The 113,517-nt window shown below is 42.5% G+C and overlaps 5 protein-coding genes and 1 long non-coding RNA gene across 10 annotated transcripts in view; 3 read left to right on the forward strand and 3 right to left on the reverse strand.

The window, feature by feature from the left end:
• Window positions 1-4,160: 4,160 nt before the first annotated feature.
• Window positions 4,161-24,517, forward strand: LOC105022262 (phosphatidylinositol 4-phosphate 5-kinase type-1 gamma). 5 transcript variants are annotated; one of them, XR_002195763.2, is made up of 19 exons: window positions 4,161-4,613; window positions 9,098-9,135; window positions 9,237-9,332; window positions 9,416-9,546; window positions 10,803-10,920; window positions 13,431-13,583; window positions 15,592-15,891; window positions 16,123-16,322; window positions 16,433-16,516; window positions 16,599-16,647; window positions 16,933-17,017; window positions 17,131-17,289; window positions 17,494-17,614; window positions 17,886-17,921; window positions 19,160-19,243; window positions 19,324-19,849; window positions 21,236-21,270; window positions 22,118-22,195; window positions 22,297-24,517. XR_002195763.2 is itself a non-coding variant. In XM_013139766.4 (19 exons), the coding sequence occupies exons 1-19, from the start codon at window positions 4,496-4,498 to the stop codon at window positions 22,297-22,299; spliced, it is 2,454 nt and encodes an 817-aa protein (XP_012995220.1). In that variant the 5' UTR covers window positions 4,161-4,495; the 3' UTR covers window positions 22,300-24,517. The 5 variants fall into 5 exon arrangements, 4 of the variants coding, with proteins under 4 accessions (XP_012995220.1, XP_012995221.1, XP_034147433.1 ...); XM_013139766.4 differs by lacking the exon at window positions 21,236-21,270 and adding an exon at window positions 21,833-21,907; XM_034291542.1 differs by lacking the exons at window positions 4,161-4,613; window positions 21,236-21,270 and adding exons at window positions 8,604-8,668; window positions 21,833-21,907.
• A 22,532-nt stretch (window positions 24,518-47,049) lies between these two features.
• Window positions 47,050-68,146, reverse strand: LOC105022253 (ephrin type-A receptor 4). The gene is made up of 17 exons (XM_010890498.3): window positions 67,926-68,146; window positions 66,985-67,052; window positions 65,921-66,229; window positions 65,470-65,824; window positions 57,176-57,331; window positions 55,995-56,429; window positions 54,291-54,415; window positions 52,039-52,198; window positions 51,656-51,767; window positions 51,015-51,187; window positions 50,331-50,516; window positions 50,082-50,143; window positions 49,669-49,878; window positions 49,335-49,511; window positions 48,801-48,991; window positions 48,503-48,661; window positions 47,050-48,401 (listed from the first exon to the last, which is right to left on the reverse strand). The coding sequence occupies exons 1-17, from the start codon at window positions 68,068-68,070 to the stop codon at window positions 48,272-48,274; spliced, it is 3,153 nt and encodes a 1,050-aa protein (XP_010888800.1). The 5' UTR covers window positions 68,071-68,146; the 3' UTR covers window positions 47,050-48,271.
• Window positions 68,147-77,302: 9,156 nt separating this feature from the next.
• LOC105022237 (chemokine (C-C motif) ligand 20) lies at window positions 77,303-79,604 on the forward strand. The gene is given in 4 exon segments (NM_001303712.1): window positions 77,303-77,399; window positions 78,645-78,759; window positions 78,866-78,943; window positions 79,142-79,604. Coding segments are annotated over 4 exon segments (381 nt in total). The 5' UTR covers window positions 77,303-77,320; the 3' UTR covers window positions 79,251-79,604.
• On the reverse strand, window positions 79,509-81,991 carry LOC105022247. Its single transcript, XR_828886.3, has 3 exons — window positions 81,624-81,991; window positions 80,063-80,150; window positions 79,509-79,912 (listed from the first exon to the last, which is right to left on the reverse strand). It is a non-coding gene; the product is annotated as an uncharacterized LOC105022247 (long non-coding RNA).
• Window positions 81,992-105,347: 23,356 nt separating this feature from the next.
• Window positions 105,348-106,895, forward strand: LOC105022219 (C-C motif chemokine 17). The gene is made up of 3 exons (XM_010890460.4): window positions 105,348-105,463; window positions 105,883-105,997; window positions 106,175-106,895. Exons 1-3 carry the CDS (start codon window positions 105,394-105,396, stop codon window positions 106,413-106,415), a joined length of 426 nt encoding a protein of 141 aa, XP_010888762.1. The 5' UTR covers window positions 105,348-105,393; the 3' UTR covers window positions 106,416-106,895.
• Window positions 106,896-113,021: 6,126 nt separating this feature from the next.
• The window catches only part of ccl8 (C-C motif chemokine 8), a 1,407-nt gene continuing 911 nt past the window's right edge, over window positions 113,022-113,517 (reverse strand). The window contains 1 exon segment of the mRNA NM_001303645.1: window positions 113,022-113,517. This exon segment is cut by the window's right edge and continues 397 nt beyond it. The gene's annotated coding sequence lies outside the window, so the exon portion shown is untranslated.

The raw sequence follows: 113,517 nt of genomic DNA on the forward strand, positions 1-113,517 counted from the left end.
TGTCAGTGGATGAAGAAGGGTATATGACACATTCAAAATGTCCTGCTTTCTTGTTTAGAGGAGAATGCCTGTCTGTTGACAATGAGACTGAGGATAAAGATGCAGCAGAGGTTGATGTCCCACGGCTGCCTCGGTGGAGAACACCCCACAATGCACACGTTCAGACACACGGAAACACACACACACCTTCACATACACTGACGAGCCACAACATTATGACCACTCACAGGTGAAGCCAACAACCTTAAAAAGCGCCTTCAATGGGCACGCCAGTTTCGGAACGACCTTGGAGCAGTGGAAGGTCGCCTGGTCCAGTGAAGTGGACGGCCATGTGTGTGTGTGTGCCGTTTACCTGGGAAGTGATGGCACCAGGATGCACTGTGGGAAGACAACAAGCCGGTGGAGGGAGTGTGATGCTCTGGGTGATGTTCTGCTGGGAAACCCTGAGTCTGGGCATTCATGTGAACCTCAGTTTGACACGTGCCACCTACCTAAACAATGTTGCAGACCAGGTACACCCCTTCATGACAATGGTATTCCCTGATGGCAGTGGCCTCTTTCAGCAGGAAAACATGTTGTTCAGGAAGGGTTTAAGGAACATGATGAAGAGTTCAAGGTGTTTCCCTGGCCTCCAAATTCCCCAGATCTCAATCCGATTGAGCATCTGTGGGTTGTGCTGGACCAGCAAGTACAATCCGTAGTGGCTCCAACTTGCAACTTACAGAACTTGAAGGATCTGCTGCTAACGTCTTGGTGCCAGATACCACAGGACACATTCAGGGGTGTTGTAAAGTCTATGGCTCGGCAGGTTGGCGGTGTGGAGGACCAACAGCATTAGGCAGGTGGTCATAATGTTTTGGCTCATTGGTGTATACCTGCACACACAGGCTAACCCTTCCACACACTCAGTCACACACACAGTCAGTCATTTAGATTTTGGTTTGCTAGTTTATATTAATGTGAGAAACATTTATACATGGTGTTAGTTGTGATTAGTAGTAGTTTGTTAATTAGATTTTTTTAACGTTTTGACTGTAAAGATTCTAATTGTGATTGGTTGGAACCATTTGTGGTTGGTGTTCATCAAAATAAAACTTTTTCTGATGCATATATTGCTTGTTTTCTTTATTCCACTTATCATATGTACTATAGAAAACCTTGGTGTTTTAGAACCCTCGTAGGTCACTGTTGCCCTGAGGCAACAAACCAATATCTGGATGGGGGGCTGGGAGGGGGGGCATCTTACGATGGATATATTATATGGGACCCCCAAGTGCCCAGAAAATTGGGTGAAATATATGCCATAGAGAGGTAATAAATACAGTTATGTTCAAAAGTTTGCATACCGTGGGAGAATTGGTAATATACATCTCCGGAAAGAATTTAGACCACTGCACCTTTTTCTTTCCTTTCCAAAAAAGTTGAAAAGGAATGTTTTGAGTGTGGAACAGAAGGGTTCAATTTGCAGTGGTCTCTTAATTTTAACCCTTGGTAATGCACCATTTGTAAAGAAAACGTGTGAGCAGGCAAAACATGTGTTTTATTTCTTACAGGATTCATATTCAACTGTAGGTCTTAACAGAATGGCACAGTCGTAAAACAAAACATGGCAACAAATAAACAAATGAACTGACCCCTGTTCAAATGTCTGCATACCCTTAGTTCTTAATACTGTATATTGTCCCATTTAGCATCAATGACAGCATGCAGTCTTTTGTAATAGTTATCTATGAGGCCCTGAATTCTTGCAGGTGGTGTAGCTGCCCATTCATCTAGGCAAAATGCCTCCAGGGATCTTTGGTCGTCTTGCATGAACCGCATGTTTGAGATCTCCCCAAAGTGGCTCAAAGATGTTAAGGTCAGGAGAGGGTCAACTTGGCCTTGTGCTTAGGGTCATTGTCATGCTGGAAAGTCCAAGAGCATCCCATGCGCAGCTTTCATGCAGAAGAATGCAAATTGTCTGTCAGTATTTTCTGATAAAATGCTGCATTCATCTTGCCATACATTTTCACAAGATTCCCCACGCCTTTAGAGCTCACACACCCCCAAAACATCAGTGAGCCACCACCATGCTTCACTGTGGGGATGGTATTGTGTTCACTATAGGCCTTGTTGACTCCTCTCCAAACATAGCGCGTATGGTTGTGACCATATAGTCACTCTATTTTGGTCTCATCACTCCAAATTACAGTGTGCCAGAGGCTGTGAGGCATGTCAAGGAGTTGTCAGGCATATTGTAACCAGGTTTTATGTGGCATTGGCACAGTAAAGTCTTCTTTCTGGCAAATTGACCATACCAGCTCATTTTTGTTCAAGTATCATCATATTGTGCTCCTTGAAACAACCACACCATCTTTCCAGAGCAGCCTGTTTTGCTCCTGAAGTTGCCTGTGTGTTTTTCTTTGTATCCCGAACAATTCTTATGGCAGTTTAGGCTCAAATCTTTCTTGGTCTACCTGACCTTGGCTAGGTATCAAGAGATCTCTGAATTTTCCACTTCTTATTAAATATTTGAACAGTACTGACTGGCATTTGCAAGGTTTTGGATATGTTTTTATATATTATTTTCCATCTTTATAAAATGCCATTACCTTGTTACGCAGGTCTTTTGACAGTTCTTTTCTGCTCCCCATGGCTCAGTATCTAGCCTGCTCAGTGCATCCACGTGAAAGCTAACAAACTCATTGACTGTTTATACACAGACACTGATTGCAATTTAAAAAGCAACAGGTGGAGGGAAATTCACCTTTAATTGCTATTTTCACCTGTGTGTGTCACCTTGTGGGCCAAACATTCAAGGGTATGTAAACTTCTGATCAGGGCCATTTGGGTGATTTCATTTATCATTAAGATTTAAAAAGGAGCCAAACAACTATGTGATAATAAATTACTTAAAATGATCACTATCCTTAAATAACTGTCAGTTCTTTTGCATAATCAGTCAATGCCAAAATGTCACAATTTCTGCCAGGGTATGCAAACTTATGAGCACAAATGTACATATACATTTGGCATGTCTGATGAATAAATATTGCTTTATAATTTCTATTACATAACATCTTCAGAATTCCGCATTGCAGGCAGCTTTGCAAAAACCTGTATAACAGGTACACCTGGCTTGTGTGGTTGTGCATTCAATGGAAAAACAACATTAACACATACTACAAATGTATTTTATAAATGTATGCCCATGAGTTAATGTCCAATAACACCCCATTTAAATTGTTTAGCAGCCATACAGGGGCAAAAAGGCTTCTGTGGGTTAATGTGTGAATTATGTGATGGCCTTTTATAACAGAATTTTAATAAACCCGGTTTTAGCTTTGTATATGCAAGTTGGTGCCTCTGTCAGCTATTACAATCCAGAAACATTAAGTTCTGACCTATTACATGGAATTCCACAATTATGCTTTGTAGTTGATTCTTTTGAAGAGTTGCTGTAGTTGTAGTGGGTCCTGATAATAATAAAATGTATTTTATTACAAATCATTTGAAAGGTAATTTCATTACATTTCATGACCACTTGTCACACCATGTTTAAAATGTATAAGAGTTTCCAGTTGTAAGCCCTAGGTTCCTCTAACTCCGAGGTCTCAAACCGGTTCCACGGAGGGCCATGTGTCTGCAGGTTTTTGGGTTATCCTTTAAATTGGTTCCCAGTTCAGACCTAAACAACCAGGTGAAGGTAGAAATGAACCAATTAGTGACCTAATTAGTCAATCAAGTACAAGGTGAGAGCGAAAACCTGCAGACATTCGGCCCTCCGTGGAACCGGTTTGAGACCTCTGCTCTAACTGCAATATGGACATTTGTCATTACCAGTGGCGTCAGATCAGGGGAAAAGAGGTACTAAGTATGTAGGGCTCTAATTTGTAGAGGGGCCCTCGAAACGTTAGAACAGAGATCTAGCAGGCTCAGGACCTATGACCTATGTGTCGAACTTCTGATTTCTAGACCTGAATATTCCAGATTGATTAAGTATCCTATTATGAGTGAGTGAGCAATAACTTAATTGTCTGAAATGTTTTCTCATAGGATAAATAAAACTACCATTGCTGCACTGCTTTCACACATTTACTAGGGACATGTACCTTAATATTTTTTTTATTAGACATCGTCTAACCAAGTGAGCCGGAACCAGCCCCCTGCCTCACGGCCTAAAAACAGCGATCGCAAGAGGATGATGCTCCAATGACAGGCATGATGATAGACCCTCCTCTTACGCGAATGACGCAGCCACAGCTGTGAGAATAGAACGCTGCTGGGCTTTTAATGCGGGAGAGAATATAGCGGTGGACAATCCGAGAAGACATTCCGGTATTGTGTGCATTATGCTCTTACAATTACCACGGCAGAAATTTGAATGGTGCTGGAAAAAAGCCAATTCATTCTGATATGTAGCCTTTTCAATGTGATGTCAGTGTCCTACACATTTCGCATTCGCCCTTGCTTACACGAAGGACATAATATTGCGCGGCTTATCCGGGAATTGTAAATGGATGAGACTGCGACAGCGGTGGAGGCCGGGGGAGGCATGTCCACAACCGTGGCCTGGAGGTCTGACCAGATGGATTCGGCCGCACTCTCTCTCAGGTTGGAGTCAGAAGAAATGGGTTCGTATAGGCTTTAGTATTATTATTATTATCACGAACTGTGGTGACTGTTAAGATGAGCAAACGTCTGTCTGAGCAGAGCAAATGCACTGCCCAATGGTGCGTAAATGGTTTTGATTCATTCAGGCGTTTGCAGCTGTCAATGATGGCTCATCTCCTCGTTGCCTAAATCTGTCAGTTTCAAGACCTCAATTATATTTTAATACGCCTGTTGGTAACCGAGTTAGTTATCCTGGTACTCCTTAATGGGACAAGACTAGCTGCCATACACTAGCAAAAGCCTTAGTAATTATTGCAGACATTGAGCTTGCTGAAGCTGGCTTAGTCCAGATTACAATGTACAACATGTTCTGGTTGGTAGTCTGTTGACTACCAGAGTCTCTCTGGGAAACTGGTCTGGTGCAGCTCATGGCATCCCATCTGGCCCTGTACATGCACCTCTCTGGGGCGTCATACTGAGGCAGCCTCTAGTGTGTTTTTCAGAAGGAGAGGAAATGAGTCCTCCTTCTTCATATGAATTCCTGATCATTACTGTTTTCTATAGAATCAAACTAGGCCATTTTCTGTCACCAAGTGTGAACGTGGAAAGACCAAAGCAACAGGAATCAGAGAAAGAAACCTAATGCATGAAAGTTAATTATTCATTGACAGAAATATCCTCTGTCTGTTTGCCTCTCTCCCCTGTATATAGCCAGGAAGACCGGTTGGCACCAGGGGCCAGGGGTTGGCAACAACGCAACAGTTTGCCCTGTTACAATGTTTCTAGGTAGCTTAGGAAAAATACCTTGTACCAAATAATTATGTTAGCAGGAGTGCACTTGAAGAAGAAATCCGTCACATTATATTATATTCTATCCCAGAACTAAATCTCTCACAATGGTTAGGTTACTGTCACTATGCTGTTAGATAATTATACTGTTATTAGTCTGGTATAACAGCTGTGCAATGTTAACTATCTTTACTTTATTAACCTATGACAAATGTCAGAAAGGACCAAGAAACAGATTGGTATAAAAGTAACATTATCATCAGTATATGCCATCTGTGCTTCCTCAGTGAAGCAGTAAAAGCAGAGTTGAATACCCCCCCCCCGCCCCCACACACACACATATACACTCACCTAAAGGATTATTAGGAATTATTTAGAAATGTTGGCCCATATTGATAGGATAGCATCTTGCAGTTGATGGAGATTTGTTGGATACACATCCAGTGCACGAAGCTCCCGTTCCACCACATCCCAAAGATGCTCTATTGGGTTGAGATCTGGTGACTGTGGGGGCCATTTCAGTACAGTGAACTCATTGTCATGTTCAAGAAACCAATTTGAAATGATTAGAGCTTTGTAACATGGTGCATTATCCTGCTGGAAGTAGCCATCAGAGGATGGGTACATGGTGGTCATAAAGGGATGGACATGGTCAGAAACAATGCTCAGGTAGGCCGTGGCATTTAAATGATGCCCAATTGGCACTAAGGGGCCTAAAGTGTGCCAAGAAAACATCCCCCACACCATTACACCACCACCACCAGCCTGCACAGTGGTAACAAGGCATGATAGATCCATGTTCTCATTCTGTTTACGCCAAATTCTGACTCTACCATCTGAATGTCTCAAAAGAAATCGAGACTCATCAGACCAGGCAACATTCTTCCAGTCTTCAACTGTCCAATTTTGGTGAGCTCGTGCAAATTGTAGCTTCTTTTCCTATTTGTAGTGGAGATGAGTGGTACCCGGTGGGGTCTTCTGATGTTGTAGCCCATCCGCCTCAAGGTTGTGCGTGTTGTGGCTTCACAAATGCTTTGCTGCATACCTCGAGTGGTTATTTCAGTCAAAGTTGCTCTTCTATCAGCTTGAATCAGTCGGCCCATTCTCCTCTGACCTCTAGCATCAACAAGGCATTTTTGCCCACAGGACTGCCGCATACTGGATGTTTTTCCCTTTTCACACCATTCTTTGTAAACCCTAGAAATGGTTGTGCTTGAAAATCCCAGTAACTGAGCAGATTGTGAAATACTCAGACCAGCCTTTCTGGCACCAACAACCATGCCACGCTCAAAATTGCTTAAATCACCTTTCTTTCCCATTCTGACATTCAGTTTGGAGTTCAGGAGAATGTATATAGATATCTTGCCGTACTTGGACTAAATGGGAATTGAATGGGCCACATGGGTACTTGTGTTCCTCGGTCACATCCAATTAAAGTAATTTTGACTTTGCATTTTCACAACTTCCCATCTACAAAGCAATGTCATCTCCATCCAAACACATGCGCACACACACATACACACACACACATTTACACACAGCCCATTAACTGTTGTAATCAGCTTACTAGCAGCACTTAGACTAGTTACTGAGCTAGAGACTGGCATCTGTTCCACTCATCATCCAACAGCATCTCAGTCTTTCATCCTTTCACTCTCATCCCCGTCTTTCATCCTTTCACTCTCACCCCTGTCTTTCTCCTTTCACTCTCACCCCTGTCTTTCTCCTTTCACTCTCACCCCTGTCTTTCTCCTTTCACTCTCACCCCTGTCTTTCTCCTTTCACTCTCACCCGTCTTTCATCCTTTCACTCTCGCCCCTGTCTTTCATCCTTTCACTCTCACCCCTGTCTTTCATCCTTTCACTCTCACCCCTGTCTTCCATCCTTTCACTCTCACCCCTGTCTTTCTCCTTTCACTCTCACCCCGTCTTTCTCCTTTCACTCTCACCCCAGTCTTTCTCCTTTCACTCTCACCCCTGTCTTTCTCCTTTCACTCTCACCCCTGTCTTTCTCCTTTCACTCTCACCCCTGTCTTTCTACTTTCACTCTCACCCGTCTTTCTCCTTTCACTCTCACCTGTCTTTCCCCTTTCACTCTCACCCCTGTCTTTCTCCTTTCACTCTCACCCCTGTCTTTCTCCTCTCACCTTTTACTCTCGCCTCACTTGCTTTCCCTAATACCTTTATTCTCCCACTTCACCTCCCTATGAATCCCTTATAGAGTAAATTATTATATAACATTATATTTGATTGTTACATAACACAGAAACAGGACTGACTCAGGCCCACAGGGCAACAGTTGACCCCTGAGCATCTTGGCTTCCGTGGTATGATGTGATATTAAATTACACTTCTTTTGTTTATGTGGATTTGGCAGTACTTCTTCATGCATTTACTAATGCAGTAGGTTTCAGAAGGCGCAGATTTGAAATAGAGAATACATACTGTATCTGTGTGTGCTGATTTCCACCAGCATAAAACTGCCCAAACTGAAGCAACTGTCTCCTGTTTGTGTGTGTGTGTGTGTGTGTAACAGTTGTATCCCCTAGTTGGCAGTATTGTGCTATTAGACAGTCTTCTTGTTTCTGACTCAATTATACGCCGCGTGAGACGGCCATCTTCTGAGCTGGCCATGGAGATGCCTAATCCTCTTTATACCATCACATACCTCTAGCACTTTAATGCCCGTAAAACCCTGGGCATGTAGATGCCTACTCAGTGGTTTTATGGTGTGAAACATTATCTTTCCAGTCTATATTACAACTACTATTAAGCAAACTAGGATCTCAGTGCCTTCAGAATTTACCCAAATCAATTTAAAATGTACTCGGTTCTGAATAACCAAGTGATAATCAAGACTTGTGTGGTGAACCGGTGTGATGCAAGACCAAGCCCATCCTAGTTCTGCTTATGGTAATATTTGAGGGTGGCTCTTCTGCCCAAGCCCCTCTAATAAAGTCTGGTCTGTGGTTCCAAGTGTTCTGAGTGTTCAGTCTGAGTGTCAAGGCTTCAGTACAGTGCATGTATGTGTCGTTCTGCACTTTTGTCACTCTCCTTTTCATGGGCCAAATTCTCTTGCTTGCTGTTCTGGCAGGTACCTTTCTCTTAATCCTACACTCTGATTTGCTAATCACTGCTCAGTGCATCCAATCTCCTAGAATACGATTAGGGCGCCAACCGATGACAGGGAGTTCAGATTAGATAGCCAGTCAATCCTTTACAGTCACCTTAGGTCTGGTCTGCTCTAGAAATAGATTCTGTCTCCTGCAGACTCCAACCATCGCTAGGTAACAGTTTTGCAGTGTGGTATTTGTGAGGCAATTTACCTTCCGATTTTAGACGTAGACTTGGGTAAGATGATAAAAGCTGTTATTGAGACATTAGTGATAGTTTCTCAGATTGTGTTTGGCTGTGCTCTTAAGTATGGTTAAGGCAGAACATGTCAATTCATGTGTCAGGCTGTAAAGTTGCTGTCTGTTGTGGATCCTGTCCAATCCTGATAATAGTAGACCAGCTTGGCTTACCATCTTCCCGACGGCACGGTTGTAGAACTAGCAGAGATACAGAATAAACCTGTGTGTGTGTGTGTAGCTTTGGCGTTGGTTTTATATACGTGCCTGGCAATAAGCGCTGCCTGTTATTGGCTTTGCTCTGGTTCACGCATTCTCTCTCACAGTGTATATCTTTCTCTGTATCTCCACTTTTTCTGTTAACAGAAGACACCGGACCCAGAAGAGCAACCATAACTAGCGAGGTAAGTGCCAGTGGTAGGCCAAACCTGTAATTGGAATGCTGTAGTGAGTTGTGCATTGTCAGTTCCCACAGATAAAACCAGCCCCTCTCCTTGGATTTCAGATGCCGTCTCCTACAGCTCAGGGTTCAGGCCCAGGTCAGGAGAAGAAGATTGGCCACAGGAGGGTAGATGCGTCCGGAGAAACCACCTACAAGAAGGTGCCGTTCTCCTCGCCTGTTTAATATCTTCATGGATCTGTTATGATGCCTTTGTTTGTAACCTGGCTGCCTGTGTCCTCCAGACTACATCCTCTGCCCTGAAAGGTGCCATCCAGCTGGGCATCGGCTGCACTGTGGGTAACCTGAGCTCCAAGCCAGAGAGAGATGTCCTCATGCAGGACTTCTACGTGGTTGAGAGCATCTTCTTCCCCAGGTGTGTCTTACTGTGTGTGTGTGTGTGTGTGTGTGTGGGTCAGGTGTCAAGCTCTCCGTTTCCCAGTAATTACGGGGTTTTATTCGGTTCACTTCTTTTGGCCAATAAAGTTAATTGAAAGCTAATTTGGCGCTTGAACGAAGAGAGATTGAGCAAGGAAAGACCTGTTGATGACCATGTGTGCCTGTAGTGAATGTTCAGTATGGACATTTTAATATTAGTGGCATTTGACCCCATTATTACTGCAAAGCTGAGTCCTTTGATATCATCCAATTCAGCGAAAACGGTGTTGAAAGTTGGTGGTAGGAGCTATTCATGGGCTTGCTGTAGAATTTATTGTGGCCACCTGGTCAAAAGAACAGGTAACTCTGAGATAACAAATCATGAATCTGAAATCAGTAAGGTTTTGCAGTTCACAAACAATCCCTTTTCAACATCAATAGGCCGACAATCTGTGTTTATTTTATGTATTTCTTTATTATTGGACTGGAAAGTGGGAAGGCATAGAACAGAGTGTCTTACATCAGAGCAGTTCATATGCACTGTAGACAGCAGCCTGGACCATCTTTGGCCACTGTTGAAATTTTTGCTGCACAATAATTTATGTAACAAAAATTTATTGACACTGTAAATGGTGGCCCATTTTGACAGTGTTTGGTGGTCTCAGAATAGAAAGGTTTTAGGGGCCTGGTGTAAATCTGTACAGCTCCTCACATTTTATTTCAAGCAAACCAACATCAAGCAACAGGTCCACAAAGACTAAGCATTATGTCTGAAGGTAAAAATGCAAGACAGAAAACATGAACTTGCTGCCTTAGGTTTAAAGGAAAGGAGAACGTTTTCTACTTTAAATGCACATTGGTATTCTTTTGATATGAATAGTAAAACCTGACAAATCCATACCAAGGAAAATGCAATGTCTGGCTAAGGGTTTAGGTTTACGGAAACATTTATAATTGTGCCCAGGGGTTAGAATTGGGTTACCTTTTGATTTAGGCATTACAGAGTAGGCGTTATTGGTGGGATAAAATGAGGAATTCAATAAAGTAACTGAGGTTCAGGTAAGGTTTAGGTCAGTGCAATGGGGAACATTTTTCTTTGTTAGGTTTAGGTCTCAAGTCCCCACAAGGATGTGTGTGTGAATATTATTGTACTGGGATTAGCTCAAAAGGTCTTCACAAGTACAGTAACAAAACACACACTGTTCAATGCTGTCTAGTACCAGTAACTGTTCCTCTCTCAAACTCTGTCCCCAGTGAGGGCAGCAACCTGACTCCTGCCCACCACTATCCAGACTTCAGGTTTAAGACTTATGCCCCTGTGGCCTTCCGCTACTTCAGAGAGCTTTTTGGGATCCGGCCTGATGACTACCTGGTAAGAGACCATAACCTGCTAAATATTACTAGTTAAAACATTACAATCTTGGTCTTATGGAGAGTTTAGTCAGTGCGTTTTCTGTCTGAATGTTTTTAAAGGTGTTGTTACGCTAGGTTACCACCAAGCAACTATTAGCAGGCCAACTGGTATTACAGTAGCTAGATTGTAAAACGAAGTCATTGTTACAAGGCTGTCACTATTAGCTGAGTTGTCGTTTCACTGGCACAAGTAGACGTTGTTCAGTTTCATAATGTCATCTGCGTTCACCGAGTTGACTGTCTTATTTACATTACCTGGGAAAAATAGATATTTAACAACTAGGATAATATCTTGCTACTTTAGTTGCGATCAAAGCTATGTTAACTGTGGCTACAGCAAGACTAGTTGGCTAACTCTAGACTGGCTGACATTGCTTAGCTTGTTTCATTAAGCGTAACGTTGTAGATGTTGGCCTTAATTTGAAAGAGACACCTTTGGAAATCAGTCAGAAGTAGATCAAAATGTTCCCCTTAATGCTGGGGGACCATAAACATTCCTGGTATATTTTCAGGAAAAAAGTGATGTATAATTGACAATTCACGCTTCTGGGTTGTGCTGTTTATTTTTGATGAGTAATGATTTCCAGTGGAAACAGATTTATTGACACCACAGCACAGTCCAGACTAGGATAAGCATTCTGAATGCTAATCAATGAAAATGTCTGGGTTTTTTTGTTGCTCTGATTTGCTTGTTTTTACAGCAGGTCATTTTGGAATTGAAAAGGAACTTTCAGAAGCATTCTCGTATTGTTTTGATTATAAAGGCTTTAACATTATGGCCGTTCTAAAAACGATACTACATGTGGGTCAGAGATATCCTACAGTACATTGGGTGATTAATTGCATAACATGATATTCTGTGGATTTAACATGGGAGCATGATCCTCTACTACATCCGGTCTGGCTTTCTCTCTCGGTCTATCCAATCACACAAACGTATTGTAGTACATAACATTTGTAAATATGTGCACACAAACACTGTAACTCCTAAACTCATGATCTACCTGCATCAGATGGAGATCAGCAGACTAAGTCTTTTTATTTCAAGCTCCAAGCTGATAACAGTAGACACTGAGTTACAATGCTGGCCTACACAGAAACAAATGCCTGTGTCTGTCTGTTCATAATGTGTTTCTATGTACATGCGTGGTTTCTCTATTACAGAGAGATAATCTAAAGAGAAATCCATTTGTTTTCTCTGGTGCTGGGATGGTAAATGTACTCCTGTCGTATCCTCACTTCCTTCCCTTAAGCTTCTGTAATCTCCTGTGTTTATCTGGTCTTCCTGACTCCACTCTAAGTGCCAATAGAATAATTAGAAACCCTGCAAAGTACCTAAGGACCCTCTAAAGCAGTGGTTCCCAACCAATTTCAGTTACCAACAGCATTTTGCTCTCCTCTGAGCACCCCTGAAGTAGCCCCTAATATTAATTTCATTAGCATGAGTGTTTTCAAGTCCCACCTGTGGAGAGGCCAGGTACCACCAGGAGTCCTAGTACCCTTGGTTGGGAACCACTGCTCTCAAGCACCCAAAATTGCTTCAGAAGAGAGGGTCACAGAGGACCTGAAAAGGTCCATCCTTATTAGACCACACTGACACTGTGATTAAAAAAAATGCCATTAATGACACCCGACTGCATTGTGGACATGGGAAAGAGCATGTGTAAACTCTTGCTCTGAACTGATGTGTGGTTGCTTTTATGCCCTGTGGCAACGCAGGCCTCACCCAACCTTAATTAAATGCCTGACCTGTACCTTGGTGCCCTATTGGACACTCCCACGCAATTACACATTACAGCCCATATACACACACTCACCATCCACACACTTATACACACACTCCAGACACGCGCACACACACACACACACACACACTGTCTTTTGTGAGGGGACATTTCTATGATCTATGACCAACCCGTCTGAGCTGTATTTGTATGCTCTCTCTACAGTACTCTCTATGTAACGTGTGTTTTTATGCTCTCTCTACAGTACTCTCTATGTAACGTGTGTTTGTATGCTCTCTCTACAGTACTCTCTATGTAACGTGTGTTTTTATGCTCTCTCTACAGTACTCTCTATGTAACGTGTGTTTGTATGCTCTCTCTACAGTATTCTCTATGTAACGTGTGTTTTTATGCTCTCTCTACAGTACTCTTTATGTAACGTGTGTTTTTATGCTCTCTCTACAGTACTCTCTATGTAACGTGTGTTTGTATGCTCTCTCTAGAGTATTCTCTATGTAACGTGTGTTTTTATGCTCTCTCTACAGTACTCTCTATTTAATGTGTGTTTGTATGCTCTCTCTACAGTACTCTCTATGTAACGTGTGTTTGTATGCTCTCCCTACAGTACTCTCTATGTAACGTGTGTTTGTATGCTCTCTCTACAGTACTCTCTATGTAACGTGTGTTTGTATGCTCTCCCTACAGTACTCTCTATGTAACGTGTGTTTGTATGCTCTCCCTACAGTACTCTCTATGTAACGAGCCACTGATTGAGCTGTCTAACCCGGGGGCCAGCGGTTCAATATTCTACGTAACCAGGGACGATGAATTCATCATCAAAACAGTAAATGCAAAGGAGGCTGAGTTTCTGCAGAAACTACTTCCTGGGTACTATATGGTCAGTCAAGTCTCTCTCTTACTCTTTCTCTGTCTGTGTGTGTTGGTCTGTTTCACCTTAACCCTTAAGGTAAACCTTTAGTCAGTTGTGACGCTAATAAGGACTGCTATTGGCTAAGCTGATCACTAAGACGTGACAGGCCCTGTTAAGGACACACACCCACACACAATTGGTAGATGCATGACCAGAGGCTTTGTATCCAGCCAATTCACTTCTGTCATGTGTCTGGGACTGCAGCCAGGAGTCAGTAATGCTATTCTCCAAAACAAAATTCAAGGCAACAGCAGTGACCGATCACATTAATAGACTATTTTGGCAAGTTAGATGACGGATAAAAATGCTCCGGATTGGCCCTATTCAGACCGGCAACTTTGCCAATAAATCACAAAGCCTAAGTGCCAAAATATTGCAATGCCTTTTGTAAAGGAGCTAGATGCCAGCTAACAACAAAATGACTCCCCGTCCTCTAGCTACTTTTTTTGTGTTTCAAATTATAGTCTCTCGACTTCAATCTGTAGCATAAGTTTTTACTGACAAAAGCAACAGCTCGATGTCGGCAAAAGATTTCATGACTCAGTTGTATTCATGATCTAGCAGTGAATCAATGTTTTTTAGAGAAATGTTTTAACAGATTTTCTAATATCTTTTGAATTGACAATGCACTATTGTGAACATAATGAGAACACATTGAGCTGAGCACTTCTACTCTAGCTAGATTCAGCAAACCTCATACTGTTTGCACCCATTTCATCAGTTCCACATACATAGAGTCGTTGCACCTGGATTTTTGGATACTTTGAATAATTTAAACATACCTATATAAACACATGTATATTCTTTAGCTGGAGGTTTTCACATACTATGGACAAAAAAGGATTTTCACAGTTGGAATAGTTAATGTAATATTCTGGAGTAAAAAATGGGGCCTTTTCACCATACCACAAAGAAGGTGGTTCTGATGGCCCCCATACATCTTCCAAGGAGATGCTTCCACCCTTTCCTCTTTCCAGTCCCTCCCCATCTTTCTTGACCTTTTCAATATTTCTGGTTGAAGGAAAACATGTAATGTACTCTGCTTTTTGGCATGTTTGTCCTCAGCACAGAAACATGGCACTCTGGGATTAGATTAGGTTTACCCAGCTAGCTGGCTTCTCTCTTCCTGGCTTTGGTAGTTTTCACAGCTTAAATCTTGGATAGACCCCAGCAGGCAGCAGTAAATCTCTTTACTTTCTGATCTGCTGGATTTAGGATTGCTGGTTTACTATGAATTCATTTTTGTTCTTGATTTCTTTGGATCTGGTAAACCATAGTGTTTTACTAGAAAGCTAGACTGGTTAGCTGGCTACATTTTAGTTGGGAAGAAATTTTACTTGCTGATTTGTGACAGTAAATTCAGGAAGTTCCTGTTATCCACTTTAAGTTATCCAATTACATTTTCTGTCTCAGTTTATATTTTAGACAATAGTCTGCTTAGTTTTTTTCTTAATGCGAAATCATTCATAAAGATATTCCACAGTGACTTTTATTTTGTATCTATCTAAGTGGGTTGTAGCTCTAAGGCTGACCCCAATTAGTTTACTGTATGTTGTTTGGTTGATAGTCTGTTGGACAGACTACCAAAACATTATTTTTGGTCAAGCCCTTTTTTTGTCAATATTCTCTAATTTGCACCTGATGAACATTCTGTGTTGCATTCTGAAAAGGACATTCGTTGTGGCGGAAAATGTCATTAGAATATTATGACAAATTTCTGATTACACTGACCATTTTAATATTGTTCTTATACTGTGTTCTGTATCAATGTTTAATGTACATTAATTTCACGGTAGTTTTTTCCTCAGGAGGAGAGCATATTCTTGGGTCATATTGGCGTATGTCAAATCCACAATGTATTTTTTATTCCCCACTCAATATGATATCATCTCCCAATTCTTTCACACGTTGAAGAACACTGAAACTGACAATTCTTTTCCTTGTTGTTTCTCCACCCCATCCCTTGTCTTTCTAGAATCTGAATCAGAACCCCCGGACGCTGCTCCCAAAGTTCTTTGGTCTCTACTGCGTTCAGTCGGGTGGCAAAAACATCCGTATTGTGGTCATGAACAATGTGCTGCCACGTGCGGTTCGCATGCACCTCAAGTTTGATCTGAAGGGCTCCACATATAAACGGCGTGCGTCGAAGAAGGAGAGGGAAAAGTCAAATCCCACTTTTAAAGATCTGGACTTTATATCAGATGTACCGGAAGGACTGACCCTGGATCAGGATACATATGGTGCTCTGCTCAAGACCCTGCAGAGAGACTGTCTGGTGAGAAAGAGGGTTGAAAGGGTGTGTGTGTGTGGGGGGGGGGGGGGTTGGGGGGTGTACACATGAGACCCTCCTTGTCTTGTGAGAGAGGGATAGAGGTGGTGTACGAGAAGGATATTGCAACCTCACATTCTGAATATATATATCTTGACGTCATTGTGCTCTGTGTGTCTGTGCTGTCGGTCGAAGGACCTGGCGGTATTCATCCATTGTCTGCCGTCCCTTTTCCAGGTGCTGGAGAGCTTTAAGATCATGGACTACAGTCTCCTGCTGGGGATCCATAATCTAGGCCAGGCTGTCAGAGAGTCCCAGGGCTCACCAGCAGGGGGCGATGAGAAGAAGCCCCTGGCTCAAAGAGCCCTCTACTCCACTGCCATGGAGTCTATACAAGGAGGGAAGACCTGTAGAGACACCCAGGATCACGATGCTACGTCAGTTACCCCGCTAACACACACAAATGACGTGGGTCTGGTGGTCCTCTCCCCCTAAATAAGATCTCTGACTATTTCTCGGTCTCCCCCTTTCTCTCTCCCGCCTTCAGGATGGGTGGAATTCCTGCGGTTGATGGTAAAGGAGAGCGCCTCCTCCTCTTTATTGGAATCATCGACATCCTGCAGTCCTACAGGTCAGTAACGACAAATGCGCTAGGTTATTTGCACACCCTGATGATGACACTGAATCACTGAGTTGCTTTTACTGTTCTACAGGCTCATCAAGAAACTGGAACACTCCTGGAAGTCTCTGATCAGCGACGGGGTGAGTCATCAGACTGGAGCTCCTTATCACAGGCCGGCCGACTAGCTGCAGACAGATACTGTAGTCATCAGTATAGAGACAGACAACATTTTCTCAACTTACTGTTATTATTTTAGAACCAACCAAAGGTTTAAGATGATGTGGAATAGCTCTATCATTTTAGTGGGCCACTAGTCACTTTTGTCAAACTGGAGATCTTTTACTGCTCTCTCTCCTTCTCTCCTCCTCTCCTTCTCTCCTCCTCTCCTTCTCTCCTCCTCTCCTTCTCTCCTCTCCTTCTCTCAGGACACGGTGTCGGTCCATAGACCCAGTTTCTATGCTGACAGGTTCTACAGATTTTGCAGCACCACTGTGTTCAGAAAGAGCTGCTGTGCGTAGAAATATATATTACTGCATACAGCACCTTTTATTTAATATTTCTGGTCACCAATCTGGATTGTGTAACTGATTCACTGAGATTGGCTTTCCTCACTGCTCCTCCAGCCTTAAAGTCTTCTCCCTCTAAGAGGGGCCGGCGAGGGTCCCAGGCCGTCCCCAAAACCAATGTCCAAACACAGCTGTCCATAGAGAGAGAGGAGAACCAAGAGAATGAGGACCTTCACCTCCGAGGTGCTCGGGGCTTTCCCCTGCTGGAGGACGATGGTAAGACAGTTACCACACTCCCCACCAAAGGCTGACCTTCCTGTTTGAGCCAAAATGACCGGCATAAATGTTAGGACCATCAGCTCCTTTCAGCACAGCTTTTTGTTTGATGTGCCATGTTGTGTGGATGCAGATTGCTATTTGCTTACTTATGCATGTGTCATTTAAATGTTGGCTGAACGTCTCCCACTCTCTCCTCCTCAGGGCACCCCCACACTCCACCTTCTTTTGAGGACGCGACCACAGCGTCCATCGCTACCACTCTCTCCTCCAACAACTCTCTCCCAACTACACCGTTTGATACACCGGAGCACCCACGCTTCAGGTACACACACACACACACACACACACACACTCTCCTCCAACAACTCTCTCCCCACCACACCGTTTGATACACCGGAGCACCCACGCTTCAGGTACACACACACACACACACACACACACTCTCCTCCAACAACTCTCTCCCCACCACACCGTTTGATACACCGGAGCACCCACGCTTCAGGTACACACACACACACACACACACACACACACTCTCTCTCTATCTCCCAGAAACACACTCACCTGTCCTTGTTTCCCCCCCCCCCCCCCAGGAGGCCGACCCACTCGCCGCGGGACCGTGAGGGCAGGTTGGCAGTCTTCTCTCTTACCATCCCAGCTGACGTTCAGGATGTTGTGGGACAGGCTACACTGACAGGCCTGGGCCCTGCGCTCCAACCGAGACCGTTCAGCCAGTTCAGTCGGTTGTCCTCATGATCAGCCCTCCCCAGCTAGTTGAGAAACTTGTCCCATTGGACATTCTGTTCTTAGAAATGATTTGGTCATACATTATCTTTAATATTCACCACATTCAATATTTATTAATGGACAAGCTGTTGGATGTAGTGTTCACACGGCTGTGATATTGTCACCACTAGGCCATGTAGTCAGCTCCCTCTGTCTACTGCTGGACAGCTGTGTCCAGGCCCTGTTCCTGCCATGTTGCCGGCTTGCAGCGCTTCTGTTCCCGTTAAGTAGCCGTCTAGCCTACGTCCCAGGCTGCTGTCCTAATGAAAACCTGCAGTCTTTCACTAGTCCTTCCCACTGTCTGGTTTTCACTTGAGTCACCTGTCAGGGTGACAACATGGTGACCTGGACTCCCAACTTCTTCTCTGCAAGAAGTCTGGGTCTGAGGTCCTCCAAGATGGTTTCTAGAACCCCGTTCATCTCCCCTCTCAATTTATATCATGTTCAGCTTGTAAATATTGCATTGTCTCATTGCTACAACGCCACAGAAGGTTCAGGGAAATGTCCTCCAATGCTCCCAAGCCATTTTGCTTTTCATCAAACTGCTCACTCAACCAAGTATTTGCTGGTGCCTATGGCTTGAAGGACATTGTATTCTCTGGCCAACAAGGTATCCATCCACCCAGCTGTAAAAAGGATCGCTCTAATGGGAGTCCCCGGGAACCGATTGGTTCTGTTTGTCCCAGAGTTGAGCCAGAGCAAACAAGTAAAGCAAGATTTTGTAAAGCTGTAATTGGCTTTGCTACTCCTATTGGTTAGATCTGATCCAATCGCTGATTGCTTTGTTTTATACAACACCCGTCACTTTGATCTCACCTGAACGACCACAATTAGAGGAGTCTCCGATTGACATGTATAGAATGATAGTCCATGTTATTTCTGTCCTGCCTATTGAAATTAAACTCACTTCCTTTTGCAACATTTAACTAACGCTGTGCTGCTGTTACCAAATTGCCAGCATAAGCTGGCTATTTGAACCACTGACTGAACTGAATCCATTGACCTCCAGACACTCAACATCATCATCAACCTGGGCAGCAGACCTGTTGTCTGACCTCATTTCCTCTGCTTTCCTTTGTAGTTTCCGATCCCAACAGGAAGTAGTGGAGGTGCACGAGCAGACAATCACTGTGGCTGTGGAGGTGAAAAGGGAACCCACAACCAGGTACACACACACACACACACACGCGCGCGCACGCACGCTCACACTCTTCTGTCTGACCGTAGTATTTTTCGCCGTCTCAGTGTTGTCCCGGATGAACACCAGGAGCCTGACGTAACCGAGGAGACGAGCATGGTCACTGAGACAACAGCTGCTGACCCCACCCCCTCCACACCCCCTCCAGCCTCCTCTCTCCCTGATGCACTTCAACCCTCCATCCCTTCATCCTCTGCCCCCCACTCTAATTCCTCTCTCCCTGATTCGCGTCAACCCTCCATCCCTTCATCCTCTGCCCCCCACTCTAATTCCACTCTCCCTTCTTCTTTCACAGGTCCTTCCTCCACCCCCCAGTCCTCAGCTCATATCACCTCCACCCTTCCTTCCTCTGCAGTCTCCCCAGCCTCCACCTCTCCCTCTTCAACCACTCCTGCCTCCACCCATCCTAATTCCTCCCCTCATTCTTCCCTGCTTCCCAGCACCCCTCCCTCCTCTCTCCCTCCAAGCCCCCAGGTGGCAGCAGAACGCTTTTCGTCCAATCATCTATCTGTCACCTCATCCGTCAGCCACAACTCCCTGGAGGGGGAGGTGCCAGTCTCTGACATCTACTTTGTAAGTTGTGTGTATGACGATGATTTGCTTTGTAGGTAATTTTTTTTAAAATCTGAAGTTAGCTAGCTCAATACATTTTCCGGATCACTCCCTCCTTGATAAGGAGATCCTGTTCAGAGTTACCGCTAATCTATACCCTAGAAACTGTATCTTAATCAGAAACCTTACCCAAACCATTCAAACTTCAAATGAGTAACTTCAGAGTTGGTACATAAGCTCCAGCCTTTCCATTGAGTCAACCAATTAAATTCAGAGCAGATCAGCCCCCAGTACATATTCTAGTAGAACTCCTGACTCCTCCCTTTAGATCAAGACTCCCCAAACGGACTCCGTAACTCCATCCCACAAGGCTTTAACATATTAAATATGAATATGGAAATACATGCAGGCTCTTGATGAGCCTGTAGAACAGTTGCTACGTGAAATTTGAAGAAAAACAGAATGCAATGATGTGCAATAGAAAATAGTACAAATGTATATCAAATGTTGAAACTGAGAAATATTATTGTTTCTTGAAAAATATACGCCCACTTTGAATTTGATGCCTGCAACACGTTTCAAAAAAGCAAGGACAACAAAAAGACTGGAAAAGTTGTGTAATGTTAAAAAAACAACCTAGTGGAACATCTCACAACTATTTAGTTTAATTGGCAACAGGTCAGTAACATGATTGGGTATAAAAAGAGCATCCCAGAGAGGATGAGTCTTTTAGAAGTAAGGAACCCTTCCGAAAACCATGGTCTGTGACCACAGTATGTCGATGCATCCACAAATGCACGTTAAAACTCTACCATGCAAAGAAGAAACAATGTTAACAAGATCCAGAAAAGTAGAAAACTGTCCTGTGCTCTGACGAATCCAAATTTGAACAGGTTTTGGAGCAACATATGCTGCCATACAGACAACTTTTTCAATGGGGGGCCTTGCTTATTTCTGCATGACAATGCCAAACCACATTCTGCATGTATTACAACAGCATGGCTCTGTAGTAAAGTCTGGGTGCTAAATTGGCCTGCCTGCAGTCCAGACCTGTCACTCATTGAAAACATTTGGAATTATGAAACAAAAAATATGACAAAGTGGATAAATGATTTGCACATCATAGCATAATGTATTTACTCGCATTTTATGCTGTCTTTTTTTGGTAAACGGGGTTGTACGTATTGTATATTTATTCCTACATTTTTGCTCAATGACTGCTTTTCTTGAGTGATACAACCAATGTTAATTTATGTTGTGTATATTGTTCGGTGTTCCCTGTCTTTAATTGATCCCTCTGCTGTAAATATCCTTGGTGCAATAAGGACAAGTGAGTGTGGCAGTCTTCAGTGTGCAACTGTGGCCCTTCAGCTCTGTTTATTTACTGGGGCTTTGGGTTTCTTCCAGTCTGGCAGTAAGGACAGCGTGGTTGATCTATGATGGTGAGGGTGTGTGTGCTCATTGATCATCAATCACAGTGTGGCTTTAAAGCACGGCAACGTTGGTTCTCTCCCTACGATAGAGCTTGGATTGAGTCCCGGTTAAAAACCCTACTGCTCAAATACACTGGAGGGAATACCGTTTAGAGCATGAATCGTCTAATCGTCCGTTGTCCTGTGGACTGCATGTTTGCGTGTTGCATGGGTGTTCATGCCTGGCCGCCCCATGTTAATCCAGTCATGTGACTGATTCTTCTAATCCCTATGACGTCATGTTGTCAATGGCAGTCAGGCCTGGTGCTTCATGTAACATTCATGATGCTCTTTCATCATCCAATGTGTGTTCCGTTTCTGTTAATCATTTTCACTCTTCCTCTCTCTATTTCTCCTGTCCCTGAAATGTCGTCAAAACATCCCTCTGTTACCTCTCTCTCTTCTTCTGTCTCTCTCTGTCTTTCTCTTTGTATCTTTTACTTCCTGTTTCTCTCCATCTTCCCTCTGTCCTTACGTGTGCACGTGTGTGTCTGTGTGTGTCTTTGGGTGTGCATGTGTTTGTGTGTATCAGTATGCTGATGGGAGGTACTGGGTGTACTCCCCAGTTCTGGGCCGTAAGAAGCTCCACTCAACTTCTAGCTACAATGTGAGTCACACTAGCTGGTTGCACATGCTCTAGTGAGTTGTAGAGCAATATTACATGGTGTAGACTGTATCGGAGAAACAACTGACACCTACCATAGGGTTAGGTGGAGCTATTTAGTACTTCCTAATTGTCTTCCTCCCTAAGTGTGCCTCTGTCTCTCCTCCTCTTCCTGTGTCTGCTGCCCCTGCTGGCCGGTGGATGTAACTACAGAATCAGGAGGACAGGAGCTGGGTGTACTCTCCTCTGCACTACGGCTCTCGACACGGCTCCGATGGAGAAAGCGACACAGTAAGACTAAGTGTGCACTTCAGTGATACTTCAATGGGAAGCGTGTTTCCTTCACACTCCCTCTGTTTCTCTTTTAAATCCCTCTATCTTTTTCCCAACAGTAAGTTCTGTGAGGTCTCCGGTGTAATTGATGAAGTCTCGGATGCAATTTAATGGACAGGATTGAAGACTGCAGACTGAAACTGTGATGTGTTACGAAGCCCCATGAAGCTCTTTGAAGCCCCATGGTGCTTCTAGGGGGTTCTGTAACCCTTGTGGCCCAAACTGCATGTGAAGGTTCGTTTTATCTGCTCGGATGACGACAGGGTCCGCTGAAGGACTTAAATAGGATTTTTTCTTTTTTTTTGCTTCTTCTGCTTCACACCTTCCTCAACACACCTGTATGCGCACACATGCACACATTTACAGGCACACGCACACAAACACAGAGTAACACATATTCACCCTTGCACGCCCTAATTGTGTCGTAACAAAGTATGCTTCAGTACTGGTTCCTTTGCCACAGAGTCATGGCATTGACCAGAGAAACCTGACACTAATCAATTGAACTATTGTGAATAAAACAGCTAGGCTGCCCAGAAAGACTATTGTACGGTCGTGTAGTTGGTCTTGTCTTGTTAAGAATTATATTTTACATTTCATACCTGTGTGTGTCTCCAAAGCAGGTGTTCATGTTCAATGAATCGAACATGTTATATTGTAATGTCAGGTTTTTGACTCTGGTTAAATGTTGGAAAGTTTTGTCTTTTTATGCAGCAAACGCGCTTTCTCACTTGTTCTTTCTAATGTTCTGCAGTGTTCACTGGTCTGATGGACATGACTTAACATTCAGCTCAGTCAATCATGTGGGGTGTTTTGAGAATTGTAATCTGTATCTGGAATTGGGCTATGCAAAATAGCATTGTTTTGTGTTCTCACTGGGCACATTCAAGTCTTCACAATGTTCATGAAAACATGAACATTTTAGTTAATTTTTAGCACTTTAAAATGTACATTCTGCAAATGGTTTTGAAACCATATCTTTATGTGATTATTTCCTTTACCTACACCCACAAATGGATGTATCGTAATCTATTTATTTGTTGACTTATTTGTTTGCTCTATTGCTGGGAAATTGTATTTCTAAGATATATTGAACAAATTTGATATGAGACTATACAGAAGTGTTACAGTTGCCTTACTGAGAAATATTTCCTCTCTATTGAATTTATTTTCTTTAAATTGTCCAGGGTGGTTAACATATAAAGTATTATAATGTATACCATTTAGCAGATGATTTTATCCAAAGTGACAAACTCCATGCGTAGGTTTCATGTATTTGTTATTCTGAACCAGAATCTGTCCAGAGAGGAGGGGGGTTTCATGACTGGTTCTCCTCTGAGTATTTTTCAATTGAAATCAGCACTTGCAAACATTATAAAAGCCAAATTATTTTTACTCATCAAAATGTGGAGTTTGTACCTGTACAGTATTCCAAAATATAATTGGTGGTATTTTATTCACGTCATGTGTATTTCGGCAGTGATGTTGATATTTGCTCTGTGAAAACATATCTTGTTGAGTAATGAACAAATAAATGAAAAAATGCAGAGCAGGCTATTGGTAACGGATATTGAAGGCGTCATGGAAACCACCCCCTGGGCACAGATTCTGGTCCATTGTGGAGTCCGCAGGATCTCACTGCCCTTGCCTTTGTTTGCAAGCGCCATCCTCAACCGTCGGAGCCACACAGAAACAACACTATGTGTATCCTGGGCTAAAATGCTGACATGGTCATTATAGTTGAAATACAACCTCCTCACAGGTCCAGGCACTGAATCGTAGTTCTATGATTTCATTCTTCCTCAGCATCTTAGAGGAATGGAGATATTAGCAATCCATAATGTTTTTTTTTTATTATTGTTAATTATGTTTGTGTGAGTGGGTGTGAAAGAGAACTTTACAGGAAACTAGGATATTGCACTCTGTCCTGGTAATAATAATAGAAAAAAAAGGGTAAAAAAATATTCTGAAGTTCTTCCAGTCCAGGGAAGTATAAAGGCTATAAACATTTAATCATACGTCAGTGCTTTTAAAGGTGCAATCTGTAAATTGTCTGTCCTTGTGGTAAGCAGACAAAGGCTGAAACACAAATATTTGAACTTGACTTTGATGCGATGACCGCTGCGTCAGCCACCCAGTAATGTGTTGGGTCGACTTACAGATTGCCCCTTGAAGACAATTCAGTGGCTGTTTTTGTGTAAAGTATTTGGACAAGGAGTTAGCACTTCATCATCACTGTGTAAAAATGAAATAAAGTAATATCTTATGTAATAAACACAACATTTGTTGGATTGTCTAATATCTGTCTGGGTTGTACTGGATGCTATTTCTTAATTTATTCATGCACTAGTGTAAATCCTTAACCAGTGCCCAGGGCCTTTCCATTGTAGACCTGCAAATTACAGGCATAACTGCTTCTTGCATCATTTGCCACCCATATTTTGATTACATTTTTTGCAGGCTTGTTATGTTTACATTGTTAAAAAAGGACATCAATGCCTGAAAGGGACCAGATGTTTGTCTTCTTTGACTGTAGAGAAGTGGCCTGCATCCCACCCAAGGGTCTCATGTAACCTGAGCTACTCAAACAGAACAAGAACTGTCCAAGGCAGGCATAGTGTGTGTCTTGTGTATGTGTGTAGTTGCTGAGGTCTACAGTAGTGAGACAATATCCATTCTGCCGTCAGCAGCAGTTTGAACCATTCTCAGCCATTCAGCGCATGGTAAATGTTCAACATAACTCCAAAGTTGTAAACATTTCTTTAGAGGCCCTTCAAAGTATTTTTGTTTACATGTTCACATACAGTGAGGATTATTATTTTTTGGATCCCCTGCTGATTTTGTATGTTTTCCCAGAAATGATCAGTCCATAATTTTAATGGTAGGTTTATTTGAACAGTGAGAGACAGAATAAACAAAAAATCCTGAAAAACGCATGCCAAAAATGTTATACATTGATTTGCATTTTAATGAGTGAAATAACTATTCGACCTCTCTGCAAAACATGATTTAGTACTTGTTTGCAAAACCCTTGTTGGCAATCACAGAGGTCAGACGTTTCTTGTAGTTGGCCACCAGGTTTGCACACATCTCAGGAGGGATTTTGTCCCACTCCTCTTTGCAGATCCAAGTCATGACTCAGATCCAATTCATTAAGGTTTCAAGGATGTCGTTTGGCTACTCGAACCTTCCGCTCCCTCCACAGATTTTCTATGGGATTAAGGTCTGGAGACTGGCTAGGCTACTTCAGGACCTTAATGTGCTTCTTCTAATGTGCAACTCCTTTGTTGCCTTGGCCATGTGTTTTGGGTCATTGTCATGCTGGAATACCAATCCACGACCCATTTTCAATGCCCTGGCTGAGGGAAGGAGGTTGTCACCCAAGATGTGACCATACATGGCCCTGTCCATCGTCCCTTTGATGCGGTACAGTTGTCCTGTCCCCTTAGCAAACAAACACCCCCAAAGCAAAATGTTTCCACCTCCATGTTTGACGGTGGGGACGGTGTTCTTGGGATCATAGGAAGCATTCCTCCTCCTCCAAACACGGCAAGTTGAGTTGATGACAAATAGATTGATTTTGGTCTCATCTGACCACAACACTTTCACCCAGTTCTCTTCTGAATCATTCAGATGTTCATTGGCAAACTTCAGACGGGCCTGTACATGTCTTTTCTTGAGCAGGGGGACCTTGCGGGCACTGCAGGATTTCAGTCCTTTACGGCATAGTGTGTTACCAATTGTTTTCTTGGTGACTATGGTCCCAGCTGCCTTAAGATTATTGACAACATCCTTCTGTGTAGTTCTGGGCTGATTCCTCACCGTTCTCATGATCATTGCAACTCCACGAAGTGAGATCTTGCATGGAGCCCCAGACCAAGGGAGATTGACAGTTCTTTTGTGTTTCTTCCATTTGCTAATAATCGCACCGACTGTTGTCACCTTCTCACCAAGCTGCTTGACGATGGTCTTGTAGCCCATTCCAGCCTTGTGTAGGTCTACAATCTTGTTCCTGACATCCTTGGACAGCTCTTTGGTCTTGGCCAAGGTGGAGAATTTGGAATCTGATTGATTGATTGCTTCTGTGGACAGGTGTCTTTTATACAGGTAACAAGCTGAGTTTAGGAGCACTCCCTTTAAAAAACCTTCTGATTGAGAGGGGATGAAATACTTAAAATGATAGACTGATCATTTCTTTTTCAGTGGGCAAACGTACAAAATCAACAGGGGATCAAATAAAGTTTTCCCTCACTGTATGTTAGGGATGTCATCTCCTTTAATGCAGAACAAATAACATTTCTGTAAAATGAGTCATGGCTGACCCTAACATAAAAAACCAGATATATACACTGAGGAGCCAAAACATTATGACAACTCACAGGTGAAGCAAATAACATTCATCATCTCCGAAACACTTAATTACCTTACTTTGCTCTTTGCGGATGATGTTGTCGTGTTGGCCCCTTCAAGCCAGGACCTTCAGCATGCACTTGGACGGTTTGCAGCTGAGTGTGAAGCGGTGGGGATGAAAATCAGTACCTCCAAATCCGAGGCCATGGTCCTCAGTCGGAAAAGGGTGGCTTGCCCACTTCAGGTTGGTGGAGAGTACCTGCCTCAAGTGGAGGAGTTTAAGTATCTAGGGGTCTTGTTCACGAGTGAGGGAAGGATGTAACGGGAGATTGACAGACGGATCGGTGCAGCTTCTGCAGTATTGCGGTCGATGTATCGGTCTGTCGTGGTGAAGAAAGAGCTGAGCCGCTAGGCGAAGCTCTCGATTTACTGGTCAATCTACATTCCTACTCTCACCTATGGTCATGAGCTATGGGTCATGATCGAAAGGACAAGATCCCGCATACAGGCGGCCAAAATGAGCTTTCTCCGCAGGGTGGCTGGGCGATCCCTTAGAGATAGGGTGAGAAGCTCGGTCACCCGGGAGGAGCTCAGAGTAGAGCCGCTGCTCCTCCACATCGAGAGGGGTCAGCTGAGGTGGCTTGGGCATCTGTTTCGGATGCCTCCGGAACGCCTTCCTGGGAAGGTTTTCCGGGCCCGTCCCAACGTGAGGAGACCCCGGGGAAGACCTAGGACACGCTGGAGGGACTATGTCTCCCGGCTAGAGGAAGCTAGAGGAAGTGTCTAGGGAGAGGGAAGTCTGGAAGTCTGGAAGTCTGGGCATCTCTGCTTAGACTGCTGCCCCCGTGACCCGGACCCGGATAAGCGGAAGAAGATGGATGGATGGAGAAAAGCAGAACTTAATATTTGGTACAGAAACCTTTGTTTGCAATTACAGAGATCATATGTTTCCTGTAGTTCTTGACCAGGTTTGCACACACTGCAGTAGGGATTTTGGCCCACTCCTCCATACAGACCTTCTCCAGATCCTTCAGGTTTTGGGGCTGTCGCTGGGAAATACAGACTTTCAGCTCCCTCCAAAGATTTTCTATTGGGTTCAAGTCTGGAGACTGGCTAGGCCACTCCAGGACCTTGAGATGCTTCTTACGGAGCCACTCATTAGTTGCCCTGGCTGTGTGTTTCGGGTCGTTATGCTGGAACACCCAGCCACGACCCATCTTCAATTCTCTTACTGAGGGAAGGAGGTTGTTGGCCAAGATCTCGCGATACATGGCTCCATCCATCCTCCCCTCAATACGGTGCAGTCGTCCTGTCCCCTTTGCAGAAAAGCATCCCCAAAGAATGATGTCTCCACCTCCATGCTTCACGGTTGGGATGGTGTTCTTGGGGTTGTACTCATCCTTCTTCTTCCTCCAAACACGGTGAGTGGAGTTTAGACCAAAAAGCTAAATTTTTGTCTCATCAGACCACATGGCCTTCTCCCATTCCTCCTCTGGATCATCCAGATGGTCATTGGCAAACTTCAGACGGGCCTGGACATGCGCTGGCTTGAGCTGGGGGAGCTTGCGTGCACTGCAGGATTTTAATCCATGACGGCGTAATGTGTTACTAATGGTTTTCTTTGAGACCAGCCCGCTTCAGGTCATTGACCAGGTCCTGCCATGTAGTTCTGGGCTGATACCTCCCCTTCCTCATGATCATTGATGCCCCATGTGGTGAGATCTTGCATGGAGCCCCAGACCGAGGGAGATTGACAGTCATCTTGAACTACTTCCATTTTCTAATTATTGCGCCAACAGTTGTTGCCTTCTCACCAAGCTGCTTGCCTATTGTCCTGTAGCCCATCCCAGCCTTGTGCAGGTCGACAATTTTATCCCTGATGTCCTTACACAGCTCTCTGGTCTTTGCCATTGTGGAGAGGTTGGAGTCTGTTTGATTGAATGTGTGGACAGGTGTCTTTTATACAGGTAACGACTTAAAACAGGTGCAGTTAATACAGGTAATGAGTGGAGAACAGGAGGGCTTCTTAAAGAAAAACTAACAGGTCTGTGAGAGTCGGAATTCTTACTGGTTGGTAGGTGATCAAATACTTATGTCATGCAATAAAATGCTAATTAATTATTTAAAAATCATACAATGAGATTCCATCTCTCACAGACCTCTACATGCTTTGTAAGTAGGAAAACCTGCAATATCGGCAGTGTATCAAATACTTGTTCTCCCCACTGTATATATTTTCAAGGTCAGATCAAACCATTGATTACCTTCCTAAAAGCTGCTTCACATTCAATGTTCTCAGTACATATTTCTAAAAAGAATATTGTCAAAATAATTGCCTTGGACTTGTTCAATCAACAAAAACATTGTATGTTCAGTGTTAGGTGGTTAGATCATATGTCTGTACCTAGAAACCAACACATCACATTATGCCCCTTGATAGAAATGTCAAAACCAGTCATCCGGTTTAAGATAAATATTGCTCAGTCTAGAGTGTAGACTTGATTTGTTTGAGTACTTATGTGTAGATACGGGGCAATAGTTTTCTCTTGGTATGAAAAACATGGTTTATTTACACTTTTGGGAATCAGCGCAGGGGTCATATGCCCTTTATGGACACTGTTTTGGCACTGGTGTGATGTATAAGACTGGAGTAGTCAAGGTAGGGAAGATTATACATTAGGAACTTGTCAGGCATTGATGCTATACTTTAAATATTTTATTGTACTTGTGAAAATAGTTTACAACAATACAATAAAGATATATTTATTAACTGAAGATAACTTCCGTTGTAGAGGACATGGTGGATGAAAAAAATATATATCAAAAGGCTTGAGTCAGAAATGATCAACTACATTTAACAGCATAATGTTACATTTAACAGCATAATGTGAAGCTGAGGGGGAAATTGAAGCCATTGCAACATATACACTTTGTAAAATGTTTTCTTATTTTCAGTTTGCAGAGATTACATTACAAGGTAGCATAATCAAATTCCCAACCCATAAAGGAGCTATGGACCAATATGGACCAATACATACTATTACATACACATTATACAGACACATTACTGCAATAATCAGGTTTTATTTCATTGGTAACTTAAAAAATATGAACATGTCTGTTGAAATTTCTACTGTAAATACTACCTACACCAAAAAGAAGAATGAATACTAATTTGGAAATATTTACAATGCATAAAGTGATAGCACCTGACACAAAACGTACAATACATAAGCCTTACATTTACAAGCTACAGTTCCCTTCATAAATATTAGAACACTAAAGGCAAAAAGTATATTATTGCTGTACACTCAAGGCACAATGAAAAGATGAATAAGAGGTCAAGCTATGGACGTCACATTTTATTTCTTGCTGTTTTAACATGTTTTACCAACCAAGAATCACAACACTTTCACATTTGCATCCCTCCTTTTATGCAAGCATACCTCCACCATGCATGCCTATGCCATGACACTACCTCCACCATGCATGGCCATACCATGTCACTACCTCCACCATGCATGCCCATGCCATGTCACTACCTCCACCATGCATGCCCATGCCATGTCACTACCTCCACCATGCAGACCCATGCTATGACACTACCTCCACCGTGCAGGCCCATGCCACGACACTACCTCCACCATGCAGGCCCATGCCATGTCACTACCTCCACCATACAGGCCTATGCCATGTCACTACCTCCACCATACAGGCCCACGCCATGACACTACCTCCACCATGCATGGCCATGCCATGTTACTACCTCCACCATGCATGCCCATGCCATCTCACTACCTCCACCATGCTTCACAGATGAGCTGGTGGATCATCTGCAGTTCCTTTTTTCTCCACACTTTTGCCTTCCCATCATTTTGATAATGGATCACCATAATCAAATGTGTTCATAAAACTGTTCCTAAACTGGACTGGCTGATCTCTACTATTTAGCTCATTTTAAACTATCCTTTGTGTTTTTGGTGCTGATCAGCGGTTTGCATCTTGCAGTGAAGCCTTTGTAATTCTGCAGCTGAAGTGAGCAGTAGACTGGGACACTTTCACTCCAGCAATCTGGAGGTTGTTGGAGATTTCACTGAGCTGCTGTTGTTTTCCTTGGCAACCTGGTAATTGCAATTGCAGAAGAAAGAGGTTTCTTTCTTTTTCAGGACATTCAAAACAATTGATTTGGCTATGCCAGACTTATTTGCAGTGGTTCTCAATGAGATCCTCTTTTCTTTGGCATCAAAATCGCTTGCTTTTCTTTCATAGACAGCTCTCTAGTCTTCATGTTGGATTATGCCTACTGACACCAAACACAAACTCCAAAGGCAAAAGCAAAGGATAGAACTGAGAATACATATTCACAGCACATCTGTGTGTGAACAGTCAATGCCACTGATCAATTAGAAACACCTGTGAGCCAAATGTCTCAATACTTATGCTCTCATAAAATGAGAGTGTGTAAATCTGAGAGTGTTGTTTTTCTTAGTTGGTAAAACATATATAACATATAAGTTAAGAATTTGTGTTTGGTTAGTTTTACCACTAGGTGGCAATATAACACTGTTTAGGTCATTAGCAAATCAACATTACTGAACTCTATTTCTCGCTCACTCGCCTCTACTCTCTGCCTCTTCACATCCCTACCTCACTTCCCCACTTCAACACCTCTATCTCTCCACCTCTCCAGCTTTACTCTCTACCTTTTCCCTCTAACTTTCCCTCTACTCTCTATTTCTCCACTTCTCCACCTGTAAACCTCTACCTTTCCACCATTCTACCTTTACTCTCTACATCTATACCTCTCTATCTTTACTATTTACTTCTCTACCTCTACTCTGTCCATCTCACCTCTCTACCTCTACTCTCCACTTTTACTCACTATCTAAGTCTAGGGGTTAAAGGGTAAAACATCGGGTGAAACCTGGGCATAGTGTTTGAATTGAGGCTACTTTTAGATGCAAGCATTACAGGTTAAGCCAGGGTCTGGTGTTAGTGTTAGTAAGTTCAGGCATCAATCTTAGCTTATTTAGGTTACGGTTAGGGATGGTTTAAAGTTAGAGCTCGTGGATGGGGAACATGGAGTTACGGGTTTCAGGTCCCCACAAGTATAAAAAATGTATGTGTGTTTCTGTGCACATCATTGTGGGTATGAAAGTGTGTGTGTGATTGTCATTGCGGGTGTGAACTCAGCCCTGTCTGGCCATAATGGAATCTCTGATGGACAGGATCACAGCCTGCTGGTCCAATCTTCACCTCTAATGAAAACAAGATTCTTATTCCTCCTCTTTCTTTCCCAGACTCTCTTCATCTCTTCTCAATCATAGATTCTAACGAGTCTTTCGTTCAGAAAGAGACGTGAAACACGATGTTGTAAAGAAAGGCAGACAGTTGATTGATGTGTTTTAAGAAAGACAATAAACACTGCGTGAAGAAATTGCTAATTATATGGTGCCAAAATGTCAAATTTCATGTAAATGAGAAGAAATTACACTAATAGGCATGAGCTTTGATTAGCATGACAGAGACAGAACCAGAGAGCGACACAGTGGACCTAGTGTAGATTGTGTAGATTGCTGGGTTACTAGACTCCAACCCAGAAGAATAAAGGTACACGCTGCCACATGCACAGTTGCCTTTTCCAGACCTGGTTTAAGGTCAAGTGAGTTTGCTGCTTTAGCATTCCACAGAGAAACAGGAGTTAGTTCTGGGTTGCTTCACATCGGCCCAGGAGACACTTGCCCTGCGCTTGCCGCCGCTGAGGTGTCTTCCTGTTCTTTGAAGTTGTTACTTCCTTCTGATGGTGCTCTCCTGATATCCATGGCACCAGAGCAACGTGCCTGACTCTCATCACAGTGATTGCTGTTTATTTACAGTTGGAGTGAATGTGAATGCATGTGTGTACAGTGTATCAGTCGATTCAATATCAGAGTCTGACTCAGTCTCTCTGGACCTTTCAGACTTTTTCTTTCTACTTGCCTTGTTGTATTGTTCTTAATTCTCTCTGAACTGAAATGACTCCTCTATTTCACACACCAATGGATCTTGAGTTCTTACCCTTTCCTCATCTCTCTCTATCACCTCAGGTTCTTTTGGTGTGTGTGTGTGTGCATGTGTGTGCTATGTGTGTCTCTTCCATTTCTTCCTGTCCCCACAACTACACTCTCCTGCCAGACCTACAGACATAGGCACTCTCCTGCCAGACCTACAGACATAGGCACTCTCCTGCCAGACCTACAGACATAGGCACTCTCCTGCCAGACCTACAGACATAGGCACTCTCCTGCCAGACCTACAGAAATAGGCACTCTCCTGCCAGACCTACATAAATAGGCACTCTTCTTGTCAAAACATCTTTGATCTGAGACAGACAGATGCTAGCCGGACTCTTCTTTGCTTTCTTTTCCTGGTTCTTGTTTCTCTTTGCCTTCATCGATTTTGGGCGTTAATGGTGCGTAATAAAGACTCACTTCCTGCCAATCATCCCTTACAGTTTCCAATGGGACTCACAGCAGTTGCACAGGCCGACAGGGAACGATGACTTCCCTGGGCTACAGGGACCTGTTAGTGGGGGCCAATGAAAGCCATTATTGTTGATGTGGGACTGTGGTTGATGATGTGTGGTGCTCAAGTCAGCCAGGAGAAGCAGGTGGGTGGGCAGGTACTTGCACGTTGATGACATGGCTCAGTGGCATTGAAGAAGTGTGTGTGTGTGTGTGTATAATGTGTGTCTTTGTGTGTGTGTGTGTGTGTGTGAGGATATTATTTTGTTTTTGTCAAATTCATAAAAATATGGTGATATAACAATTGTTCTTGCTCCATTCTTTTCCTCCCTCAGTTTGGTAACATCCGGTTTGCTGGTGTGGCCTTGCCTCATCACAACTTCACGGCAGTTGCGGAAGGGTTAAAGATCAAAACATATTTTCTTCAAAGCGCGTTTTTGACGAGCTGTTCTGCAGAAAAAAGTGATATGCCAAATACATTATACACTAGATCATGTAAAATATATATATTTTTTGTGACGCTACCAGTTCTTGTGCTGATGCCACCAACTGAGCATGATGATACTAGGCAGCCCTGCCCGACACCCCCCGTCCAACCTGAGCAGCGTACGCCAACATGTGCCACCCTACGCCGGTCACCTGGGCAACCAAAACACCTGGCCACAGTCACACAGTTGTGGTGCGAGGCAGCGACTGGAACCTGTGCTTGCTTCCCATGGATTTTCTCTGACCATGTTACTTCTTGGTCACAAAATATTTTGATAAATGCATTGGGTATGAGCAAGTCAGTATGCAAAAACAATTATCATTTTTGTGTACATCTTCATAAAAGTGTTGACGTTTGGTTATGGGCTCAGAAACAGTACAGCATGGCAACTTGTCTCAGTCCTCATCACCCACACCACATAGCACATATGTACTACGCACGTACAGACACACACACACCACAATACAGACGCACATGTATACGCACAAGTCAATTGTTTGATGATTACCAGAAACAGTTTCAGTATGCAAGTGTATATTGTATACTGTGAGATGGAGAATGGAGCTGGCGAACTACGATGGTAAACAGTTTATTTACCGTGATGCCATGAGCTGTTCTCAATTTCACCGGCTCATCCTCCATGGCCTCTTTATTCACCTAATACCTTCACCTTTATATGACTCCCCTGTTTTCTGCAGGTGTTTTGCACATGACTATGTAAACATGTTCACAGAGCTCCCACAACCTCCTTCCCTTTCTCTCTCTCCCCCCTCTGTCTTTTCTCTCTCCCCCCTCTGTCTTTTCTCTCTTTCTCCTCCTCCATCTTTTCTCTCTCCCCCCTCTGTCTTTTCTCTCTCTCTCTCTCTCCCCCTGTACATTTCTGCATAGTCTGTGTGTTTTGTATCGGGGGAAATGGGGCGTAACAAAGCAAACACTTCATCTGCTGGAAAATAAGCAAACTTTCATTCTCTGATCCGGAGAACAAAGGAGAGGAGGAAGAAAGCAGAAGAGAACAGACAGAGCATGGGGAGGGGGGTAAACACAATGACAGAGAGAAAGAGAATGAAGGGGGGGGCAAGATATGGACAGTAGGTGCACGAAAGAGGGAGAGCGATGTATTGAGAGAGAGGGCGAGCGATTGATGGAGAGAGAAGGAGAGTTATAGATGGAGCGAGTGGGAGAACGAAAGATGGAGAGACAGGGAGATGGATGGAGAGAGTAGATCAAAGCAGATGGGAGTGTTTGAACTCCAGAGAGGAGACGAAGACTTGGTCCTGTGTGGGAGGTGACATTGTACGTACGTACCCATCATGCATTTCGTCACCCGTCAGCCCACTCAAGGTTTTGGACCATCACTGTTCTTATCGTGTTACCATGGATACTATAAATCCCAATAAGAAAGCAACAAAAGGTTACGGAGTTGTTTTGGATGTGGATACTAGTGATGGTACATAAAGGTGGAAATAAATAGTTGATTTGATAGCGCAGCTTGCCTGAAGCTTAGATTGTAAACTGAGTAAGATAGGAATTAACAGTACAGAAAAACACCCTACAACCATGGTCTGTTGACGGGTTCATAGTTTTCTACAGGATAAAACTGAAGTAACTATCTGATGCGCATTTCTTCATAAGACAACATGTCAAAATACAACCGCAATACAAGTATAGGAATAACATTGACTTTCAGAGGATGTACAATGCACAATTTTTTTAATCAAACACATCTAATTGATGTATATTTCAATGTACCTTTTTAAAGTTTATTAAAATGTCTTTGTGAGCTCTTAAATGGTCCTCCATGATATCTTGTTTCACTGGGGTAAACATACGAGGTGACAGAAAGGCTGAACTTTGTTAGAAATCTAGTAACATTGGAGAGGCCAGAGAACACACAAATGAAAGACAAAATGTTGTTGACATTTAGAAATCAGACATAAAAAACAGCTTTAAAAAGATAGCTACAGACTGAAAAATGCCCATCTTCATTATTAGAGCAACAGTCTCAGTGAGAAGGATGGTTTGAGTGGCAAAGAAATCTCAAAAGATTGCAGAAGTTGGTTACTTCTTGGGGTCGCCAAATCACCCCAAGATGTAATTAGATGCCACCTCCAACTTTGATTGGATCCTGGTGCTACGATGTGATACAACAACATTTTAGCTATTTGGCATCAAACACTAAAGTGTGTTTGCTGTCCAAAGAGCTATGTTAATGCAGAAAAGAAACCAATTCCCATTGTTGAGTGTGGTGATGGATCTGTGATGGGGTGGGGCTGTTTAACTTCCAAAGGCCCTGGGAACCTGTTTAGATGGCAGCACGGAATCCCTTTCATAGTAGGAGATTTCAGGCCTAAACCAGTCTGTCTCTGCCAGGAGGCAAAATCTCGGTTGTCATTGTATCTTCCAGCAGGACAACGATCCAAAGAATTCCTCCACACTGACACAGAAATGGCTCAGTGATTACAGAATCATGCTTTTGCCATGGCCTATCCAATACCCTGAGCAAAATCCCATTAAAAACCAGTGGGGTGAGCTGAAGAGGTGAGTCAACAAGTGAGGACCAAGAACTCTGAAGGATCTGGAGAGTTTCTCTATGGAAGAATGGTGACAAAGGGAGAGCGGGGGGGGCATAGTGGGGAGAGGTGGACAAAGAAGGGGAGAGGGGTAGAGGTTGACAGAAAGTTCAAAGAGAGAGAAAGGGGGGTGAGGTGGATGGAATGGGAGAGAGACGGCGGAGGGGGAGAGAAAGATGGAGAGATAGGGAGGGAGGGGGGAGAGTGGGCATAGAGGGAGAGAGAAGGACAAGGGAGAAAGGGGGAGAGAGGGAAAGGGGACAGGGGGAGAGATTATGGAGAGGAAGAGGGGCGAGACAGGTTTGGTTAGAGGGTTCAGAGGTTAAAGGAGGGGCTGTTACTCAATAATGATGCAGGAGAGATGTTGTGACAGGCAGGCAGAATGTGTTAGTGCTTCATAAAGACTGTCTGCTCTAGTCTGGCATCTGACCTTTAGATTAGTACCCTCTGGGGGGGTGTTGTTTGTGTATGTAGGGCTATGTAATGGTTGACCTCGCATTCAGGTTCTGACATGCAAAGCAGTGTGTTAACCTCTTCATACATGACACACAGTGTCCTCAGCAGTACAGGGCACACACACACACACAGGGACATGTTGTCAGAGAGTGTGATGTTTTTCTCTGGCTACTGCCTCTAACAAAGGAACTGACTGATAAAACCGCAGCTCTCATAGTAAAGTATGTTCGGACAGAAAGTGAGTTTATCTTTTCGCCTTCAGGCGAAGACAACAAAGTAATTGATTTCAAATCCTTGTGTTCTGCCTGCTCCACAGCCTGTCCTATCGATCATCAATACATCCTGACTGAGAGAGAGAGGACTAGGGGGCCCATGCAGGACAACACTCTACAGCTCTACTACATTTTTTCTTTCCTTTTCTTGGGCAGTATCTAATCTTCCTTTATTTTTTCAAGAATCACTGTATAGAGAGTTAGTATAGAAAGTCTCTTTAGTGGTTTGGTGAATATGTGTTTAGTGGCCTGGCCTGGATCCTGGAGCCTTGCGTTAGTTACCAGAGCTACAGCTTAGTGATCTAACATGGACTTGAGGCGCACAGGTTACCTGTGATTGATACCCATTCTATGGAATTTCTGTGTAGTTTCTCTTCTATTGAGTTAACGTCTCTCCACATTACCTCACAGGCATTTCTTATTCTGCTGTCACGGCTGTCTGAGCGACTCCAGTAAATCCACTTGACTCCAAATGACTCAATTATTCTCTTTGTCCATTGATTGGACTCCTGTCTGTGAAGGTTTACCAGTCGGCCTCGCTCTCATTTCTCGATTCATCATTGCCTTCTACCCATTTCTCCCTCTCCAGGGCATATCACGTTTCAGCACAAACATCAGTAATTGTTGGCTGTGTTTAGCTATTGAGGGTGGCATGTCCGTAGAGTGGCTGATAGTCATTGATAATGGCTCTTTTTCTCCAGCAGTAGTGGAATGTTTTCGAAACACTTTCTTTGATACACTTGATCTTGGCTAAATATTGTTGAAGCTGTGGTTCTGGACCTTTCCCTGTGTGTCACTGTCAGAACAAACATTCGAACAGACTCGGTTATGCCCCAGCAGGTACATGTTCAGCTGTGTCCCATCTACACATTGTGGTTCTAACTATCACCAAGGTCTCTGGGGTTAGAAATAAAATATTTAGCTATTGAGGTGGTGATAACTATCAAAATATCTATTCAGTTAGAAATAAAAGATGAAATGAAGACTCACTGTGGGAGTCCTCTCACCCTGTCTCATGAAATATTGCTTGTATTTCTCAACCAAATGTCCACTTTTCCTAAACACATTCTATATTGTCCCATACTATGTAGCTAATACTTTCATTTTAACACTACAATAGGTTTGTTCACAACCTCGTTTCTAAAAATATTGGGACGCTGTGTAAAATATAAAGAAAATAATGCATTGATGTGCAAATCATATAAACCCTATATTCAATAGAAAATAGTACAAAGACAACATATTAAATGTTGAAACTGAGAAATGTAATTGTTATGCCCACTTTGAGACAAGAGCAACAAAAGACTTGAAAAGTTGTGTAATACAAATAAAGAACATGGTGGAACATCTCACAACTAATTATGTGAATTGGCATAAGGTCACTAACATGATTGGGTATGAAAAGAGCATCCCAGCATCCTAGCAATCAAATAGTGCAACAATTTAAGAAAAACATTTATAATAACTCTTTGCAATTTTTATGTTTCTCAACATAAAATTGCAAAACCTGTGGGGATCTCATCATCTAATATAATTAATAGATTCAGAGAATCCAGAGAAATCTCTATACACAAGAGACACAGCCGAAAACCAATATTGGATGGCAGTGATCTTTGGGCCCTCAGGTAGCACTGCATAAGAAAATAACACAATTCTGTAGTGGACATTATTGCACAGGCTCAGTTCCTGAAACCATTGTCTGTAAACACAGTATTTTGCTGCATCCACAAATGCAAATTAAAACTCTACCGTGCAAAGAAGAAACCAGACATCCAAAAACCCTGCGGCCTGGTCTGGGCCCAAGCTCTTCTGTGGGGAAGTGGAAAACTGTCCTGTGGTCTGATAAATCAAAATTCAAAAAGATTTTTGGGAATCATCCGGACTAAAGAGGAGAGGGACCATCCAGCTTGTTATCAGCGCCTAGTTCAAAAGCCAGTATCTGTGATGGTACGTGGGTGCATTAGTGCACATGGTATGGGTAACTTGCACATCTGTGAAGGCACCATTAATGCTGAACAATATATACAGGTTTTGGAGCAACATGCTACCAACCAGACAACATTATTTCAGCAAGACAATACCTAACCAAATTCTGCATGTATTACAAAAGGTTCCATAGTAAAAGAGTCTGGGGGCTAAACTGGCCTGCCTGCAGTCCAGACCTGTCACTTATTGAAAATATTTGGCGCATTATGAAATGAAAAATACAACAAAGTAGACATCGAACTGTTGAGCAGCTGAAATCCTGTATCTAGCAAGAATGGGAAAACATTTCACTTTCAAATCTACAGCAATTGGTCTCATCAGTTCACAATCACTTACAAAGTGTTTTTAAAAGAAGAAATGATGCAACACAGTGGTAAACATGCCCCTGTCCCAACTTTTTGAAACGTCTTGCTGGCATCAAATTCAAAATGGGCATGTATTTTTCCAAAAACAATAAAATGTCTCAGTTTCAACATTTGCTATGTTGTCTTTGTACTATTTTCAGTCAAATATAGGGAAAAATTTACACAGCGTCTCGACATCTTTGGAAACAGGGCTGTACATGAAACAAACTTGATGCTGGATTTCTGTTGAATGTATATATTTTTTGTGTAAACAGGTGAAAATGGCAAGGTAATGTGGGACAGTTTTCTAACCGATACCCCCTGAGGTTTAAAGACGACATTTCGCTCAATGTGTATTGAGGTGGAATGAGCTGGTTCTATAAGCCCTTCCAGCTCCATAAACTGGGTCAGAAAAAAAAACATTGTTGGGCAACTACAGAAATTGATACCGAAACAGTTCTACTCTCTTCAACAACTGCACTTTATTGGAGAGCTCCATGTTAGTTACCAGGTCAACCTTCTCAATGAGTCTACACACCTTCCAGATCTGTCTGGCCAAAGTGCTTGTGGACGTGCACGTGGATGTGGTGCTCCCTATGGTGCAGGAAGAGTTTCTCATTGCTGGGGTGAATCAACATTTTTATTTACATACTATATTACGTAATTGAATTTGTGTCCTTAGCAAGGTGTACTTAGACTGCATCAATTGTCATACAAATCTGGCATCAAGTCACGTTCACCTAAATAATACTATTGTAGTTTAAGAACGACATACACTGTGTGGCCCAAAGTATGTGGACACTCAACCATCACACCTAGTTGGACATCCTATTCCAAAACCATGAGCATCAATATGGAGTTGCCCCCCCCCCCCCCCCCCCCCCCCCTTTGCAGCTATAACAGGCTTTCCATAAGATTTTGGAGTCTCTGTGGAAATTTGTGCCCATTCAGCCAAAAAAGCATTTGTGAGGTCAGGCACTGATGTTGACTGGGGCAGATCTAGTTGGACAGGAATTTTGCAATTCGCATCCTATGACAGTGCCATGTTTAATGCCACTGCGCTCTTCAGTATGACCCACTGTACTGCCAATGTTTGTCTAGGGAGATTTCATGACTGTGTGCTGGGTTTTATACACCAATAATTAGTAGTTTTGTCGCCATACTTTGGCCATATAGTGTAACTAAGAAAATTTGACAGAGTGGGAGAACGAGACTAGACAACTTCAATCATCGTGAAAACAAATTCATTTAAATAACATTACATGAAATGTAAATAGAATTTTCAATTCCCACTAGCATGTTACTCTTGCTGTGCTGTAATGTACAACGTGCAACACTTTGGCCAGACCACTGAACTGGAAGGCATATAAACTCAAAATGTTAACTAACAACCTGTTGCTATCCGTCAAAAAAGTTTTCTTGCTGGTATATTATAGTAGAGTTGTTTCGTTTTTGTTTGTTTGTTTTAAGGCGCTGGAAGGACTCGCAGTTTCAGATTTCCTATGTCATCACTCATTCCATTCCAATACACATTGAGCAAGATGTCGTTTTTAGAGCTCAGAGAGTGTTGGTCCCATGTTTCCTTGAAAGATGACGTGTGACAATTGCGATTTTCATCGGTTTACACTGTAAAAGAGATGTATCTCCAACACAAACATCAAGTCCCATTCATCTGAGTGAACCCTTGCACTGTGAAGATGACACATGAGAGGCCAGTAGAGTCCAGACCTGGATGGTCATGGTGAACCCCAACCTGACCAAATGGGTCTAGAGGGACCACTGTTAACAAGACTGACACCCACGTCCCTATCTGTCAACATTTTCCTGCTGGGTCATCCACGTGCACACGAGTTTGGTTGTTCATGTGTGTTTCAGGTATTTCATTTACTCTCTACAGAGCAAAATGTGTGAACTTATAGAGATATATAATGGAATACATGATGTAATATATATTGCTAGTGTAAGAGATGATGGGTTATTGATTTATAGTTCAATCTATTAGATACACTGACACGTATTGGTATACACACATACAGTGCACACACACACACACACACACACACACACACACACACACACATGCACACACAGAGAGATGATGCACTATTGATTTCAATCCTTGTCTGGGGACAGAAAGACACTCTTTCTGATAACGACACAGACCAGTGGATATAGTTGGCCATTAGATGTGTTAGAAGTGGACTAATTAACCAATAAGGCCTGAGGGGGTTTGGTATATGAACAATATAAAACCAGGGCTTTCAGCCCATCAGCATTCAGGGTTTGACCCTCCTTGTTCTCACAATAAGCAGATGAACAGATGGAGAGATGAGTGTAGAGGCGTTTAGAGGAAGGAAAGGTCCAGAACAGATTGATGCTTTCATTAGCAAGTGTGCGTGCGTACCCTCTTCTCTCTCTGCAGAAGTCTCATGCTCCCATCTCTCATGTCTCTCTTTCTCCTTGTCGCTCAATTCATCCAAAACGCTCTCGTCTCCTTCGCACTCCTTCTCTCCCCCCTTCTGTTAGAATAGTAGAGTAGCCCCCTTTCAAGTGAAAGCAGACCCAGTGTTTTAGGATGTCTGTATGAGACCGTAATAAATAAGCTGAGACGGGACAATCTGGCTGATGGAACTTCAACATCTTGTTGAACAGCCTACAGAGTGTTTAGGATTCATGTTACATGACTATGAATACTGTAGACGCACACAAACACACACACACACACACACACACACACACAGAGACACAGACATGCACTCTCCACCTAAAAAGTTGAAGAAAAAACCTCTGTATCATACATTTTTTATTTTATATTTAAGTGTGTTGAAAAGCAATTCATAATGGTCTCACTAGAAATTGCATTTGAACCCAGGAGGATTTAACATGGGGGAAAGGGAGAGAGGGGGGGTTAAGAAAGAGGCGGGGTGGCTAGGTAGGATAGAGAGGTAGAGAGAGAGAAGTGTTTAAAGGAATGGGTAGAGAGAAAGGCTGAAATGTGGGGTAGAGAGAGAAAGGCTGAAAGGTGGGGTAGAGAGAGAGAGGCTGAAAGGTGGGGTAGAGAGAAAGGCTGAAAGGTGGGGTAGAGAGAAAGGCTGAAAGGTGGGGTAGAGAGAGAGGCTGAAAGGTGGGGTAGAGAGAGAGGTTGAAAGGTGGGGGTAGAGAGAGAGAGGTTGAAAGGTGGAGTAGAAAGGCTGAAAGGTGGGGTAGAGAGAAAGGCTGAAAGGTGGGGTAGAGAGAGAGGTTGAAAGGTGGGGGTAGAGAGAGAGAGGTTGAAAGGTGGGGTAGAGAGAGAGGCTGAAAGGTGGGGGTAGAGAGAGAGAGGTTGAAAGGTGGGGTAGAGAGAGAGAGGATGAAAGGTGGGGTAGAGAGAGAGAGGATGAAAGGTGGGGGTAGAGAGAGAGGCTGAAAGGTGGGGGTAGAGAGAGAGGCTGAAAGGTGGGGTAGAGAGAGAGAGGATGAAAGGTGGGGGTAGAGAGAGAGAGAGGATGAAAGGTGGGGTAGAGAGAGAGAGGATGAAAGGTGGGGTAGAGAGAGAGAGGATGAAAGGTGGGGTAGAGAGAGAGAGAGAGGATGAAAGGTGGGGGTAGAGAGAGAGGCTGAAAGGTGGGGGTAGAGAGAGAGAGAGTGAGGGGTCTGTTTCTCATTAGGACAGTAACCCTAGTCTATGTTTGTCTCATGTGACCTAGCACAGGAAGTATGGGGTCACCTTTCAGACATCCCCCAGCAGACAGGACTGCACTTTTATGTCCCCCCCGGCCCTGCTCTCTCTACCTCTCAATCTGTCTCAGGCAAACACAGGTCTATTGCCCATACATATGCCCCATGTCATACCCTTACTGGGTTTCATGGCCCACGGTTTCCTGCCAATTCATGTCAGAATCTCTCTTTCCATTTTCTCATCTTTGCTCCATATTTCTTCACCTCGACCCATCACTCTGGGTCTAGTTTTCTACACTTTACTCTCCTATGCTGGGTTAAGGACCAGACAGACTAAGGCAGATGTTGGATAAACACAACGGGTGGGTGGGGGCTGGGGGGGAGGGCTGAAAAGCCATGGATGGACGACACCCAGCAGGTGATCAGACGTGCCTGGCCGACCTTTATGTCGGTCTGTGTTGTTCTTTATTTTATCCATCCTTCACTTCACCTCTATCTGTCGGTCTCTCTTCATTTTGTCCGTCAGTCTCAGTTCCTGTCTGCCTGTCTCTCTGTCTGTTTTCCTTATCTCTGAGCTTCTGAAGACTAAACATAGGCCAGGGCATCAGAAGCTTCGACACAGCTACCATCAGAGATGATGGAGTACACGCACACACACACACGCACACGCACACGCCCACACACAAACACACACACTCACACACACATACTCAAGGCTGTAACCCTGCTGTGGAGGACAGTAATTATATTAACCCATCACCCCAACAACCACAACACTTCATTTGTTCACCCAGCAAGATGCCAGAGTGATTGACATGTCTCTCCTATCATACTTCTCATCCTCCCTTCCACCAGCTCCCTCAGACCTCCAGCAGAACAACAGAACACACCCATACAGACCTCCTTTAGACATACTACTGTACTTAGAAAACAATACTAATCTCCTTTATATAGAACACTATACACTTTCTTTAAATGACTACTTCCCGAGAGCAGTACAGACATCCTTTAAACAGACTCCCTGTAGAGAACTGTAGACATCCTTTAAACAGACTACCTTTAGAGAACTGTAGACTTCCTTTAAACAGACTACCTGTAGAGAACTGTAGACTTACTTTAAACAGACTACCTTTAGAGAACTGAAGACTTCCTTTAAACAGACTATCTTTAGAGAACTTTGACTTACTTTAAACAGACTACCTGTAGAGAACTGTAGACATCCTTTAAACAGACTACCTGTAGAGAACTGTAGACTTCCTTTAAACAGACTACCTTTAGAGAACTTTGACTTACTTTAAACAGACTACCTGTAGAGAACTGTAGACTTCCTTTAAACAGACTACCTGTAGAGAACTGTAGACTTCCTTAAAACAGACTACCTGTAGAGAATGGTATAGACATCCTTAAAACAGACTACCTGTAGAGAATGGTATAGACATCCTTAAAACAGACTGTAGAGAACCGTGCACACACACACACACACACACACACAAGGGCTGTAGCTGGTGGCAGATGGGAAGCAGTCTGGTACCCTAGCAGGTCATGAAGGAGAAACCATCTATCTCTGGCAGAATCAGTGGACACACACACACACACACACACACGCAGATACAGAAATACAGGTACACAGCGGAAAGGGGTAGATGGAGGATGAGTAACCTGCAATCTACCATTGCGCTCTAGACCGGAACAACACAATGCGGAGTGAGCAGCATCTCCACTCTCTCTCACACACCCCTCATCTAAAGAGAGACGTTTACGGCCGGGGACGTGTAGTGTGCCAGTGTGATTGGTCCCAGGAGGTTAGGGAGTTGGAAGGAACAGCAGGATTAGTGTTAATCACACTGGTGTTCCCCAGGAGGATGAAGATGTGGGAGGTTAGCAGACCACACCCTCCAACCCCTGACCCTAAGAACTGCCCCCTTAAAGTCCCCCAGACAACCTTTACACAGATTTCCCTGTTCACTCAGTTTCAGCAGCCGTTTCTGATGATCCAAAGGGCCCCACTGATCCTACGTCCGTATCACTAACCTCAGATTGGGTGTTTGCTTTCATTGTAATCGCTACCTCCAAATGACAAGACTTAAGTAAAGGGGAAAAACGTGATCTTCCATCTGAAATGTGTTACCTTGTAAATATTGGTTTACAAGAGACAATGAGGGACATCTGATTCCATTCTGTTTAAACAGGGACAGAGCATTGATTACACCTTCCCGAAACAAACTGCTGGAAACCTCAGCCCTTTTTATTGGGGACTGTGATTGGTGGCGAAATGTCTGAAACGACGAGGTCTAGGCGACAGTGTGTTTTTGGAGGAGATGGCATTTTGAATGAGGGTGATCATTGTTTCTCTTTTTTCATTTCTTTATTGGGAGTTTAATGTTGTTCCCTGCTAATCGTTTTTGGCTATTTTTAGTATTCTGGATATCTATTCAGCAGGAAAGTAAATTGTGGAGCCATTACACATCTGGCCCAAGCAGGTTTTGAGGGTGAAAAGTGCTGTTGTAATAAGATGACACATCAAACTCATTAACCGGCTACTAATGTCTGTCTCAGACTCATTAGTCAGCTTCTAATGTCTGTCAGATGTTACCTGTCCGCTGGCAGCAGGAGAAGATGCATCACATGACTCGAGTCGGTGGCTTCCGTAATGAGAGGGGCACAAGATGCCAAATTAGACAGGTGGAGGAGAGGGGGAGGGGAGGCTGTTAGCTGACAGGAAGTGTCCTCTCGTCTCCAACACATACTGGATATTGGTGGTAATGATGAAGACGCCAAAATAACATGTCATTCCATGGCGTGGAGATGAAAAATGCTTGGCACCTCTCTCAACCAGGACCATGATGACGTGCACGCACACACGTACACGCACACACGCACACACGCACACACGCACACACGCACACACGCACACACGCACACACGCACACACACAAACACACTCCCGGGTTACCGTGGGAATGCCTCTGGCATTGCGTTGGTCAATGAGGTGACGCTTCTAAATGGAAATCCTGAAAGAAACGTAAACCCTGGCTCTGTGTGTGTGCGCGCGTGTGTGTCTAAACTCTGTCTCTGTTCTCCCAGTCACACACACATTAGGGTATGGTCGGATGAGCGTTAAAGACACCCCACTGCCACTCCTCTGTGGAAGACCAGGCAGGATTAGCTAGTTCTGTTGCCGCTCTAATCTAGCGACCGAAAAGAGCACAATGACACCCACACAGGAGGAAGGGGTAGGGGGCCTGAGTGGGAGAGACAGGGTGATTTAATGTAATCATTCATTCTAACAGGGATTGCATTCTCTTAATACAGTTTCTTCAGTGGTAGCCTGCGGAGAGAGAGCGAGAGAGAGAGAGAGATTAAGATCTGGTGTCTGGCTTGCTGCTTCAGCCAGTCTCTCGTTCAGAATGGGAGGGGGTGCACGTGTATCTGTAGGACAGAGTGTGTTCTGTGTTGAGAGGGGTTCATTTGTGGGAGTGTGTCTGACACTGTTAACGGGATCAGCTCTTCAAAAAGACTGTCCCGGCATATCCCCGCCTCACACCCCTAACCTCACAGGCCAGGTTGATGTGTGCATGTTGATTTGTGTGTTGTGTGTGGATGCGTGCGTGTTGAGGTGTGTGTGTGTCTATCTGTGCGTGTGTGTGTAGAATGTCTGATTCTCCGAGGAGAGTTGCCTGTTGACTACAGCTGGCACTGATTTTTATTACATCCAAGATAACATTTCCCAGATCTTGTATTTTTCCTAAATGAACTTGAAAATGAAGCATTTGGAATGGAGGTTGTTTTGTGCAGTAGTTTGCGAAGCGACTTATCCTTGAATGTTGTTGAATTATGGATAATACACAGGTCCTTAGTCCATGTCCTTCACCTACAGTACGCTGTTCGTGTGTGTGAGGCTCCCTGGTCTGTATGTGCGTTATAGTTTGAGTGTGTAGCATTCTCTGTGGTGAGTCTGTTCCAGTGTGTTAAGCAGATGGCTCCCTCCACACCACTGAACGTTTCAACAGAACGCCTCCCAGCACCCTGAACTTTAATCCACCTGGCTTTATTGCTGACCAGACCACATCAGTGACACACCCTCCTGTTTTACACACATACAACATACACGCGCACGCACACACACTCTTTCAAGTCTCATACTTTCCCCTGCATCTGTACAAAAAAGACCTTTTCAGAAAACTTGCTCACCTCAGTTTGGACATTTATTACAATGCAATATGGCACTCAGTCAAATCCAACATCCCTATTTTACAACAAGTAACCTTGATAATAAGACCATAAATAGAATGAAATTCTTCATGTACCTGAACTCCTTTTCAAACAATAACATTTACAAAGACATGTAATACCTACAGTATACGTATGCTAATGGTGGACTAGATAGAACTGCTAATTCCATTGTTGGTGTGTTCATTCTAAATAGAAAGGCGGTAATGGCAGGAGACAATACATTCTATTACAGATCAACCTCCTCTCCTCCCATCCTTTTGGCTTGGCATATCCCCACCTGGTCCTTAAACACAGATCTCTGCATGCAAACATCCACAGGCACGCGAATGCACACGCACACTCGCATACATATTACATTGTCATTGACTTCTACAAGTTCTTCGACATTTTTCAGGATTAGCCCAAAGCAGGTAAAACAGCCCTTTACTTGCAGCTGGAGATCTCAAGACGTTATGTCACCGTTCAGCTATAACAATACATTTACATCACAAGAACGACTAAACAAAAACTGGGATTCATACAGTATGAAATGCCTCAGGCCACGCTTGGTGGACATTTTGTCCTGGTTTAATGTTTCACCTACTGACATTCGGGGGACATTCTAACAAGACATTTGTGTTTGCCGAGAGAACCCGACATTCAAGCCATGTGGAAGTGTCCGCAGTAATGACTTGGAGTGTTCACGTGCTTTGAGCTCAGAAAAATAACCAAGAAAGTCAAGTGAGGTTTGCTAACTATCTATTCCTAGAGAAGTACTGTACTAGTTCCTGTAGCTAATGTTAGCCAAGCGTTGTTATTCTGTGAGCAGTATGAGGACAGATGATCACATGATTACACATAATCGCAAAACAATGGCAATAAAATCCAAAGCAGATTAAACATTATTTACATTCACACATATATACAAAAAGTAAACAAAAAAACAGACAAAATGTTCAGTAAGTTCCACTGAAACACTGAGTAAACATCTTCAGCAGTTTCCTCTGCTGAAGAGAACAATCCTCAGGTAGTTCAAATGTCACAGAGTTTATAAAAGTGCTGCTTTTCAGTCCTACATTCATACATTCTGCTGTAGCGTTGTTGTTTTCTTGTGAGGGTCTCAATCTAAAGTGCATAAATGAGGTGAAAGGAATTCCTCATTAATGAATTGTTTCTGTTACGTATCCGTTCCCTGGCTCAGACGGGAAACATACTGTCTTGCATCTGTTCCTGTATTTGTTGCATGTGGGACAGCATTACTGGCTGCACACTGGCAAGGATCTGGTCCTGGTGGGACGGTGTGATGATTCCAATACTGGCCAAGTCCCTGGAAACATGGAATGACTCAATTAGCCATGTTCAGAGTTAAGAAGACCATGCACAGAGAGAGAAAGAGTGTGAGACAGAGAGAGAGCGCGAGAGACTCACTGGTGTGTGAGGGTTACTAGTCTGTCAGGGCTGGTGTATCCTGCAGCAGTGAGGGTGTCTCTGTACATGTCCATCCCTATGGCCTGGAGCCAGTCTTCTACTGACCACATGGACACAAACCCCTGGCCCACAGGCTCCAGCAGAGAGGGAACTATAGGCCTGCAGGGAGGGGGGGAAGTCATCAGGTCTGGAACATGCCGAAAACACTTGACAATGACAACGCAACGGCGTGCATGGTTGTTAGACATGCGTGTGCGGGTTGTGTGTGCGTGTGCGGGTTGTGTGCGCGCGTGCGTACCTCTCCCCTCCCGTCCTTCTCAGAGTGATGGTGGGGTTGCGGATGAGTTTATCCAGCATGTTGAGGATCTGTATGAAACTGGGCCGGTGTGTTCTGTCTCTCTGCCAGCAGTCCAACATCAGCTGATGTAGACAGACGGGACAGTCCATAGGGGGAGGCAAGCGATAGCCCTCATCCACGGCTTTTATCACCTGGAGACAGGAAATACATACAGGATGGGTAAAGGTCTTCCTAAACAATTTGGCAGGAAAACCACCTCGTGTGTGTGCCTCATGGCTGGTGTTTGAAGGTTAGACAGGTGATGTAACTGGCTTGGATGAACATGTTCAACCCCATCAGAACATCACAAATACAAATGACAGCCATTAACTGTTTGGAATGAAGTCACAAACAACGTATAGCATAGAAAAATGGCTATCCACCTGGCTATCACAATCCATAGCTCATGTTATGAACATCTTCTGTCTGGACTAGGAACATTCCACCTTCTGGGGAAACAACTAAAATGTAGATATTTCCCATAAACACACTTACATCCTGGTTACTCATGTCCCAATATGGTCTCTCTCCATAGGACATCACCTCCCACATGACCACGCCGTAGCTCCAGATGTCAGAGGCTGGAGTGAACTTCCTGTAGGTGATGGCTTCTGGAGCAGTCCATCTGATGGGGAGCTTCCCCCCAGGAGAATGGTAGGTCCCAGTCACCTCCTTCAACACACAGGAAGACTAATGAGTAGGGCTTCAGATGGGTCTGGCATTCAACTTGAGCCGACCCAGATCTCAAGGTGAGTGGTCTCACTTGTGTAGCAGGATGAATCATGTATTATACGTGTTCATGTTTTCTTCTGTGGTTCTATGTTCTCACCCTGGTGGTGTAGGCAGCCTCAGGGTCCTCTTGGAGGACTCGTGACAGGCCGAAGTCAGACACCTTACACACCAGGTTGCTGTTGACCAGGATGTTGCGGGCGGCCAGGTCTCGGTGGACGTAGCCCATGTCAGACAGGTACTTCATGCCCGACGCGATGCCCCGCAGCATACCCACCAACTGGATCACCGTGAACTGACCGTCATGTTTCTAACAAACACGGGGGGGAGGTATTTTAGAATGACATAACATACAGACTGAGCAAGACACAGATTCCGATGGAGAAAAAAGACACAGACAGTCAGAGAGCGGCATAGAGGAAGACAAACAAATGCTGACAGAGGGGAGAAAGAGACAGTCAGACTGGAAGATCGAGAGAGAGCCAGGACAGAGAAAGATGCTGCTTCTCTTACCCTCAGGAAGGTATCCAGGGAGCCATTCTCCATGAACTCTGTGATGATCATCACTGGTTTACCTGCAGAGGAGACCAACAAGCAGACGTCAAGAATGAATAAATAACAATAAACGTGCCAAAGTGGTGTTCCATAAAGATCAGTTTGGGATCCTGAGCTTTTTTAAATAGATTTATATTTTGAATGTAAACATAACCTGTATCCTCAAACATAACCTCAAATAGGTAAATGTAGCTGTCAATCACTCACATCGTGTGACCACGCCCTCCAGTCTGATGATGTTTGGGTGGTCAAACTGTCCCATGATGCTGGCCTCTGAGAGGAAGTCCCGCCTCTGCTTTTCAGAGTATCCTGCCTTCAGACTCTTTATGGCCACGTAGATCTCCCTCTTTCCCTGGAGACGCAAACGGCCGCTACACACCTCCCCAAACTCTCCTATAACACACAAACACAGTCTAAATAACTACACACCTTCCCAAACCCTCCTATAACACACAAACACAGTCTAAATAACTACACACCTCCCCAAACCCTCCTATAACACACAAACACAGTCTAAATAAGTACACACCTCCCCAAACCCTCCTATAACACACAAACACAGTCTAAATAACTACACACCTCCCCAAACTCTCCTACAACACACAAACACAGTCTAAATAACTACACACCTACCCAAACCCTCCTATAACACACAAACACAGTCTAAATAAGTACACACCTACCCAAACCCTCCTATAACACACAAACACAGTCTAAATAACTACACACCTCCCCAAACTCTCCTACAACACACAAACACAGTCTAAATAACTACACACCTACCCAAACCCTCCTATAACACACACACACAATATAAATAACTACACACCTCCCCAAACCCAGATAGAAAACTCACACAAACACAACAGATTTATAGTGTGACTCCCTTACCAATGCCAACCACCTTCTCTATGTGGATGCTGGAAGCATTGATCTCTTTAGCAAACTCATGGACCGCCTGGTCGGGATCTTCATATGTGGACGGGTCCACATAGATCTTCACCCCTGGGTTAAGGTGTTTCTCCTCCTCAGACTCCTGCTTGGCTTTGCTGTATTTACCCCTCCTGAACACAAAGACGTACAGGAAACAGTAGGATGAGTGGCACTGAACACAGCCATTCTAAAGGAGAGAGGGAAGAAGGAGAGGAGAAAATGGAAGGGGGGAGAGAAGGAGAGAGGAGGTGAGGAGAGAGGAGGTGAGGAGAGAGGAGAAGAGGGAGGAGACGGATGAAGAGATGAGAGGAGCAGAGGGGAAGAAGAAGGGAGGAGAATGGTGCTTCAGGCAATAAAAGAAAAGAAAAAGTGGGAACACTACCCTTTGTGTTTTTAAGTTGTGTGTGTGAAGGCTGAGCGAAGCTGATACAGAGGCTGTGTTGTTGTGACCATACTAATGATAAATCAGGGACAAGGGGATTACGAAGTGACCAATCATGCCTTTAGAAGGACAATGTCACCTCCTTAATCCCCCTACAAAGGCCTGACACACACACACACACACACACACACACACACACACACACACAACTGTGTACCTGCGGCTGATGATGAACACTGTGGTGGAGATGAGCAGCAGGATCACACCCCCGCTGATTGACAGCAGGAGCAGGGTGGAGTTAGTGGCATCGCCAATCAGAGGCAAGGGATCTGTCAAGAAGAGGAGAAAGTAGGTTTAAAAACAGGAAACTGTAATTCAGAAATGTTTTATGACTATCAACAATCCTTACTCCAAAACAGGTTAAAACAAGTGTCAACCTTCCTTACTCCAAAACAGGTTAAAACAAGCGTCAACATTCTATACTCCAAAACAGGTTAAAACAAGCGTCAACCTTCCTTACTCCAAAACAGGTTAAAACAAGCGTCAACATTCCTTACTCCAAAACAGGTTAAAACAAGTGTCAATGTGATTGTGTTGTACCTGAGTTAGTGGAGAACTCAAAAGGGGCACTGAACTCTCCGTAACCCGCGGCTGTGCGGGCGCGGACCTGGAACACATACACAGTGAGCGGACTCAGCCCTGTGATGTCAGCACTGCGGGAGGCCATCTTCATGACGCGGTAGGACCTTTCCTTCTGATCCTGATTGGACGAGAGACACAGAGAGAGGGAAACAATGGTGGGGTGTATCAATGCCTGGGCAAACATCTGTCAATTCTCTAAGGGCCAAATATAGGAGTCTTTCCAAAATACTAATCACCTCAATGCATCTCATTATAAGCTGTGAAGAAAAGGTGTCACGGTTGTGGTTGTGGTAGGACACAGGCACAGAGTCAAAATGGTGGAAATAATCCATGGTTTTAATCAAAACAAGAAACACAACAATGGCAGCAACCAGTGACGTAGGGCGTTCAGTACGAAACACAACCAAAATGAACCACACATAGAACATAAATAGGGTCCCCAATTGGAGGCAACGATCTACACCTACCTCTAATTGGGGAGGCCAAAAGGATTAGAGGTGGCTAAAGTCACCACCTTCTGTCCTGTCCTGACTATGGCCCCAGCCCAGTGCAGAGATGGCTAGAGGCATAGCCAGGACGTGACAAAAGGTTTCTGACCCTGATAACTGTCGTATGTTTTAACTGAGGGTCTGACAGAAATCCCTCCCCAAGTGGCCTGTAATCACAAAACCAGTCAAGCAAGGACACACAGACACATGAAGTCCCTGACCGCTCCTGTGGCCATCTCATTACAGGGCCCTACACTGGACGGATTTCTTTCTATTTCTCTCTTGACTCCCTCTAAATGGACAAAGTTACCCAGAGACTAGCCTATCAGCAGGACCTTAACAAATGTAATAGCCTCGCGGTCAAGAGCATTGATCAGTAATCAAATGGTCGCTGGTTGAATACCTGACTGAGCTGACAAATATGTTGTTGTACTCTTGGGCCAAATACTTAAAGTTACTGTAAATAGCTCCTGTAAGTCACTTTGGATATGGTTTTCTGCTAAATAACAAAAAATGACATTCTATGCTTGAGTTTTGGTTGAATGAGGACATTAACATACATTTAAGTCTCCTCTCTGCACCACCATGACAGGATGACAAGATAAGTGGCAGAGGGGTTCTTTCTGTCAACAACAGCAAATTCTAATTTTAAGGACGTCTCAGCTCACCGGAGTTAGAATACATCACAGTTAGCAGCAGACCATTATCTACCAAGACAATTGTCAAAAATAGTTATAGCTGCCATGTAAAGTATATATACCGCAGCAAATCAATTCTGTACTGAGCGAAATATACTAGATAATGCACGCACAAAGACAACATTGCTTGTGGACAATGACTTTAATGACTTTAATACCCGTAACACACTCATACTCATAACACCCTTACTGATACCTATAACACACTCATACTGATACCCATAACACCCTTACTGATACCTATAACACACTCATACTGATACCCATAACACCCTTACTGATACCTATAACACACTCATACTGATACCCATAACACCCTTACTGATACCTATAACACACTCATACTGATACCCATATCACCCTTACTGATACCTATAACACACTCATACTGATACCCATAACACCCTTACTGATACCTATAACACACTCATACTGATACCCATAACACCCTTACTGATACCTATAACACACTCATACTGATACCCATAACACCCTTACTGATACCTATAACACACTCATACTGATACCCATATCACCCTTACTGATACCTATAACACACTCATACTGATACCCATAACACCCTTACTGATACCTATAACACACTCATACTGATACCCATATCACCCTTACTGATACCTATAACACACTCATACTGATACCCATAACACCCTTACTGATACCTATAACACACTCATACTGATACCCATATCACCCTTACTGATACCTATAACACACTCATACTGATACCCATAACACCCTTACTGATACCTATAACACACTCATACTGATACCCATATCACCCTTACTGATACCTATAACACACTCATACTGATACCCATAACACCCTTACTGATACCTATAACACACTCATACTGATACCCATAACACCCTTACTGATACCTATAACACACTCATACTGATACCTATAACACCCTTACTGATACCTAAAATACACTCACACCCATAACACACTCATACCCATAACAAACTCATACAGATAACAGTTGTTTGACAGTGTCCTCACCTTCTCGTAGTACTTGACCTCGTACTCCAGGATGACCCCGTTGGGTCGGTCAGGCTGTTGCCATGCCAAAGACACCCCGTGCCTTGTGACGTCACTGGCCTGGATGGACGTAACCGAGGAGGGAGCTGAGAGAGCAACAGAGACAGACTTACCTTTTGACTCACACACCCCCAAACTGTATTGTGTGACACCATAAACCCCACACAGACCCCTTCCACTGAATACAAACACATGGTACCAAACAACCCAGTACAACCCAGCCATGCAGATAGCCCCCCCCCCCAAGTCCCCATACATCTTGAAACATTTCACGCTGTTAATCATTTTGACTCCAGGGCCAGTATGTCCTGCTTGTCCCTCACCATGACTGAGGCATAATTAGTATCCCCCTCCTAAACTCTAAACCTGCCATTCACAATCTAAAACACACTAAAATATATAGTGGTTGGTTGGTGTGCTTGTTTTGAATCTCAATAGTTTTTCTTTATCTGTTCCCTCCCTGTAAATGCATGTATATTATATAGTCACCCCTCATATTCCTGTTTTATAAGTCAATGTTGTGTAGATATTGCATTCTGTTCCTATATGTTCCATTCAGCGTGTGTAAATGTACTTAGAGACTAAATATAACTCTAGATTCTACCTCTTCCTTTGTGTCCCAGCAATATTGAGACACTGAATTTCAGGGGGAGAGACTTCTGTCCCTGGCCTATGTGAATGTACTCAGACACACGAAACACAGAACACACACAACACACACCCACAGTAAAACACACTTAACACATATGGAAACACACCCCTCATCTGACTCACACACCCCAACTAGCTAAAATGAAACACCTTGTAAAATGTCACAGACTTCCTAAATGTAAAGAGGGGTGGTCCAATGAGCATACCTTCTTCCAGCACACACACACACACACACACACACATCAAGTAACACACAGTCACAAAAACATTAAAGTGTGTTGACATACAACAATGAAAATGTCCTTTACAGGTGTAGGATTTAAATTTGAGCTTGTTTGCTAGAGGAAAACTATCTGCAGCAACATAAATTGTGATTAAAAATGAGCCAAACTCAGAAAGCTTTTTTTAGCCTCAAATACACTATATGTTAAAAATGTCCCGCATTACAACAAACCATGACAGAGAGTTATCAGATTGAGACACCACATCCTGTGTGTGTAGCTGACCCAGATAGACAAGACACATTGTGTTTTTGAAACATACACACGCTCACACATGCATGGCAACAAGAGACATGGGTATTGTGTGACTAAAAATCAACAAACCAATAAGATGATTACATCACTGTGGCATTCTGTTTATGACTCTAAGACAAGTCACTCTTTGAGAGTTAGACAATAACACACACACACACACACACACAGCCACAATGTATTACAAAACACACACACCACTCAGACACACAAAACATAACTCACAAAACAAATATACAAGAACACACGCACACACACATCAATGTAATTGAATTCCCATTCCTCTCTTAAAGGCAACCCACTCCATAGATTCTGACGGACTGACATACTGACACCGCAAAGTCCCAAGACTCCATGCGATGGACACAGCTAGTGGCCCCTGTAACATGGTTCACTCTCTACACACTCTCATTCTCCAGACCCCATGCGATGGACACAGCTAGTGACCCCTCTCTACATACTCTCTCACATGGAAACTCACCGGCCTGGTTGGTGGTGAGAGTGACAAACACACTCTGTCCAGCCCCTGCAGTGAGCCCCTGGGAGACCCCGTTGTGGGCGTGGATGGTGAAGGTGTAACGCGTGTGTGCCTGCAGCTCACTCACGCACACCCTGGTGGTCCTCAGGCCACTCTGCTGTGGGGAGAACAGGACATCTTGACTGCAGGGCAGGCAGAGCTGACCCACGAGAGGCCCCTCGGGACCTCCAAGGCTCTCAGCCTCTCCAAGTTGACTCCCGGACTGATTCCCAATCCAAGTTTGATTCCCAGTGTGACTCTCAGGTCCGTGGCAGAGCCAACAGTCCACACTGTAGCTGATGTCCGATCTCCCTCCGAGACTCAGGGGAGCGCTCCACTCCAGGACCACAGACGTCTCGTTGACTTCTGAGATCAGCTGCTGTGGAGCAGAGGGTGGTTCTGGAATACATGGAACAGGGAGGTTGAATAACAGAATGGATTGTAGTTATGGTTACATACTTTCCTCTTGTGGTTAAGTTCATCCTTATGTCTGTGTGTGAGTGCGTTTGTTTTATCAGGCTGACTGGTTGAACCATGTGCTGCATTAAGGCATAATTAAGTTAATGACATCCAGACAAAGGACTCAGTATGACCGTAAAGAGAGATACAGAGTGGGAAAGCTGTTAATAGAGAATATTCATGGACAGTCTCAATGCTCTATATCTAGGGCCCTATGCTTTCCACATTGCGGAGAACACGGACGGAATCGCGGAATCCAGACATAAACACGGAATTCAGACATAAACACGGAATCCAGACATAAACACGGAATTTAGACAAAAACACGGAATTGAAAGAATTATATATTTTGTATGTTTTATTTTCATTATTTGTTTTCATATATAAAGTGAATAATAATAATATTACTGTAATTGTACTGTTAATTATCACCAAATTTAGCCTATTCTAAAAGTGCAATGGATCTGAAAGAAAAACTGAATCTTTTTATGATTATCGCACGAGCATCAGAGCAGTGTACAAAATGGAATCACAGAAAAATAAAATAGAATTTTGAAAAGAAAAAATAGAATTGTCCTAAAACATCTAACTGTTTTCATAGGGCCCAATATCTCCCATCCAGGACATGCTGGATGAACCAGTGTAGATCTGTCAGCTGACCAATGGAAAACAATGGGTGCTCTTACGTGTGCAAGACATGGATGCAGGGTCATTTTCGGAGCGATCGTATCCCGGGTTGCAGTCACAGACAGAAGCTCCCTCCTTCTCCGAGTGACTGTGTGGAGGACACTTAGAACACGCTCCGTCTGTAGACACTGCCCTGTAGAAACCAACCTTACACGCTGCAGACAGCAGGCAGACAGACAGACATGGGGAGAACATGCATTTAGATTTTATTACAAGCAACCAAATACAACTGCAATGGTATTAAAATATGTAATTTCCCCTTTTGCACGACTCTTCCAGGTGTAAATACGTATCTCTGTTTGCTCTGCCTTGTTTCCAGGGGTGAATAAGTCTTGGCGGAGGGAGGGGTTTGGAATTTAGGAATGACAGAGTGTGTTTTGAGTGTGATGACTGAATGACCAAGTGTGTTGTGAGTGTGATGACTGAATGACAGAGTGTGTGGTGTGTGTGTGAGGACTGAATGACAGAGTGTGGTGTGTGTGTGTGAGGACTGAAAGACAGAGTGTTTAATGACACTGTCATCAGTAAGAGGAAGTCTTCCCAATGGAATGTCCTGTCTCTGTAATCAATGTCCTCCAAACTATCCCTCTTCAGCTGGGAGGTTCCTACTGCCCTCCTTCGCTCTCTACCTCTCTCTACCTCTCCTTCTCTCTACCTCTCCTTCTCTCTCTACCTCTCCCTCTCTCTCTCCCCCTCTCTCACTGTATTTCCCACGCCCTCTAGCCGTTGCCTCTCACTCACACATTACATTGCCTATCTCCCCCTCTCCCTCCCTCTCTCTCAAAGAAAAAGGAATGCTTTGAAGTTTGTTAATGGTTTTTGTAGTTTAATCGATACCAGTTCAAACTCTGATAGCATAACACACACACACCCACACATAAGTGCACACCCACACACAAATGCATGTAGGACTAAAAGTATTTTTAACGACCAGGAAACTGAGAAGGAGCGATGATCCACGCAATACTTCGACCTCAGCTGACCTGGAATGGGTGGTAACAAGGTTGGAAGAACAGAAGGAACAGACTCATTCCCCCTGGTAGGTATAACTAAGGACGTATAGATGTTCTGAAATAAGTAAATATAAAAAATGTATATTAAATCAGACCAAGGTTGTCCAATTTAACTGTAGAGACAAGTTCTGTATTTTTACAGGTCACGTTTATAAATATAATGTATTATTATGTATTATTACGTTTGATATTTTGTAACACTTACAGTGTTACAACACTTTCGTAACACTGTAAAGTAGCTGGTGCTTCTAGCAATCACCAATAGGGATCTGAATAAAATCCCAAACACACAGATAAGACTCACCAATATCTGTTATCAGTGTTTTTATGGATGTATGACTAACTATACTTCAGTGGAGTTAGGGTGGATGAGCTGAGTAAGGCATTGAGAGCCGCTCCCTCTCCTCAGATAGCTGTGTCGGGCTCCAACACTTCACAGCAGTTCTCGGTACATCTGTCCTCAATGAAGAGACATAAGCCAAGTCATTGCACGTAGGACAAGTTGAACAAGTGTGTGTGTGAGACATCATGATGTGGAACTGTTCATGGTGGGGGTTGTTGGGAGGGGACGACAGAGAGGACAGAGCAGCCGTCTATTGAGGCCCCTATTGGGTTAATGACACCTTTAGAAGAGCGACATCAGCTGCCGTCCCAGGTCACCAGTCCCACCCTCTGCTGCGCAAACACACGCAGCCCTTTTCACGACAGAGAAGCTAAAAAGAGTCTCAGAGACTCTTGAGGGATCGAGACAACAACAAAGGCAGCACATTATTACACAACTGTACGTAGTATGACAGATTGTTATATTTGCTTCTGTTATTTTTTGTCTTCACGGTTGTAATTTATTATGTTAATTTCCCCCCGTTTGCTTTGACAATGTGTTTAATTGTTTCCCAATGATCATGCCAATAAGGCCCTATAAACTGAGTTGACATTGAATTGAGAGAATAGACAGAAAGACAGTGACCTGAAAGGATTTAGTATTGCTAATAGGTTTATGGCGGCACACCATCCTCTTCTTATTCTCTCTCTCTGTCTCTCTCTGTCTTGCTTTCATCCACCTGTCCTCTGCTCACGCTGGAAAAGAGGGAGGATGCCAGGGTGGGTTGGAGACAAAGCCAGCTCACAGCACTGTCCTGTTCTTCTGCTACAGCTCAATGGCTCAGTGTGCCAACAATCTCCTGTCTGCCAGTATGGTTGAATGTGTGCCAGTGTGTTGTGTGTGTGTGAGACAGGGAGACAGAGACAGAAAAGGTAAACAGAGACAAAGAGACGGGGAGACAGAAAGTCAGTGGGACAGGGAGACAGAGAGACAGGGAGACAGAGAGACAGCGAGACAGGGAGACAGGGAGACAGGGAGACTAGGAGACAGAGAGACAGGGAGACAGGGAGACTAGGAGACAGAGAGACAGGGAGACAGGAAGACAGAGAGACAGGGAGACAGAGAGACAGGGAGACAGAGAGACAGAGAGACAGAGAGACAGAGAGACTGGGAGACAGGGAGACTAGGAGACAGAGAGACAGGGAGACAGGGAGACAGGGAGACAGAGAGACAGAGAGACAGGGAGACAGAGAGACAGGGAGACAGGGAGACAGAGAGACAGGGAGACAGAGAGACAGGGGCCATGTATATGGGGTTTTACTAAAGTTGTGGGATCAGAAGGATTGTCAAACAAGGACATTTTACTTTGTGCAGAAGCATTCTCAGTGCCTATAGGGTTATGTTTTTGGGAATATGATTATGTTCATCGTTAAGATTTGGTGTTAGGGGATAAGGTTGGGTTTATGATTAGAGGGAACAGGATTTTGAAAGGGAATAATGTTTGGGGTCCCCACAAAGCTTGTCAAATGTTAAATGTCTATATGCTGAGTTTGTGTCTCTTTGACTGACAGCTCTGGGTCATTCGTCAGACTCAGAGAGACAAGAATCCCACCCCTTGATAAGACCCAGGAGGCCGGGACAAGAATGCACACAGTAGGAGAGTATGTGTGGTGGGCAGGGGGAGGCAGGTGACAGAGGATGAAGGACAGTGGTGGGTACACACACACACACACACACACACACACACACACACACACACACACACACACACACAGTAAACAGATTCTTTGCTTTTGTCTCCAATCTCCTGATGAGAGCAGCTGAAACTGGCAGCCATGCCATCAGGTACTGTAGGGGGTAGATAACTCACATTGTTCTCTATTATCCAATCACTGTATGTGTGTGTGTGTGTGTACACATATGTGTGTGTGTGTGTGTATGTGTGTGTAAGAGAGATCCCCCTCTGCTCCTATAGTTTTTCTTCCTTTTAACAGAATGCTGAGTGGATAGAATGAGAAATTTCTGACTTCATATCTGCTGCAAACTCAGTTGTCTATGTGGTAGAGAGAAAGAGAGAGAGAGAGCGAGAGAAAGGGAGAGAGAGAGAGAGAAAGAGAGAGCGAGAGAAAGGGAGAGAGGGAGAAAGATAGATAGAGAAGGGGGTAATTGTTGCAGGGTGCTTTTGACATGCTAATATTCTCAATGTCGGTTCCAACTGCAAGTGACATCCTCCCCCACTCTGAGCCTACACACACACACACACGCACACACTAAACGCTGTGTGAATGTGAAACTAAATCTAGCTAGACTAGTGCGCGTAGCAGGTCTCAGTGACCAATGAAGTAAGGCGCATACATGAACCTTGTAATTATCCCTAAAGAAGAGGAGTGTCGTTTGTACATACACTGACTAATGCATTGCGCATTATGACAGTGATGTGTGCGTGTGGTGAAGGTGGTTTGTAATCCTGGTCTACCTTAAGGGCAAGGCAGGACCAAGCATCCATGGGAAAAGGCAGACATCTCGCCCACTACAGAGGAGTCATATTTAATACTATTAAACCAGATGTCCACACTGCAGAGGAGTCATATATAATACTATTAAACCAGATGTCCACACTGCAGAGGAGTCAAATATAACACTATTAAACCAGATGTCCACACTGCAGAGGAGTCATATATAATACTATTAAACCAGATGTCCACACTGCAGAGGAGTCATATATAATACTATTAAACCAGGTGTCCACACTGCAGAGGAGTCATATATAATACTATTAAACCAGATGTCCACACTGCAGAGGAGTCATATATAATACTATTAAACCAGATGTCCACACTACAGAGGTGTTGACATACATCTCCTTGATAATCACACTGCATGTGGGACACCAACCAGGGTTCAGGTAGGACTGGGACACCAACCAGGGTTCAGGTAGGACTGGGACACCAAGCAGAGCTCAGGCAGGATTGGGACACCAACCAGGGTTCAGGTAGGACTGGGACACCAACCAGGGCTCAGGTAGGACTGGGACACCAAGCAGGGCTCAGGCAGGATTGGGACAACAACCAGGGTTCAGGTAGGACTGGGACACCAACCAGGGCTTAGGCAGGATTGGGACACCAACCAGGGTTCAGGTAGGACTGGGACACCAACCAGGGCTCAGGTAGGACTGGGACACCAACCTGGGTTCCTGTAGGACAGGGACACCAACCATGGTTCAGGTAGGACTGGGACACCAACCTGGGTTCTGGTAGGACAGGGACACCAACCATGGTTCAGGTAGGACTGGGACACCAATCAGGGCTCAGGTAGGACTGGGACACCAACCTGGGTTCCTGTAGGACAGGGACACCAACCATGGTTCAGGTAGGACTGGGACACCAACCTGGGTTCTGGTAGGACAGGGACACCAACCATGGTTCAGGTAGGACTGGGACACCAGCAATGAGACATCATCAGGGGCTACATTCACCTCCATGATCACAGAGTGGTGGCTGGCAGAGCCTTGGGTCCACTATTACAGTTAACTCTTCTTATATCCCCAGGTCCACTGGGACCCATAACTCCCTCCAATGCCCATCCCTCCCACTCATTTATCAACTCCATGACTAGCTCCACCCACCCTTCACTCTGTCCCTCCCTCTATCCATCACCTAGACAGCTGACACACTGGAGGGGCCAGGGGCTCTTCCGCTGCGCAGAGGGAGATGAGAGGACGACAGGCCAGGGTCATACAGAAACACACGTAATGAGCTAGATTTGCATTTGCACATTTTTTTTTAAATGTAAATGACTAAGATGAACGCACCTTTACTGTGAATGTTGCACTTTACTCCTTTTGTTCTCCACTCCAAAACTTTCTACAGCTTACTCTCTATGTGTCTCTCTTTAAGTCTCACTCCCTCTCTGTCTTTACTCCCTCTATCACTCACTCTGTCTCTCTACACATTGTCAAAGCTACTGGAAAATAGAAAAGTGAAATACAAATAATCAGAAGTTCACACAGTTACTTTCAGTGCAAATAGTTAGAGGTATAAGGGGCAAGTTAAAATAAAAAAACTTATCTTTTTTTCATGGATGTGTATATGACCAGCAACTATTCTATAAAGTGAAAACAGATATTTCAGATGTTTCCAAAGCTGTTTCTGTTTGACCGGTATTCCTTCTCTCATGACTGAGAGCCACACATAGTGCTGCTGTGACTGAACATAACTGAAAATAAAATAATGAACAACACTGTAAACATGTATATGTATCTTGGATTTGTTTTCAAATTCTCAGTGGATCCATATGATCAGTGGAAAATAGATTTTACCACTAGGGATGGTAACTATTCAAATGTTTTTTGAATATTGAACATGAATATGGTTTTAAATTCTATTAGTAAATCTGAAAACATTAGCTTAGCAGTAGCTTAGCTGCGCACAGTGCAAAAGATAGGAGCTTGTGGTATCCTGCCACTGTGGATAAGATGGATCAAGCATAGGCTGTAAAACTGTATATCTCTGTTAAGGTCTTGGTAGCATTGCAATTTGCTTGCCTGCAAACCTGGATGATATATGTTTCTAAATGTTCAAAAGACAGAGACTCCACTGGCCCTGGGGAAGGAGTTCATTGCCATCTTTTGCAGTGTTGTTGGTTTCCCTCCTAACCCCACTTCGTATGAATCTTTCAAATTCTTTAATTTTAGTGAGAGGCCATTTTAAAACCGGTCAGGAGGATTGTTTTTCCCAGGAAATGTTATGGTCTGTTGTTGATAATACCGGTAAAGGGTTTTCCCAAAGTTACTGTTCTATGCAGATTCCCCAGTGAATATTGGGATCACTTCAGTGGATTAGGGTGATCTCTCTTTCTCCCTGTCTCCCTCTCTTCGCATCTCTCTGTCGGTCTTTCTTCCTCGTCTCTTTTAGTAGACAGGTGCTGATCAAGTATTCAGGATTCAGAGAGAGAAGCAGACAGGATATGCATATTCAGAGTGTCAGTACCTTTGTTTTAGAGACAGGAGCAAAACACACAGCACAGCCCTGTGATACACACACAGACACAAACACACACACACGCACCCGCACACTCCCACACCTGCTCATAATTATGACAGACAACTGTAATTACACACTCAGTAGGGCTATCTACACCCACTACCTCTCTCTCTTTCTGTCCATCTATCTCTCTCCATCGCTCCCTCTTTCTCTCTTTATATCTCTCACTTTATCACTCTTTCATCCTCTCTTCATCTTTCTCTTCATCTCTCTTCCCATCTCTCTATATCACCTCAAATACACAAACACAGACACACTGCAGACAATAGAATCACACATGTACACACACTGATACCGCCCACATACACACACACACACACACACACACACGTACACACAAACATGCACACACAGATACCGCCCACATACATACTCATACATATACAAACACACACAGAGTTTCAACAGCAGACAAGCATCCCGATTGAACAAAGCCCCTCAGAAAAAGGCTGTGAAAAACTCTAACAAAACTCAGAGATCCTCTGTCATTCCAGAGCCTGTCAGTCCATTCTGTTGTCTCTGTACCTCCCTCTCTTCCACTCCACACAGCCGAATCGCAGCTGTCACAGTTCTGACGTCTTCATCAACCTCGGTCATGACCCTGCCCCTTCTAGGCTTAACAGAGTGTGTGAGTGAGTTTGTGTGTGTGTGTGAGTGTGTGTATGTGTATGTGTGAGTCTCTGTGCGTTTCTTTGTGTGTTTGAGTCTGACAATGTTTTTTGACGGCTTCATCAAGCTTGGTCATGACCCGTTACAGAAGGAGGGGCTGGGGGTGAGAAGTAAGGGCATTGCAGGATAAAGATATGAAGGGGGCTAACCCTGAACCTCTTCTGTTCTTTCTCTCACCCCTGAGCGCCCTCTCTAACACTCCCATATAGCAACAGTTTGGGGGCTGGGCTCTCACTGATGCTTTGTGACTTCACTGGCCTGCTCATATAAGCCCCTTTCCAAACCAATCCCTCCTTACTGTCCTCCCTGTTTCTATCAATCTTTCTGCCCACACTGATGATGAACGCCTCCACACCTCCCACCATCCAGACTGTATCCATCCAATGGCACGCGAGCCTGCGACACAGCTTCTGAACTCTTTCTGCGTGTCTCTACATGGTCCTCAACCGCACCTTCTCATTCCTCACTCTGGTCCTGGTTTTGTCTCTCTTATTGGTCAGGCGACCATAGTGCCGCGATCTGCTGACATTGTTTAAATTATAAGATTGAATACTGAGTCCACTCAGGCTGACATGATTTCTCAAATCACTAGTGCTCCAGTCCAGTGGGCTGTTTAACGCAACAGAGTGGAGCAAAGGAAACCAGTCCTTCAGTTCAGTTCAAATATGATCACAGACAAGGGTCAAGTTAAATCTAGTTAAAGTAAACAGCTTTTAGATGTCATAAGCTCTTCTATGGATGGAGCGGAGAGATATAGAGCTGCAGAACCTGGTGTCTGTAACATATACACATTTGATGGCTACCCCTTTCTCTACTCACACAAACACACCCCCTCTGCTTGGTCCGCAGGCCTCGAAAAGTTATAGCCGTTTCTTATGCAATTAGCCTGCTGGGACGGCCATCATAAATAAGACTGAAAGAATAGACCCCCAGCTGTATATCACTCACTTCTGAAGCATTGACCCTTTAACTGGTGTGTGTGTGTGTGTGTGTATGTATGTGTGTGTGTATGTGTGTGTGTGTGTGTATGTTGAATAGAGAGAATAATGGTGTGCTATAAAACTGTCTTTGGAACTTCTGTTCCCTCTGTGTCTCCTATTTCCTTCCTCTGTCCTCCAGTCCTATAAGGGCTGATGACAAACTTTAGCTCCGTCCAGTAAGTGTATTCACCTCAGGGTCGAATAAATTTTCAAGAAAATTTTGTTCTAACATTTCTACAACAAAGTAATGTAAATCAAATGCCTTACCCTGACAGGCTCCGTTTATCTCCTCGAATCCCAGGTTACAGATACACCCACCAATGGGGACCAACCATTCCCCGTCTGCGCCACAATACATCTTAGGCTCCTCCCTCTCATCGGATCGATTCACACACGACCCCCTGACCTCCACTAATGAGGAAGTGTCAGCCCCTGTGTTGGTATCTGGGAAGGTCGCTAAATTGCGGACGGTAAGCGGGCAGGTTTTGAAGAAGACGCGTACGGAGACCAGGGCGATGCAGGCGCCGACGTCCTGGAAAGCCAGGTAGAAACCCTTCCGGCTTGTGACCTTGACGTCACGCACCTCCGTGTTCAGTTTCATGATGCGGTCCCCGATGTCCACCTGGTCAACATAATAATAACACCCTTAGTCACAGTCAGTACTCACCGCAGCACAAGGACGTATCAAGGACCATGTAAACCAACCAAGAGTCCTAACCTGGGTGAAGCTCTCGTCTGCTGCCACTGTGTCGATCTTGAGGAAGTTGTTCTCTCTAATGTAGTGCTCTCTGTCGTTGTTAGACTCATAGTAGTAGAGGTTAAAGGTCTCTTTGCAGGTTCCAGTGACTCCCGGCAGGCTGTTACAGTCGCGGAGGGTGAACTTGATTTCCACGTAGACACGCTGCGCCCCAGACCGAGGGATCCAGTCGGTTCTGAGCCAGTTGCTCTGGCTGGGCTCCATCACGTTACACACCTGGTACGTTCTGATGGGTACGTTCTTCTCATCCATGATACTAACTTCCTCCCACTGGAAACACACGAACTCTGATCATTAGGCCAAAGTCATTTCAAGTGATTATTCAGCTTAGCATTTTTCTTGGATAGTTTATCAAAGACTTGTTATGGAGTTGTATGGGGAGCTGGCCTTCCTGTGTAATTGGCATCTTATTACCATGGAATGATAATGAGGTTTCCCACTCCCTGCTGGTGAAAGCTTTAGATGTACTAAGCCAGAGAGCGTGTCTGTTTAGAGAAGGGAAGATGTTCTATAGGAGCTGTCAGGGAGGATGACTACAAGTTGTATTCCCTCCTTTGGTGTCTTTGTCGCAGGACCGAATTCACAGCTGTCTCAGTCATTACGCTGTACACTGGCTCCGACTGTGATGTGGAGAGCTGGGGAGTGTGTGTGTGTGTGTGTGTGTGTCTGTGAATCGGGTGAAGGGGGGTGGCAATCAAAGGACTTAGTGCATAGGGACCAGGACCTTGTCAATCAAGCAGTTGAGGAAAAGAAAGTGAGTGCAGGGAGTCTGGAGAGGAGTCAAGTTCACCAATAACTCTTAAAATAACAAAGAGGCTGGAGAGGGAGAAAGAGAGTATTTATGTCTGAGCGAGAGCAAGAGAGAGAGAAAGAGAGTCCGGGGAAAGACAGAGAGAGATGGAGGTTGCAGTTGAATGCAGTCCAGCTTGGATTGTGCAGTATTTAAAAAATACCTACTTATGTACAACCATTGCAAACGCACATTCTCACTAGTTTTTCTGCGTCTTTTAAGCAAGCACACTCACCCCTCCTTCTGTTGGACTGGCTGCCCATTTCAATTCTCCAGGAACTGTCCTTGTGTCCAGTAATGTTACTAAAAGTTACACACAAGTACACACAAGTAAAAACACGATTAACACTTTCCATTGGCAAAACATGAAAATAAGAAAATTTCCAGCCACTCTGGGGCTTCAGTTGAGCCCATACATATTCATATGTTGCAGATATTGCAGAAAAATCATAAAAGCATTGGAGAGATAAAACAACATAATTTCTAAAATATACTGAAACGAATTATAGATTTTGAACAACACGTTACAATATTTGACTCATAAGGGATTTGTGAAAAACCCCGTATCGCAAAACGTCAGTATGAATCACATTGCTGAAAACGGCACTAGGCCTACGTTTTTTGTTTTGTCAAAAATGTGAAATCTATCTAAATATTTAAGTTTTATAGGTTCGCACTGCTGCTATACACTTTAAGGATATCGGTTGCTGCTTGCTTTGAATTGAAACTGTCAACTGTGTAAGGAAGCAGGAAGCGGCACAGATCTTTAGATTGCAGTGATTTAAAGGGTGATGATCATATCATCATTTTCGGCTTGTGGTTAAATTGTGGTATACAAGTTAAATGAAAGAGCAACAACGGAATATTCCATGCACACGGTTGGACAGATCAGGGACATTCCATACGTCGTAACGAATCGAACCCAGGCAGGTTATTTAAGGCAGGACAGACGTGAAACGCACTCAAATTGTGTATACGGGTTTAATTGTTATACATTCAAAAATAATAAGCATTGCTAACCAAATGTAGACTATCGTGATCATGTATGAAGGGATACAACAAAACCTCAACGGGGACGACACGGTATCCGAACAAAAAAACCTACTTCGCAGAATAACCGCAAGTAATCTAAATATTTCCGCAAGTAATCTAGATATTTAAGACTCCCTCCCTTACCTTCGTTCGGTGGATATACTCGAGCGGCTGAAAGAACCATAACCAACCATATAAATGCACAAGTTGTTCTGCCGAAACTCGCAGCCATTTGTGCTGTATGGAAGTATCTCCGTTTAACTCCACACATGGGCTGTAGTTGCTCCATCCCTGTGGGAAAACTGTGTGGGAATGATCCACCAAACGTTGTGGGCACGGGGCGGTCTTGCGTTCCTCTGACGCAGCTTTAGGTATCTTCTCTGGTCAGCGGTCTGGTCTCTCGCTTGTAAAGGCAATATGCCTGGATGTCAGGCGTGAACTCGGTAAAGGGGTGCTTTTCTTTCAAGTTTTTTTATGCGTTTGAGTTTTTTTAAGTCATAAAAGTGGACTATATTGCATAATGTCTGAGTAATTGTACTTTTTAAAATAAAAACTGCTCTTAGGACACTAGAAGATGAGAAAAGGGTCATGACTTACGTCAATAATATATTAAAGAACACGCGACATCGGTTCAAGAAGAGTCAAGCTCATAAAGAACAAATAGACCTACTACATACTTTGCTGTAGTAGTCCCCCGATTGGGACAAATTGCTCTAACATTTAATGTTATTTATTCTCAACATTCAACTCATCAAATGTGATTCCAATTTAAATAAAGGCCCCTTGTTGCTGAAAACGACTCCTCACTGAAAAAGACGATGAGGGGGATAGCGCCCCCTGTCGTTACATCTCCACCGGACGTTATCGCACTTGGGGCAGCGTTGGGAATGAGATCTAGGTTGATGGTCCCTTTATGCTCCTAGCCAGAGGCGGTTCTAGTGAAAATAACATACTGTACTATATTTAGCATTTTTGCTAATTTTATTTAGAATTTTCACTGGGGCCCCAGGCATTCTGGGGCCCTAGGCGGCTGCCTACTTTGCCTAATGGTAGCGCCGCCTCTGCGCCTAACTGATCTCAATAGACCAAAGCTACAACTGTGATACTATTATCCTAAAAAGCCAAAATGGGGTCTTGAACTTGCAACGAGTCTCTTGTTGGACAAGTGCACTGCCATAACAATCAAGACCTATTGGCAAAGGTCATACTGCATATACATCGGCTGTATACAGGGAGGCTACTGCAGCAAGAACAGTCTCACTAAAAAAAAGACTGAATCCATCCGGATCAGACTCCAACAGGCTGACTCCATGCTAAGCAGAATCTAAAAGTGTAGATGATAACAATGAACAAAGGAAGGGGTTGCGACTTGTCCTCCCACACCTGTTTCTCAATGGAGCAGAGAGACCCTGTTCTATAGCCTGTTATTGCGTTTGTATCCCATCCAACTTTGAAGTCTAGTATCTTTAATTCCATTCTGCGTGTGTGACTTGGGTTTTTGATTTGTCCGTATTGACATGGGTTTTGTGACGGGGAGTTGGAACTTACTGTGAATGAGACCTATATATAATACCTATATTGTATTGTTTGTCATATGCTTTCCATTTCATTTTATAGGACTTTTCTCAGCCCAGACCTTAATACAGGGTGTCGTGTGTGTGAGTCTCCAGGGTTCTGTTTTGTGGGCCTTTGTGCCGTTTTGGTTGCTGAGGCGAAACCATCCTGTCCCCCATAATGCACGATAATGGACCCAGGAAGAGCATCTGGTGCTTTGAGATGGAAACCTATCGCCTCGTATCGACCTGTCACTCACCGCCGCCGACCATAATGCCGTTTTCACCACTTTATTTTCCTCCAGTCCCACGACAGACTGCGCAATCACAAAGACTTAATTAGCCAAGGGTGGGCGGTGCCTTCGCTCTTCAGCTGGAGTCCAATCACATTGAGCTGTGGAGGGCAGGGACCTATCGAACGCCAGCGCCAGTGGGCGGGACCCTCGCCACAGGACAGTGACATTGTGAAGTTACTGGCCGTTGTAGAGGCTCGTTTGTGTCAGCGTACTTTTGATTGATGACCGTCGTGATGGTGTCCCCATTCTCCTGAGGGATTCCCAGGTCTAGAGAGTGAACTCCCACTGCGGCCTCAAGCCTTTGGCCCCCACTCACGTTTTGTTCCTGTAGGGCCCCAGATGGCTTCTACTGCCCACACATCTGTATTGTGCAACACTATACACAGACAATCTGTGTGTGTGTGTGTGTGTGTGTTTGCGTGTGAGTACTGTGGACCCACCGGGGATATGCTACCTTCCTTTAATTACAAGAAAGCCTAAACCCACCATTCCCAAATCCAGTAACCCCATAAGATCCCCTGAAGCCAGAGTGAAGTCATCTTGGCCCTCTATGCAAATCCCCTCCTTAGACCACTAACGCACTCCTGTCTCCTACAGACACACTTTGAGCCTACTTTTAGAAGTAGTGGGTAGAGAGAAGCTAACAGAAGTGCTACATTTAATCACATTTTCCCGTAATGGCTCTGTATGTGCTGTGTGTGTGTGTGTGCGCGTGTGTGTGTGTGTAACCAACCTGGGCAATGACATATCTGCAGAAAAGCAAGCATGTCTCTCTACATATCTCTTCCTCCCTCTGTGTGTGTATGAGCTGTGTGTGTGTGTGTATGAGCTGTGGATGTGGTGAAGGAAAGACTCCAGGGATGTAGACTGTGTGGGTGGTTTTAAGCCAGAAGAACAAAGGATGAGAAGAAGAGTGTTGCTAGTGGAGCTTCTATGTGGGGCTTTCAGAAGCCTCTCTATCGTATATCACACACTGCCTGAACCAGAGGGTGGGTTAACTGGCAGCATAATCTGTCAGATTATATTAGGGCTCAGCGATACAGAAGAGTAGAACATTATTTCCGTTTGTGTGTGTTCATGTGTTTCGTCGTCTAGACCCCACAGTAAAAACTGGGCATCATTGACATGCCTAAGGCGTAGCATCAAGACCTAGCGCTCACTAGCATCTGTCACAGCACTCAGAGGGAACACAGGCGCGCGTGCGCACACACACACGCATGCACACACACACGCATGCACACACACACACACACACACACACACACACACACACACACACACACACACACACACACACACACACACACACACACACACACACACACACACAGCTGACATGATTCTACTGAGCTACTGTCTGCTGTAAGAGAGAACTTGGGGGAGAGTTGGCTGAATGAGGCTGCAGGTGCATAAAATCGAGCATGGATTCCACACCTACTACTTTGGTTTCATAGGCAGTGGTGAAAAAAATACTACCTAAAAATACTACCTAAACAATGAATAGAACAGACATATAATAGACTTGATAGTGGACTCTTTCTGTTTATATGGCATTTAATCCAATCTGAATTCCAAAATTCAAATAGATTACATTTTAAAGACTGGGTCCTTATGAAATAAATAAGATGAGAAAGCTTAAGCACATCAAGATGCAGTTTTATGATATACAATGTACTTGAATGGGTGTTTCCAAACGTTTGACTGGTACTGCATTGTGTGAGTTTATGAACGAGAGGAAAGGTTTATCAGGCAAGCGGCAGGTGTCATCAGTAAATCTAGGAAGTGTGTGTCTCCTTTAATTTTGTTTACTCTAACTGAAACCTTTCCACTCTTTAAATGTCCCTCTCCAATGCTTATTTATTCTTCTAAGTGCGTGATATAAAGACAGCTCATGTGTTTGTCAGTGTGTAGGTGTCTCTGAGTGTGTCTGTAAAGTAAAGTGGATGTAAAGTGAAGGGATGCGCACGTGTTCGTTCTCTCCATCCATCTGTTGTGCTGGCGTCTCGCTGGAGTGTCACTCCTTGGGAACAGGGAAGCACTCCCTCCCTCTCTCCCTCCAACTGCTACACTGTCAGCGAACAGATCACTGCCGTCGCCAGGGAAGGAGTGACGGTAGAGAGAGTGAGACAAAGACAGAGGTGCTGTGTGACCGAGAAGGAAAGCAGACGTTGAGTGAAAAAGAGAGAGTGGGGGATGCCGGTAAAGTCTGTGGAGGTCTTGGATCTGTCTGTATCAGTGTGTCGATGGATGATGTTTATCCAGGTAGAGGGCGTGGGGCTAACTAATCACCAGCCGTTAATTCTGTCAGTCCGGGGGTGATCATCTCTGTGTGTGTATATTCAATAGGGTGGTAAAATGGGGGACTTCTCACGTGTGGGGATGTCTTACTGGTAAGGGAAATAGGGGTGGCGTTAAATGTGTGTGAGTGGGAAATCTGAGAATGACAGTCATAGTAATGTAATATCTAACTCTTTAATGACAGTCCTTATTCAATTGGAACGGACTCTGAGGCAACGCCTTTGCAGCTTCTGTTGCCCCAACGCCTACGTAGGAAAGAGGTGAACAGAGGGGACAGCGTGTGGGTGGACGACTCAAAGGAACCCCCCCCCCTTCCTCTTGTACCCCATCCACCATTTTGGTAGAGAGAGTTGGACAGAGGCTAGGCTACATACACACGTGCACACACGCCATAGTGTGGGAGAACTGCACAATGCAGACAGAGGCTTACTGGCCACTGTTACTGAAAACAAACCCGGGATAACAGGGCACATAAGAGCCAGTAAATCAAAGTGCCAGAGGAGGTGGGGAGAGAGACAGAGAGGGAGACATAACAGGGAGGGGGATAAAGGTGTCTTCCCAGAGAACGTTTCTCTTTGTAGATGTCTTTGAGTGAGAGCAGGGAAGGAAACAAAGTGAAGTGTGTGTATGTATGTGTGTGTGAGATAAGAACCCGTGTTATGAATGAGGATTACTAGGGGATTAGACGTCAACTCGAATGATTGCACATATCAGGCCCTTGCTTGCACTGATGAGACAGGACACATACGCACGTGCACGCACGCGCACGCACGCACACACACACACACACACACAAACCAGCCCTCTGATAACAAAGCGTTGACTTGGATACCACAGAGCATGGCTTTGAGAGGACAGAGGAGATGGAACAGAAGAAAGAGAACAGTATTCACTTCCAACAGGAAGTTGGTTTTGAATTCATGTCCGTTTGTTGACAGCTTGCTCCACCATCTTTGTTTTTGTTCTTTCACATCAAACTAATAAGATGCAATGTAAAGGTGTCATATAAGCACTCGCCACGCTTTCTTTTGTCTCTATTCTTCAAGGATGGATTGACAGCAGGCCCCTTTGTTTTGCATGCCAAAGAATGAAAGACATAGAGCGAGAGAAACAGACATGGAGACCAACTCAGAAAAAGTTATTCTGAGCCTCAGTGCATTTCACTTGACCCATTTGATGGATTTAGCGTTCTGTAGGTGTCATTCGGCCGTGCTCCAGGTTCAAGGTTATGTCTACGGGCTGGTGCCCCACTAATACCCTCCTAGCACGTCTACTCAGTCTCTCTGTCCATCTGAACTGAGGGGGATCAAAGCGTTGGGCAAAGCAACCAATCTCCAACACTGGGCTTTTTAAGTCACCGATGGTCTTCAGATCGGCTGGTGACCTAGCTTCAATGCCACTGCAGACTGGAGACGGGGCTTATCAGTCCCTATCAACGAGCTGAGATGTTGGAGGGGGGCGGTCAGCAGGGTCAGAGATATACTGGCTGGAGAATGCTGAGGGCGAAAGAGATGCACAAGGTAAACGACTGCGGAAAAGTAAAGACCAGAGTTGAACAATGAAGAGCGGAGCTCGTCAGCGCAGAAAGGAGAGAGACGGGCCAGCATGGGAGGTTCAGTGAGACACCCAGAACATGACACCATGTGTCCACTCACAATGTAACATTACACATTCAGATTATGCCGCACTGATTATGGCAGATTAGAAATTGTTTATTTTAATACAATTAAAATGGGTTGTCATTACAGATCCATATCTCTATACTGGTTTTGATAAAGAAATTGTACATTGACACAGAGCCTTGTCGTAAGTATGCAAAAAGCTGTGGAGTGTGGGTGGCGGGTGAGTGAAAACGCCAAGATGAACGTGTCAACATCCTACCTAAGGGCACATGAGTCATGCTTTTAGACATTGCTGAGAAGTTCTGATCTTGTATAAAACAGAAACATGTTCCCCCTCCTCCGCATCAGAGCCCAATGATGACAGTGTATGAGTGGCTATGCACCGTTTGAGAGAACATATTCAATAACTGATCTATATATAACCTCAACAATAAGTTGATCCTTTGTGAGAAATAGTTAAGCAATCTCATAACTTTCCTTTTGAACTTTTCAATGTCAGATAAACCATTAGGTCATCCAACTGTCCCAAACTCTAAAATGTGGTCCAAATCGAGCACTACTAAAATGATTGTTGCGAAAAGCATTTCATGAACTGTAGTTGACCCAGAACAAAAAATCCTACTAGAACAGCTGAACTTTATTTGGGATTAATCAGTCACTTTAAATGATGGCAGGTGTGTAATGACTTAGAATTAACTTGAGTTTGAATGTGATTGGTTAATTCTGAATAAAGCCACATCCCCAGTTATAAGAGGGTGTATACACTTATGCAAACAGGATATTGTGAGTTTTAAATTTTTCCCCCTCAAAGATTTCAGTTTGAATTGTTCACATTATAGGTCACATTAAAGGTGGAAACATTTTCTGACATGATTTATCTTTGTCTCATTCTTTTACTTTACAAGAACCTGGCATTTTAACAGGGGTGTGTAGACTTTTTATATCCACTGTATTTGGAAAACAAAAAAAGGATTACATTTAAAATAAAATAAAATGTCTCTCACTATGGCAGGCATAATTAATGTCCCTCTCCTAAACCTTATGCCTGACATTCAAACTGTAAGATACACTAATGTTTGTATTGTTTGTATTGAATCTCTTAAATTGTTATCAGTATAACATAAATGATAACAACAATACGAATAAATGTGTATGGCACTTTCATTAAACAAGAATAATCTGTACAAAGACCTAATGAACTCTTAGTGATCACTAAAATAATTTGAACAGTGAAACATCGATTTTCTTTCTCATATTTTAGCACTTTGGATTTTAAATCATACAATAACCAGTGCTTGACTTGGACCGGAACGGCGTTCCAGAACTTCTACATTTAGGCAAACAGTGTTTCTGTTCCTTTTTTAGCCTTATTAACACATACATTTTCATAAAAATAGTCTAATGTGTGATTTGTCAGTTTCTGCACTTATTTTATACCAAGTCAAGCACTGACAATAATGAGGTTAAAGGTCAGAATGTCCGATTTAATTAGTGGGTAAGTTCATCCATAAATGACAGAATGCATAGTCCCCCAATTGTAGGGTACCAAAACTTATTTGGAGAATTCACTTAACTGCTTTTTTTATTAGGCAGGTGTGTTTGTTTGCATTGTTAGTGCAGCCCAAAAGAGTTGTAAATATATAGTCTTGATTATAGGTTATGCATTTGGAGTCATTCTCTGGTGTCTGATAATATAAGTGTCAATGCAGGACAAGCTAACCGATCGGTTGAATCAACATAAATAGATCAGAGACATAGTTTTAACGATAGGCCAGCCAAAATCATTTGTTCAGTACATTAAGAAGAAAGAACCTGGTAGACCAAGAAACACCAAAGAAAATGACCAAAGAAAATGTTAAGTTGGGAAGACAAATACCCTAATTACAAACCAACAGATCACAAACACCCTCCAAAAGTTAGACTTAAGACGTGAGAGTACCGTACACAAGTATCAGTCAAAAGACATAACCACTCATTTAGACAAACCCACTCATTCAAGGGTATTTATTATTTTTATTTGATTTTCCTCAATCTCAAATACGAACTCATCAGACCAAATGACCACCTGTCTAATGTCCATTTGTGGTGTATCTTGGCCCAAGCAAGTCTTTTGTTTATTATTGTCATCCTTCAGAAGAGGTTTTCTTTGCAGCAGTTCAATCAATATGGCCTGATTCATGCAGTCTCCTCTGAATAGTTGATGTTTAGATGGGTCTGTTGAACTCTGTGGAGCATTTATTTGGGTGGCAATGAGGTGCAGTTCATTGCTGATGTCTGAGGCTGGTAACTTTAATGAACTCATCCTCTGGTAACTGGATCTGCCTTTCCTGTGGCAGTCCTCATGAGAGCCAGTTTCATCACAGCGTTTGATGGTTTTCATGACTGCGCTTGAAGAAACTTTCAAAGTTCTAGAAATATTCCAGACTGACTAACCTTCATGTCTTAAAGTAATGATGGACTACTGTTCCTCTAGTTTTCTTATATGAACTGTTCTTGCTATAATATGGACTACTACAGTACAGACATGATGATGGTTTTCTGTATACCAACGCTGCATTGTCACAGCGCAACCGATTGCCTCAAACGGATTCAGAAGGAAAGATAATCCTCAAACTAACTTTTAACAAGGCACACCTGTTAATTGGAATGCATTCCGGGTGACTACGTAATGAAGCTGGTTGAGAGAATGCCAAGAGGGTGCAAAGCTGTCATCACAGCAAATGGTGTCTACTTATAGAATGTAAAAACACTTTTTTAGTTACTACATGATTGCATATGTGTAATTTCATAGTTTTGAGGTAGTGTATTCACTATTCTACAATCTGGAAAATAGTAAAATTTTGACTGGTACTGTACATACATACACGCACATATATAAATACATACACAGTGCCTTCAGATTCAGCCTCTTTCACCAATAACTTTTTTCACTAAGAATTGTGGACACTAGTTGTAAACCATTGTTTGCAGAATTTGCAAATTTCTTACAAGGTCTGACCTGACTATCGGAAAGCAGTGTTGTGTTTTGTTTGTTGCTGCACCAGATTCTGGCCAGAATAAAACCCACAATGGTTTTTACCAGAATGTTGTTCTCATGACATTGGTGATCGAGACATATTTAATTTTGAGTTTTGCATGTGAACTCTCAACACTATAAGAACATTCCTTTTATCTAGGTCAGGTGAGATGTCTGCTCATCATCTTTCTGCAGGAACACCACTAAATGGGTCACGGTACAGGGGGCGAGGGGTGGGGGCAGGGGTTCACCACAAACAAGATGGCTGACAATCCTAATGCTGTAAAAGGTTCATTATATTGATTCACATTTGAATATCAACCATTACAGCTTAACATTAATTTATCAAAACATATTTTTGTCACAGTTACTTTTTCTGAAACAAATTGAATACTGCAGTGAAGTTGGTGGCTGCGGTCTTGAGCATGCAGACCTATGCCTTGAGCCCTTAAATGATACAAAAAGAAATGCAAAAGAAACATCTAGTCCCACAAATGAAGGCTCAAACTAAACAGGTCAAGGACAGACATGGTAATGAACCACAATAAGGTAACATTGGGGTTACTAAACTGCAGTGGCAGCATCTCTGTCAGTCATGTTAGAGGTGAGCTTCCTGTCCTCAATGTTTCAGTAACTACAGGCTATTAGATTAAGAATTTCCACAAATCAGAATAATTTACTCACGCCCATTTGTGTAGAGTAGGTGTATATAAGACCATGTGTTCAGCACATCTTCACTGGTATTACCATCACCATGGCTCCCAGATACCTGAACGTGATCCTGCTTCTCTGCAGCTTGGTGACCATGTTCTGCCAAGGAACCAGAGAGATATGTGAGTTTACCTGCTGACCAATTTACCACTTTACCTATTTAAGAGTTTACCCCATTGATTAGCTCTTTAGGAGTTTATCCACTGATTAGCTGTTTTGCAATTATGTGGACATAGAATGACTAAAATAATCAAGGTCAATTGAGAATTTTGTTGTCCAAGACTAGTCTTTAGCGATGTGCACTAAACAATGTTTCACAGTTTTCAGCACCAAAACAATAGGGTTACAATTACACAGGACTGTGTAAATATGTGCTGTGCTTTGGGTTTTGTTGATTTTGCTAGAAAATATATATATATATATTTTATATGATCAAATAAATATGTCCTGCATAATCCTAAATGCAGGGTTGAGTTGATTTGGCTATATAGTGGAGTAAAAAATATTATAGCGTACATGCCTATTTAAGTAATTTTACTTAGTCAAAGCAGGGATGTCTTAGGGTCTGGGCTTAATGGGCTTTAGTACTGAATTATTTTGGTCCAGACAGAATCTTTCCACTGCACGACGGTGTAAAACAAAACTGTAAAACTGAATACGTTGCTTAGATCAGAGTCATAGTTAAGCCTACCTCATCCAACTGCTAAACAGGTCCAGCAATTGTTATGTGTGGTCAACTATACAACCATTTTAGCACTGTTTGTATTCGGACAGCGTAATCTCGCTGCTTTGAGACAAGGTTATTCATTTTGATCAATGAAGTTCTTTCTTTGTCCTTGAATTAATTTTGAGGAGGTGAGTAGATTGTAGATAAGACGCGAAGACTAAGCTTTGAAACCCAAAAGTAAATGCGTACAAATTGGCGGGAGTGGGTTTAATAGTGCGGAGTCTGCCTAGACACCACACTTTTTTTGCTGATTTTGTTGGCCAAGACAACAAGAAAATATGACGATGATTAATTCATTTTATTTTAAATGTTGATGGTTTTCAGCACATCATACGTGCATGGAGATGCACAACATGCAGCAAAACAGATTCTGTGGCAGCAGTTGTCAAGGCCAGACATATTTTGAAAAACAAGGGAAAGAGTTTCCCTGTGCAGCGTTTGTTTACTCTTTTTGTGGGTTGCATTTAAGACAATAACTTTTTGTTGATCTCAGGGCTGGATCTCAAGTGGGGCAGTATCCTTTTCAGGCTATTCCGTCTTGTGTGTGGTCAGACAGAATTCTGTCACGTAAATAAAATGATCTACATGTAGATATTCATGTAAAACATACCATATTTGTGCGTGTATTGTGTGTTTTCAGATCCCAGGAAACTTTACTGCTGTGTGGAGTACCAGCAGCAGCCTATACCCATTCAAAATATTAAAGGCTACAAAATGCAAAGTTCCACTGAGGTGTGCCACATTGATGCCATCATGTAAGCCCTCATCTAAGCAGCTTATACAGACACACTTCCAGTTTCACCCTGTTATTATGACTGTAATATATATAAGGTTGGGAGTTACCTGTGTTTTTTGTTGTAGATTCTACACCATAAAGAACTATAAAGTATGTGCCAACATTAAGGACAATTGGGTCAAACAGGCTCTGGATCATCTCAGGTACACACTTTTTATTTTTTGTCTTCTCACACAACTACAGTGCACTCCCAAAAGTCTTAGAAATACTATTAAATTAAATTTGAAGCAGAATTACTAGGGAAGATGACAACCAACATTACCATACAGTGTAGCTTTCTACACCAGGACGATCATTCAAAATGACCTGAGTTTCCTATTCTGTTATTTTATTTTGAACAGCAAAAAACTGAAAAAGTTGTCCAGCGAGAACTCTGTGATGGAAAACCCCCTTCCCTCCAACCACAAAGCAGATTTGAAACCATACACCAGAAGCCACACTATTGACTAGAGTGGCTGAAAGATCCAGATTTCCATTCATTTGCATTATACTTATAATAGATTTGTGTTCTTAGATTTGTTGGTATTGATTAAACACAATATCACTATTAAGTTTGACTGCCTCATTTTGTTCTGTTTTTCTAAATCAAAGTTTGCTGAAATAATAAAATTTACCAATAGATAGATGATCTACTGAAATTATTTGATGTTAATTAGTTTGTTTAATTTTAGTCACATAAATGAACATTGTGCATGGATATTATTATTGTTATATTACTTGTGAATGTGATTGTGAATTGGTTGTGCATGAACATTAGTTGTGAATATGATTGTTTAAAAGTGCATTAAAAAAACCACAGAAACCATAATGACACCAACTGATATGATTCACTTAGACAAAACAACTGGTTGGGAAAATTACTGTATATTATATCATTATTAATTATATAAAGCCAATTCATACAGTATAATTTTCTCAATTCTGGTTAAAGCTCAAGAATTCTATCATATCATGACATTTCCATGTTTGTGTTTAAAAGTTGCACATCTCCTGGAAGGTGTCACCATACAGGTGACATAACAAAGGCTGTGTTTTTGATGTCATTGCTCTCAAAGGTCTTGAAGATCAGCTCTCACAGGTACAACACAGAATAATATAATCCCAACACAGACCTAGACACAGAATGAACAGGGAAAGACTCAACGTCTGAAGTACAATACAGGCTAATGAAGTATAAATTGTATGTAGATGCAGAAAACCTACAGCACTCCTTACATGTATGTCAAAAAATGGGAAACAATGTAATTATCTGTCTACTCTACCTGGAGGTACATCTCAACATGGATGGACTTGTAGTCGTCACCCTCATTAAACATCTCCTTCTGCTTTGCCATGTTCACAGGCGCCAAACTGTTCGAAAGTAGAGGAATAGAAGTCTATGTTAGTAGCACACACTTCATTCAAATGAGACACTTCAACCAGAACAAAGAACCATAAGAAGACTTAATTCAGGGTTTCTGCCACATTCATTAATTGTATTTTGCGTGCCAAACAAGCCATTACGTTGTGATGCACAGACAACACCAAGCGAGAGAATCAAGGTGTCGAACTGACAGAGATTTCCATGGGATATGAGTTCCTTGTCTGGATATGCCACACAGTGTTACGCTATAGTGACTGACTGGTCTGTGCAGCCACACAAACTGCATCACTTCCATTCATTTGGCCCTCTAATGCAGCTGGGTAGGCTTTTTGCCGGTTATTGATATGTGACAGTAAAATAGATTTGCAATGACAGTCATTAGAACCAGGGTTTGAACCCTAACAGGGTATTCCCCTAAACTGGGTTTTAGATAGCAACATTGAAAGCATGCTCCAGTTGAGTATTAGTCATAGTGCATTTTCAGAGGCATACATTTACTCTGGGTTTTCATAATATTCTCATACCTATTCTTAATACACTAAACTGTTTCAGTTCCTATTCGGTTTCCCAAATGACATTTTCTTAATATTTGCCGTTGTTTCATGTTTTCCAGCAATGCACTTTTTAAATCCTCTTCACTCTTGTTCCCATGGTTCCAACCATGACTGAACTGACCACAAACAACTACCCATTAACATAGAGAGAACTTAGAGAAATGTAACAATCGGTTCAAGAATTCCTTTTCTTAATATATGTGAAGAGGGGCATCCATTATACAGAGAATTACATGTGTATGGCCTAACCCGTATTATCATTTTCTGATGTGGGATATTTTGTTTTTTATTTGGAGAACAAACATCATGTGGCAATTGATAAATTGTATTTAAACTGTAAATAAAACGCATCTCAAGAGTGCATGGCTGGCACAATTGGCTAAACCAGTTCTATCAATGCATCAAATGTTAACAAAAAGTTTTAGTGGACCAGCGATTTGCAAATAATCTTGATTGTAACTAGTTTCCTTGACAAGTAAAAATTGCTATAAAATGCACTGAATCCATTCATTTTCATTAGTTAAAATTATCACATTTTTCTGAATGTCATGATAATTGTCCTGATGTAGGAAGAAAACGTATTAAAAACCTGAAACAATAATTTGGTTGTTCAAACTTGTTCATTTTGCCTGCATACTCCATGTAACTTGGCTAGGGAAAACACACTATTATTTGTTTTAGATGTTAGAATGTGCTGCCATCTACTGTCTCTTCTTCAGCTATCACTGAGCAGACACATTACATCAAAGTCACACCCGAACTATAACCTTGTTTACTTACAACATGCTGAAGTCAAGCAGTCTGTAGACTTTAGACATGATGTAACTCTCTCTAGGACACATTTTTTTTGCAGTTATTTAGCTAGCTAGCAAATTTGCCATTAAAAACTTGATGACATTACTGTACCTTGACTGAAGTCAGGATCCAAATAAGATTGGATGGGGGTTCACTTAGTTTCTGTACTAAATATATTTCTAATTATATTTCTTAATTTGATTAATATGCGCTTGGTGAAATATAATACATTAGCTAGCTAGCTAACTAACCCACAAGCACAGCACTGGCAACCAACTGAATTCAGTTAGCTAGGCATTAGTCAGAATGTCGCGTGCCAACTTCTGGAAATCATTTGTTTGGGAGAGCGACCGCAAACAGATTCTTCTTCTATGGTGTTTAGTTAGCGGTTAGCAGGCGATGTTAACGATGCATGGCCACCACCCACTGTGCTGCAGTGTATTTGAACTATATCTATTCATACCTTAACCACAATAAATCCACATACCACTTAACTGACACCACTACCATACTTAATCCACCCATTCATACTAAACTGTATAAATACAGTCGTCCTAAGAAACGCCAATATAACGTAACCCTTTTCATGTACTGAGGACTTATTTAATAATGCCGTCGCATTGAAAACCTCCACACTCGTCTCACTCAACCTTCTTTTGCACTCCTCCCTCACTACATTACATTGTCTACATGCAAATAGTGCGTGCTGAATCTCTCCTGGCAATATTCACACTCTCCTGCCTGTTGTTTCCTAACATATTTCCTCACAGCTGTCCCAGTCGAAGCATAGAAATGACTGACTCCAGTCGGCAACAACCTGATGTCCTCCCCTGCCCTACCGTACTTCGAAAGCTAAATAGATGCCTCCCCCCTTTACTTTATTGACTAGATGCACTATAGTGTGTACTGTGCAAACAAGTGAAAACATATCCTCTCTATATATATTTATAATGTAACTATAGAACTTTAAATCAAATATGCGTAGATAAAAGAGAGGGCGTAAGGAAATGAAATGCACCCAATGCCACACGTGTTCAAAAGTTTTAAGACAGGCTGCAGTGCTAATTTGCATCCAACAGGTGGCGGCAACAATCCATACGCCGTAGAATTAATTAAGCCAAATCTGGTTAGAGCCAAATCACCATGAATAACGTGTAGGACTCATCTTCATACAATGACTAAGGGATTACAAGAAATTCAAGTGAATTCATAATTTGTTTATTTTGTACAAATGTGTCATCACTTCTTACATCTCCAATTGGAGCTTTTATTAGAGCTATAAAAACCTAGAGATGAGCAGGTAAACTTATTATATGAAATAATTCACATGAATGAACTTTATGTTAATGGCCAATCAAACTGCAATTCGTTCAAAGATGCATGTAAAACACCAAATAAATACATCAACTGGAAATAAATAATAAATAACCCAGTTTCATATCCTGACAGCTTCACTTCCTTCAGCATAAATAACATCAGTTCATTTAAACGATAATCATATAAATTACAGGTTTAAATAACACTATCCCTCATGTTCAGACAGTGATGATGACAATGACGAAGGACATCCTCTATGGAGATTTGGTATTGTTTGTGTTGGTTTCAGGGAAGGTGGTGGTGTTCAGTGCGTTCATTGACTTTCTGGCTTCCCTAAAAGAAAACAGCATCATTGTGAGCATTTCAACCTCTTTCCTTAAACTATTTCTGTCATTTACATACAACTGTGAGTATTTCTTTACAGTATTAGTCTATGGTGAGTATTCCATTATGTATGTACATATCACTGACTATTTTCACTCATAATGTTGACTTACTCCAGCTGGAAGACTGCCTTTCGAACCCAGGCCTCTCTCCAGTGGCTGCAGACCTCTCCATCTTCAGTCTCAAAGCTGTGTGGAACACAAGATGACCACATTAATGGTGTCCTCACTCATGCATCACGATGGAGTTTGTAAAGGTAGGCCTAAACATTTGACTTGTAAAGATCTACAGCTCCAGAAAGAATCAAGACACCACTGCAGCTTTTTCTTTCCTTTCCAAAAAAGTTGAAAAGGAAAGTTTTTAGTGAGGAACATAAAGGTTCAAATTAAGAGACAACTGCAAATTTAACACTTCTGTTCCTTACTCTCATTTTTTGGAAAGGAAAGAAAAAGTTGCAGTGGTCTCTTGATTCTTTCTGGATCTGTTTGTTGTGTGCTACTAGGGATAGGAGGTTTTTACATGACAGCCTTGACACATGGAGGGTCCCTCTGCTGCAATCTGGCTCCAATGATGGTAGAGGTTATTTTCTGAATGGAGGTCTTTGTACAACAGTTACGGGGCTTGTCTGCTTCTGAAGAGTTAAAGAAGAAGTTTAGTACAACAATTATTATTATTTTTTTTTTCCTGTTTGGAAATTAATAAAAATACTTTTGTTCCAGAATAGGTTTCCTAACAGAGTTAATAACACAAATACTTAGAAATAAATCAAAAACGTTACCATAGTTTTCACATCGCTTGCTATAATCTCTTAGTTGTTGAATGAACAAAATCAATGGAGAATTGCAAGGGCAATTCCTGCCAAATGAACTACTGTAGTAAACTGTACCTACCGGCGCTAGAAGCCATCAACGAGAGAACGACGATGAAGAGAGTCAGGCACCCCGTTGTTCCATAGCACTGCTGCATGTTTTCTATAGTGATGTTCTGTAATGTTCTCGACTGTGGTCTGGACTGATTCAGGAGGCTAGAACCCGCTTGAGGAGGTGATGACTGATCTGTCCTGACCAGGGGCTCTGCTTTTAAACCTTAAAAGGAGGAACCTGATCTAATGTTTCCAGATGTTTATTTTTGGTGTTAACTCTTTCTTAAGAGAACACAGTCAAATGGGGTCAAAGGGGGTTGTGGACACATCTGCGGTTGCTTCTGCTTAGTCAGATGTTTCCGGTAAAGATTGCTTAATGAAGGGGCAGCAGCATTATTTTTACTGTGAGTTCCTGTCCAAGTGTAAGCACACCCACAGTCCGTCAGGATCTGCAATAAGGCATGGCCACCATTTATATTGGACATCACAGAGATGGGGGGAGAAAATGTGTCAAAAAAAATCTATGAAAATATACTGTAATTACGACCCAGATGTGCTTATTAAAAGAACTCTTAAAAAAGAATAATGTTGAGGCCAGTATAGAGATTAATGTGGTGTAGCATTATGGTTGGATTTAGTTTAGTTCCATGAGGCCAGGGCTTCAGTCCATTGCATGAAAATGAACACAGTTCAGGTTTAATGTCACGTCCACTGGTGTGGCCTTTTATTGTTGCCAGCCTAACGCACACCTGTGTTATAATCAGGCTGTCTAATCAGCATCTTGATATGCCACACCTGTGAGGTGGATGGATTATCTCGGCAAAGTAGAAGTGCTCACTAACACAGATTTAAACAGATTTGTGAACAATAGAGAAAGTCTTAGCTCTTTGAGTTCAGCCCATGATAAATAGGGGCAAAAACAAAAGTGTTGCGTTTATAATTTTGTTCAGTGTATATTCTGTCCCTTCTATTAAGACTGATATGAAATGTCTGCAATGTAATGTTTGGCACTTCGGTTCTGTGTGTGTCATGGGGTGACAGGTGATGATGTCAGCAGATTTGGACCTGATATAAGGTGATTAGATCATGTGCTGATGACAGCCAATATTCTCACAGGCGCTGCCCTCCATACTTCCGTCCGACCGGATCTGAGCCGGAGATTGAAAAGAGGAAGAAAGTTGGGGAATCTTCAGTTCATAGAAACCAAGTTCTCTAGCCTCAGATGACATCATTCTTTTGCGTATGTTTCCAACCCAATATGTTCATTACTATACCACAAACACTACCACCATTACCATGTTTTCCAATGGTGAACAATGGTGAATATAGAAGAGGTCTTGATGCAGAGTTTACTGCAGACTAATTTACATACTGCTCAAAGAAATTAAGGGAATGCATAATCATCACAGTATAACACCAAGTCAATTAAACTTCAGGGATATCAATCTGTCCAGGTTCACACTGAGCACATGTGACAGGGTTGAAAGAGTCTGGAGACGCTGTGGCAAATGTTATGCTGTCTGCAACTTTGTCCAGCATGACCGGTTTGGCGGTGATGGTCTGGGGAGGCATATCCTTGGAGGGTCGCACAGACCTCCACGTGGTAGCCAGTGGTAATCTGACTGCTGGTACCAGGATGAAATCCACAGACCCATCGTCAGACCTTACACTGGTGCGGGACAATGCCTGGCCTCAACACTCAACACTCTGTTGTTTGCTCCTTGGGATTTAAGGCTGGATGTTTTGTAAAAGCACTTTGTGACAAATGCTGATATAAAAAGGGCTTTATAAATAAATTTGATTGATTGATTACGAGAATCCAGCCCACAATCATTTGGTGATTTTGGTTTCCATTGTTATTACGTAATTTTGTTCTCAACAAATTACACAATGTACAGTAAAGAATTTGATCTTTAATGTATTTCATTAATCAAGACCCGATGTGTGATTTAAGCATTCCCTTAATTTCTTTGAGCAGTTGCAGTTCAGATTGTAACCCATGAAATGTACAGCTCCGGAAAGAAATAAGAGACAACTGCACCTTTTTCATTCCTTTTCAAAAAAAATTAAAAGGAAAGTTTTGAGAGAGGAACAGAATCGTTCAATTTGCAGTGGTATCTTAATTTTAAACCTTCTGTTTGTGAAGAAAAGAAAAAGGTGCAGTTGTCTCTTAATTTTTTCCAGAGCTGTATATGAAGGTAGCTTTATAGACAAAAGGCAATTACTTTCTACAAGTCATGTTTGGAAATGTCCTAATTATACTGTTAAGATGCACCCGGGCCATTGATGTCCTTAGAGACTGTACTGTGTCTATTTGTGTTACACGTGTTAGATGTGACAGGAAAGTCAATGGTATTGGAACTGAGTCACAAACTTGGCCCCTGAGGAGTCATGCCTTCAGGCCTTCGTCAGACTGCATTAGGCAAGCTGTTTTTTTGTGTTGTTATGGTAGTTATGACTTCAGGTAAAGTGACTTGTGATATGGTAAAAGACACATGACCATTGCTTGTTATTTAAGGTTAGAAATGTCCATATTCTTAAGGCAGTCTTGCGAGTTACGCCACTTTTGTCAGTCTACTGCTGCTGCCTGGATGCAGTTCCAGCCATTCAATGATAAACCTTTCCCTTATGTTTTCCCACTTATATATGCAGGTGCTGGTCATACAATTAGAATATCATCAAAAAGTTGATTTATTTCAGTAATTCCATTGAAAAAGTGAAACTTGTATATTATATTCATTCATTACACACAGACTGATATATTTCAAATGTTTATTTCTTTTAATTGTGATTATTATAACTGACAACTAATGAAAATCCCAAATTCAGTATCTCAGAAAATTTGAATATTACTTAAGACCAATACAAAAATATTATTTTTAGAAATGTTGGCCAACTGAAAAGTATGAACATGAAAAGTATGAGCATGTACAGCACTCAATACTTAGTTGGGGCTCCTTTTGCCTAAATTACTGCAGCAATGCGGTGTGGCATGGAGTCGATCAGTCTGTGGCACTGCTCAGGTGTTATGAGAGCCCATGTTGCTCTGATAGTGGCCTTCAGCTCTTCTGCATTGTTGGGTCTGGCTTATCACATCTTCCTCTTCACAATACCCCATAGATGATAAATGAAATCTGCATCTCCATAAAGTTGGTCAGCAGCAGGAAGCATGAAGTGCTCTAAAACTTCCTGGTAGACAGCTGTGTTGACCTTGGACCTCAGAAAACACAGTGGACCAACACCAGCAGATGACATGGCACCCAAAACCATCACTGGCTGTGGAAACTTTACACTGGACTTCAAGCAATGTGGATTCTGTGCCTCTCCTCTTTTTCTCCAGACTCTGGGACCTTGATTCCCAAAGGAAATGCAAAATTTACTTTCATCAGAGAACATAACTCAGCAGCAGTCCAGTCCTTTTTGTCTTTAGCCAAGGCGAGACGCTTCTGATGCTGTGTCTTGTTCAAGAGTGGCTTGACACAAGGAATGCAACAGCTGAAACCCATGTCTTGCATACGTCTGTGCGTGGTGGTTCTTGAAGCACTGACTCCAGCTGCAGTCCACTCTTTGTGAATCTCCCCCACATTTTTGAATGGGTTTTGTTTCACAATCCTCTCCAGGGTGCGGTTATTCCTATTGCTTGTGCACTTTTTTCTACCACATCTTTTCCTTCCCTTCAGCTCTATTAATGTGCTGGGACACAGAGCTCTGTGAACAGCCAGCCTCTTTAGCTATGACCTTTTGTGTCTTGCCCTCCTTGTGCATGGTGTCAATGGTTGTCTTTTGGACAGCTGTCAAGTCAGCAGTCTTCCCCATGATTGTGTTGCCTACAAAACTAGACTGAGAGACGATTTAAAGGCCTTTGCAAGTGTTTTGGGTTAATTAGCTGATTAGAGTGTGGCACCAGGTGTCTTCAATATTGAACCTTTTCACAATATTCAAATTTTCTGAGATACTGAATTTGGGGTTTTCATTAGTTGTCAGTTATAATCATCAAAATTAAAAGAAAAAAAACACTTGAAATATATCAGTCTGTGTGGAATGAATGTATACATTATACACGTTTCACTTTTTGAATGGAATACTGAAATAAATCAACTTTTTGATGATATTCAAATTTTATGACCAGCACCTGTATGTACACACACAATCAGTCCCATCCAAACTTATTGGCACCTTAGGTAAATATGAACAGAAAAAGCTATGAAAAATGTCATTGTTGTTTATCATCTTGATCTTAAAATAGTGAAGTGGCCACTCAGAAATGCTGGAAGGCCAGCATCCCAGAGTCACCTCTAACATAATGGCAAAAGGGTTTTTGAATGATAGCCTTTTCAAATGATCAACTTGGATTAGAAAACACAACATGCCATTGGAACACAGGAGTGATGGTTGCTGATAATTGTCCCCTTTATGCCTATGTAGATATTCTATAGAAAATCAACCATTTACAGCCGCAATAGTCAGTTACAACATTAACATGTTTACACTGTGATGGCTGGGCGGGAGAGATGACTGGGCGGGAGAGATGGCTAGGTAGGAGAGATGGCTTGGTGGGAGTGATGACTGGGCGGGAGTGATGACTGGGCGGGAGTGATGACTGGGCGGGAGAGATGGCTGGGTAGGAGAGATGGCTTGGTGGGAGTGATGACTGGGTGGGAGTGATGACTGGTTGGGAGTCATTGCTGGGCGGGAGTTGTGGAAGTAGGTGCAGGCCGGATGGTGGTACAACAGGTACGTTTATTCTAAACACTCTCAACCAACATAAATGATACACCCACCAAAGAGGACAAACAGTTACTTGGACTTGGAGAAGACTGGACTAAATACACCGGTAAACAAGGAAACAGGACACAGATGAGTACTAACACAGGTGGAATAGATAAAACTGATGAACTGGAGGGACGACAGGAAGGAACGACCAAATAAGGAAAAGACAAAACCAAAACATGGACTGGAACGATCCTGTTTGGCTGGGATCATTACATACACTGTATTCCAGATATTAATTTTATGTTATTTTAATGGACAAGAAATGTGCGTTTCTTTTAAAAACAAGGACATTTCTATGTGACCCCAAACTTTTAAATGGTAGTATATGTTACATTCTGTAATTCTCTTGGGTTAGGGCACATTTTAATTTAGTTCTGCATTAGTCATTATGATTCCTTATAAAATAAAAGCAGAAGTATGCCTGGATATTACAAGCAGCTTGGTCATTCCTCATTCTGTGAAAGGTTTCGGGATATTGCGAAAGCCATTTTATGAATTAGAAAAAAAGAGAGAGTGTTAAAACTTAACTTCCTCTCCAAAATCCAATTCATAAGAAAAGTTTTTTTTTTTTACAACTTGTTAGAGCTCAATCCATTACTTTACTACCTGGGAACTTGCAAGGCTTAGTTTGGATTTCTGTCTATGAGCACATTGTGTACCTGTATGCAGTACAGTGCATAAACATACATAAATTAGAAGTCACATGCTGTCTATAACTGATCCTGCTCAGAGTTACTTTGGCTGTGAGATGTAACTTTTCACTTACTTTAGCACACCATCAATATCATCATCACCAATGAATGCCTCAATATTGATGGTTTCAGGGTTTTCTCCTCCTGGGTATGATATTTGACAGTCATCTCTCATTTGAAGCCCACATCAAAGGGAAGTGTGCCCAAAGTTTCCTTTTTCCATCAACAGAACATTGGAAGATTACAAACTATGCTTTTGCAACTTGTTCAAAATCCTCTGGCTCACCATGTGCTCACATGTTGACTTTAAAGTCCTTTTTCATATCTACATTGAAGGGTGCTCTCAAAATGTAGTTTTTCTTTACCATTTCCAGACCTCCACGATACAAAGAAACTGTTATTGATGATTTTGCTGAACTACTCTTTATTATATCTGTTGATTATAACTTGTTTATTATAAAGGGATTTTAACCTCCACATAGATAATAATACAGACAATAACGCCAAAGAGATTTTTGCATTACTTGACAATTCTAGATCTGGTTATCCCTAAAGGTCTCGATATTCCCCCTGTCATGGTTAAAGACTTGGCCCTGTCTGATCATTTCTGTGTCTTTTTTTAATCACTTATCCCCCCGCATGTTCAAGTAAAATCTGTTTCTGTTATTAAAAGGTACATTAATGAAATTACCAATGGTCAGTTTATGGGAGCCAGAGCTATCTCTCCAACAATGTTACCAGGAGTACATCAACAAGTGTAGAGTCAGTTGATGTACTCAAGGATAATTTTAATGCCAAAGTATTGAATATCATAGAACATGTTGCACCAGTAAAGGTAAAGAAAACAATGAGCAAACAGGAAGCCCTATGGAGAACCACCATGAAGGTAAGCGCCCTGAAAAGAGAATGTAGGAAAGCGGACCAGCACTCTATTTTCCATGGTCGATAGGGTTACAATCCCCCAGAACTCATGTCCACTGTGAAATGCAATGAATTTGCGTGTTTCTTTAGTGATAATATTAAAAGTATTAGATAGACCATCAGAACCACAAAGTCTAACAATGACACCGGACCGTCACTACGACCACCAAGACATAACTTGGTTATTATCACTCAATTTAATACAATTGATCAAAAAACCCTAGAAGAAACAGTTCGACATCTTAAAGTGTCCACATGTTGTCTAGACACACGGCCACCTGACTTTTTAAAAACTATTTTTAACTCTATAACAACGGATCTACAACAAATAGTTAATGGCTCTCTGCAATCAGGCATTTTCCCAACATCTCTAAAAACAGCTGCCATTAAGCCTGTGTTAAAAAAGAGAACACTGAATGCATCTGTATTGAACAAATATAGACCTGTATCAAATCTCCCTTTTATAGCCAATATGATTGTCTTCAATCAACTCAGCAATTGTGAACTGTGAACTCAAGCGGTCTCTTAGACAAATTTCAGTCAGGCTTCCAGTTAACCAGGACCAAGAGAACAGAGCACATCACTCCAGTTTTTAAATCTTTGTACTGGCTTCCAGTCAGTTACAGAATAGATTTTAAAATGGTGCTTTTAGTCTATAAATCACTTAATGGTTTAGACCCTTAATACATTTCTGATATGTTTGAAGAGCATGAAATGAGCAGGGCTCTTAGATCTATGTACTCAGGTCAGCTAGTAGAGCCCAGAGTACGAACTAAACATGGAGAAGCTGCATTTAACAGTTATGCTGCACACAACTGGAATACACTACCAGAAGATCTTAGACATGCCCCAAACATAAATGTTGAAATCCAGGTTAAAAACACTTCTCTTTTCACATGCCTATGACTGAGCACTTAAAATTAACCACACTGTTAGCCTTACAGCTTTTATAGCTTCTTCATGGAATTTACTACAAAACTCTACCAGTTATGTTTTTATTTTGTTTTTATTCTATTTTCTTATTATATGTTTTACTATTATGATGTTTTATAGTTTTTATACTAGTATTTGTTTTTATTCTACTGTATTTTTACATTTTTATACTTTTATGTTTGTACGTTTCTATTATTATTAGGGGACCAAGTACCGTAGGTACGGTACCCTATTTTTTTTGTTGGTTTTATAATTATTATTATTATTATTAGGGGACCAAGTACCGTAGGTACGGTCCCCTATTGTTTTTGTTGGTTTTATTATTATTATTAGGGGACCAAGTACCATAGGTACAGTACCCTATTGTTTTTTTGTTGGTTTTATTATTATTAGGGGACCAAGTACCGTAGGTATGGTACCCTATTGTTTTTGTTGGTTTTATTATTATTATTAGGGGACCAAGTACCGTAGGTACAGTACCCTATTGTTTTTTTGTTGGTTTTATTATTATTAGGGGACCAAGTACCGTAAGTACGGTACCCTATTGTTTTTGTTGGTTTTATTATTATTATTTTTCTCCAGGCCCATTTTTAGAGGCCCGTAACTCGGCCATATGTGACTCAATTTGCATGAAACTTTGCATACTTGTTGTCATGAGAGGACCGAAGGGCCTCTGCCATTCTATACCTATACACCCCATGGTGGCACTGTAGCACTTTCAGATTTGCCCCTTGGATTTTCCTCCATTTTGACTTCTGTGAAAAACTCGTTAACAACATCTCCTCCGAGACTGCTGAACGGATTTGCGTGCCGTTTGGTGTGAAGGACTTTTGAACCATTGTCTTTAACAGTTATATAAGGAAAGTTGATATCTCAAATAGTATGGCTGAAATCAGCGAATGAAATTGAGCTGGGCGAGTCTATGAATTTAGAAGTCCATTAATCCCAAATGGAACATCAAACAGCTATGAAACGAAACATACACGTAAATGTGTCTGTCACGAATGGATAGAAAAAGTCCCATACAGAAATACCTCTTGGGGGCGCTATAAACATCACAGATGTTTCTCATGATTTTGCTGTTAACAAAAACACACTTAAACGACATCTCTTCCCAAACCGCTGAACAGATTTGGTTGAAAATCTGTGAAAAAAGACCACTGGACCATTGTCTTTAAAAGTTACATGAGAAAAGTTGATATCTCAAACAATATGGCTTCCATTTTGAATTTGGTGAAAAACTTGTTAACGACATCTCCTCCGAGAAAGCTGAACGGATTTGCATGCCGTTTGGTATGAAGGACCTTTGAACCATTGTCTTTAACAGTTACATAAGGAAAGTTGATATCTCAAATAGTATGGCTGAAATCAGCAAATGAAATTGAGCTGGGCGGGTCTATGAATTTAGAAGTCTATTAATCCCAAATGGAACATCAAACAGCTATGAAACGAAACATACACGTAAATGTGTCTGTCAGGAATGGACAGAAAAAGTCCCATACAGAACTACCTCTTGGGGGCGCTATAAACATCACTGATGTTTCTCACGATTTTGCCGTTAATAAAAACACACTTAAACGACATCTCCTCCGAATCCACTGAACAGATCTCTCATCTCTCTCATCTTCATCCCAGCCAAGTGTCGAAATATAATCTCTCCACTTAGTCCTGGGCCTACCCCGAGGTCTCCTCCCAGCTGAACGTGCCTGGAACACCTCCCTAGGGAGACGTCCTGGGGGCATCCTTACCAGATGCCCAAACCACCTCAACTGGCTCCTTTCAACGCAAAAGAGCAGCGGCTCTCCTCCGAGTTCCTCACGGATGGCTGAGCTTCTCACCCTATCCCTAAGGGAGAAGCCAGCCACCCTTCTGAGAAAACCCATTTCAGCCGCTTGTACTCGCGATCTTGTTCTTTTGGTCATGACCCAGCCTTCATGACCATAGGTGAGGGTAGGAACGAAAATTGACCGGTATATCGAGAGCTATGCCTTCCGGCTCAGCTCTCTTTTTGTCACAACGGTGCGGTAAAACAAATTCAATACCGCCCCTGCTGCTCCGGCCAATCTCCCGCTCCATTGTCCCCTCACTTGCGAACAGACCCCGAGATACTTGAACTCCTTTGCTTGGGGTAACGCCTCATTCCCTACCCGGAGGAGGCACTCCATCGGTTTCCTGCTGAGAACCATGGCCTCAGATTTAGAGGTGCTAATCCTCATCCCAACCGCTTCGCACTCGGCTGAGTGCTGAAGGTCACAGACTGATGATGCCATCAGGACCACATCATCCACAAAAGGCAGCGATGAGATCCCCAGCCCAACGAACTGCAACCCCTCCCCACACCGACTACGCCTCGATATCCTGTCCATAAAAGTTACAAACAGGATTGGGCCAACACCCACCTGGAACGAGTCCGACTTACTACAGAGAACCTGAACACAGCTCTCAATTTGGACGTACAGGGATTGGATAGCCCTCAAAAGGGACCTCCTCACCCCATACTCCCGCAGCACCTCCCACATCTCCTGGGGGACCCGGTCATACACCTTCTCCAAATCCACAAAACACATGTAGACTGGATGGGCATATTCCCAGGCCCCCTCCAGGATCCTTGCAATAGTAAAGAGCTGGTCGGTTGTTCCGCGACCAGGACGGAATCCGCATTGTTCCCCTTCAATCTGAGGTTTGACTATCTGCTGAACCCTCCTTTCCAGTACCTTTTAGTAGACTTTCCCAGGGAGGCTGAGAAGTATGAGACCCCTGTAATTGGCACACACCCTCTGGTCCCCCTTTTTGAACAGGGGAACCACTACCCCGGTCCGCCACTCCTTAGGCACTTACACCGACTCCCATGCAATGTTGAAGAGGCATGTCTTCCAAGACATCCCCTCCACACCCAAAGCTTTCAACATTTCTGGACGGATCTCGTCAATCCCTGGAGCTTTGTCACTGTGGAGTTTTTTGACTACCTCAGTGACTTCTGCCATGGAGACTGACGATGCTTCCCCATCAGCCTCCAGCTCTGCCTCCACTATAGAGGGCGTGTTAGTGGGATTTAGGAGTTCCTCAAAGTGTGCCTTCCATCGCCCAATTACCTCAGTTGAGGTCAACAGTGTCCCATCCTTACTGTACACAGCTTGGATAGTTCCCCGTTTTCCCCTCCTGAGGTGGCGGACGGTTTTCCAGAAACACCTTGGTGCCAACCGAACGTCCTTCTCCATGGCTTCCCCAAACTCCTCCCACACCCGCTGTTTTGCCTCTTTCACAGCAGAGGTCGCAGCCCTTCGGGTCTGTCTGTACACTGCAACCGTCTCTGGAGTCCCTTTGGAGACCACCGGTGTCCACCAGGGTGTTCGAGGGTTACCGCCCCTTGATGCACCTAAGACCTTTAGACCACAGCTCCCCGCCGCAGCTTTGGCAATGGAGGCTTTGAACATCGACCACTCAGGTTCAATGCCCCCAAGCTCTGCCGGAGGTGTGAGTTGAAGATCTTTCGGACGGGGGCCTCCTCCAGATGTTCCCAGTTCACCCGCACTACCCATTTGGGTTTTCCCGGTCTGTCCAGAGTCTTCCCCCACCCCCTGACCCAACTCACCACCAGATGGTGATCGGTTGACAGCTCCGCCCCTCTCTTGACCCGAGTGTCCAAAACATGCAGTCTCAGGTCCGATGACATGATCACAAAAATCAATCATCAACCTTCGGCCTAGGGTGCTCTGGTATCACGTACACTTAAGAGCATCCTTATGTTCGAACATAGTGTTCGTTAAACTCCCATACAGAAATACCGCTTGGGGGCGCTATAAACATAACCGATGTTTCTCACGATTTTGCCGTTGATAAAAACACACTTAACTGACATTTCCTCCAAAACAGCTGAATGGATTTGGATGACAATTGGTGTAAAGGACAACTGGACCATTGTCTTTAAAAGTTATATTATTGTAAATGTTTCTGGTGGATTTTCAAAATATGCATGTGCTATTTCGGGTATTATAGATCACAACCAGATAAGACTATTCTATCTGCCAGCCAGCCCTGTGGTGTAGTGGGAACATCCCAGTCCTTCAATATTGTCACCCCAGTTCGATTCCCTTCTCAAACATTCCAAATTCTAGATCTCATAGATGCCTTTCCACAATACATACTGAAATACCATGATTTTCATTTATTTGCGAGAATACTTGTATTACGTGACCCTTTTATGCTGTTATTGTTTTCCAAAGAAAGGAACCAGCCATGGAGTGATTGGAGTAAATTATTTTGTTATAAGTAGGATGTATAGCTATTAGCTAGCCATCTATAATAATCTCTGTACAACAGTACACTTTAGTTCTGTTACAAACGTTTTGTTGCCAACTTTATCTCAGCAAAATTGTAATGGCTGGGGTAGAATTTACATTTGGAGAGGATAGAGAGCTGTAGGGACAACTTGTAGCCCCTGTGGAGTAGTGGGGACATCCCTGTTCTGCAATATTCTGACCCTGGTTCAATTCCTCTCTGAGATGTTCTAAATATTGTATTTCAGAAATGTATATCCACTCTGTACTCTTCACACAACAATATATATCCCGTCTGTAATACCATGATTCTCATATGTTTAGGAGAAGAACTGTTTTACGTGACCCTTATATACTGTTATTGTTTTCCAAAGACACAAATCAGCCATGAAGTGATTGTAGTCATTGTTTTCATTATAAGTAGGATGTATAGCTATTAGCTATATAGTCTTTGTGCAAGACTGCTCTTTAGTTCCGTTAATAAATGTTATTTTGTCCACGTTATTTCAGCAAAAATGTAATGGCTGAGGTAAAAGTAGAATTCTGCTGTTTAAATAGTATAATGATTAAAGACAGTCTGCCACATAGAAAACCAGGGATTGAAACCCGCCAGCGACAACAATATTCTTCCCTCCTAATCGGCTGAACTAGGATTGCCTGGTTCCTTTTCTGTTTTCAAGGTCTTTTTATTTTGTTTTGATTTCCTCTCCTTCGATTGGACATCCTGACTACTAGCGGCATTGGGCATTTTTAAATATCAAAACATTTCTCTAGTGACAGCATGCAGTGAGATGCTTCCTGTGTCCCGCTTGGCCCCCTGAAACGCTGCTCGCAGCTTTAATAATTTTTCTTTGTAATGCTCCTCTTAATGAATTGTGCTGTATAAATAAACTTGCTTGCTTGCTACCAGGCTATCCACAACTCTGAACCCAGAGATCTGTCTGACCTCATCCTACCCTACTGCCCCACAACCACACTTAATTCCAGGTCTCCCCGTCTCCCTTTACAAGACCAATGGCAGACAAAAAAGCTTTGAATGATAGCGTCTGGCAAATGGCTATGTAAATGCCAAATCTTGGTGACAACTGATAGTCTGATGACAGGGCTTTCAGTTGTGTAGCGCCTTGTCTGTGGAACCCACTGTCACAGCTACAGATTCTCTGGCCTTGTTCAAGTCACAGCTAAAATAAATGATGTGGGAAAAGCTTATAATAATAATACATCATTATTATTATTAATAGTAAATACTTAATATTTTATGTTGATCTATAATCCACTAAATAGTGTATCTTTAGGAAAGCCTATATTAATGACTAATGATGTATCATTTAGTGACTAGTGAGTCTACAACCCATTTCAACACGTTACACCCTTAACAGTAAATGTAAAAGGAATAACATTGGGTGACTAACCTACAGATCTCCACAACCCACCACACATTTTCAGCGTGAATAATTGTAGAACATTTTCCACACATGTAGACATTTTAAATAAGGATGTATTGCGTGTGTATGTCTTCTACTTTAACTGAGAGACTGGGACTTCAACAGCCATTGCAAATGTGAATCATTTGGAATAATGTTCAAACTTTCACAAGTCTTAGGGCAGTATTTTTAAATTGTTGTTTGTAAAAATTGATGAAACTCACAAATTTTTTGGGGAATCATTGATGGAAAGCAATATCGAAAACCTGTCTCAGATTTCTTAGATTTCTGTAAGCATATTTTAGTTAGGACAAAGTGTTAAGCAATCATAACAATGTAGTGCACTGCTCCAAAAAATTAAGGGATCACTCAAATCACACACCGGGTCTCAGTGAAGGAAATAAATGAAAGATCAAAATCTTTAATGTACATGGTGTAATTCATTGAGAACAAAATGACATAACAACGGTCAATGCAAACCAAAATCACCAACCCGATTGAGGGCTGGATTCAAACTCACTCCAAAAATCGAAGTCAAAAATTTAAATATCAGGCTTTCAACTTACAATATGATTTAGTAGTGTGTCTGGCCCTCACGTGTCTGTATGCACTCCCGATACAGTCTGGGCATGCTCCTGATGAGAAGGCGGATGGTGGGGGGGGGGGGGGTCTCCTCCCAGACTTGGATTAAGGCATCAGTGAGCTCCTGGACAGTCTGTGGCGCTACTTGGCGGTGTCAGACGCACCGATACATAACATCCCAGAGGTGAGGGCCAGTCAGTGGCATCAATGTCATCCAGGAACTGCCAACACACTCTGGCCGCATGAGGCCGGGCTGCACCAGTGTAAGGTCTTATGATATGTCTGAGGATTTCATCCCGGTACCTAACAGCAGTCAGGGTTCCGTTGCCTAGAACATGGAGGTCTGTGCGATCTTCCATGGATATGCCTCCCCAGACAATCACTGACCCACTGCCAAACCGCGATGTTGCAGGCAGCATAACGTTCCCAATGGCGTCTCCAGACTCTCCAGTGCTCAGTGTGAACCTGCTCTCATATGTGAAGAGAACAGGGCATCAATGTCAGACCTGCCAATTCTGGTGTTCTCTGGCGAATGTCAATCGAGCTTCACTGTGCTGGGTTGTCAGCACAGGTCCCACTAGAGGACGTTGGGGCCCTCATGCCACCCTCATGGAGTCTGTTTCTGACAGTTTGGTCAGAAACATGCACACCAGTAGCCCGCTGGAGGTCATTTTGTAGGGCTCTGGCAGTGCTCTTCCTGCTCCTCCTCACACAAAGGAGCAGATACTGGTCCTGCTGCTGGGTAGATGCCCTTCTAAGGTCCTGTCCAGTGCTCCTCGTGTAACGGTCTGTCTCCTGGTATCTCCTCCATGCTCTTGAGACTGTACTGGGAGACACAGCAAACCTTCATACAGCAAACCTACTTGATGTATGGATGTGCCATCCTGGAGTAGCTGGAATACCCGTGCAACCTGAATGGGCTGCAGATTCCGCCTCATGCTGCCAGTCGTGACAAGGTCACTAGCTAAACGCAAAAGAAGAAACCCCTAACCCTTGAGAAGAATCAATCAGGAAGGATAAGGGGAGAGCAATTATCTGAGGCCACTACCTGCAAAACCATTCCATTTTCGGGGTTGTCTTGCTGTTGCCTCTCCAGTACCCCTGTTGTCACCTTCATTTACACCAAACCAGGTGACTTTGATTCACAATTACTTACAATTCCTAACTGGACAGATTGCTATGCCTGAATCTTAATTGACTTGGTGCTATACTGTGATGACGTGCTCCCTTCATTTTTTTTAACAGTGTTTTTCTTGGAAAGTAATTTGTCTTGCATTACATCCAATTTAGCAAATTTTTTGCAGAAACATTCATTTGACTTCTTATGTCCCTCAGAATGACACACGTTTCCTCTACATCCATTACATCTACACGGAATTCTTCAGTTTTAGGTAAAAATGAGATGTGCCAAAACTCTTTCGATTTTTAAAACAAATATTTGGTTCATAAAACAAATGTTTTGTTCATCTGGTGTACCTCTGATGCAGCAACCATTTCCCATTACTGGTGTTACCAAATATTATGTAAATCTTGTTTTAATGAAATAGTTTTCAAGACAATATTTTGTTGTCTAAATATTCTCTTAGTGAAATTTCAGAGACAAAGTATATATGTTTTGGTCCATCAGTAACTCCTCATCAAATTCACTGAGATCATGCAATTGTGACAAAAATAGTGAACTGGTATTGTACTAAGGTTTGGGCCAGTTTTTGTAGAATATATATAGAGGATATACTGTCTGTGTCTCTCAGCCAAAGACATTTATTATTATCTCACTACAGATTTCCAGTCTCTCACCACCCCCCACCCCCCCCCCCCACCACTCTCCACTTCCCCAATTTCAGAAGTTCAGCTTTTTCATTCATTCTCTAAAATCCAATTCATACGCCAGCATTTGTTTCCTACAAACTCCCATATCTCCCGTAAAAACAAGAGTATACTTAAAACTGCAGGGAAAATATGTGAGTGTCATACGTTATGCACAGTTAGGTACGAATAAACAAATGAGTAAGCATAACAAAGGAAAACAAATAGATACTGACAAAATAGAACTGATTAGGTTCACAATGTTTATCCAGTAGTATAGTCTGCAGCCATTCTACGCCATCTTGTGTTTAAAAGAGTGCTTAGACCTCTTCATGAGGTAAGGCATTACAGTTTTTCTGAATCGCTTTGGCTTAATAATTGTTTTTCAAAACAATTAATTCAAATCTCTAGTTTCTTGCACACCAGATTAGAATTTGTTATTCATTTAAGAAAATAGCACATGGTTTGGCACATGTGCAAAAGAGTAAGTACAATTGTATGCTGTACAATAGGCATGATACCTACATGCACATGGCTTGGTGATCAAAACTGATGAGTTGATTCTAACTGAAATTTTCAAACTCTTCAAAACTTCTAAAGATTCTTTCATTGTGTAAGCCATCACATGCAAAACGATCCATTACATTAAAAAAATCTGTTAGACATGTAGTTGTGCTCACAAGTGCGCATACCCTGGCCAAAACTTAGAAATTCTGGCATTGATTTTGAAAATATGACTGATCATGCAAAGAACTGCCAGTCAGTACTGTTCTTTCACTTTTCAGGAAGTGGAAAATTCAGGGATATCTTGATACAAAGCCAAGTTCAAGTAGACCAAGAAAAATTTCAGCCAAATCTCCCAGAAGAATTGTTAAGGATACAAAGAAAAACCCACAGGTAACCTCAGGAGAAACACCGGCTGCTCTGGAAAAAGTCACGACCATAAAAAATAAAAGCCTTTGCTGCGCCAATGCCACAAAAAAGCCTGGTAACAACACATTGACGCGTCAGCTTCTGGCACACTGTAATTTGGAGTGACAAGACCAAATTAGAGCTTTACAGTCACAACCATGAGCAATATGCTTGGAGAGGGGTCAACAAGGCCTCTAGTGAACAGAATACCATCACCATTGTGAAGCATGGTGGTGGCTCACTCATGTTTTGGGGGGGTGTGAGCATTAAAGGCACGGGAATCTTGTGGAAATTGATTGCAAATGAATGCAGCGTGTTATCAAAAAATATTGGCAGGCAGTTTGCATTCTTCTGCACGACAGCTGCGCATGGGACGCTCTTGGACTTTCCAGCATGACAATGACCCTAAGCACAAGGCCATGTTGACTCTTCAGGGGTTACAGCACCAGGGAGATTTCAAACATGCAGTTCATGCAAGACGACCAAAGACTTTGCATGACCTGGAGGCATTTTGCCTAAAACGAATGGGCAGCTATACCACCTGCAAGAATTCAAGATGCTGAAGGAGGTAATACACAGTATTATTGACTAAGGGTATGCAGACTTTTGAACAGGTGTCAGTTAATTTTTTTCTTTGTTGCCATGTTTTGTTTTATGATTGTGCCGTTCTGTTATGACCTACAGTTGAATTTGAATCCCATAAGAAATAAAATACGTGTTTTGCCTGCTCACTCATGTTTTCTTTACAAATGGTACAAATATGATCAATTCTCCAAGGGTATGCAAACTTGTGTATATTCCATAAATATCTATGACATGAAATGTTTGTGAAGGCTGCTAAATTGGCAAATGACCTGCCAGGTGACATAGTAATTAAATAGGATTTGCCTGGAGATTTTTCCTCTCAGTGCATCACAAGGGAAAACATCAGATGTTGATGGAAATCTCTTGCCAGACCAAGAGTGACAGGATGTCCAACCAGAAGATGGGAATGTGTAGTGTTACGTACCATGAGAAGGTGCAATTCATTGTTTGGTTTTTTACACAACCTTCACAGGTTTTTTCATTGTCGTTTTTTTGTTTGTTTTGTAATAATTATGTAATAATTGACATTGAAATGTGAATTTTCTTTTTAAATGTAACACATTGCTAAATTTACTGTATACATACAAATATGCACGTCTTTTTTCTGTGCATTGCAGTATTGTACATTATTGACTTTTCCCATTAAACTTTTACCTACTTTTGAAACTGGTATCTATAAAGCTCAGTGTGATACACAATAGCATTCAACTAGTCAAACCTGACATTCTTGTGTAGTACAGTAGTACAGTCAGACTCAACAAGAAAGTAGATAAAAACAAAAATGTATATATAACAAACATTTCCAGGGTTGACTGCCATAGTAAAAAACATCTCAACATTCTGACACAATAACCAGGTTTTGAAGCATGAATTAAAATTTTAAACAGTCTTAATGTTCTCTAAACTGTGAGTACAATTGTCACAAATGTTTCATGGGACATCACAACCCTATGGCATGTCTGCATAATGTAGTAGCTCACCCAAAACATTTAATTCATGCTTGAAAACCTAGTTGTTGGGTCTGTAAATTGGCTAGTCCCAATTTACGTATTGCACATCAACTGATCAATGCGATTGGTGAGTCACAGCCTAGCAGACAACCACGGGGCCCATCAACTCATCCATCCATGTCCAGCCTGGAGTGTTTCGCGGGCCAACATTTACACAGCTGGGATGGAGTGAATGAAACATGCAACTCAGAGCGATGGGCACATTTTTACGGTGTCTTTATTGTTTAATTTGCACAGGGTGTTATTAAACATGGTTGATGATAAGTGGTTTAAGTCCTAATTTAGCTCAATATGCATCATTTGGGGGTTTGTGTTGAACTCATAGAGTGCTTTTGTTCTGCATATTCAGTCCTTATTAGGTTTGTCCCATTTTCTTAATTCTTGGTTGATAAATGCTTCCACACTACACCATTTAGGTCAGATTCTATCGGCAGTCAAGTTCAGTGTTCTTGTCTCTTTCTTTCTTCCTCTCTTCATGCTTCTCATTCTTTTTATTTTCTCTGTCTTTCTTTCTCTTTGTGCTTCTCTTCTGTTCTGTTTCTAACTCTCTCTCCGTTCTGTTCAGATGCATGCATGTAGATGCATGCATGTAGATGCATGCATGTAGATACATGCATGTAGATGTATGTGCCATATGACCACTTTGTAGCTCCTGGGTCTCTGCCTAATTTGCATGGAACATATGAATAGGTCATAAGTACATATGTGGCTGTTATTCAGGCCACTTTCTGTAGGTACTTTACATACCTGTTTCAACAGGATGTGGTGCTTTTAATGCAAGCAATTCTGAAACTACTGAGAAACCCACAATGACCCCAGACCCCAACACCTAGACTGAAAACTCTGTTGTTACTTATCTTGTCCTCTCTCTTCCTCCTCCTCCATCCTCATTCAGATCTTACCCTTTCACACTTTGACCTTGGCTGAAGGTCACTTGACCACAGAAATAACTGAGTGTGCGTATGGTCCATTTGTTTTTCTCTGAGAGGAACAGGGTGGTCTAAGTCATCAATGAATGGAAAGTTGAGAAAAATACCAGTTATAATGTTTCCTATCAGACAATATGACTGGTGTTTCCACAGTCAGCTTACCTTTAAAGTGATCAACATATGAGTTGACCATTGCGGAGGAGACATCAAAAACAGTGTTGTCTGGGTGCCAGTCTCTTTACGTAAAATTCAAGTTCTTGCCACCTTGCCACAACTGATGCATCTTGTTGTGTTTCTGTTCGGCGAACGGAGATCAGAGATGGGAATGTAAGCTTTAAAGACTGTTACCCGGGCTCAGATCAAACTGGACACAAACTACTTACATGACACAAACAATACTTATACGACACCAACAGGGCTTGACATTGGCACCCGCCCACCCGCCAAATGCAGGTAGAATTTGGCTGTGGCGTGTAACACAGTCACTCTTACTAGCCACTTTGGCAGGTGACATTCTATACTATATCCATACACAGGGAATTGAATTCAAAGCTCAAAGGCAACAGCCTTCCCAAAATCTCGCACCGCCTCTGTGTGTTGGCATGGTAAAACATGATTTTGCGGTAATATACAAACTACCAGCGAAACACAGCAGCTAAAATGACGGTAGGAGGAAACGTTTTCCATATTGAGTGTTGCCAGGTGCGATATGTTTCCTGCACAATTGAGTTATTTTCATGGGCTTGGGCGGATCGGCTTTATTTCTGGAGTCTGCAGCAGAATACAGTTTATGGTCAATGAAATCTGGCAACCTTGCATGCAGTACCACACGGGTCAAGACATCGCGGAGTAATGTCGGAAAAGCAGGTGGATCCTAGTTTTCTTTTACACCCAAGCATGTCAAAATATTCCATTCCAACTTAATAACCTCAAACTACATATAATCTGCTAAACCTTTTTAGGTGCCTAAAAATACAGATTCGTTTTAAATGAGATATCCCGAGACAAACGAAGATGATTCGTGAAAAGACCATCAGATTAGGTTGTGTACTATCACCAAAAACATTAGGTTATGTATGTAATATATAGAGTGAAAAAATATATATATTTGACATATTTAAGTTAATATAAATATATGAACGTGAAGACGCTGGATCAGCGACAGCAACATAGCCTAGTAGAGCTGAATGTCGAGAGAGATTAACGATGTAACAAGGATGAGGAAAAAACGGCATGGCTGTCATGTCGAGAGAGATTAACGATGTAACAAGGATGAGGAAAGAACTTGACAAGGCTGTAATGTCGAGAGAGACTAACGATGTAACAAGGATGAGGAAAAAACTTGACAAGGCTGCAATGTTGAGAGAGACTAACGATGTAACAAGGATGAGGAAAAAACTTGACAAGACTGTAATAAATACAGCTCTGTTTCGTTTTTTTATGCAAGTCTATTTGAACAAGAACATAGCATAACAAAAATAGACAACAATAATATTGACTGCGATTAATTATAAAGCTGATGGGTGATTTCACATTTCCTTTTTAAATAACATGTTAATAGTTCAAGGTTATGTTAAGAATAAATGTATTGCCTGCACATTTTGGTTGATATTAGGGAGGACATTGTAGCATGCATTAGCTGCTCAAGTGGACATGGACAACAGGTCAGATTTAACACTATAATAGTATTTTTCAAGTGTGTAGCCACATTATATGAAGTATTTCACAGAGAGGTGTCTGGTGGGGTACCACCATTGCCTAAAAGCGACTGAACCAGTGAACAAGACAGGCTAAGATGTAGCACACCATAGTCACCATAGTCATTATTTTTACTGATACAAACTTGTAATATTAAATGGTTATTAACTCTGAGTTCTTGCTTTACCCTTGCAGTAAATGACTCACTTCTGCACACTTGCCGACGCTCTGAACTGAACTTTCATGTTGAATTGCTATCTTCCCACAAAGGAGTACAATGCCTCATTCATAGTTTGTTACAGTTAGTGAGTGGATTGTTTTACGTCCCACACAAATTCACTTTCCATTTGGGTGTGTGAAACTTCTAAAAATATCCCCTTTCGTTTTCCTTTTATTTTGTGTGTCACCTAACACCAGCAATTGGAGAAAGCCATGTATGTTACACATGTTATATACAGTCTGACCGAAACACAGTGCTCTCTATCCATAACTAGGAATTAAACAAGACTCTCCATGCTATGGCTACAGCTGCCTCTTCCGACACCACTTCGGAAAACTGTCGAACTGTCAGCAGTGATGTGACGGTTGGGGGAAACAGGTCTCATAGTTAGAGGGTCTGTGGGAGGAAACAGACAGTGATGCTCTGAGTAGGAAAAGTATTTGCATATACAGAGGAGGGTTATGTCTGTGCAGGAGTCTGTGGTTGGTGGGCTCGATATGAGCTGCAGTTTTGGAGATGCTATCTGATCTAACTCAGAGCTAACAATTCAGACAGCATGCTTGCCCTCATCTCTCTCCTGCTTCTTTTCATCAACACATTACTGATATCCTCTACTTCTGCTCAAGGTTTGTGTGTGTGCATATTCTCTTACCATGCCTTTGAACATATTGTTTTAGCTGTGGTTTGTGTTAAGATAAGGGCATTGATAATAATTGATAACAATGGACATTGATAATAATGGATTGAGTGAGAAAAATTATATAATGCTTTTTAAGTACAACGTATACGAATGATGCCAAGGACAGTGATGATGATGTGGATGACGATGAGGAAAATGAACATGATGATAAGGAAAATGAACATGAGGATGAGGATAGTGAACATGATGATGAGGAGAGTGAACATGATGATGAGGATAGTGAACATGATGATGAGGATAGTGAACATGATAATGAGGATAGTGAACATGTGGATGAGGATGATGAACATGTGGATGAGGATGAGAATAATGAACACTGTGTTGAAAATCTTGTCTTTTTCGTAGCCAGTGGACCAGCTCCTGCCTGCTGTACAGAGATTAAAGGCACGATAGTGCCCATTAAATTGCTCAAACGCTACTACCTACAGAACACAGCCCTGTGTAACATCAAAGCAGTAACGTATGTTCTCATAATGGTGTATAGGTGTTTATATCAGATGGGAATACGTAATGTGTAAGCACTAGGAATGCGTTCATAATGCATTATACTCAGGTAGACATTTGTTTCATAGGAAGCGTCTTGGTTTAGTGTCTGCCGTGACTGTTCTAATTGTCTTTTACACCTTTTCTTTCCCAGGTTTGTTACTATGAAAGACATACGGATCTGCTCTGACCTTTCCAACAATTGGGCAAAGAAAGCTATGAAGCACCTGGACAGGAAAAAGCGTGAAACACTGAAAAATATTGACATCACCTCAACTACAACTACCACCACAGATCCATTGTGCATTCACTCTCACAAAACAACACACAACAAGATGTCAGCTCACAACCCCAAAACATCAAATGTGCATAAACATAGACGAATTGAGACATGACAGATATCACATCACCGTTTTAGCACAGATTTATTGTTTAACTATTGAGCTATTTTAACTACAGTGCGATATATGTCCTGTGCTCACTGGATTACAAAAAAGAGCAACGCAGAGCAATAGGACTAAATCCGGAAATCTCTGTCCTAATAACATTGCATCTCCTTCTTGACATCTGTCCTATGAACGCGGGGACCTCCATCTTTGCCGTTGCTTCTCTATGGTCAACATATCTGATCACCTAACGTAGATAGCAGAGCTTTTTCTATTTGCTTTTTGTCTTTTGACTTTGAATGTTTGAATATTTTCCATATGCAATATGTATTGCACACTGTCACTTTAATGTCTTTATAAATGTATCAATTATTACATGACATTACTAGTGCATTTACACTGTGAGTTTGGTCATTTTGTTAATTTTCTGACAATATTCAAGTATAAATAAATAATGTACAATGATTCCAGATAAAATAAAACATTTTGTGGGTGATAAATTGACTTTCAGTCATTCCTTCTGTGATTCTATGAGATATAGACTTTTACAATATTTAGTTAGAACCAGACCTGAGGACCCTGTTATATTCAACTCTGCCACCAGGCAGTGAGATTGGTCACAACTCACTGCCTGGTGGCAGAGACATGTTTAAAATATGTGGTTAGGCTTCTGGTATAAAATGGCTGCCATGGAAGACATTAATGCATAAGCAGCATTTAAGAACACTGTGCTAGTTGAAAATCATATAATCAAAGCAAACCATTAGAATGGTAACAGGGGGTAAGAGAAAAGTACAGTTTGAGGTTACAGTGGATCTTTAAAGGTCGCTACTTTCATAATCGTGTGTTTGTGTGCGAGAGTCATGTATTGAGTGTGGATGACAGTATAATGTTCATGGAGCCTGAGTCACAAATGGCTGGGGGAGGGAGTAACCCATCAGAGAAGGGACCCTGAAGAATGTTGTGAATATTAGTCCCTTTTGTTGTTTTGTGATTAATCATTTCCTTGGTCGCAGGTGAACAAATGCAAATTTTCATGGTGCTTGCAATGCCAGAGGTTGTGGGTTCGATACCAACAAGGAACCAGGTTGGAAATGTATGCCCTCACTACAGCAAGTCACTCTGGGTAAGGGTGTCAGCTAAATTACAAAAAAAATCACTCAGTGCTTTTTAGCCGCATCTTCCGCGATCTTCTTGGATCTGATGCAAAAAGCTTGCTACACTTGTATTTAGGGTGTTTTCCCACTCTTCTCTTCAGGTCTTCTCAAGCTCTGTCAGTTTGGATGGGGAATGTTGCTGCACCGTCATTTTCAGATCTCTTCAGAGAACTTTGACCAGGTTGAAGTCCGGTTTCTGGCTGGTCCACTCAAGGACATTCAATGACTTGAAGCCACTCCTGTCTGGAGAAGGTTTGGCTGGAGAAGATTGGCATTGTCTTGGTCGGAGAAGGTTTTCTTCAAGGATCTGTCTGTACTTTGCTCCAGCAGCAGCTGTCACAAAGTGCTTTTACAAAACACCGGGCCTTAAACCCCAAGGAGCAAACAATAGTAGTGTTGAATTTCAGTGGCTAGGAAAATCTTCCTAAGAAGGGAGAAATTTAAGAAGAAACCTAGAGAGGACCCATGCTCAGAGGGGTGGCCAGTCCTCTTCTGGCTGTGCCGGGTGAACATATTAAGAGTACAAATTGTGATCATTAATAAATGCATGTGGGCTGAGTCCCGAGTCTATTTAAATGTAGTCCCGGACTGAAGCATGACCAGAGGGACAAGGACAGGGACAACACTGGGGAGGGGGGAGGTGTCAGCACAGTGTCAGCTGAAATTGTCAGGTATCATCTTGATCTGCAATACAACCAGGAGGACTTTGGACAGGGACAGCAACGGGTATTTCAAGGCTGGTACTCCAGAGGTGTTGGCCAAGACCTCATGTCCTCCTAAGTTTAAAACGGCAGGAGTCAGGGACATTTTTGAAAATGCATTCCTTAGATCTACAGGGATTTATAGTGGAGAAAGAGAACTGACCCTACTCTTCTAGCACAATAATATAGCAGCGTAAGACCTTGGGGCTGAGACAGGGGGGTCCAGTGACACTGTAGCCCTATCTGGGGAAGGCCCCGGACAGGGCCCAACAGGCAGGAAATCAATCCACCCACATTGCCAAGCCTCAACCAAAGGGACCCCCACCAACTGCAACCACCCTGAAAGAGGGCAGAGTATTGCCAGCAGAGTACAGCCCAATTGCACAAGTGCGCAACAGAGAGACAACAACAAGCCATTGACTCTGCCCCCGAATGGCATTGGAGGGAGGGCATCCCAGTGGCAATGAGAGCCCACCTGGCAAGACAGCAAGGGTGGACAGTATCAAGCCTTTCTGGTCACCTTCATGCCCTTGGGCCAGACTACACTTAATCATAGACCATGCTGTAGAGATGAGTCTTTAGTAGACACTTGAAAGTTTTCACTGAGTTTGCATTTCTTAACTTAATTGGCAAATCATTCCACAGCAGTGGAGTTCTATGTGAGAAGGCCCTGCCTCTGGCTCTTTCTTTAGAAATTCTAGGTACATTTAAAAGGCCTGCATCTTGCGATCTAAGGTTACGTGTAGGCATGTATGGCTGGATCATTTCAGCAAGGTAAGTAGGAGCAAGTCCATGTATTGATTTATAGGTTAACAGGCAGCCAGTGTAAAGAGGCTAGAAGTTAGGATTCTAGCAGACGTGTGCCGCAATAATTGAAGTTTATTTATTGATTTGTCAGGGTAACTGGAAAGAAGAGCATTGTAGTAATCTAATCTAGAAGTAACAAAAACATGGATTAGTTTATCTGCATCAGTTTTTGATAGAAAGTTTCAGATTTTTGCAATGTTTCAAAGATAAAAATAAGCAACTCTTGAGACATATTTTATATGTTCATCAAAGGAAAGGTCAGGGTCAAGGGTAACGCTGAGGTTTCTTACAGTTTTTTGGGATACGACCATGCAGTCGTCGAGGTTCACAGTGAGATCTACTAATAAAGCTCTTTGTTTATTGGGTCCTAAAACGAGCATTTCTGTTTTTCTTGAGTTTAAAAGCAAGAAGTTCTCAGTCATCCACTCCCTAATATCTGAAACACATGCTTCCAAAGTAGCTAATTTTGGGGCTTCTCCATGCTTCATTGAAATATATAACTGTGTCATCAGCATAACAGTGAAAATTGAAATTGTGATTCCAGGTTACATCACCCAGAGGCAGCATATATAGTGAGAACAATAATGGGCTCAGAACCAAGCCTTGAGGAACACCAAAACATGCCTTTGATTTGTCAGAGGATATGCCATCCACACATACAAACTGATATCTTTCAGATAAATAAGATTTAAACCAGGCTAGAACATGTTCACGTAGTGCAGTCTCAGTACTATGATGGGGTCTGAAACCGGACTGGAGCATTTCATCAATGGTATTTGTCTTCAGGAAGGCATTCAGTTGTTGGGAAACACATTTTTCTAAGATTTCTGAGAGGAACGGGAGGTTCGATATTGACCTATAGTTGTTTAATATGTTTGGTTCCGAAACCAAAAGCGAGCACATCAGGTTATATCATCATTACCTCACAGATTATTGTGTCATTATGTTTGAGACAGTGTGGTGCATTATTTCGTTGCATTAAAAAAGGAAAGACAAGCAGTTCATACTCCGTTTTTTTTGTGTTTGCCTTTCATTTTGACGCACTCGCTACCCTGGCACCTCACAGTGTCTGGTATCCTCCAGATGTGACATTTAGCATTCAGCCTGAAGAGTTCCATCCTGGTTTCATCAGGCCAGAAAATCTTTTCTCATGGTCCAAGAGTCCTTTTGGTGCCTTTTGGCAAACTCCAAGCAGGCTGTTATGTGCCTTTTACAGAGGAGTGGCTTCCATCTGGCCATCTACCATAAAGGCCTGATTGGTGGTGTGCTGCAGACATGGTTGTCCTTCTGAAAGGTTCTCTCATCTCAACACTGGAACTCTGGAGCTCTGTCACTGGTCATTGTGTTCTTGGTCACCTCCCTTCTTGGTGGTTCTAAACATCTTCCTTTTAATAATGATGGTGGCTACTATCTTCTTGGTGACCTTCAATGCGGCAGAAATGTTTTTGTTACCCATTCCTAGATCTGTACCTCAACACAATAAAGTCTCTGCGCTCTACAAACAATTCCTTCAACCTAATGACTTGGTTTTTGCTCAGCCATGCACTGACAACTGTGGGACCTTATATACACAGGTGTGTGCCTTTCCAAATCATTCATTGATCGTTCAGTCCATTTAATTTATCACAGGTGGACTCAAATCAAGTTGTAGAAACCACTCAAGAAAAGTCAGTGGAAACATTGTGCACCTGAGCTAAATTTCGAGTGTCACAGCAAAGGGTCTATAGTCATGTAAATGTGATATTTCTGTTTTTATTCCATAATATTTCTGCTTGGTCATTATAGGGTATATTTATTATGAAAGCAATTTAACCCATGTTAGAGTAAGTTGTAATGTAAACAAAATAATTCACTATGATTGCGATTTTATTTTTGCTTTGATGATAATGTTATTGTAAGGCTATCAATCATACCCTGTCATACAGAATATGGAAACTGGTTAGCTGGTTGAATAGTGTCACAAATATGTCTGGAATATTATAGTAGAATCCTTCTTGTCTAAACTTTTCAAACCTAGTTGACGCTCACTCCACGTTGTTGCGGTGACGTCGTGATCAGTGGTTTACAGAGGGAAAGTTCACCAGGATCCATTTTGTTTCCACTGTATCAGTGAGAACTATAGCATGGTTTGGTCTCGGAGCAGTCGGTTAGCGGCAGTTGTACTCTTAGTGATGGTGGCTGTTAAATATTTTAATACGTGTTGGAAGAAAGTGAAAACTAGGTGTCTGTCATTGTGGGAGTTTTGGGGGGTTGGTTGCTGTGTAGAGAGTATGAGTGTTTGAAATGTGGTAGATGGCTCTTGCACCGCATTGGGTTTTCCACTCCCCTCGGTACAGCCACTTACTAACACCTTTACAACTGTTACCACCACTGTAAAGTCACATCATACTGTGCACCATAAATGTATGGTTGTTTGTTAGTCATATAACATAGCGAGATGTGTTAAAAACACGTGTTAAAGAAGAGTTTATTTGAATACAAATATCTGGCATCATTACCATGCTATTGTACTCCATACATTCTCTTATACGTACAGTGTCCATTTCGGGTGTCTCAAATAGCAATTAAAGACATTGTTACTATTGCTATGACTCTTTATGAAGTGTTTAACGATTAACATTTGCCGAAAGACACTCACTTCTAGATACAATCACTTGTTGGTGTTATTACGTAACCATGGCAAGGATTAGATCTTGCCTTAATCACATCATTTGAGTGACGTCTGAATTAGTCAGAGGCTTGACTGAACTATGCACACACGGTATGTGTGGATGTATTAGGTTTTTGCGGTTGAGTGGGAAATGAAAGATAAGACAAGCATTATGTGGTCTGTCTGACAGAACAGGAAAGGTTGGCACTCCTACTGTTGTTCCTTTCCAAACCACATTGTCAAGTAGATGCTCCCATCCATGTTAGCCACCTTGGGTGAATATGCTAAAAACATCATCAGTCAGTGTATCAGCTGGAACAGTAGCAATAAAACACAACAAAAAAGGAAACAAACAACTCAGTAGTTGGAGAAGATCAACCTTTTTCTTAATTGGGAAAAAACATTTCCTAATTCATGAATGTGCATTAAAAAGAAACATTTTTGATATCAGGCTGTTTTCGTCATCAGGCATATCCTGTTTGGCCCAAAGATGTATGTATTTCTTTGTATTTTCTTTCTCTACTAAGAATAAACTAATAGATATGTAATATGTGGTTGAAAGCAGGACTGAACACTTGCATGCACACACTACACACTCAATGCTACTATGCTACAAACTAGATTCTAGAAAGTACAGGATGTGGTATTTGTATCTGTGGCCAACAAAACTAAGCTTCACTTCTAGTGAAAAGACATACAACCTCAGGCTTGTTTATTCATCTACTATTAACCAGCTACATAATCAGGTATGAGGCAACTGTGTTTTAGTTTAATAAATGTCAGATCCTCAGGGGGGTTATTGCTAAAATGTTCCAGGTTAAATGAAAGCTTTCAAGCACTTACAACCCAGAAGAGGTACCAGAAATAGCCATCAGAATCACAAGATTATTTCATTTTAAAGTATGCATGACAATACTTGTTTTTTATTTAAGTTATTCATAAGGACCAACTCATTGTAGTTTGACCTGGTCGTGTGCTAGTTGCCCAAAGCAGTATGTTAGAATTGGATTCTTCAAAACTGAAATTCTGGATAGAGATCAAGCTGTTCCACACTGTAGCAGTACATGTACACCATCCTGGGCTAGCAGATAAGCTATCGTTTAGAGAACCTGACCAGTAACAGTGTCTGTACATTTTTTGAATATAAACAAGTCTTACTGATAGATTGCAATATGGAGCCTGGATTCTGTGATCTTCGGGTGCATTTACAGTCAGCTAAATATTAAAAAGTCATTTCAAAGTAATTTTGTGCCACTATTTGGTGTTTTGTAGAATCATATGAGATATTTTCACTTCAGAACTTTTCGGAGATGTTTTTATTGGTATCAACTACAAACATGTCAATATGCATCCTTGCTGTGTGGAATCCAGCTTATTCTGATCCCTCAGAGGACAAAGGTTCATGATAAATATTGCTTTATTGGCTTAACATGAACATCAACATAAAATGTTGAGGACACGTATTACCATAATGGGTAGAGGTAGCAAAGAAGATTCATTACATTATTTCTTTAACATAATACAGCCCAGAATTTTATTTACATGCTTAACTTATTTATCAGAATACCATAGAAAGAATAAAGTTAGTCTACATTCCAGGAAAGTATCTTTCCAAGTATACATTTGTCTGTGCAAATCTTTTTAATGCAAACTTTTACTAAAATAGCATTGGTCTCATTTAACATTTACAGAGTTGAAAAACCTCATTTGAAAATCTTTCAAATAAAATAATTGATGGAATTTGTTCTTCCCTTAGCGGTAGTCCACTATTTGGACCATAACAAAAATTCTGCTTG

This window comes from Esox lucius, chromosome 3 (genome assembly GCF_011004845.1).
Source record: "Esox lucius isolate fEsoLuc1 chromosome 3, fEsoLuc1.pri, whole genome shotgun sequence".
NCBI lineage: Eukaryota > Metazoa > Chordata > Actinopteri > Esociformes > Esocidae > Esox > Esox lucius.

Excerpts from the sequence above, each read along its gene's own strand:
- LOC105022262 (XM_013139766.4), top strand. The coding sequence starts at position 4,496 with ATGGATGAGACTGCGACAGCGGTGGAGGCCGGGGGAGGCATGTCCACA. Across the intron at positions 9,333-9,415 it reads GAGAAACCACCTACAAGAAG|ACTACATCCTCTGCCCTGAA; the intron begins GTGCCGTTCTCC and ends TGTGTCCTCCAG. Across the intron at positions 19,850-21,832 it reads CAGTCTCTGACATCTACTTT|TATGCTGATGGGAGGTACTG; the intron begins GTAAGTTGTGTG and ends TGTGTGTATCAG.
- LOC105022219 (XM_010890460.4), top strand. The coding sequence starts at position 105,394 with ATGCTTGCCCTCATCTCTCTCCTGCTTCTTTTCATCAACACATTACTG. Across the intron at positions 105,464-105,882 it reads ATCCTCTACTTCTGCTCAAG|CCAGTGGACCAGCTCCTGCC; the intron begins GTTTGTGTGTGT and ends TCTTTTTCGTAG. Across the intron at positions 105,998-106,174 it reads TGTAACATCAAAGCAGTAAC|GTTTGTTACTATGAAAGACA; the intron begins GTATGTTCTCAT and ends TTTCTTTCCCAG.
- LOC105022253 (XM_010890498.3), bottom strand. The coding sequence starts at position 68,070 with ATGGAGCAACTACAGCCCATGTGTGGAGTTAAACGGAGATACTTCCAT. Across the intron at positions 52,199-54,290 it reads AGGTCAAGTACTACGAGAAG|GATCAGAAGGAAAGGTCCTA; the intron begins GTGAGGACACTG and ends TCGTCCAATCAG. Across the intron at positions 48,662-48,800 it reads AGAAGGACGGGAGGGGAGAG|GCCTATAGTTCCCTCTCTGC; the intron begins GTACGCACGCGC and ends CCCTCCCTGCAG.